Below are 144,179 nucleotides of genomic sequence, written 5' to 3' on the forward strand. Positions count from 1 at the left end.
TGGTTTGAATAGGTATGGCCCCAATAGACTCATATTTTTGAATGCTTGATCCATACATAGGAATTGTTTTAGCTAGGGTTTCTATTGCTGTGAAGAGACACCACGACCATGGAAATTCTTGTACAATAAAATATTTAATTGAGGCTGGCTCACAGTTTCAAAATTTTAGTCTTTATCGTCATGACGAAACATGGTGGCATGCAGGCAGACATGTGCTGGAGAAGAAGCTGAGGGTTCTACTTCTTGATCTGCAGGCAACAAGAAGCAATCTGCCTCCACAGTGACATAATTCCTTCAAGAATGCCACAACACACAAAAAAAAAATCCAACAAAGCAACACCTTCACATAGTGCCGCTCCCTATGGGTCAAGCATTCATACACATAAATCTATGGGTGCCAAACCAATTGAAACCGCCACAGAGGATGGCTATAATAGAAGATGTGACAAATAGGAAGTCATTACAATCCCCAGATTCTGTGGGAAAAGGAGCACTCAATTGAGGCGATATGCAGCAAAGTGAAAGAGACAAATAAATGACTAAGATAAATTTCTTGCTAATATTGAGTTCTCGGTAAATATTTTTATTGTGATAGTAGTATAATTATTTCAGGTATGTAATTTATATGTTGCATTCATTATTTTAACCATAAAATATTACATCAGGAAAAGGAATAGAATGATTGAAGTTTAGTTGTTAAAAAAAGAAAAAAGAAAAACCAGAAACAAGCACAGGACTTGAGTCATAGTAGAGCATGGTTTCTCTAACCTTATTAAATGCATCTTGGAAGCTCAGTGTTGAGTACTGCTTTTCTGAAACTTGTTAATCTATTTAAATTGTATTTATAATGTGTTATAAAGGATACATTGGTTTTACTAAATCTGTGAGCTTATCAGTGTCCTAATAGCTTCCACTATTCCTTAATTCGCTAGTAAGATTTATGATGCCTGTCCTACTTTGTTTTTCTATAGTGAGATAAAATAGACAAACACCAACTTGAAGAGGAAATGGTTGGTTTTATATTACAACTTCAGGGGTGCCTAATCCATCACTGAGAGATGTCAGGACAGGAACTCAAGCAGGAGCAGAAGCAGGAATCATAGAGAAATACTTTGTGCTCAGTTGATTCTCATGGCTTGCTCAGCCCGCTTTCTTATAAAACCCAAGACCAACTTCCTAAAATGACACCACCCACAGTGGTTTGGATCTTCTCACTGCAATCATAAATCAAGAGAATGACCTCACAGACTTGCTTGTAATCCACTCTGATGGAGATATTTTCTCAGTTGCGGTTCCCTCTTCCCAAATATCATAACTTGTGTCAATTTGACAAACTACCAACCAGGTAATGGCGCTGAATGCTACACAGAGTGTAAGATGAAGCTTACACTGCATCTGCATTTTAAAGTGGATGTAATTATTCATCTGTCTTTCAATAGTGACAGAATCAGTCTCAAGTACATTCCACCCAGAGAAATAAGGCAAAATGAATCAAAGTAAGGCAGGTGTCTTAGGCTTCTATTATCGTGAAGATACACCGTGACCACGGCAGCTTTTATAACTGAAAACATTTAATTGGGGATAGCTTACAGTTCAGAGGTTTAGTCCATTATTGTCATGGTGGGAAATGATGGCATGCAGGCCAACATGGTGCTGGAGAAGGAGCTAAGAGTGCTACATATTGATCTGCAGTCCTCAGAATTAACTATGTCACTGGGCATAATTTAAGCATGTATGAGACCTCAAAGCCCACCCCCACATTTCTTCCAACAGGCCATACTTCCTAATAGTGTCACTCCCTATAAGGGTCATTTTCTTACAAACCACCACAGGACAAAGAAAGCATGCTGAGTAAGAGTACACCTAAAGCTATTTATATCAGCACCCAAATCCTGACTCACCCCTCTTTGTTCTGGTGATATGCCCCACTGCTGTTCTCCTCCCTAACTTGATGTGCATCTATCTCCTTGACACCAGAGAGGTATTTACCCTGTAGTGGGTTTTCTGGCAACATGCCTCATTTAAGCTGCTTCAATTATCAGGATAAGATCCTCATCACTGCCTCTCAAATGGTTCCCCATTCTGAAGCACTTCTTTAATCTCTTTTCTTCAGTTCCTCCTTTGTGTAATTAAGTCTCTCTCTCCCTCTGCCTCACCAATCTCTCTCTGCCTTTCCAGTCTCTCTTTCTCTGTCTCTGTCTCTCTCCCCCTCTCTCATGCATACACACACACACACACACACACACACACACAAACACACACACACACACAGACCACCCCTCCTGAAAAGATCCATTTGTGGCAGACCTCTTCTGCTGCCTGCTGAAGTTAGCACCATTCAGTTATTTTTAGTGTTATCTCTTTCCTTTAATTAGCACAGCCCTAAATTGCATATTTTGTTCTTAAGTTTTACACAGATTAAGATCTCCCAGTTCCTTAGTCATTGATTTTGGATGTTGCCCCGAGTTTCCTGCAGTTCATTTAAATTCAGTTCACTACAATATGCCAAAAATAAATAAAGCACAGTTTTCTAACATCTAATCACCCAGCTCCACCTGTGAACCTTTTGAGGATTCTAAACCTCTGAGAAAAGGGGGTGGGAGGTAAAGGCAAAGTTAGCATACATTTTCTTGGTAACCCTATTCCATACTACTGCTTCCCTGTCATTATGATCCCCATAATTCTTTCAAGAGAATGTTTGCTATGCATCCATGAACCCCTTTATTTTTGCATCTATACATTTAAGTAAATATTTTTATAAGGATGTGGAAGTGTCTATAACCAGTCATTTTTTCTTTCTTTAAAACACATTTTCATTTCAACACAATTATCTCCAATTAAATGGAAGAGATGGGCATGTTGCCCTTCATGGAAACTTTACTCGTCTGTTTGGATAAAATTCATTTTTAAGTACTGGAAATGGGTTAGAGTGCTGAGAGGTTGCATCCGGAAGGATCACAGTTGCTTGTTCCACTCTCCCACTCTCTCTCCCTTCCTTTGATGTCAACTTGGTTCTCTTGATAAATTAAAGGGTTGGGAATCCCCTATTTCAACTGTCAGGAAATCACTTTGCTTGGCGTTTTGCATTTTAAAAGATACTTTCTTTCTCAGTTCACCAGTTGTTTTTCTCCTCAGTTCCAGAACTGGAAGATTCCAGCATCCAAATTCTACATAATGTAAAGTGGTTTTCAAAGTTTCTTTTCTTTAGATTCAACCATTTATTTTACTATTGCTCTCAATGTGTGCCCACAGCTCACTGTTTTGATTCCTGTAACATTATACAAATATTTTGTCTTTTCCTCCTTATTTCCTCCTGTAGTTAAAATACCTTGGGTTCCAATATAGAAACTAGTTGTATATCCCGTATTTTTTTAACCACACAGGATGGAAATGTTGATGAGTTAAGATTGGTTTCTGAAACTGGAATATTACGACCCTTTTAGCATCATTCCTTTTAAGAGATAAGTTCTCATTTTTTTTTCAAACACAAGCCTGTATATTTGTGTGTTTCAAATCAGTTGTCATCAGTAGTATCTGAGTATTAAATAGATCTAAATTGGAGATCATGCCTTAGAAAATATAATTCCTTATTCTAACTGAATTTCCTTTAAACATTCTGTTTGAGCTATCGCAATAAGATACTTGAAATATCAGATAAGCTAGAAAAAATAGGAAGTTCCTTTCTTTCTAAGAAACTGGGTGGTCTAGAAATTTGAAACCTTTTTTGTTTGTTTTGTTTTGTTTTGTTTGAGACAGGGTCCCAAAGTGTACCTCAAACCTGTCTGGCATGAAACTGTCTATGTAAACCAGAATTGCCTTCAACTCACAGAGATCTGGTTGCCTCTATCCACTGAGTGCAGGAATTAAAGCCATATACCACCAGACATTCATTTCTGCACTACTAATGACTGAGCCTAAATAGACTTTTGAATTGAACCCAATAGTTACAATCAAATTTGTAACAGCAACCACTGGAACCATTCACCTTATGAATTCTATTTGCATTGATATTGCAGGCATCTTAGTGTCAAATTTTAATATGAACCACATCTTTACGATGGAAGAGAAATTGATATGTGAGCAAATATATAACTTCTCAATTGGCCAATTGGTCCATATTATAGCAATTGGTTGCTACTTATTCACATTTGAGTACTTACACGTTTAATAATATGTAGTCTATTTTTCATTAAATTAGAGTGAAATATTTTAATATATTAGCATATAAGAATATGCCTATGTAAATATACAGACACATACATATATACTTAAATCACAGTTGTTTCAATCTATTGCTTGAGAAGTGAGAATATAATTATAATGATAATATTTTCCTACTCCTCTTGCTTGGGAATGGATTAAACATCTTAAAATAATACAATTTCTTTATCTATTTATACTAAATTTAAAGTATCTTTACAATATGCATATTGCAATGTGTGTATATGTTGCTTATATAATTTATAATGAGTATTATACAATAAATAATAAAAAACATGCATTATCCCCACAGCAAGTAGAAAACAGTTCATTTGACTACATGTCTGACTATAATAAATTTAGGATGATATCCTTGTTAGGATTCCATTAGCATTTTTAAAGAGAATTATTTGTATTTTATGTGTATGAGTATATGCTTGAATTTAATAAAGTGTGCTCTTCTCACGCCAATTGTCCAAGGAGACAAAAAGAGGATAAGCAGACACCTTGGAACTAGACTTACTGAGGGTTTGAACTGCTATGTGAGTGCAGGGAAGTAAACCTTGCTTCTCTGCAAGACCAATAATTGCCAATAACCTTTGAGCCATCTCTTCAGTCCCTCCATTTGCTTTCTTCACACATCATATTTATATCATCATAGATAATTATTAAAGTTTAGTATTACATTGTCCTCAAAACTGATGGTTTAACCATTCACTTAAGAAACTTCTATTAGTCACCTATTGTATGCCTGTGTTTGAATTAGGTGTGGAGATAGGAAAATGATAAAACAGATAAAACATTTCATGAGCTCATAATCTAGTATAGTATGCAGTATAAAACATTGAATATCCTACTTGCAGTAGTAAGTAACCTTTACAAATTGGATTGTGCTTACTGATCTAAACTGGAAAGTCTGTCATTTAAGGAAAGGAACAGCTTTCCGTATAGTAGGAAGTAAGTGGGTAATGTTTCAATGATTAACAATAGGGTTGATGGTAGTGAAGAGTAGGGTTTACATTGCAGTTGAAAGGGATTAGTATGTGCTAAAGTTTAAAGGGATGCAGCTGAAAGATGACTTGATAAATACTAGGGCAGTTTTATATTTCTGAAATGTTCAATGCTTAAGGGAAAATTCCAAAATTCGGGCCAGAAAAGTAGCTTATGATTGAATTATGTGAGTATTTAAAAAATCAATCCCCAGGAATCTAATTTTTCTATTATCTTAGCTACATATGTACTCAAGGCTCTTTTTTACTCAGGGATTTAGCAGAAGTTCATGTTTTTGAAAGTTGTAACATCACAGAATCATCCATTTTTTTCAACAATTTTCAATCTTCTATTAATCACAAAGTTGCAAAGAGAAAGACCACTGACCCAAATCATCATGACCAAATTAATTCAAGCAAGCAATTAATTAAAGCAAACATTTTTATTCGGGTACATGGACTGTCTTACACTAGAAGCAGTGTTCAATAGATCAACACTGGACAAAGAAGACAGGGATATTTTGGTTTGTTTTTGTTTTTTTTTTTTGTTGTTGTTGTTTAGGTGTAGGTAATTTCTAAATGAAGAATTTGGTGGTCAAAAAAATTGGTGTTACTGGAGGAAAAGAAGTTAGCCATAATGGCCTGCTGTAACAAAGACATGATTGTAAAGTGATCATAACAAGGTACACATAAAAAGAGAAAGAACAACCTTTTGAAACAAAGGTAGTGTTGTTATAATAACTTTTTGAAACCGAGAAATGGTCGCCATTTCCTGGAACAGGAGTACAGATCTATTTGTATTTAAGATTACAGGTGGGGCATAGTCTAATCCTTCAGAAACAGAGGTTTGATCATAAATGGGAATGACCATAGTTTGATCTTGATATAATACAGCTTTTAAATCTAAGATGGGGGCAGACTGGTTCATCACTTCCAACTGCTTTCATGTCTATGATGTATTTTAATATCTGTAGTTACCATAATAAATCACTTGCACATGAAACAGTCTCATCAATTTGTAGAATGAGAGCCACAAGAACAGTGAGACAAATATGAGCGAGAACTCATGTACAGCCTGATTCTGCTATGTCATCCTTCATATTTTTCACCAAAGCAAACAAATAAATTATAGTTGAAAGAGAGGTTAGGCACATGCTTGTCCATTACACTGCACATCAGCTATGCACCCAAGCAATCAATATGGTTTGGACACAGCTGATATAATTTGGCGGAGTTATAATTGAATTTTTCCCTCTTAATATCATTACACCTACAGAACATCTCCCATTATGTGTCCCTCCCCATCATTCTCCAAATTACATGTTCCAAATGGAACTAATTATCTACTCCCATATAAAGCATCTCCTCATGACTGCTATCCCTTCTCTATTATAGGCACCAGTGCTTTCATGCTCCTAAATTTGCTTTCGCTGCAGTATGTTTCTTTTATTCATTCTCTTATTCCTTCCTAAATATAATCACTGAATGTTTATTTTTTGAAATTACTTGTATGTATAAGTCCATTTATATTACAGATATACATTGTAGAGTTCATTTGAATATAATAAAGACTCAGTGAGCAAATGAATGAAATATGAATAAGTGTATGAATAGACAACTGTTCTACCTCAAGTAACTTAAAGCTATAGTAATGAAAGATATCTCTTCTTATATGAGAGAATGTCTTTAAAAAGTCTCTTTAATTATATTATAACATTTCTTAATTTAAAAAAATATTCTCAGCTGATTGCTTTGAATGATGTTTGGTGGAGATATACCTGGTAGTTGTAGATCTATGAGATCACCTAAAGATATTAATGGACAAATTGAAGGAACACGTTGACTAAGGTACTTCTTGAAACAGGATTTTGGATTTTTGATATTTGTTGGATGTTATTGTCAATGAGAGTTTTATAGTTCAGAGGTATACATATACATGCATAAAATATTACAGAGTCATGTTATTAAATTGACAAATCGCATATAAACAACAAGGGGGAAATAAAAACAGCAGTTTTCTTACTAGCAAGCAAATAAGTATAGCATAGGATAAAATTTTAATGAATAATATAAATAATCAAGGTCCTTTATCTCAAATCCTGTAAGTGGAAATAGAGATGGTGTGTTCTAAAGTAAGATATTAGATAATGTAAACATATTTTTTAAAACAAAGAAGAAAATGGCATCTCAACTATTTAAAAAAGAATGACTACAGTTATTTCATAAACAGAAAAACCCTCTTCATTTCTAATATTTTTAGCTACAATTTATCACATGTAAAAATAGCTTGAAATTTCTTATCATGTCATAAAAGCATTTTTGTTTTGTTGACATAAGGTCCGAAAGTTTTATGTATCCACATTTGTCCTTCAAACTTTCCTTGGCCGTGCAAGCAGTATATTTTCTCTTTGGGAAAATGGGGAATAACTGAATTCCTAGGTTAATTTTATAGGTCATAGTACTGTATTTTAACACCCATGATCCCTTTTATGAGGAATCAGGGAAATAAATATGTGTGTGTACATATATATGTATAAATCTGTGTATATATATTGTTTCTAAACCAAATAATATCATTTCTGCACCTTGCTGCTGTGAATATCAGATTTATTGTCCTAATTAGGGAGATAAAGGCTCTAGAAGGATATAAGAACAAATTTTCAGGAAGATTAATGTGGAAATTAAGGATTGATAGGATGTGTTGATTAGGTCCAAATTCAGCTTCTGGGGATTGGTAACCCAATTAAGAAATCAACATAATTACCTGAATACCCCAAATTATATTCATTTGACTGATAGTCATTTTTTTTCTACAATTTGTGTGTGGCAGGGTAAAGACTGAAGTTACCCTTCAGTTAACAAGGAATATTTTCGTCATTTCTTCCTAATGTAGTAAACAAATAATAATTAAACATCTATCATGTGCATAGTAAAAGAAACAAGTGTTCTTCTAAGCCAGAATACTTGTAGAGCAGACTAGAATGTTTACAGAGAAGGCATTTGACAAAGGATAAATGAGCTGAATATTTCTCTCACATAAGCAGATTGTCCAAATAGAAATAGAGACTCATGTAATTTCCTGATGGGTTCTGCAATATACATAACTTAATGATTTCATTTATAAATAATTAAAAATTAATCTTGTGGAAGTATTATGACATGGCAAACATTAAGCCAAGAATTTTCCATACGGTATCACATTTAGACTTTAGATGTGAATTTTGATGCACATTATTAAATAAAATAAGATAACAAAACATTCCTGCTAATAGGGGCACATCTTCTGATATAGTCATCCCATTTCCCCAAAATAAAATACTGAAAATGGTACAGACTATGTACCATATGCCACAATTAAGACACTAATTCATTTCATTAAAGGAGTAAGTAAAGAACTCAAAAGGCCTGCTACTGGGAAATGTTTAGACTATGAAACTACAATTTGTGCATCTGTAATGATGCAAATATCATCAAGCTGTTGACTTAGAGATACTTTTTATTTCAAATTCCCAAATTAATGTCATATTTGTCTGTTTTTAATATATGGGATAGATTTCTCCATCTCATCTTGATAAGCAAATTTTGCAAACATATTTTTGATGTTTAAAAATGATTGCACATATGATAATGAACTTTGGGGGGTTGGGTTTTGACTACTGATATGCTTTTTGCAGTATTTCATTTTGTGCAGTAATGTGTGTAGCCTATCACTTTCGTCACAGCCAATATACAGATTCCCCTGACAAATTATTCACATCCATTTCACAGGGTGTAGTATATATTTTGTATCACTGAAATTTTATTTTTTAGATTTTCATTGGCTGATGAAAAGTTTTAATAAAATAAAACTCCTCAGTCCAACCACTTTGGAGCTATCTATGCAAGCAGCTTGTAACAGGTTTTAATCCATTGGATGAACTCAGGAAAAACTAGCAAGCTGGCTAACATTGCATTATCCTAATTTTTATTTCATAAAGCAGAGATTTACTTTAAAATCAAAAATATATGAACAGATTGAGTCCAGATGTCTGAAGGGATTGCTTCTGTTTTCCAATGCCAAAAGAGTCTTCTGTAGGTCCTACTTTGATAATTTCCGTATTTCTCTTTTGACAGTTCTCCTAACCCTTCATGCCAGCAAACCGCAGTACTGATATATACATAAAAGTACTCTGGTATTTGGGTATTTAAATATGTCTATAGATAATTTTAAAAGCATCATTTTGTAAAACAAAAACTCACTTTTTAATCTAATGAACTTCTAATCTGAATGTATTTTCCAATCAAATTTTAAGTTTAGTGTTAATACGAGATTATATAACCTCATTATATTTTAATAAAACAAATAAATCCAAGAAATCCTTACAACTACTGTAAAAAATTATTTTAAAATACATAACAAATACACAGGAAGAACAACTATACTTTCCTTTAATCATATGGTAAATTTTCAGTTTTTCTTCTGTAAAAATTAATTTGAATGAATTTATTCATGCAGTACCAAAGACAATTATTGTTAACATCAGCAGAAAACAGTATTTTGCTTTATCTTTGTCTCATTCTTGTAATGAAATTTGACCTTTACATCTTATAGCATTAGTCAAGTGTTAGTGAACAAAATATATTTCCTAGCAATTATTGGAAATTACAACTTAAAATGGTGAAATTGGTTATGAAATAATAACAATTATTGTCTGGACAGAAGCAACATAGACATAGAACTATTTATCTACGTGAAATTTCATACAAAGCGTGTTGAAAATACTTTAAAATTTTATTTGGTTTTCATGCAAATTATATACTAGTATTTCTGATTTATTTTTGTAATTCAACTATGAGAAATTCCTTCATAAAATGCAAAATAGGTTAGTGTGTTGTATGTGTGTATTTGTGTGTGGTTGTTGTATGGAAGCAGAACTCAGTGCCTCAAGCATATTTGTCTGGTGATCTATCGCTGAGCAGCACCCACAGATCCAGTATTATCATTGAGACTACAATGTGATGTATAGTTTCCAAAACAGAAAAAATCAGGAGCAAGCTTAAAAATGTCTTTTTGTTTTCCTTCCTTCCTTCCTTCCTTCCTTCCTTCCTTTGTTTCTTCCTCCTCTCTCTCTCCATTCCTCTACACCCCCATTTGCCTCACTTTTCTTTCCTTGTGTGTGTCTGGCAGCTAAACCCAGGGCATCAATAATACTGTGAAAGTGCTATAACCTTGAGCTATATCAACAACCCTAGGAATGTTTATTTTAATGTTCTTTTTCTTCAAGCTCAGAGTTTGTCTAAATATTTTCTTTAGAATATTTTAAATGAATACATTAAAAGCAATTTTTATTTTTTTCCTTTTTTTAAAATTTATTTATTTATTAAAGATTTCTGCCTCCTCCCTGCTACCGCCTCCATTTCCCTCCCCCTCCCCTGATCAACCCCATTGAGGAGTCTTTTAATTGTCCCCATCCTCTTTATCTGCTTTCTCAATATGCTGTTTGTATTTACCACCATGGACTAGCTTTTCTCCCAAACTGTAAATTTAGTGATATAGAAAACTGTCTGATGTTGTACACTCTACAGGTCCTCTTTGGACCATGCATTGAGTCTAGCTGCTAAAGAAAGAAGACTAAATATGGAGGGTATGGATGGATAAATGGTTGGTGTGTGTATTTATAATCCTTTTGTATAAAGGATTTTTCAGGAATAAGAGACAAATGAAGTGCTCTTGAAATTCTAATTATCTAACTCATTTTAACTCATCGTTGATCACATACAAGTTAAATGGGCAAATGAAAGTTGACATGCAAGAAGTTTCTTTAGTATATTAATTTATACCATTTCAATTCATAGATGGAACTGATTTTACAATCTTTTTGCTAATATTTGATTTAGTTTAGTTTACCTTGTGTTCTGGTGTGGTTTGAGGCAGAGTCTAACTCAAACCCCAGTTTCCCTGATGTGCCACACCAGGCACTTGCTCTGTTTTGAGCTAAAAGCCCATGCAATGCAGGCTGGTACTGAACTCGCTCTATAGCTGAGGACACCATTGAACCTCCAAGGACTGAGATCACAAGTTTGTGTCCCCCTATTTTTTTTTTAATTTTAGCAGTTTTTTATGTGTACTTTAAAAAATATGCTATTCATGCCAGGCGGTGGTTGCGTATGAGTTTAATTCCAGTACTTGAGAGGCAGAGACAGGCAGATCTCTGTGAGTTCGAGGCCAACCTAGTCTTCAAAGTGAGTTCTACAAGTCTCCAAAGATATAGAAAAATCCTGTCTCTAAAAACAACAAAAATGCATTAAAATATGCTATATATGTACATAAGAATCCATAGGGACAAATATAAACATAGTAGCATATTGTCAAATCCCATATATCATGAAGCTATGAGCAAGTTTTCTCTTAACAGCACAGTCTATTATTAAGTTCCTTATCTTTGCACAGCATGTTGATAGGGAAAAACTGTGTCTTACAGTTTTCGTTACAGAACAGAAAGGGAGGTCAGATCTCATCTCAGGAGATCTCATTAGAAGCTTTTAGTTTTGGATAAACAATGCTCATTCTATTGTAGGGTTGAATACTTTTCCTCCTACAGTTCCCAGTTTTGTTGAACTTTCACACAGATTCTTACTTGAATTAGGAAATCCAAATATTTCTCTTTTATTTTCTGTGTATTCTGTGCTCTGTCTATATTAGTGTATTTTAAAATTCTTTCTATATCACATATATTGTGAGGTTGTTTTTTTTTTCCATTTCCTATACCCTGTAATAAACTGGAGGATCCAGGAGAGCATTTTCATGTTTTTCTTGTCTACTGTTTTGATTCTATTGTCTCGTTAACATCATTGCATAAATAAACATTTCACAAATATTTGTGGACGGAATATGGTTTCCTTCTCAAAATAGCAGTTGCTAACTTGAAACCACACCAAATATTATTTTCAGTACACCGAATTGAACTAAGTTGGATTCTGACCAAGTGTGAGAAAAGAGAAGAATAGGGAAGGGGAAATGAGAAAAGGAACAAAGGAGATAGGAAGGGGTAAAAAGGGAAGTAGAGAGAAAATCAGTCCCATACTGGGCCTAAGGACATTAATTCTGCACTTACTATTTATCATGAGTAGGTTTCATATATAAACTGCAAAGTTAGATACTGCATGGCTTTTAGGACAATGCAGTCAGATAGTGCTTATTATTCAGTATTAAAAAAAATAAAAGCAAATCTAAGGAAATTATTAAAAATTATTTTGAAAATGCTTTTTCTGAAAATAATTATAAAGAAAATCCATGTTCTCATTATATGTAATAGCTGACCATTACACCATATATGTTAATTAAAATCAACAGAATGTATTTCAAAAGATCACACATACCAAGCCCACATGTATGATTTTGCATTCTATTGACCACTGTGAAGAAACTTTTAAACACCTACTACTTGAGTATAGGAAAGTAATTGATATCTAAGGGTAAACTGAATAAACAAAATGCTGAATTTATCTCTTAAAAATATTTGAAATTATAATTACATCCTTCCCTCTTTTCTTTCCTTTCTCCCAGTCCTTTCATGCTTACCCCTTGCCCTCTCTCAGATTCATGGCCTCCTCTTCATTAATTGTTATTACATATGAATACACACACACACACACACACACACACACACACACATTCCAAAATATAACCTGCTTGATTCACATGATGTTCCTGTGTATATATACATGCTTTCAGAAATGATGGACTAGTCTTAGATAACTAATTTGGGCACTGTTCCCTAGTAAAGACCATTTTCTTTCTCTCGCATTCATCAGTTGCCTGTAGTGAATTCCCTACGGTTAAAGCCTCATGAGCTTTCTCCCTTCCATAATAACATCATCGTTGGTATCTTGCTTGTTCGGGTCTTGTCTAGGCAGCTCTGTTGATGAGACGTAATGGGTGTCGTTTGTTTGACATTTCCAGGAGACACAATATCACAGGAAACTTCCTGTTCCTCTGGTTCTTAACACTTGTCCCACCTTCTCTTCTTCTATTTTTTTTAAGGCTTGTTTTATTTTAATGACTGATCCACCTGAGACCACAGGCAGCCCACTCTGTACAGACTCGAGGGAAGCTCTATTTCTTGGTCTCTTCCTCCTTGGACAGAGTCTTGATGATCTCCTCCTTCCTGGCATGGGGGCGCTCCTCCTGGCGCTTTCTTGCTTCCTTGGTCTTAGACCTGCGAGACTCAGCCTGGTCAGCCAGGAGCTTCTTGCAGGCCTTGTCTGCCTTCAGCTTGTGGATGTGCTCCATGAGAATCCGCTTGTTTTTGAAGACATTCCCTTTGACCTCCAGGTAAAGGTTGTGATACATATGGCGATCAATCTTCTTGGATTCACGCTATCTCCTGAGGAAGCGGCGCAGGATCCGCATTCTTCTCATCCAGGTCACCTTCTCGGGCATTCTGGCATTGGCAGACCCTTCCGCTTTCCTATGCCCATATGCCTGCCCTTCCATCAAGCCAAAGTGCTTTTCCGGCATCGAGTCTGGGAATGGACAGTCACAGGCTTCCGGATGATCAGCCTATCTTTAATCAGCTTCCATATCTGCTGACCCACCTCTTCTGCAATGATCCCTGATCCTCAGGTGCAGGAAGCATGTTGTAAATTTATCAGTTCGGTTAGATACCACATGATCTCTTGTTCTCTGCATCCTAATGGGTTTAGAATGTTTGGTTCATTCCTCTATTTCATTTTATTTTAGTTGGTTACCAGTCCTGTTTGGAAGTTAACGATTCTGGCCTTTCCTTTATACAGACACTTTAATTCTCTTTTGAACCATGAAATGAGACATTCAGTTTTTAAGGTTTTTTTCTTTAAAGCCCTCCGAGAAACAGGAGTATTTAATAAGATTAGATAATTCCAAATAAATGGGACAATGAAAAACTATATAAAATATAGTTGATTAATGATTTGAAACTTGTGAATACTTTGGTTACCTGTTTCATGGTGATAAAACATATTAATATAGAGGGTTAGAACAGAAAACTTGTACAATGGTGATTGTAAATTAGGTAGTCTCCAAAGTAAAAGTGAAATAGCAGTAGTCAGCAGATATAATGTCATTGAATGAACTGACAATAGAAAGTAGAAGTAAAAATTTAACTTAGCACATGTGTAGGTTTGTATTCCTGTATGTGTGACAGGAGTGCAAAGAAAGTATCAACATATAAGTAATTATTTATTTTATATTTAAATGGTGAAAACATTTTCTCAGGTGTGTCCTATAATGGGTAACCTGATTTTTTTTATAGTGTCACGTGTAATATAGTCCTTCTCATATACAATCCTTTTGTTCAAACAATGCTATATGTCATTGACTTCTTTTTTAAAAACAAGCTATTATTTTATGTGTATGAGTGTTTTGCCTGCTGCATGTGTGCATATGGACGACATGAGTATTTATTTTCTATGGATGCCAGAAGAGAGCATCAGATCCCCCTAGGACTTGATAAATGAATGATTATGAGCCACTACATTGGTTCTGGGAATTGAATCCGGGTCCTCCACAAGAACTGTAAATGTTCTAAATCATGGAACAATCTCTCTTGCCCTGTGATAAACTTTATAATTCTGTATTGAACCCTGCATGCTTAAAACTCATTCTGTTATCCCTTTGTCTCAAGCTTAATTTCCTTAACTTGAACTACAAGGATGTCTGCTTTTAGTCGTTCTCTTTCTTCTACTGATTCATGTTCTCATCTCCTTCTTATACTTTTAGGTGTTCTTTGTAGACTTTGAATGTTCCTCCCCAGTGTTTCAATCTGCCAAACTTTTGATCATCATTTGGAACCCATAGAAAATTTGATATCCTATGTGATACATTTCATAAAGTCTCTAAGGTAGAATTACTCCTTACTTTGATACTCTTACAACATTTTATACTAAACTATCCCATAGACTGTCAAATTACATAGTATTTTCAAATGTACTTCAACTATATCCAATTATGAACATGGTCTTGATTATTATATTGCATATATCCCATGGTGAAAATACATCCAACTTCGGTAAGAGTTTTCAAGAACACTAGTGTGGTATGTTCTTAAGGTTCTGATGGAAAAAAAATCCTTATTCTCTTTAAGTATATATTTAAAAATACTTGGAATACATGGGAAAATATTTGACACAATAAGAACTTGAATTACAAAAGTCAATTTATCATTTGTACATCCAATCACTCACTGTATATTCCCAAAAGCCACATAGACCCTTAGAATATAAATTATGGTATTTGTGGTGTGTGATCAACAGAAAAACTATACATTACTTCACTAGTATGTTATACTATAGCTTATTTTATTAACAAAGTTAAAAAAAACCCTAATCATTTTTAAGTGAAGTTGAACCATTATGTGAATGTGCTATGTGCTAATTTACAATCTTGTTCCCCATTACAGTGAGCCCTCCATTGTAAACCTTGTGCTTCTACTACAGAGTGGTATGGAAATGAATCCTGCATGCTTGAGAGAGTGGAAAGGGAAGAGGGTGAAAAAGAGGGAAAGAAAGAAAATAAGAAAGATCAAGAGAGAGACTTTATTGAGTCATTATATCATGTTCCATATGAAGCATCTGCTTTTGTGGAATCTGACAGATTCTAGGGGAGGCTTAGAGTGACATAAAGCCACAGGATGGAGTCTCCCAGAATCTAATAGGACAGAGGGAGATGCCTAGAGCACTCCCAAAAACCTGAATGCAGTTTTTTGAAATGTAAAGAATTTATTCAGCCCTTCTGAATGTAAACTTGAAAATTCAACAAGTAAACTCTAGTGAAGGATAAATCATGAAAATATGTTATAAAGGGTAGAATACAGCCAGAAGATACAGCTCCTTTTCATCTTCATCTTTTTCCTAGAGCTGACAACATAAGGCTAAAAGGAAGTTAGAATAAGGGAGAAGGAAAATTTGTAATTCAGAGTTTAACACTTACTATCAGTTGAAGAAGATCAAGTTCAGGACATGTTCTTACTCCTTTGATTTTTGAAATCAGAAAGCAGTTCCTTTTTGTGAATTTGCAGGAGTTATGCAATAAATGTTGTTGCAAAGTGTTTGAAAAGCATGTAACACACACAAAACAAATTTCTTCCAATTCTGGTCATAGGCCTTATGAAATTTACTTTTTATGCCTAAGACTTAAAGGGCAATACATAGATTAAAAACAAACATTAAAACAAAGCTTACATTGTACCAGCAGTCTTTGATTGAAAAGAAATAAAATATTTCTTTCATTGTAAATTTAGCCAATTGTTTGTTTAACATATCTTGACATGAATGTCATACCAGTGAAAGAATTTCATGGTCAGTGATAAAGATTATAAATGTAAAAATATAAAGGTGAACAGAACATCCAGTTTATATATAAATACTGAATGTACTCTTCCACTCAACAGTCACGTTCACTGACTGGCTCTGTCTTAATTAGTGCCCACCCAACATTTCTAATAATAGAACACTGGAGAATTATTTATATGGTCTATTATCCTTACTACTAATACTTTCTAGCACTGGGCAGCGTAAACCTGCCTACATTTGTCGTGATCTGGATTTTCCCAATGTTTTATCCATTATACATGTTTCAGTAAAGTTTGTTCAAGTTCAGCCTGGTAGTTAGAATTGTGTGTATTGGAATTCCACTCTCTAAATTTGTATATTTATGTAAAGGTTATGGGATATCTGACTTTAAGATTCATACTTAGATTTTTATGAGCCTTGGCTTTCATATAAAGTAGTCATAACTGTAATATGCCATAAGCCTATTGTAAACAAGAAAACCCTTCAGTGTGTTTACCAACACCTTCTAAGTTGTTTTTGCACATAAATGTCATTAGAAGGCTATTAGAAGTCAAATGTTTTCCTGTAGCTCCAATCTGAAAATTTATTCTGATTACTTGGTGTAGCATCCATTTGTTTTGAATGTGTCTTTTGTTTTTCCAGAAAGCATTTAGACTACTTAATTATTTGATGGTTTTATTCTTTGGAGCATCATTTCTTCATTTTCAATGGTTCTGCTTTAATCACTGAAGTCAAAGTCTATAGTCCTAGTCTGTTCTTAGTCTTCCCCAAATTACTAACAAAGTCAAGCTGAAAGAGATTTTCGTGGTTACTGAGTCACTAGGGTAGTCCCTCTTCAGTTGTTTTTCAGTGATAACATTTATTATTTCATATGAGACATGGTCTCATACTGTAGTTCAGGATGGTTTGAAACTCATTGTAGACCAATCTGGTATTGAATTCTGGGCAATCCTACTTTCTCAGCTTCCGATCTACAGGCATAATAGATAAAAATCTTCATTCCCAGAAGGTAATGATATTTGATGATAGGCTATGCACCTCTTTCAATAAAAAGACTCATTTTTGTTGTAATTTGTCATTATTTTATTACTTATGTATTTATTCATTTATTTAATTTAATTGTTCCTGAGGCAAGACTAGAGAGTGCCTAGCTCACTTGGTAGCTGATCACCAAAATCACTAGTAGGAAAAGAGACAAAGAAGAAGTGGGGGAAAGGAAATAATGAGTTTGTTACTAAGCTGGATATTGGCGTAGAAAGCTGAGCTCAAAGCTATGGACCTCCTTAGGGGAATATTATAAATAAACATAAATATACCTCTGAAGGACAGGACTATGGGGAAATCTGTCTTTGCTTCTTATGTTGCCAGGAACATAGAAACCTTACATAGGAACATAGGAGTGTTACCAATAACATCAGATTTTTGGCCATGTATAGGATGAGTAAGTTTCCATGAAATTGGAAAAAAAAAAAAAAAACAAACCCTTGAAGCAGAAACAGTAAGACATGCAGTGGCGCTTGACCTAACAGACCTTCAACATGCCCAGGGACTTTCCATCACAGAGATAATAAATTCAAAAGTGTGTCTGGTGGGATCAGACATGTCAGCTACAGAGCACAAATTGAATTTCCCAATTATCTGATGCCATGATCTTGTTTGACAAGGAGATGAAACGGGCTCTGTCTCATTGTTGAATTCTTCACATCTGATACATGTGGTTTAGCTTCATTTTGCTGTTTAGTATTTGAAAGCTCTATAGCCTATTTTCCATAATCTAAACTGTGATGAAATCAGATGCATTTATTCTAAATTCATACCTTGATGTTGTGTATGTAGCAAGTACTCAAAAATGACTTCTTAAAGGGATGATTTTCAAATGATTTTCTGATTTATGGAGAAGCATAGTGAGTGCAATAGAGCCCCCAGCAAAGAAAACGATTCCACAAAGTTTCACAGGGCCTGTCAATGATTTGTACAGTAGAAGTGCCATGGAAAATGTTAACAGAGGTCACTTTTAAACTATGTGAACAATTATTTTTTATAATAATAATTGTATTTCCTCCCTGGTGAAGCCTCTGTCTCCTATGATTATTAAATTTCAGGACAAAATAACCCTTAAATACTAAGAGAGCAAGGCTTTCTAGTGAAACAAATGTCCTGTTTCCTTTGAGTTGACTTGTCATTCATTTGAACACACACACACACACACACACACACACACACATATATATCACTCAGATAAAAATATTTTAATCTTTCTATTTTATATAATAAACAACTATGTTTACTAATTTCCATTGATTAGAACCCACTATACACCCTTCCATGATTTCATTATTTTCACAAGGGATAGCCACAAACCTTAATTTGCTTTTCCTGATCTTGGCACACATGAATGTATTACTAAATAACTTTTTTCACAATATTTTTCACTTCTTATAATTAGAATCACATTGTATCTATTCTTTTGTGACAGATTTTTTTCCACAGTCAGCATTAAAGTGCCAAGCTTCATCACTGTCATTGGCTAGGTACATTTTATTAATTTTTAGTGCTATTTTCTATTATAGGAATAAATCTACAATTTATACATTTTTGTTCTTTGTTTGCCTCGTACAGATACTACTTCTTGTAGAGGACTTTGGGGAATGAGATTGTTGAGTCAGTTGTTAAAATATGTGCCCTTGGTATCTCCTTTTTCTGTACTTTGGAAAGTTGACCATTGTGAGGTACATGTACCTGACTTTCACTACAGCCGATGTTATCTCTTGGACTAATACTGTACAACTGGAATGCATATTTAGTGGAAGAAGACAGGGCACATTTTTACTAGCCCTTTGTTCCCCAATCACTTCGATGGGCAGAAGCTGCCTCAATTTTTTTGTTTGTTTGTTTTGGTTCCATTCAGACATTTCTGGTTTTGAATGAATATCCCCAAATCCACATTTATAAAATGAAGTAAGGCTGTTTTTTGTTCCATTTTCTTCCTTCCTTTCTAACCTCTACTTGTTTTTTTTGTTTTTTGTTTTTGTTTTGTTTTTTTAACTGTTCTGCTTTTATTTGAAGATTTAACACATACAGATTCATGTAGCCTTTATGCTGATCAGGAGGCAGGAAAGTTCTGTCACCTCAAGGAACTCAATGCAAACCCACTGTTATCACATCCTGGGCTGTAATCTCTTTTTGAGAATGCCATTAATAAAATTGTCCACATATAACCTTTGCAGTTTGATTCCTTCACTCCTGAGTATCTGTGAGATGTGTCTATTGATTACATCAATACCCATCATCTAATAGAGAATTAAAAGAATTATTGGAGGTAATGAAGCAAATGGACTTAACAGACATCTATAGAACATTCTACCCAAATAGGAAAGAATATACCTTCTTCTCTGCAGCTCATGGAACCTTCTCAAAAATTGACCACATACTCGGAAGCAAAGGAAACCTCCACAGATACAAAAAAATATCAGTGTCCACCTGTGTCTTATCAAATCACCACGGATTAAAGTTAGAAGGCATCAACCACACTACCCCCAAAAAAACCGACAAACTCATGGAAACTGAACAGTCAACTACTGAATCACACCTGGGTCAAGGAAGAAATCAAGAAAGAAATTAAAGTCTTCCTCTACTTGTTTTAAAAAATAAAGTGACATTCAGTTTCTTCTTGGACAGTAACTGAGAGGAATATTCATATATTTAAAAAAGTGATTTCAAACGATCTCCAAATTGGTTATACCAACTTAAATTCTCACTAACTTCACAAAATTCAGTTTACCCAAATTCTCACCAGCACTTGATAATGACTCTTTCTGTTATTCTATTCATTATATGTCCAATTATGGTTTTAATTGGAATTTTAATCATTAAAAATAAATTTGAATGTTTTTTCATAGTTAATTTTTTAATTCAAATTTCAAATTCAAATAATTCATTATCCAATGGAAAATGATAACTTTCTTTTATATATAAAACTCAGATTTAAATTTCTAATTTTTACATTTATTTTTAAATAAGATGTGGATTTAACATATGCAAAATTTATTTTATGATATTTATTAATTTATTAATTTGACATATACAGATAAAATTTTACATGTTTAATCTTATTATATATGAAAATAAAGAATTGGAATGTTGTAGAACTAGAATAATTGAGGAATTTTACCCTTAGAAAATTAATTAGTCTTAGAAACTTTAAAATATTTTTCTCCTCACTTACCTTATTTCACTATTATCTATAGATCAATTACCAAGTTTCCATTAAAATACATAGTATGTCATTACTTAGAAACATTACTGGCATTCATTTCTTGTCACTACTATCAGGACTATTCATTGTCAATAAATGACTTTAATCATATCACACCTTTGAGAAAACCTACTTAATAAAAAAATTAGAAAACTTTTAGAACAAAATCTCTAAATTGATACTGGATAATATATAGGCATAATATGGAATTTTTCCCTTTATTCATTAAGTGTATGGGTGCAAATAAATGTTAGTCTCCTATACATATAACAATATATCTTTAAGTTAACCACTATGATGTTTAATGAGAACATTAAAAGTCCTTTGGTGAGCTCCCATTAGATCAGTCCCACCGTCTCCGTGGATGGATTTACCACTCGAGGTCCTGACTTCTTTCCTCATGTTCTCCCTTCTTCTGCTCTTCATCTGGGCTTTGGGAGCTCAGTCCAGTGCTCCAATGTGAGTCTCTGTCTCTATCTCCATCCCTCTCCAGATGAAGGATCTATGGTGATATTCAAGATATTCATCAGTGTGTCTATGGGAGAAGGCCAGTTCAGGCACCCTCTCCTCTGCTGCCCAGGGACCTAGTTGGGGAAATCCCCTTGGACACCTGGGAACCCCTCTAGAGCTAAGACTCTAGCCAACCCTAAAATGGCTCCCTTGGTTAGGATAACTTCTTCCCTGCTCCCAAATCCACCCTTCATCCATCTCAATTATCCCATTCCCCCAAGATCCCCCCAATCCTCCCCTTCTTCCTTCTCTTTCCCCATCTCCCCTACCTCCCAATCCACCCCAACCCCCCTGCTCCCAACTTTTGCCCAGTGATCTTGTCAACTTCCAGTATCCAGGAGGATAACTATATGTTTTTCTTTGGGTTCACCTTCTTATTTAGGATCACCAACTATAGGCTCAATGTCCTTTATTTATGGATAGAATCTGCTTATGAGTGAATACATACCACATTCCTCTTTTTTAGGTCTGGGTTAGCTCTCTCAGGATAGTGTTTTCAATTTCCATCCATTTGCATGCAAAATTCAAGATGTCATTTTTTTTTTACCGCTGAATAGAACTCTAAAGTATATATATATGCCACGCCTGCTGTATTCATTCATCTATTGAGAGGCACCTAGGTTGTTTCCAGGTTCTGCCTATTAGAAATAGTGCTGCTATGAACATAGTTGAACAAATGCTCTTGTGGAGTTGCTGGATCCTGAGGTAGGTTGAGTCGCAGTTTCCTGAGAAACTGCCACACTGATTCCCAAAGTGGTTGCACAAGTTTGCAGTCCCACCAAAAATGGAACTCACCAAGGCAAGCTGGACTGGGTCTGAACAAGCATATGATCAAACCGGACTCTCTGAATGGGGCTAACAGTGAGGGCGAACTGAGAAGCCGATGGTAATGACACTGAATTTTGATCCTACTGCATGTACTGGCTTTTTGGGAGCCTAGTCTGTTTGGATGCTCACCTTCCTAGACCTGGATAGAGGGGGGGGGGGGCTTGGACTTCCCACAAGGCAGGGCATCCTGACTTCTCTTAGGACTGGAGAGCAATGGGGGAGGGAAAGGGAGGATGGGAGGATGTGGAAATGTTAAATAAATAAATTAAAAAAAAAGGAAAAAAAAAGTCCTTTGGATAGGAAAAAATGTGAACATAACGACAATGATGGTAGGCAGAGGCTGCTTGCTTGTTTCCCGGCCGCTCAGACCCGAATAATCACACAATCACTATATTAATTATAACACTGTTCGTCCAATGACTCAGGAACATTTCTAGCTAGCTCTTACATCTTGAATTTACTCATGTCTACTAATCTATGTATCACACAAGGCTGTGGCTTAATGGTAAGAATCCAGCGTCTCTCTCCTTCAGCAGCTGCATGGTGTCTCTTTGACTCTGCTCACTCTCTTTCTACATCTCTGTTCAGATTTTCTGCTTGATTTTACTCTGCTAAAACATGCCCAAAATAGCTTCTTTATTAACCAGTGGTAATAAAACATAATCACAGCATACAGAGGGGAATCCCCCATCATCTCCCCTTTTCTGTTTAAATAAAAGGAAAGTTTTAACTTTAACATAGAAAAATCACATACACAAACAGTTATCAAGCAAGAATTATAGTTACAATATTTAGCCTGTTTACATATAACAAATTAAAAAAATACTCTATAATCTATCCTATCTTTGTGAGTCTAAAGTTTTATATTTAATTGTTCTTTTATCATTAACTATGGAAAACTATAACTATCTGTCTTCAATCCTCCAAAGACCCCACAAGGATATAATATTACCTAAGTAAACAAGAAGTGTATTGTAAGCAACTTCTAAAACTCTAGAATTGACAGAGACATCTTGTTGCTTGGACAGTCACCCAAAGTTCTTCTGTAATGTTAGGGCATCCATCTTCAACCTACAGGCCCATAGTATCCAGCATACTTTTCCATGAAGCAGGATACTTGAAGATGTGTTCTTTCTTGTAAGGACAAAGTTCATCAGTTGCTTTCTTCTGTGTCATTCAGAATGTCTAGCAGACACTTTCATTAAGTAGGAACCCTGAAAAACCATCCCATATTTTAGAAAATTTAGCAGTCACATTTATGTGGGTTCTGCATATCCAGTTCATACAGCATACCATCAAGCAATCCAGACAAGAGTAGGTTCTTGCCCAAATGGCTAGCCTTGTAACAATGAAGGCAAATTCCATAACAAGTTCCTTAAATACTCATCAACTTCTCTGAAGTAATTGATGCTGCCAGATGTAGAAATGACTCACTGTTGAGAAAAGTTTAAGTCCTTAAAATATTTTAAATGCCATATTCTGTGGTTCTTTGAAAGGGCTGAAGAATTCCTATCCACCTGAAATATATCTCTGTACATCTAGAAAACCTAACTAACATGACTACAGTTTGACTTTTATATATGATCATCTATTAATACACATAATACCTTAAACAAGAGTAGAAATACATATACACAGTATAACAAAATCTGCCTTAATTATGTATTAACAGACCAAGATCCATACCAATGCAAAGTATTCATCTTTATATCATATCCCCCTTATTGTATATTTTATATATTTACTATGATCATAAATCACTTATAATCAAGCCCCTTTAAATGAAAAAATAATATATTTTTTCATAAATAATTTGGGAACATGGGCAAAGTTTTTTCCAAACTGTTTCTGCTTGTGGGCAAAGTATTTTATGGTTCATGGAGACCCTTTGTGGGATCTTGTTCCATCAAACCACATTAGCCAGGAAGCAATCCACAGGTTCTCATCCTCTGTGGGAACAAAAGCAAAATCTCTTTCCTATGCAACATTTACTTAGAACCAAATTGTAAAGTCAAGATACCTTTATGTTGGTTTAACATAGCAGTCCCGAGAATCAAATGTCTCTTTGCAGTCAAAAAATTCAAACGAAACACAATAATATACATAATCTAGACTTTTCTGTATATCATCCATCTTTGAATGACTAATTTTTCTTTACACCTTTAATCTATGACTGTCTGTACTCTTTTATATAACTTTTACTATTTCTTTAAAGACTTTTATTTTTTAAACTATTTCTTTTTATAACTATCTATACACTTTTTCTCCTCTCTCCCAAGCCATGATACTTTTTTTTTAAACACACTGTGTCTCATTTAGATGTCTTTTATATCTGAATTTGTCCTATTGTATATCTGAAATCCTTTCTGACAAGGAACATTTTAAAATGGTAAGCAGCATGGTTGAAGCAGCCCTGAATGTTGACTCCACCTCTCTTGGCCTTTCAATATGACAGAGGTAAGTTTACCCCCAGCTCTGGGACTGCTGGGTGGAAACTGTGCTCATCACCTCAATTCTGGGAAGCACAGCATAAACCCTTTTTGTCTGAAGAAAAGGTAAATCTGCCATGCAGCATGCTGCAAGGCATGAAAATATCTCTGTGTATGGTGGCAGGAATCCTCCATGCTCTCCTGCTTGTACATGCCTAGCAGACCTGATCCGGCAAGTTGCTTAAGCAGAGAGTGCTGAGGGTGGTGGGCTCTCAGCTATTTTCCTCCTAATCCTGAGCAGATGGACAAGAACCCGGACCCGAAGTGGGTGACGGGCCATGCTATCTAGTTAGCCCAAGTTGATAGGGCAACATTTGTAAGTGGAAACTGCTCTTTCTTTCCTGGCTGTCCAGACCCGAATAATCACACAGAAACTATATGAATTATAACACAACTTGGCCAATAGCTTAGGCATATATCTGGCTAACTCTTATATCTTTAAATAAACCATTTCTATTATTCTGTGTATCACCACCAGGCTGTGACTTACTGGTAAAGATTGGGCATTTGTTTGACTCTGCCTCCTCTCTTTCTATATCTTTGTCTGGATTTTCTGCCTGGTTTTACTCTGCTAAGCCATCTCTTATGCCTGGCTATATGCTGCCTTACTATAAACTGAAACAACGTCTTTAATAACCAATGGTAATCAAACATATTCTTAGCATACAGAGGGGAATCAAGCATCAAATGACCTCAATATTTAATTCTACGAATCATTATTCAGGGTTTTTATAACATGAACAAGGTATGGTAGTTGACACCTGTAATCTCAGCAATCACAGGACTGAAACTGGTGAAGCCAAAATTTGATAGCCATCTAGATTACATGGTGAGCTCAAGGCCTGCCTGAGTTTTGTAAGAGACACTATCAGACAAAGAAACAAACTCTACCAAAGGTAGTTTTATCTGTATCCCAAACTAGTATATCTATAGACTGATTTTCATGTTATAATCATAATAGTAAATCATCAAGATTAAGATATGCTAAATATGTTGTTCTAGTCCTACATGAACATTTTCATTTAAGCAACCATTGAGGAGGTGAAGTATATTTTTGAGTTAGTCTAGAGACTAACTCACAGCTGTCTGATAAAGCTCCCTTAAACAGAATGACACTTGCCTTGATATTGTTTAACTTTGGTTTTATCTTGGCTAAATGAGTGTATAATTTGAGCACTTATATCTATGTATTTTTGTGTCTGTAAAATTAACAGTCCCAAAATACAGGTTACACAAAATTCAAAGAGGAAGAAATGAGGTGGTGGTAGGGCTTACAGTAGTGAAGAAGAAAGGTTTGCAAAAGAATTGCAGAAGGCCAACAAAATGTTATGCACTGCTTGGTAAACAACACAAAAGGCAGAGAAAATTTTGCATAAATTTCCAATTCAACATTTTTCTTTACTTTTTGTGGTGGTTTTTATTATGTATGGCCCACAAAGTCTCATTTGTTTGAAAGCTTTTTCACCAGGGAATTCGGCTATTTTTAATTGATTTTATTGAGCTATCCATTTTTCTCTCTGTTCCCTTCCCTTCATCTCCCCTCCCCTTCAACCCTCTGCTACTATTAGGAGGTGTGGCCGTGTTCAAAAAGGTGTGGCCTGTTGGAGGAAGTATGTAACTGGGAGTGGGCATTAACGTTTCAAATGCTCAAGTTAAGCCCAATGTCTCTCTTTTCCTGATCCCTGCTGATAGAGATGTAAAACTTAGCTATTCTCCAGCACCATGCTTGAGTGAGTGATACCATGCTTCCCATAATGATGATAATGGAATAATTCACTGAGTCTATAAGCCTTTTAAAGTGTTGCCATGGTCATGGTGTCTTCTCTTTGTAACAACAGAACACTGACTAAGAAATTGTCTATTTTCAATTTTTTATTTGAAATTTATATATTTAACCAAGATTCTCTATAGAGGACTGAATAAGCATGGGATAAAACCGGACTCTCTGAACATGGTGGACAATTAGGGCTAATGAGAAGCCAAGGACAATGGCACTGGGTTTCGATCCTGCTGCATGAACTGGCTTTGTGGGAGCCTAACCTGTTTGGATGCTCATCTTTCTGGACCTGGATTGAGGGGGGAGGACGTTGGACTTCCCACAGGGCAGGGAATCCGGACTGCCCTTCAGATTCAAGAGGGAGGGGTAATGGAGTGGGGGGAGGGGGAGAGGACTGAGGGGAAGGGGAGAAGAGTGGGAGGAGGGGGAGGGAAATGGGAGGTGGGGAGGAGGCAGAAATTTTTTCAACAAAAAATAAAGAAAGAAAGAATAAATTTAATTGCTTAGAGGTGTTTATTGCCTTTGCATTACATACTTAGAATATATTTTGTTGTCGTATTTCTACAGAACTTTTGTCAGTTAGATATGTTTCACAGTGACCGTGTAGCAAATGAGTAAGATAATAAATCCATGTTTACACTTTGGACAAACTATCTTTTGTCCTACAAAAGTCTGACTTTCTATTACTACATCAAGAAAGTAATGTGCTGCCAGGTATGGTGGAACAAATTTGCAATACGGAATCAGCAAAATTAGTTGTTGAAGATCAGCCTTGACAACATGAGGCCATGTCTCATAAATAAATAAGCAAAGAGATAAATGGTATGAAAGACACAGGAAGAATGTAACTGTGTTTTCCTTAAGAAACTAGGCAGATCCAGTATTTATCTAGTGAGATCTTTGCATTATTCCCACCGAAATAATAACTAGATTATAAATTCCCTCATGGAATGACTATGACATTGTAACTTGCCTAATATATATTTCATTCAAAGTACATTGAGTTACTTGTATTCGTTGAATATGGTGTAGCTTTTCTTGCTAGAAATTCTTATGGTACCAAGCTAGTCTTTGTGGCAGATAAATTATATGTAGATACATTGAAGTAAATTTTAGCATCAGAGTTATATTCAGGCTACTCCTTAAGCAATATTACACGGTTCTGCTTGAAAAGGTCACGATACTGTTTAGAAAAGAACAAGTAGTTCAGTGAGTCTATAAGCCTTTTAAAGTTTAGGGGACCATAGCTCCCCTAAATTAACTAATAGATTCCGGAAATAGGAATGTTAGCTGTGAGTGGGCTGTGGTGGTACCCGTATTTATTCTCAGCACTAGGGAGACAGAGGAAGGCAGATCTCTGGGACCTTGAGAGGTCAGTCTGGTCTTTATAAGAGTTCCAGGACAGCAAGATCTACACAGAGAAATGCTGTTTCAAGAATAAATAAATAAATTAGAATGTCAGTTGCAATTAATCCTTTAAGCCAATGAGTTGTTATGTCTATAGCCCAAAAATGTTTCAACTGCTTATGTAACAAATAGCAACAATTTGAAAGCAATTCACAGACGATGACAATACATGTTACATATTCAGACTGAATCTAACGAGCTACCATAGATACACAGAATTGATATGACTTGTAATTTTTCAAATATCAACTATCATTGGAACTCTTGTGGTATTTAAGATCTTATTGTTATCATTTATTTAAAAACGGCAGGAAGGAGTCACACCATACAACAAGGTACTCATGAGAATTTTATATGAAAAAGAGAGAGAAGAGGGCAGAGAGGGGGTTCAGAAACCAATCTCCGGAGATAAGAACAGCAGAGGAGAAAAAGAAAGAGAGAAAGAGGGGGGAGAAAGAAAAAATTCGATGGGAGGTGGGCAAGGCCCACCTTTTAAAAGGGAACGTAGTGTATGTGTAAAATAGGTACTCTTAGTGGCTGCAGCTGGGACATATTCTGTCAGGACCCCAAGGGCAGGCCAGCACAGATGCCTGAATTCTAACATTCCTCCCTTTTGTTTATCATAAAAGACAAGGAATTAGAAAGGAGTAGCACATGAGGCAAGGATGAGGAAGCCGTGATCTCAAGACTGTTTCTGGCTGACTTGGGAAATGTCTATCATCTTTTGGGAACCTGAGAAAGCTGGGGTACTGTCCACATCCTTGGGTAGCTGGCTGCTGCACTTCACTGTCCATGCTTTAAGGGACCGTTCGGTGCCTCTTGGAACTGGAAGGATGCTATTGGAGGTGAACTCAAATCAATTACCTGGAACACACTAGAACTGACAGTACCTGTTCCTTTTTCATCCCCATTGCATCACGTTAACGCCCTCTTTCTAGTCGACATACCAGGAGACACAGGTGGTTAATTTCTGATGGCAGTCAATAGTAAAAAGTGAAACAGAAAAAAAAAATGCACTAAACTAGTATGACTGTCTCCTGAGGAAGGCAAGGAAATGTGATGGGAAAGATCACCAGGTCGAAATGGAAACAGAAATTGAGTAAAAGAAAGTGAGAACCAGTGTGTGCCGAGCAAGAGGAAGTTGACTTCCTCAGTCTCGCATATTGCAGCAAACAAACAGGACAATTATAAAGGGAGAACAGATAGAAGAAAAAAGAAAGTGGAGAACTCTTTCTCAGTTTCCCGATTGCCTGATCCAGGGAATACTGAAGCCAAATTTGATTTGAAAGGAGTGGTCAGTTGGTCTCTAAAAGGCATTCCAAAAGGGAGTAAAGTGCTACAGACACTAACAAAGTTCCCATGAGTGTCATAGAGAAGACCCAGGGGCTGTAATTCATCGGGTCCCCGGAATTCAGAGAGGATCACACTAAGTAGGCACAGTCTGTCCCATGCATTATCACACAGGAATAGGGGCCAATGGCTCTGAGTCAGACAGAGACATAGTTGCCTGGAGCCGGGACTTTGAGAAAAGCCAGAAGGCAAAGAGAAGACTGTCTTCAAGAAATGAAACCTCACATCCAGGGGAATGGTCAGATGCATGTAACCCTACCAGAGACCCAATTGCCAGTATTGAATGGAAGACAAAGCTGGCAGTAAATGAGAAAGCAGAATTGTTGCAGGTGGAAGAGAGCAGTTCTGTTGGGTAGAGCAGGTGATTAGGGTCCCAGCATAAAATGTTTGGTGGACCCTGCCACTGAGCAAACATGCTGCATGCATCAGGTCTACTGAGGGAGAGGGAATGCAGAAGAATGAAAGGGTGATACCTCTTTCCATTTATCAGATCTCTGGCAGAATGTTGCAAAGATTCCATAAAATATTGGGTTATAGAGTGCAGGAAAGCAGCCATTTGGATTGGTCTGACTGAAAAAGTAGATGCACTTCCCATGAGTGAGGTAGAGAAATAAGATCCAAACGTCTGCAATTCTTAGCATCCCAAGAATTCAGAGTATCAGAATAAGTAGTCACAGGTTGTCCCATGCATCATCACGCAAAGAGAGCTCTGAGCCTGAGAGAGCCATGTTTGCCTGGTACCAGGAAATGACAAGGCCAAAAGGTAGGAAACCATGCCTGAGAGAAGAGAAATGGATCACTCATGGGAAATAGTCAGAGGTGAAGAAGAAGGGGGCTCACCAATCATGTTGATGTTGGATGGAGGGTCCCAGTGCTCTGTTAATTGGAGCAGTGAGGCTGTCGTATGTGGACCAGGTTCTAGGGTCCCGGTGTACCTCAGGACTCCAGGAGAGCCTACCCAGTCCCAAAGCACCAATGGTGTGTATATAAAAATGACTGGAAGAACTCACACCATATAATAGAGCTCACATGGAAGGTTTATTGGAAAAGAGAAAAAAGGCAGAAAAGGTGACAGAGAGAGTGCAGAGAGGGGCACAGAGACGGATCCCTGGGCACAAGAGTGACAGAAGAGAAAGGGGGGGTAGGCAAGGCGCACCTTTTAAAAGAGAACATAGCAAAAGTGCACAAGAAGTGCTCTTGTAGCTGCAGCTGAGGACATGCATAGCCTGTCAGGCCCCCAAGGGCAGTCTAGTCCAGATGCCTGAATACCAATCCTTGCTCTTTCAGACAGTCAGATGTCCAAGTAAATTTAGAATGGATTCCTGGGGCATCATTAATTGATAAGTATAATCTTGCTGATTGACAACAAACGTTGGTCTCATTGGAACTGTTGCTCCATTGATGTGATGTTGGTTATAGCTGGAGACTGACTGCTTAGATCTAGCAACTCACGTAGTAGAGAGAATAACTTTAGGTAGTTTTAAATCTAACAACATAAAGATAGAGGATCTTATATTAAAGGCTAGAAGATGGTTTTTGCTCAGATAGTTATTTTTGCCTAAGATGTTTAATATTTCTATCTATATATTCATGTTTCCAGTGTGAAATTTTATTACCGTCAAGCTAAAGTATTTTGTACAAAAAATTAGTTTAAAAGGTTTGTTTCAGTTATTTATTAAAATTACAAATATTTTATTTTTTAAAGAAGGAGTGAATTAAAGAGTCTTCATAAGCTCTATGATGATTCATATTTCTCATGGGAATGAAAATGTACAGCTCTTAGTGCTTGATGATAAAATTAATGCCACTTAGTAGAACCAAGTGTTTAAATATTATAACTTCACATAAAGCTTTATTATTGTTTCAAATATACTTTTAAAATCATTGGCATGGTTGGGCTTTTGAAAGGTCATGGATAGTTTGTACCTATAGGACTATTTTCTTCCATTCTGATAGCTAATAGCAGGTAGAAGTGAAATTCTATAGAAGAGTCAAGCATTGTGGTGACATGCCTGTAATTAGAGCATTTGGGAAACTGATGCAGGGGGATCAAAAATTCAAAGAAAGCCTGGGTTATGTAGCATTACCCTTTCTCAAAATAAAGACAGCAAAAGAAAAAAAAAACACTCTATTAAATAGGGTACTGTGGAGTAAGGCAAGCCATGAAGGTTTCGGAGTAGACTATTATATAACATTACTAATAGATGAGCTATAAATTTCTCAGAGAATGTGTCTCTGAGTTCATGACTAATGGTATTTACAATCGAAAGGAAAAAATAAAGAGTTGGTTATTTCTTTTGTTTGGCTGTTTTATGAAATAGGCTTATTTAGCTAAATTCAATAAGCACATTCAAATGAATGTGCATGCAATTGAAAATTTCACATCTCTGAAGGTTCCACATTAATAAGCATTCATTCACAAGTGTTTTGTCATTTAAATATTATGTTAATTTTTTGTAATTGGATTCTTCTTCAATGTTGGAAAACTTTCTTAACTATACTAAACATTTCCTTAGAGGTATTGTTACACATTCTAAAATTCCTTTGTGCTCAGGTATTAGTGTTTGAATTGTCAACACTGAGCGTAGTTAAAATTAAAAGCCTTCTGTCAGAAAAATGGTTTTGAAGGAAGAAGGAACTTAAAACACTCTTTCTCCCCCACTAGAAATTCATACAGATAAATACCTTTATTTTTCTCCTAGAACTGAACGTACATGACAAATTGGCACAACTTAAAATGAGAATTGAAGGGGATGAGACTGATTGAGAAAACTTGATATTGAAAGGCTTATTAGCCCATACAGGGTTTGAGTCTGTCTCTTCAGTCTCTGTGAGCCCCTATGAGCCCTGCTTAGTTGATTCTGTGTCCTGTGTTCTCCTGGTAGTATCCTCCAGCCTTTGACTCCTACAATCCCTTCTCCACTTCAAGTCCTCTGCATATAACTTATGGTTGTATAGCTTGCTATTCTTGTGAACTCCCAACAATGCGAGTGTGTGTGTGTGTGTGTGTGTGTGGGTGTGTGTGTGGGGGTGTGTGGGTGTGTGTGTGTGAGAGAAGGGGCGGGGTATTTTCTGACTCTTTTGCTTGCCACTTGGGACACTTTTCCTCCTCCTACTGGGATGGCATGTCTAACCTTAAGATGTATGTTTGTGCCCACTCTTATTATATCTTGTTAGGGCATATTCAGTGAAAATCCCTGAGATGCTGGTTTTTTTTTTTCTTTAAAGAAAGACGTAGAAGGAGGTGATCTGGGAGAGAAGGGGAAATGGGGAAGGCACTCAGATAACTGGAGGGAGAGGAAAGTGCGGTCAGCAGGTAATGAATGAGAGAAGAATAAAAGTTAAAAAGGAAAGAAAAAAAGAAAAGAAAGGCTTATTATCAATGTGGCATTGGTGCATGCCATTAATCCCAGCACTGGTGAGGAAACTGCATTTCTAAGTCAGCCTGGTCTAGAGAGCGAGTTCCAGGACAACTAGGAGCTTTATATGGAGAAGCCCAGTTTGAGAAACAAAAAACTAAAAAAAAAAATATTAATCAAGATCTGACATAAAAACGTAAGCTGAAAATAATTCATATAATCAAACAACAAATTTCATATGCAGCCTTGCACTGACAAATCAGTCATGTGAATACCAACATGTTTTTGAAGTTAAAGACTCAAAATATTGTCAAGTGGCTTCGCAAATAAGCATTGGCTTAAGATGTTTCACAACAATGAAATGGATATCATAGTAATTAATCTCCTTATGGTAAAGCTAGGTCAAATTTCGTCAAAAGGTCAACTAATATTGAACAGGACGTTTGCTCATGAATTTGCTGCATTAGAATTTTGCTATTCTGAAGGTCAAAGGACATAATCATTTTCAAAAAATGAACGGAGCAAGACATTTTTACATTTTTCTAGAAAACTTGGGCCTTAGTTCTATTTAAATGTATACAATAAAACCATACCTCTGTCCTATATTTATTAGCATTCTAATAAATTATTCATGATTGTAATATTTATGTAGACTCCATTTTGCTTGTATGATTGATTTGGCTTAACCTACAAATTAATGTGTTCCCATTCAACCTTTGCAATTCTATATGCCACTACTCTTTCCTTCAAAGTGTCCTGAAATAGCATCCTAGCTGATCTCCCTCTTATGTTCTTGTCCTCTTCTATCTGCTCTATTAACAGCATTTGAAACAACCTTTCAGAAAGGTCAATTAAATCATCTCACCTCTTCATTAAAACTATTCTGATTCTACTAAGAGTCAATTCTGATCCTTTTATCTTGATATATATATATATTGATTAAAAATATTAATCAAGATCTGACATAAAATATATATATTTTCCATATATATATATATATGGAACATGCCTTTCTTTCTAATTTCAACTCTATTTTGATTTAGTTTCAGACAAGCTATCTCTGTCTTAGCCTTGTATATAATCTAAGCTGTCAACCAAACTGCCTATTTATTTAAGGCTCTGTCTGCCTCTTATCTTACTTTCTTTTGCTTCTGCCTCCATTTTATGAACAGTTAGATATTTGTTACTTACTCACTACATCATTCAAGTGGTTTTTCATTCGTTTATTCAGAAGTCAATGACTTTTAACTGAGAGAAAATATGTCCTTCTGCTTTATTCTGTTTAAAACACGCTGCAGATTCCATTTGACTATCCCAAAGATTCCTGGTCCTATTCAAACAATAATAATTTATAACCATCTCCATCATAAGACTTCTAATAATCTTTCTCTGGATAAAAAGTATTTCTAAACATACAGTGGTTCAAGGAAAACACCTAAGAGGTATAACTTGAAGATAAATTTACAATAATAACTCATTGCCTCATATGATGTTATTTATGAGGTTGATAACATTTGTTACTCCTGTTGAGCTGCACACTCAGAACTTAACCAATTTTCTCTAGATGTCTCATATTTTTATAAATATATCACATAGAAATTCTGAAAGGCAAGTCTTATCTTTGTCTCTTATTCATCTAGCACCTTTAAAGATATGGCTAGAATTCCATACTATCTTCCAGTTGCTGAGTGCTTGATGGATCTTAGGTATTGTGACCAGTTAGTTACTTTCTTACCTTGCTTTAACACTCACTATTTCTATGATGTAAGTATTTTATCTTCAATTTTACATATGAAGAAGTTAAAACCAAGGCAATATAACTTGTCTATGGCCATATAGGTAGAAGGTAGAATTTGAATTGCAGCCAAAACTTGCAATGCTCAGGGTAGCATGCCATTCATATGTTCTCTTAGAAATAATTTGGACAGCAAAGGAAAAGATCACCACTCCAATTATAGTGTCCCAACAAGGCAAAGTTTTTGATTGAGAGGGCATACTAGTCACAAAATTAGAAGAAACACACCATGGCAGGAAATACACTTGGTTTTTATTCCAGTGCAGGTAGTAACTGTGTCTTTCAAGATTTGTTAGTCACCCCCCACAAAAGGAAAGGTTTAGACAGAAAGCAGTAGATGAAAACTCTTAAAGATTGTTATGAGATGCTCAAGTCTAATTCTTCACAGTTTATGGCTTCTGGTGGGGCAGAGAGTAAGGAAAGACTTGGTTTTCTTTAAGGGCTTAGCCACTGTGTGTTTGACCATACTCCAGTGAGTATACGGGCAACACAAAATGGACTTGGTATATATTTCTTTTCTTCCTCTTTTTATTGTTGTGGGAGAGGTCACCAGGACAGGTGTGGACCAGGTTTGGGAAATGAGTATGATAAGGATGCATTATGTCAAATTTCCATATAATCAAAAAGAAATATTATATTGGGGAAAAAACAAAATGAAAACCAACAAAGCAAACAAAAAATCTGAACAAAAGAAATGAAGGAAACCAAGAAATTGTTGGTCACTTAAGTCATTTAAGTTCTAAGACTCGAGCAGAACCTTTGTATGAATACAATACTTACCAGGTTAGGGACAGTTTAAAACATTTTAATAAAGATTTTACAATGTGAAAGAGATAAAAATATTTGCACAGAAGTTTCATAAAGTGGGGAGAGAGAAAAAGATTTGAATTCATTGTCATAAAAGAAAGTTTTATGGACTTATCAAAAAGACTAATATTTAATGTTTCTTACATGTTCCATGTCTAAAATCCCTGGGAATACATTCCTCCATCCTTGGTGTTACTAGAATTGTGGGGCCCTTTGTGGTCTGCAAATGATGCAGGGGAAATCAAGGTCCCCTATTGGGGTTCTTCGTCTCTTTAGTAAAAGCTTTTATAAATGGACTCAAACACAAGCCCAGAAACTACTTTATTAGTGTTTAAAAAAGGAAAAAAAAAACCCTAGGGCAGAAAAACTGAAATTTTCAGCAGCTACCCAGAGGAAGAGAATGGAAGGGAGAAGAAAAGGCATGCAATTTAAGGTGTCACAGAGGTCAGACACAGTGGAAAGGCAGTCACGTGGTGGGAAAGGAGGCTTTAGAAAAAGCATAAGGAAGCCCAAAGTGTATAAGGAAAGCATAGTTTGAAAAGAGATAAAACGATAAAAAAGATTATACTGTTTTCAAAGCAGGCCAATTTACAAGCTACAAGATTTTGGTGCAGTAGCAATCCTTTGGCACAGTAAGCTAGTCAACCAAGTGTTGCAATTCTGGCAAGGAAATGTGTGGTGTCTCATTAAAGAAGTGGTTATTCTGTGTATCTTTGTAGCACGGCTTAAGCTGTGGCCACCTTTCCTGGGGTGGTCTCTGGGCCAGATGATTGAACCCACCACCCTACTAGAATATTAGGTCTCTTCCTAAGCCTGAGATTTCATTTTCTTGACCAGAGGTAATTTTTGCTCTAACATTGGCTTCAGTTTAGAACTTTTTATCTTTTCAATATGACAGTGAAAATACACAAGGAAATCTGTGACCTTTAGTCTACAGTCAAGTCAGCCTAAACAATGCCAGGGATAGTCACTGTTGTGTACTGTAAATGTGATACTGTTCTTGAGTTAAATTCTGCTAAGATGGTAATTAGTGATCTTGGTTACATAGGAAAATCCCCAGGCACCACTCAAATCAATTAAAGCAGGATCCTTGCAGGTAGAGACCTAAGACTGCGCATTTTATAAGTGTCGCTTTAGAGACTGTACTATGTGATCAGGCTTGGGAAAAATTCCTGAAGTCTAAATGTTTACATGTTAGATTCCATTTCTAGTTCAGTTTCGAGAAATAATAATGTATAACTCAAGGTGTATGTTATACATATATATCTTTCACACATACCATTATGTCATACTCAGTAATCGCCTCTGTGGTTTTCCAACTTAAAATGTAGTTTGTAATTTCTAATGTCAACATACAGAACATTATTATTTTGTTGAATGTCAGTATTAAGCTATAATATAAGAACACTGTAATTTATCTAAATACACTATAGCACATAAGATTTAATTCATTCCCTATTTGTTTTTACAAACATATTTTAGTGTATATAATATTACAGTACAAAGAATATATAAATCTTAGTAATAACTTCAGTATAGAAGTGGAAAAGGTCCTTATGTACTTAGAATATAAATGATAGAATGAGTCACATAGCTCTCAAAGGCATTATTCCCTTTTATTTGTTTGAGTAACCTTAGGGTTATTCACATGTCTCTTTTGTATATAGTGTCATTGCAGAAATTGCCATTTTAAACTCTAAGCATTTTAGGCAATTTAAAAACAATCATTTTAGAATTTAATGTGATATGCAATGCACTTTAAGTCTTAAAATATACATACTGAAATCTGTATCTATAATGTCCTTAATTTTCAAAGAACATATCAAGTATAAAGTAAATGGAGCAGCCTCTAGAAGGGTCCATATTAAGGAGAGAAATTTAATATTGCCATTCATTATTGGAATGGTACATATAAGTGGGATTCCCCCCCCCAAAAAAAAATTATTGGAGTTTTTAAGGAACTAACTGCAAAGCTAAGTGATAAGAGCAGACTTTATTCAATTTGAATACTGAGTGTACCCAATTTGAAAACAAATACATGATTTAATATGGTTTTGGATGACAAAAGCATATGAAGAAATATAATAAATAGACAAGCAATAATATTATAGTGCTGAGTCCCATGTTGTGGTTGCAATCAATGTTTTGATAAAATAAGAAAGATATTTTAAAAGGTAAATCTAGGAGGGAAGGAATACATTTTTAAAATCTACATTGAGCATTCAGCTCTAATACATAATAAAGGACATGACAGAGCTAGTTAGAGGTGGAGAGAGCAGAACCAAATGAGTGATATTAAGTGCAGAAATAACAGAGAGAAAAGAAAATAGATGAAACCCCAATTTATGGTCTATCTAACTTCAGAGATATTAGTATTTTGCCGACTTATTTCTCATTGGATTGTATGTGCCCCAAGATGAAAAAAGATCTTTCATTTTTACCTTATTCATAAGTATGTAACTATCAGACATAATTTATATGATAAATAATTTAGATGATATTTAAGGCAGGCAGTTGAGTCATATTTTAAAAATTCTTTCTCATTTAAAAACATTCTTCAACATACTTATGTTTTGAATTGAAAATAGTTTTTTTTTTCAGGTAGTATATTCTGATTAAGGTTTTCCCTCACCTAACTCTTCCAGACCCTCTCACTTCCACACACAAATCCGTACCCTTTCTTTCTCTCTTTCCTTAGAATACAACAAACATCTAAGAAATGATAATAATAATGAAAATAAGATAAAATAAAAATAAACCAGGATATGACATATCAAATAGAAAAAAGGAACCAAAGAAAAAGAACACCACATTCACAAATGCTGAGACACACATTCCCCCATGCAGAAAGCCCTAAAACAATATTGAAAATGACAATATATAATAAGTCAAGTATTCATGAAGTAAAAAAATAATGCCCAGGCAAAGTATTGTGAGACACAGAACCTCTAAAAATACCATTGAATTCATTTTCTTTTTTGGCTATCTACTCCTGGGCGTAGGGACCTAGGCAGGTCCCATTGGAGAATCCTGGTCAAGATGTGGTCCTCGCCACCACTGCCCCTTTACTATCTGGCTTCAGTCTTAGGTCCTCCTTTTGGCTGGCACCTTTTCTTTCTCTTAGCATAAGATTTCGGGTGAAATTACCAGTTTTTAAGAGTCCATCATGTCAATAGTCAGATTGTGAGATACAAGTGTCTCTTTAGTGTATCTTCACTTCTGCCAAGCTCATTATGGTAGAAATTTTATTTTAGTAGTTGTGTATTAAGTTCTCTGTGTAATGTGTAGAGTCTCACAGCAACAATTTCCTCTGAATCCAGGAATACCTATCATCTAATTCCATGGTGTTGAATCCCTTTCATGAGACTCTAGCACAAAAATTCTGATTTGTTTGAAGCAAGGCTAGTGATGTTATTTATCTAACAGGTTTATCTGCTTTCTGTTACATTGGTCTAGCCTAATCTTTTCAATTATTTCTAGATAGTGGAACTGTAGCTGTTGGTTTAAAATTATGTTCATAATATGTGTATCTATGTCTGTATGTAAAGGAAATTAGTAGTTTTGATAATCTGGAAATATGTAAATTATAGTATTATCTTACAAAGATTTATGATGAGTTTACTGCAAAAATTAATACAAAGATTGGTCAAAATACAAAATTACATATTAAAAAATACAAAATATCAATATAACTCTACATTGTCATATAACTATGTAAGGCCTATTTTATGAATTTTTATAAATCTGAAACTTAACCACTTACACTTTCTTGGGAAGATATAATGTAGAAAACAAATAAACTGATGTGACAAATCCTAAATAATTATCTTTCACACCAGTCCAATTTACTGTACACATTTTTTCTGCACTATGCATATGTATCTGAGCATTATTAGAGCATTTTCCTGTAATACCTTCCGAGGATCTATGGACAGATAGAAAAGATCTATGGAATTCTATCGAAATAGTTGTTCCTTATGTTAATATTTTGCACATTATTATATGGAATTCTGTTTTATGATGGATATTATTTCAGAGTATTATTTCTCATTAGGCAATTTCAAAAGCACTTAAAATTTTTATTTCTAAATTGTGGCCACAGTTAGAAATTGTATTTAATTATGTATGTTGAGCGTTATAAATTCTAAATTGCCTTTCAGACCCTGTAGTTTAACAAGTTACAATTTTGAAAGTTTTTTTTTTTACAATTTAAAACAAGTACTTTCAAAGTGTCAAACTTTTTAAGAAAGGAAATTATCGTTAAAATGTACACTAGTTCATTTATCTTCTATAGTCTTTGACCTTAAACAGAACTGTGTTAAGAAAAAAGGTCATCTTCTACAGTGGATACAAATATTTAGGAGTATAAATTTATATCACTTTTTGTAATATGCATTTTTCTGATTTTAAAGTTTAAATGTTAACATTAGTTATGACATAATTATACAATGATATAGAATAATCCATTCAGAGTTGAATCAGAGCTTTGATTAGGAGCCTAGGGATGTAGCTCAGTAAGGGATGTAGCAAGTAAGAAGAGTTGCTGTGCAAGCATGAGGATCTGGGTTGAAATACCAAGCACTGATATAAAATCAGTTGGTAACTGCACTTATCTATAACCCCAGCATTAAGGGTCAGAGAGAGAAGGATCCAAGGAGCTTGCTGGTCTACCAACTTAGCAGAACTATTAAAGCTTCTGCTTACTGAGACACCTAGCCTCAGGGAGTAAGGATAAATGTGAGAGAGGAAATCGTGAAAGTTATACTTCTCTGGCCTTCACATACACACGTATGGGTGAAAACACCTATGTCCTCATGTGTATGTATCACACACACAGGCGTGCACGCACACAAACACACACAAATGTGTAAGAACACAGTTATTACTATTTAATTGTTTTCCCAAAAATATAATTTGAATATGTTAATTTTTGTAACAAACATGTTTTCTTTGAAATAGGAAGGGTATACTAACTCCCATACACTTCAGACATACTTACAGCAAATAATTTCATCTTTTGGGTATAACTGAAGATTATTGAATAAAATGTTTAATTCTTGATAGTTTTAATAAAAAACCTTATTTTCCATTTCTTTGCTTTTTCTTCCTTATGTGATACTTTGGCCAAGCACTCAAAGAAAATTTATGTGGAAACTTCCTTTGTTTCATTTTTTATATATAAGATTGGATTTATTTAGATAAGAAATATGATATTGAAGTATTCCTTATGAATAATTTTAAAAAGGAATATAGGATCACAGAGACTGTGGACTGGAAGTTTCCTTTCTCTACTTGCAACTTCTTCTCCTCTTCCTCATCCTCTCTTCCACCTTGAGACAGGATTTACTGCACAGGCCAGGCTATATTCTAACTTGAAACCTCCTCTTTAGATGCTCAGTCCTGGGACTGCATGTCCATGTCAGCATGCCTGCATTGCATGCGCTGTTTGCAAATCCACAACCATTCCAACCTCCCAATTTTCATTATTATGTTTATGATTACTGTTTGTATCTGTATATTTTTGCTGCATCTGCATATTTGCAGTAAACACTTTTAGATTATAAAATGAACCTTGAGAAAAAATACCATGTAAGACATATTTCAACTTAAGGCACAACCACGCATGTACACATACACATGCACACACACACACACACACACACACGCATACATGTAAGAACACTGAGCATCTCTGAATTAAAGTAAAGATTATATGGTATCATGATGATCACAGTGCCCAGAGATTCCGTTTTTTTTTTTTTATTCTTTAGCAATGAAAGTCTTTCCAACAAAGTTTAATACAAGGAAGACTCTGCCATAAAAAGTAAACTAAAATTAGAACCTCTAGATTAAAACAAGGATTTTAGTCCAGTTTCAGGTCCACTGATACACCTCAACCCTTTCGCTTTTTATGATGTAATTGGGCAACATAGAATTGAAGGGGCCTCTTCAAATTTACTTGACTTAATTATGTTAGACTCAGTATGCTAATTGAGAAAATTCGGCTTTAGCATTATTCTTAAACAGTTTCTTTGATGCAACACTGCATAAAGATAGGACCCTAGAATAAAAAATACGTTTAATAGTGCAACCAATAAGTTCAAACTAGAAAGCCAATGATGATTGGACAAATATTAAAATGAAGAAATTGCTCTCAATACATATTAGAAGAATTCAGATTTTTTTTTTCATTTTTATCAGATAGTATACTTTTCATGTTGCTCTAAAAATCTAGAGTTTTTGAAATGCCCTGTAATTCCACTATTTAAGTACCTCATCATTTGGATATTTTAAAGCATTTCATCTATTGATTAAACTCAACCTCTGAGAATAGTGACATATATATATATATATATATATATATATATATATATAGTGATCAATGTGTATTTGGCAACTAATTTATAAAGGGGGTTGTGTTCCAGTTCAGAACTATGTACAAATGTGACAAAGATATATTTTGAGTTTGAATAAGTTCAGTGGCTTCCAGAGCAAATATTTTGTTTTATCTATTAGAGAAGCAGAAAGCTAGTTTAACCTGTTTGACTAGATGCTCAGGGCCCAATAATCTCAAATAAGCCAGGATCCTAATTTTATGTTTCAATCTATAGTGCCTTCTTTGCATCTCTATTTTTCTAAGCCGAAATGCATGAAGAATGGATATATCTTTAAAAAAGTAAACATTTGCTCAAAGCATGTTCCTTCATATAAATTATTTTTACTAAGGTCTAAATGTAGGCTGAAATAGAGTAAAAACATGACTGTAAGAATGGTGATTCAAAGAAATTTCACTCTTGAATTATGAACAGAAATCCTTAGCATAATTCTCCAGTGGACTATGTGATGATATTTAACATGAATATGCTTCATTTCCTTGACAGCCTTTTTATACTGGCAGAAGAATATAGTGAGAATCTCTTTACATTATCATTTACTGCTAAAAGTACAGGAAGGTTCAGACTAATTAGAAATCTGGTTGCTACTAAGCCATTGCACTAAGCATACTAAACCAAGCTGTTGCTCTCTTAATATTTATTAACACATTTTTACTGATTGCAGAGAGTAAAGAAATGGAAATCACTTGTTTTGAAATTTAAAATGGAAAATTTTTATAAGACCCCCCCCCAAAAAAAAAAACCCTTTGGCTGTATCAAGTTCTACAACTTGAGTTGTAATACTAGATTACAAAGATTCAATGTTGTTAAAGAACACAAGGACTGCACAGTATTAGATAAAAGCTGGTTAGTTAGATGGAACAGAGAATAGATGGGTTCCAATGGTAATATAGTTCATAGATTGCAACTCTCAAACCAACTATGTCATTTACTTTTTATAAAATCTGCTTGTGGTTCAGTGTGGTAAGGCCCTCAATTATGATCTCAAGTATAACAGAAAGAAGGAAGGAAGAAAAAATTCTCTCATTTTTTTAAAATTTTACAACATTTTAACTGATAGATATTGACCTTAGCTGTCTTAATTATTGGAAATAATGCTGCAAAATGTGGGAGTAAGAGTATATCCTAAACATTTAAAATATTGTTCCTTTCTATTAATAAAACAGGCAAAGACAAACAAATAATAAATGAACTCACTTCAATGTTGTATTAGTTGCTTTTTATCTATGTGATAAAATGCTGTAAATAAAGAGTTTATTTTGTTTTATAATTCCAGAAGGGGCATCTATAATGGTGGAGGAAGCATGAGCAGGCAGCCAAAGCACGACATTAAACAATCACATCTTCGACCTCACAGACAACTATTAACAAGGATTAGGAGGGGCTTTAAACCCTCAAAGCCTGATTTAAGTGATAGACTTCCTGCAACAAGACTGTACCTCCTAAAAGTTTCATTACCTCCCCCAAACTGTGCCACCAACTAGAGACTAAATGTTCTTTGAGGGCATTGCTCATTGTTCACTGTCCAAACCACTAAAGATGTATAACATAAAAATGTCAGTATTACTTACACAGTCTAGAAGGATAGTTATTATAAGCCCATGTACCCTGGTATATTGCATGGTGACATCAGATATAATACTACATATTTTAGACTTGCTAAAATGCATTTTAATATTCTCATCACAAAAATGATAACTTGATCAAATGATCGGTATGTTAATAAGTATGAATAAGGTTTTGTGATGCTTACAAAAATGAAGGCACCATATTATATTCAACAAATATGCACAACTGTTACTCATCAGTTCAACATTAAAACATATATTCCAAACCTGGTGGTGGTGCCTCAGTACTAGGGAGGCACAGCCTTCCTGATCTCTGTGAGGTAGAGGATAGCCTCGTCTACAGAATGAGTTCCAGGTCAGACAGAACTGTTATACAGAGAAAACTTGTCTCAAAAAACAAATGTCTATATATCTTTTTATGTTGACATATATAGACATGTGAGTATATATATATTCAAAACATTTATCAATGTAAAATCACTGCAAAATATTATAAATACTTTATCTTGAACACTTGATGGCTCATTTTTTTGACTTTCTATTCAACAACAACTCAATTTATGTTTAAACAGACTTCTTGTTTCTGAAAATATTTCCATTGCACATGTGGTACAATTCATCTCTGACCATGCACTGAAGATGGTACAGGCCCTTTTCTTGAACAGAGTCAAATCAAACTGCCGTTTCATTTTAGGAAAAATGGGACATATTCAGTTGTTTCAAATATTTAACTTTAACTAGGATACCATGAAAACCAGCTGTCACTTGGAGAACGTTGTTGTGCTTTTCTTGTACTGAAGTTAATTATCTTGGATACTGAAGTGTATGTGAGACCACGTCTTCTGTTACAGATCTTTAGATCATTATTTTTTTTTCAAAAAAGGGTTTCTTTTAGAACCCTGATATTTTTCTAATTTATAGTTCAGCTCTGAGGAAGTGTGGACTCTTCCTTTTTGATTCTCATTATCAAATAATTTTTTATTTAAATAGCTGTGCATTCCCGACTAGCCCTGAGATTACCAGAGGTGGCTGGTGTCAATAGTGAGTCTGTGTATGCCTTTTTTTTTTCTCCATAGAGAAGTTTTACCTATTGTATGATGAACAACATTAAAGGGAAACTTGAATCCTATTATGCCCTAAAGGTATAATCAAGAGGTGTTTGATTCTAGCATGCAAATTGGGGCAGCTAGAGCACACTGCTCCTCTGGGTATTGGTGAGAAGTATGGTGTTCACATATTTTTGAACTTTTTCTTGCAAAAACATTATGGGAAAGCACACCTGATTCTTGTGTTAGCATGTCTATGTACATAACTCTTTGTATCATAGCTTCTGTCATAGGCTATGCTCTTTAATTTTCTCATAAGTCTTACAAGCCATTACCATTCTTTTAAAACTTGGCAATAAAGCATTTCTAGTTTCCAGTGAACTAGACTTCTGTCTCTCAACTTTATCTCTTAACTGATTATAAGCATTATAAGAAAAGAAGGCTAGCAATATTGCTTATTTACAATGTGCACACATACATGTATACACAAATACATAACTGCATGCATACATACATACATGCTTGCATGCATGCATACACACAATATGTACTAAAGAAGTATATTCAAATATATTCACATTTATCAGAATATTCTTTATCACTCTCAGGAATCTTTTTCAGTTGTATTTAATTGGGTTTTCCTTCTTAAGCCTGGGAAGTTTCTTTTATTGCTTTGTATTTAGTAGGATTTTTCTTTCTTTGAATGTTGATGACTATGTTTCATTAGAATCTGAATATGTGAGCTTTAAGAACACCATAAAATTATCCATAAATCAGAGACACACATCAGATTCATCTACAGATCTTGAAGCCCCAAACTCCAAAAACCTATTATGGTTCTTTCATATTTATGAAAAAATTAAATCATCAATTGAGTAGGGCTACAAAATATTTGATTTGTTACAGTCTTTAATCTTTGCCAGTGTGATACATAATTAAATCACATGCTTAGTCATTTTCAAAAAGTACTATCAGATGGATTTAATTTGGTAGTTTTTTATTTTCTCTGTACTGTTATTATATCCACTCAAAATTCATGTTGAATTCACAAACGCCCATGTGACATTTGAAATTACAGAATTGTAAGGAGGGTTGTTCTATGTATCTGTCATTCTTTCTTTCCTCCCATCTCTTGATCCTTCTCACTCTCTCTTGTTTTGTGTGAACAAAGGAAAAGGTGGCGGGCCAGGAAGACAGCCGTCCATAAAACCTGATCATTGTGACATCCCAATCTATGTGTCACAGCCTTAAAAATTGTGAACATAATTTTCTTTTTAAAGCTACATTGTCTATGATATTTGCCATAGAAATATGAAATATGTAAGACACTTTTATTATTTATGTACTTGATTAAGTACACACACATACTCCACACACATACACACACACGTGAAACTAACCAACCTGGTGATGCACATAATCATCAACAGGCTTATCTAGGTGTTTGTATTAGTCAGCTTTTACCAAGATAATGCTGTGTAATACTATTTTTCCCTAAACTTGACTTATTTCAACTAACATGAATTTCATCATCAGATAAATCTGAATGATTTGTCCTTGGAAGTTCTGCATCAAGTCATGGGTCTAGTAGCCTTGGTGTCTAGACAGGCAGATGGTAACTTCATATTCAGAGGCCCACATTGATGTGGCTGTGGCTATCCAATGCTTGTTGATTTCCTGAAGGAAAGAAGCTTTATCACAACTTAATAATTCCAAACATGCCAGTCCATCTGGTTGGTTAACATCTCATTGATCAAAGCAAATTATCTCTTCCAATGAAAGCTAAATATATGAGGCTTATATAGAACAATAAAAAATGGGCAATTAGTAAATCTTTTATAAATAAGAAAATTATTACTCTTATTTTTTTACATACAGAGTAAGTTTTGGCATACTTTCTCATTTTCCTTGTGGATATGGAGAATTGCTTTTAAATTTTCAACCTAATTACAATAAGGGCTAAGGAAAGAATGTTTTATGTTAAACAGTTAGCTTTATAATTCAAATTTTCTAGAACAAATTTAATAATGTTTTAATACCTGGACTCATTCCTCAGAGCAACAGGCAAAAATGGCAGGGTAGGTATTTCTGTAAGAGAAAACTTGCCTAGGATATATGAGGCTCTGATATTAATCCCCAGAAGCATAAATCTCTCTCTCTCTCTCTCTCTCTCTCTCTCTCTCTCTCTCTCTCACACACACACACACACACACACACACATGGGGGGAAGAAGGGAGAAGAGATAGAGGGAGAAGAAGAGGAGATAACTGAAGAGAAATATCAAAATTCCATTCCAAAATGTATATTTCACACAGAAGGCATACTTCCCCAGTCAGAAACATAGCAGGAAAAACATATCATTCCCTTCTTACTTTGGAGAAAGAAAGAAAGAAAGAAAGAAAGAAAGAAAGAGAAAAATTAGGAAATGTTCAAGAAAAAACTGTTTGGAGCTATGAGGCAATCTGGATCTTAATAACTAGAAACAGATGAATTCCGCTTATTAAGGCTGCATGGGGACATAAGGAAGGTCACACAATTGTCTAACATTCTGAATAAGCAATGAAGGAGACTGTGATGCTGTGCTGGGAAACTGTAATCACTGAGTATAATTCCCTCATAATTGGATCACTGAAGAGAATAAAATCCAGTAGTTCTTTTATTATTTCAGGTGTTACTCCATCATTCTTATGAATTAATTACTTTCATTCGCTGATTCTCGTATAACTTCTACTCCCTTATGATATAAAACTTTTATTCCACCTTCCCAAGAAAAGCTGTCTGCAAGGTTTGGTACTTAGTTCAATAGTACATAACTTGCCTAGCAAGAACACGGCTTTAGGTTTGGTTCTTAGCTCTAACAAATAAATAAATAAAATAAAAACAAATAAGAAACAAACAAACAAAACCAAGAATTATCATTATGAATCATATGTTGGTCCCCTGAGTTACTGACTCCTTGTTACTGTAAATACTATAAATTGCTTTTCAGAATTTGTTGGTTCATGCTTATGAAATATTCATTAAGGACAGGAATACAGATTGTGCTGCCTGCTTAGACCTGAGCGATGAAATAATCGCTTTAAATACACTGTCAAGAAGAATGAGACTTCACAAATACTATTTGGTATAAGGCTATCAAAGGAAATAAAAATGTCTGCTAACATTCAATACATACATACTGTCTGACATGATCTGACTATATCAACTTTTAACCTTAGTTGTCCATTCCCATATAAATAGATACCTTATACCAAACTATAGCACACGCCAATTAAACTAGAACCTGTAGTATGGAAATAATACTAATACATATGTGTGTATAGCTTTTACATTTTCTAAATTGAATTTTATTATTTTAATTATATGTTTCTGTCTGTGAATATGTGCACATGAGTACAGGTATACACAGAAACCAGGGTTGTCAGATTCACTGGGAACTGAAGTTACATGAAGTTGTGAACCACCTGATGATGTGCTGGGAATTGCACTTTGGTCCTCTGGAAGAGCCGTACATGCACTTAACTGCTGAGCCATCTCGCCAACAATATATTCTGTTTTGAGACATAATTTCTTGAAGCCTAGGCATGTTCTCAAACTTGTTTTTTTTTAAATAATGATGACCTTGAACTCTTGACTTTTCTCCCTCTACTTCCCTAGTGTAATTACAGGGTATACATCATACCAAACTTATGAAATACCAGCTGTAGAACCCAGAGCATCCTTCACGCCAGGCAACACTCACCCAACTGATCTCTATCCCCAGGCGCTTATATATAACTAAAATCTTTTCAAAGCTGTCCCTGGTAGCTCATGAATGTAATCTTAGTTCTCAGGGAGCTAATGCTAGGGTATCACGTCTTTGAGGGCAGCTTGAGCTGCATAGGAAGACCTTGTTTCAGTGAAGCATAACTTTAATAAATACGCAAATACAATTATAAAACCGATTAAGTTGGTGTTAAGATGAAGCCAAGTGTGAAAACTGACCCTACAAATAAATATAAAATAATATTGATGGTCCCAAGGGAAGGGTCTGAGGGTTATAAGAGTTTGACAAGTTCTCTAGAGGGACAGAAAACTATGAAACAATATGAGAACTGTTGGCATGTGATGATAGCCAGAGACACCATCGCATACACATTTTAAATACAATTTACACGTGGCTCTGTGTTCTCTAGTCCATGGCCCAAGCATCTCTCTCTGTTGTTGAGAAAACCATTTAAACTTTCCTGCTTAACCTCTCCATTCAATCATTGATAAATCAGGTTCAGTGACCTTTAAATTCTAGGCCACCTGTCTACACTGAATGTTGTACAGACATTCCCAAAACTATTAGCCATTTCCAGGAAGACAGAATTCCTGACTAGAGAAGGGGTAAAGGGATGTAAAAAGCCTCAGATTGAATGTCAGTTGATCAGCTCTGAACAGTCATTGGTTTTCATTCTGCACAACCCTTTTTAATGTGAAAATTCTGGCAGCTGCATCACATAGTGATATACAGGATACACACTCCCTGGACATTTCCTTAGCACATCTTTCTGGTTAGTTCTTTAGTTTGTGAACCTTTTTTTTGAGACATATTTCATGTGTCCCAGACTAGCTTTCAAAATTATAGTATGGCTGAGGATTATCTTGAAGCTTTGATCCTCTTTCCAATGTGGTAGGATTATAAGCATGAATTATCATACCCATTTTTATTCCCTGCTTGGAATTGAACGCAGGGTTTTATAAATGTCATATTTTCATGTGTTAAAATGAACTGCTCTCCCACCAAAATAATGAATTTTGATGCAGGGGGTGCTTGTCTTTTATTAAACAAAATTTTAAGAATTAAACAAATATTTAATAATAGTTTAGAAAATGTCTAAATTAAACAAAATTAAGAGTTAGCTCCAAGGTAGAAAACTTGCCTAGCACGTACAAGGCCCTGAGTCTGAAACTGAAAGGAAAGATGAGGTTCTTAGTCCTGCCAGTCATATGTGACCAGTGCCTTTCTTATTGACTATAGATACATAATTTATGAAAAATGTCTCTGTTTCCTGAATTCTGCAGTGGTATCGAGGATGCTTTGCCTTTTTATCAAAGCATAAGAAAGGCACTTTTTCCTTTTTTGTATTTTCATTCATTGTTGCAATGCACTTCCCTTCGGATGAATCGAGGACACCTGGAATCAGCTATGTTAGTTGTGAAAGGCTAAGCGGGTGGCTTTTTTATTTTCGGAAAATGGCCTCTCTGGATACATAGCTGTCACTGGTGCTGACAGACTTGTGCTTCCTGTTCTAGGAAAAGTTTCATTCCTTTCAGAAACCCCTACCTTAAGAATAAGTCAGGAAAATAATGAGTTCACTAGTTTCTGTTCCTGTCAGTACCTATGGAACTTTCGAGGATCTTGAAAGCTGTCCACAGGACGTTTTGCAACTAGCACCAACTACTGCTTCAGAAACCCATTTTGACTTCTAAGTGTCTGCTTCATATATGCTTGTTCCTTCCCTTTGGATCACAGTCTTTTGGCCCAAGATGTCTTAGCTCCAATTCTTGTCTGTGATTTGTTGCTGGTTTGCACTGCATTTTACTGCACAGGGATTCTTAGAAATCCCCAGATAAGCCCCTGCATGCAGTGGCAATGAATCTCAGCAATTGCATTTTCCTGTATCTGAACTTAATTTATATATTAATCCTCCTTTCTCTAGATCCCACACAATTCATCTCATCTAACTTAGGAATAATATGCCCCACTTTTCCCTAGGGTTTTGTCATCAATTCTTTGAAAGGGTTGACATAAAGCCAATACTGGAAGATGGGTGTGGGTTACCTGATCTTATGCATAATTCATCCCAATAGCACTTTGTGTTTGTGTTTCTAAGGGATAAATATTTGTTTAGACCAAAATATATGGATATCATTAACATCTTTAGTTATTTAGGATTCTCTGAAAACCAACTGAGTAATTTTCACTATAAGCATGTGGAGTGTTTTGTTACTATACCAATGCATTATACCCTGGTGCTGGATGGCCAGTTTATATCTGTCTGCTTAGGTACACAATGCATATGCCTACCCTGGGCCCATTCTCATATGCATCATTCACTGTTGAAGTCTTGATACATTCCCCTGTTCACCAGGAAAGGGCGTCTAATTGCCTCTGCAATGGCATTTCCCAAACCTATCTGTTCTTGTAGTCGATGGTGCTGTGGCATTATTGGAGGCCATGCTGCTTCTTTCACTGTTTCCTTCTCTCAGAAACACACGTTTGTCTGGCATTCTTGTTTATTGACTGGACCTTCTTCCCTGATCCTTGAAGATTGTCTGTAGACTCAGATCTGGCTCAGTGCCTCACTCTGTAATATAAATAAAGTGAAGATATCAGACTTTGAAATAATCTGTGATTAAGATTTTTTTTATTTTCAGTATTCAATTTTGATTTAATTTTTCAAAAACCAATCTAGTTCCACAAAGTAAATGCTCTAAATTATATATGGACAAAGGATGCACAAAAACTTACTATAAAATAATTGAAATATCAGTAATCTAACATGTAAAATTTTTATGATATCTGTATTCTTGAAATTTAATAATGGTTCCTAGTCTAATTGTGTTGCATGTACATTAAATATACTGAATAATAAAATGCAATTAGAAGAATTAAATATCATAAAATTGGTTAAAGTGCTTTTGAGAATATGATAATTAAAGAGATGTTTTCCTTCTCTGTTCTTATTTATTAATTTTATTATTAATAAATATAAATTTGTTAATTTGTATTTATTAAATAAGAAAAAAGAAGAAAATAAGAACAGTGATTAAGATTCTTGTTATTCCTGTCTGACTAGGAACATGGAACACCTAACTGGCCCTCTTATTCTAGCAAGTGGGATATAACTTAAGCACAGAAAAATGTAGTTTGGGAGAAAATGGTGCTCGACATTTTAAAACAAATATCTAGTATACAGAAACTGAGGGCTAGTTTGGTCTCAAGAGTAAATCGGTTTCAATCCAAAGCAAAGTGAGTACACAGTTTACAGTCAAAAGCGTGACTGGACCTTGGCTTAGCAGTGTGTTCATTCACTTGTTCAGATGAAGTGGGAAGATCACTTACGCCCATGGAATCAACAAGAGTAGATAATGTGCAGAGACCACTGCACGTATCAAAAACATCAAAGACTTGGGGAGATGACCCAGTTATCAATGTGCTTCCTTGGCACACAAGCATTAGCACCTCAGTAATTTCTTCCCACCCTTGTTAGAAAAAGAAGTAGGCAGATGTAATAGGGCACACACCTGCCCTAGCAATTCTTTTGGGAGGCTCAGACAGTAGGATCCCTCGGGTTTGCTAAGTAACCAGAGCAGCCAAATCAGTAAATTTCAGGTTCAATAACGCATTCAAAACTTAAAGTAGAGATGGAGGGAGCATAAAGAAGATGACAGACATTGACCTCTAGCTGCCACACCCATGTACACATTCAGCATCATCCACTCCCCTGGACAATGACACACAGAACCTAGTGTAGAAGCATGTAGAGACACAGAGACACAGAACCTAGCGTAGAAGCACGTAGAGACACAGAGACACAGAACCTAGCATAGAAGCACGTAGAGACACAGAGACACAGAACCTAGTGTAGAAGCACATAGAGACACAGAGACACAGAACCTAGTGTAGAAGCACATAGAGACACACAGACACAGAACCTAGTGTAGAAGCATATAGAGACACAGAACCTAGTGTAGAAGCATATAGAGACACAGAGACACAGAACCTAGTGTAGAAGCACATGTAGACACAGAGACACAGAACATAGTGTAGAAGCATATAGAGAAACACAGACACAGAACATAGTGTAGAAGTATCACATAGAGACACAGAGACACAGAACCTAGTGTAGAAGCACATAGAGACACAGAGACACAGAACCTAGTGTAGAAGCACATAGAGACACAGAGACACAGAACATAGTGTAGAAGCACGTAGACACACATAGACACAGAACCTTGTGTAGAAGCACGTAGAGACACACAGACACAGAACCTAGTGTGGAAGCACATAGAGACACATAGACACAGAACCTAGTGTAGAAGCATATAGAGACACACAGACAAACCACACTCACTTGTGAATTTCATATGTATAGCTAGAATACATTGATAAGCTTTATTTCTTGTGAAAATGGTATTAAATACAGGGAGACTAATTCTTGCAATGGCTCAAATTGTCAGCAGCAGTGCAATAGTAGGCACAGCTTAGAACTGCTACCAGAAGTCCAAGGAGTAAAGCCAGAATTCTTGACTTTGCTAGAAAAGGTAATTTCAGGACATATCCTGTGAAGTAGGTCCACACGCAGTTTATTAGAAATAGGCATTCAGAGGAAGAATAAGATCCGTACAAGTTCATGGGTGTGCCTTCTCAATCAAGAACCTAATTTAAGTGGCTTAACTGTAGCCATACATATCAATTCATCTCTGAAGTTGTATCTCAAAGGATTACTGATAGTTGATCTTTCTCGATGTCTGTTTGTTTGCCTCTATCTCCCTTTTCAATGGATGGCCTTCTAAGGTGGCTTTGGGATGTCATCCAAGGGATTATAATTTGATAAACTTAAACCATAGCTTCAAGGAGTTTAAAATATGTCTTTTTCTATAGATAGGATTCTGAGAAAATTGCAAGTTTACAGCTGTGAAGAAAAAGAAAGCCATATATGCTTAGGCTAGAAGTGGAATTTATTGACATTGTGGCTTTCTCTCTCTAAAAAATAATATGTTTGTGTTGCCAACCTTGACAGAAATGATTAGTTGGTTAGAATACATCTCAGGTGGTCATTAACAAGTTGGCATATTTCACTAAGTCACCTTCTCTGAAATTTAAATCTCTCTTTGTTACCTTATGATTTGTTTATTTATAAGATTATAATAGCAGTGTTTTGCCCTTTATTCATCATGTAAATGCCTTGAGGAGATTATTGCCTCGCTCTTCATGGTTACATAACATCTTATCAGAACTCTGTACTAGGATTCATTTAAGTATCCTAAGGTTAGACTATTTTTATTTCTTTTTTACACTAAATAACCCAACTGAAAACTATTTTGTTCGCATTGCATCTGGCACTGTCCACAGATTCACTTTATTATGTCAAAGGATATTAACACTTTTGGGATGTGCATAGATGTGCAAATATTTCATGATACATGTGTCACAAAAACATTTTCTCCCATTTACTTTGCCTTATCAAAAATGAGAACATTCAGTTTGGTAAATAAAACTGTATGTGGATGAATATCCTTGCTTTATGATTCATTCTGTGAAATGAAATTTTTCATTGGAGGTATTAAAAATTGAAAATTATTTTAGGATGTTTTAAAAGTAATACTAACTTAATGAACTAGAACTACTAAACTACATAAACTACATATTTTTAAACTAGTAAACTGTTATTTGGGATTGAAGATGCATTTTATATATGTTATGTATAAAAGTTCATATATATATGTGTGTGTGTGTGTATATATTATATAGAGTAGATAGCTGTGTGTTGATAGCCTATTTTGTGTGATTGTTAAATTTGTTTTCATTGCATATTTATTCTGTTGTGAATTTCATTATTTGTTTACAAACCAAATTACACGTAAAAATAATGTGAGTTTTACTGTGAGACATATATTTCTGAAGTCTATATTTTGTATGTGTGTGTGAGAGAGTCTATTTCTTTTGGGGAGTTTTGTTGTTTGTTAGTTAGTTTGTTTGTTTGAAGCACAGATTCCCTGTGTAGCTTTGGGACCTGTCCTGAAACACGCTCTTGGTAGTCCAGGCTGGCCTTGAACTCACAGAGATCCACCTGCCTCTGCCTCCTGAGTGCTGAGATTAAAGGCATGTGTTATGCCTGATTATGAATCTTTATTTCTATGTGTGCATATACTATTATAAGTAAAATTAATTACCTAAGAGAAACAAATATGATTACTAGGTAGGCATTAATATTTTTAAGAAATATTAGAATATTTTATTCTAGGCCTTTAACTTTTATTTTCTCATTTTATGTGATGTATTGGAAAAAGTGTTTCAGTGACAGATTTTTCTTTTATTCCCTAACAAAGACATTTCAACACATTGCAGGGTTTTTTTTTTTATTTAACAAAGCTTTTTCATTTTAATTAATAACTTTTGACTTTTACATAAATTGGAAAAATTATCTGGTTGATTTATTTAATATAATTTCAATGAGTTTTAGTAAAATCATGATTAATTTATCTCCTGAATCATCCCAAAATTCATTTATTTATTTTCTTCATAGTCATTGTCAATCGGGAGGCATAATATTGAAATAATAATAATGATTGCTGTTTTTTCTAGTTCATTTTGAAAGTCTTAGGTTCTGCAATTACTAGTACTGACATGCAGTATCATAAATGTACTTATATCCTCTTTAGTAGTTTTATATTTTGCATTTAGTCATAGGAAGCAGCCTGAAACCTCTAATCAACATCAAAGGTTACACCACAGGGATCCAATATTTTTCATTTATATTGCAATGATGCAAAATACCTTTCCCTGATCACTGTTCTTAAATTCATTCTAGTTTGTTCAGTTAATGAGAATATCACATCTTAAGCTGTAGAAGGTATTCTCTCTTTATGACTGCATGACTCTCAGCAGATTATCATTATTATCAAGAAGTAATATTTAGTAAATGAAGGTGTGAGTGGCACTAGCTTAGTACCCTCACTAGTCAAGTAACGGGGTGGGGGTAGATGACTGCCTTTCCCTTCAGCATACAGCTCTCTAGCACTTCATAGATATTCATGTATGAATACAGACACACTTAATAAGTGTGCACTGAAATACTAAAGGAAAACTGAAGTTTAGGGGCAGTTAATAGAATTTGTCCTTGCCAAAGAGGAAACTGTCGCTATCTCAAAAGCAATAGAAATAAGTATCTGCTCTCCTTTTTGAGGTATTCACTGAACATTTCACAGTTCTTGTATTTCTGAACTTGGAGTAATAAATCAATGAAAAAAAAGGATATTATTTTTTATAACTTGCTTTATTTAAGGGTGGGAGGAGGGGGAGGGAAATGGGAAACTGGGAGGAGGCAGAAACTTTTTTTTTCTTTTTCTCAATAAAAAATTAAAAAAAGAATCTATTTGCGTTTTTTTCCATTCCTCCTCTTCTCCCTCTAAGTTCTCCAATGGCACATCCTACCCCCAGGCCAAGAAAAATTTTGTAATAATAGTTGATAGCTAGCATGTTTAATGGCAATAGTCTAAAGATAACAAATGTCTGAAATGTGGTTTTCAAGGTGCATTGAATAAGTTTATAGCTGTGTAGAATGAAGATAACTGAGAAAAGTGAAATATCAAATAGTTCTGTTTCAAATTCTGGCTATATTTTGGGGGTTTTCAAACTTTGTGAAGGTAATTCAATTTTCTGTCACATTCCATAACTATCAAGGGAATATCATTCCATTTCTCAATCATTTCGATGGACTGTTAAATGGCATGCAATATTAATTATAGGAATGGTTCAATAAAAGATAGGTGTTGAGATTCATATTTATTTAATTCATGTGTTTAACTAATTGGTAAATTATCTATTTTTCTGACACTTAACCGTCACTAGATGAATCCCCTTGGTTTTATGTCTACCTAATTACCAATTGGTACCCTGAAATTGTCTAGAATTACCACTGGACTTGTGCTCCATTAATATGCTTTTGTAATGTTGAACCCTCAAAGAGAGTCTTTTCAGCTTCATCATTTTACTGTACCCCTTGCTGACTTCTGTAATGAAGAATCTTCTATCACATTTCAGCCATGTTTCTCTCCCCATACGTGCAGTACATAGAATAAAGGTTTTTTTTTTTATTAACTCTTGTTACTACATACAAGGACTAGTGCAGTCTATGTTCAAATAGTAAATTAATGGTAAGGAAACAGAAGGTACAAGTATTGGTTGTAAGAGCTTTCAAGATCACTAGGAAATCAGGCTAGTCTGCAACTACTGAGATAGGATCTCAGGAGTTAAACACAAAGACTATGGATTAGGGAACACTGAATGAGGAATGAAAGCACTAAACAATTGTTTACCATTACATATCATCCTCCAGGTACTCAAAACAATAGACAGCCATAGGCCATGGGCGTTGAGTTCAAGATTTATATTAGATTTTGAACATCTTTGATAAGGCTGTACAACAGAAGCACAACTGTTACAATTAAGACATTACATTTGAATGGGTTAGTCTCTTTTCTTTTGCTATTACCACAGCAATGTAAAGGATGAAGAATTTATAATGCTTATAGTCTCAGAGGAGACACAGTCCATCACGGTAGGTAAGGCATGAGAACAGGCATATGAGGCTGGCTCACTGCCCTGCATTGATTGTCTGGAAGCAGAGAGAACATGGAAAGAGGCTAGCCTATAAAACCTCAAAACCTGTCCCCCTCTGATGTGCTTCTTCCAGCAAAGCTCCACCGCCAAGAGATTCTACAATCTTCCGAAACATCATTTCCAGCTGGGGAACACATACACATGAGTCTATGAGTAGCAGTTTGACCTTCTGCAGGTGGCTGAACAGAGAACCACTAAATGCTGTAAAGCCTTGAACAAGACAGACAAGGTCTCTGCCCTGTTTACATCAGTTCCTTCTACAGGCATCAACTAAGTTCTCTAGTCTTACAAGTATGAGTTTGTCAAGCATGAGGTGTAAAGTTACATGACTACATATGAGGGCAAAGATGAGAGCCAAGGTTTAGTTCAAGGGATGGGATGTGAGAAAAGGAGCAATTTTGTTCTAAGGTCTATTTATATATTTGTGGCTTCATAAAATTTTGCTTCCCTTGGTCTGTCTGGTGCCAAGGCTGGTCCAGGCATAGGAACAGCAGTGTAGCAAAAATGGCACTTTTAACTATCTTTCACATAGTTGTCAAAGAAAAGCAGTAGTTGTGTGTATAGGACATCCAAACTGCATATAAAATCAGTGTTCTCAAGACTGGTGGATCTCTAAAACCAAAGGGGTTAAGAAGTTGGTACAGATGTTTTCAGGGTAAGGACAAATTCCTGGGAAAATAACTACAGATACCACTAACAAGACTAGATAACAGTTAGGAAAATGTCCAGTAAACTTAGTGCTAGCAGAATTTTTATTACAGAAACCTGGGGAAAGCCCACTGAGTTATGGTTAGCGGTGTGGAACAATACTAAGCAGAGAAAGCTTTGTGTGATTCAGATGCAACTGACAAGGAGGAAAAAGGTTCCAGGACTCACAGTTGAGAGTCGTTTATTATAATCACCGTGCAATGGCTCTAGGAGTTTGTTTAGTGTTGATTAATTAAAATAACAATTGGACATATATTCAGAAATGTAAAAGCATGTTTTGTTGGCTTCAGCAGTAGATATTGGCTGATTTGACTTTCCTTGATCCTTTGTCCCTTCTACTGCCTTCTCTTTTTAGGCCCTATTATTTAAATTTAGGACAACTCCTAAGCTTGAAAATATATTTTCCCTAGCATAAGAATAGCCAATGTATTCTTCTTTTTTCCTTCTTCTTCGGATATGCTGAGTTCATTTGAAGTCCCTGAGTAGAGCAGCACCAACAGCTAAGTAGTGTTAGTGTTATAAATACTGTGAATATGGGGAAAATTTAAGAGCATCAATTTAAGATACAATGGAAGCTGTTTTCTAACATTTAGCTTGCAATAATCTGGTAGTAAATATTAAAATAGAATGTTGATTTTGAAAGGAACTTTCTGTTGCTAAAGAAAAGAACGGTATTAACATAGTTCAAGGCAGACTCGATAACTATGCTTAGAGAATGTACAAAGAAGAGGCAATTACTGTGTCCACACAAGAAATGACCATAACAGAAAATTTAGTTTGAAGTGTATTGTACATTTGATAAATAAGTTGTAGATATACCATTCACTGACTGAAATGGATTTTTGAGATCAAATTTCCAGCATGGTATGGGAAATATAAGAACAACTTTCTAAGAAGAATCACCCTGTCTGATAGTTTCATCTTTGTCTTGGTTCTTTAATTTGTGCGACTGTAAAAGGGAGAATAGGTTCACGTCAGAAAAGACTCAATTAATTTATGTGCTAGTGGTAGCAGTCAATCATCTTGTTCCAAAAGCAGGCTCACTAATGAATTTAAGCTGGAAACATATATGGTACATAATGCAGAAAACTCAACCAGTAAGAAAAAGCCTTCAGGGTACACCTTAGAAGCACAGATGTTTAAAAACTGCAAATATACTTTCTTTTTTTGTCTAGTTTAGGCTTCTGCTTCCTTTTTTGTTGTGTAGGAAACAATTGTGCAGGATTTTAAACGCACTGGCTATTTGATGTGCATAATGTATGTATTATGCCAATTGTTACTGATCTCATTTTATTTTTATTATCCATATTGCTTTTGAAAAATAACTATATCACAAGATTCCATTCAATTTTTATGGGTGGCACAAAAGTCTTTGTTTTCTTTAAAACATAGGGATAAGTCTAGAGATAGGATTTTTTTACAAGTAGATATGCAGATCCTTAAATATCTGTATGGTACTAATTAGAACCCCAGTATGTTTATATTAGGAAAATAGTATGAAATAATACTGTAATATATTAAGTAACATTTGAAAAAAATTGTAAACTTTTACTTATCCTCTTAAAGCAGACCCATAAATAAACATAATAAAACATATCTATTCTGTTTCCATTGTGCTACATAAAATTTTAGGGCTTTGGAAGAGTGTATGCTTAGAATCAAGTAAACAGGGAGAAACCACTTAAGCTATTTTGACTGACAATAATTTAAGACAAAGGATTGTTATGTAAGTAATGAAAACCGAGGGTTGCTGAGAAATAGTAACTGCACAAGTAAGCTACAGTGCCTTTGGCCCAGCCAAGAAAGGAAAACTACTAAAACTACCCAGACTAGAAAACTAAGAGGAAATGCTTTTTAGGATTGCAGCTCAAACTTATAGACATTGGGGTGCTCCCTGGCTAGTTAGCATAAGTCTCTGTAAGTAGGAAGGATCCCATATAATGGAGTCACAGTCTTCTGTCAGAGAGTGGGTACTAATATTTCAATGTCAGGGGCACAGTGAAGCTGATTCCGTAAATAATAAAAAATAAACTCAAGCTGGATCAACTACTTTTACTGAAAAGGAGAGTCCCTGTGGATAAGAACAAAACCTGAAGTTCTGTGAGCAGGCATGGTGATCTGCAGGAAGTAAGTGGGATAAGTGAGGCTTTTGAATCAAGTGGGAATAAGTTATTTTTCTTCCTCCAGTCTTTCTGGGTCACTATGCTCATCCCTCCATAAATACACAAGTTAAGAGGAAGTTAGTATGCACGTCGGACATATAGTTTGCAGTCCGAGACTCATAGCTGAGTACAGAAGTGTGGGTGGGGATGACTCTGAACAAAAAAATCTTTGAAAACCAGGACAAATGCCAATATTTCTCTGATGATGCATCTGGTAAAAAAAAAGCCATCATTAAATGATTGTACTTAAGTTGAAACAGTAAAAGTAAACAATGACACTAATAGCTTAGGCTGTATTAAAAGTAAACAATTACAATGTTTTAGGCAAATAAAAAGAAAATATTTAGCATCAAATGTTTTTATTGGATTTGAAAATAGATAGCAAATAATATTAAACTTTAATATATCCATAGTTACTTTTTTGCATAGGACTTACACATTTCAAAAATTGCAGCTATACCTTTTTTTTTTAATAATTTTTTTATTAAGAAAAGAAGAAAAAAAACATAAACAAAAAACAAGTTTCCACCTCCTCCCAGCCTCCCATTTCCCTCCCCCTCCTCCCACCCTTCTCCCCCTCCTCCCACCCTTCTACCCCTCCCCCCACTCCTCTCCCCCTCCCTCTCCAGTCCACAGAGCAGTCCAGGTTCCCTGCCCTGTGGTAAGTCCTAGGTCCTCCCCCCTCCGTCCATATCTAGGAAGGTGAACATCCAAACTGGCTAGGCTTCCACAAAGCCAGCACATTAAGTAGGATCAAAACCCCGTGCCATTGTCCTTGGCGTCTCATCAGCCCTCATTGTTCGCCATGTTCAGAGAGTCCGGTTTTATCCCATGCTTTTTCGGTCACAGTCCAGCTAGCCTTGGTGAGCTCCCAGTAGATCAGCTCCACTGTCTCAGTGGGTGGGTGCACGCCTCGTGGTCCCGACTTCTTTGCTCATGTTCTCCCTCCTTCTGCTCCTCATTGGGACCTTGGGAGCTCAGTCCAGTGCTCCAGTGTGGGTTTCTGTCTCTGTCTCCATCCATCACCAGATGAAGGTTCTATGATGATATGCAAGATATTCGTCAGTATTGCTCTCAGATAGGGTCATTTCAGGTTCCCAAACCTCAGCTACCCAAGGAACTAACTGGGAACCTCATGTTGGGCACTTGGGAGCCCCTCTAGGGTCAAATCTCTTGCTCACCCTAAAGTGGTTCCCTTAACTAAAAATTGTGGTTCCGTGCTCCCCTATCCACCTTTCCTTTATCCCAATTCTCCTGATTCCCCAAGTCCCCCCTCCTTCCCTTCTACCTTCTCTCTCCCCATCTCCCCTTACCCCCATCCCACCCCACCCCCAAGATCCTAATTTTCTCCCCAGCAATTGGGTCTACTTCCCTTAGCCAAGAGGATAACTATATGTTTTTCCTTGGGTTCACCTTCTTACTTAGCTTCTTTAGGTTCACCTATTGTAGACTCCGTGGCCCTAATTTATGGCTAGAAACCAATTATGAGCGAGTACATCCCATGTTCATCTTTTTGGGTCTGGGACACCTCACTCAGGATAGTGTTTTCTATTTCCATCCATTTGCCTGCAAAATTCGAGAAGTCATTGTTTTTTACCGCAGCGTAGTACTCTAGCGTGTATATATTCCATACTTTCTTCATCCATTCTTCCATTGAAGGGCATCTAGGTTGTTTCCAGGTTCTGGCTATTACAAATAATACTGCTATGAACATAGTTGAACAAATGCTTTTGTCATATGATAGAGCATCTCTTGGGTATATTCCCAAGAGTGGTATTGCTGGGTCCAGGGGTAAGTTGATCCCGAATTTCCTGAGAAACCGAAACACTGACTTCCACAGTGGTTGCACAAGATGGCATTCCCGCCAGCAATGGATGAGGGTACCCGTTCCTCCACAGCCTCTCCAGCAAAGGTTATCCTTGGTGTTTTTGACTTTAGCCATTCTGACAGGTGTAAGATGATATCTCAAAGTTGTTTTGATTTGCATTTCCTTGATTGCTAAGGAAGTTGAGCACGACTTTAAGTGTCTTTTGGCCATTTGAACTTCCTCTGCTGAGAATTCTCTGTTCAGTTCAGTGCCCCATTTTTTAATTGGGTTAATTAGCATTTTAAAGTCTAGTTTCTTGAGTTCTTTATATATTTTGGAGATCAGACCTTTGTCTGTTGTGGGGTTGGTGAAGATCTTCTCCCAATCAGTAGGTTGCCTTTGTGTCTTATTGACTATGTCCTTTGCTTTACAGAAGCTTCTCAGTTTAAGTAGGTCCCATTTATTCAATGTTGCCCTTAATGTCTGTGCTTCTGGGGTTATACATAGGAAGCGATCTCCTGTGCCCAGCTCCTGTAGGGTACTTCCCACTTTCTCTTCTATCAGGTTCAGTGTGTTCGGGCTGATATTGAGGTCTTTAATCCATTTGGACTTGAGTTTTGTGCACGGTGATAGATAAGGGTCTATTTTCATTCTTCTACAAGATGACATCCAGTTGTGCCAGCACCATTTGTTGAAGATGCTTTCTTTCTTCCATTTTATACTTTTAGCTCCTTTATCGAAAATCAGGTGTTCATAGGTTTGTGGGATAAAATCCGGGTCTTCTATATGATTCCATTGGTCGACTTCTCTGTTTTTATGCCAGTACCACACTGTTTTCATTACTGTAGCTCTGTAATAGAGTTTGAAGTCAGGGATGGTAATGCCTCCAGAAGATCCTTTATTGTATAGGATTGTTTTGGCTATCCTGGGTTTTTTGTTTTTCCATATAAAGTTGATTATTGTCCTCTCCAGATCTGTGAAGAATTTTGATGGGATCTTGATGGGGATTGCATTGAATCTATAAATAGCCTTTGGTAGAATTGCCATTTTTACTATGTTGATCCTCCCAATCCAAGAGCAAGGGAGGTCCATCCATTTTTTGGTATCCTCTTCAATTTCTTTCTTCAATGCCTTAAAGTTCTTGTCAAATAGATCTTTCACTTCCTTGGTTAGATTTACCCCAAGATATTTTATGCTGTTTTTGGCTATTGTGAATGGTGAAGCTTCTCTGATTTCCCTCTCTGCTTCCATATCCTTTGTGTATAAGAGGGCGACTGATTTTTTGGAGTTGATCTTGTATCCTGCCACATTACTAAAGCTGTTTATCAGCTGTAGGAGTTCTTTGGTGGAGTTTTTGGGGTCGCTTATGTACACTATCATATCATCTGCAAATAACGAAAGTTTAACTTCTTCCTTTCCAATTCGAATCCCCTTGATTCCATTATGTTGTCTTATTGCTATTGCTAGAACTTCAAGCACTATATTGAAGAGGTATGGGGAGAGTGGACAGCCTTGTCGTGTTCCTGAGTTAAGTGGGATGGCTTTGAGTTTCTCTCCGTTTAATTTGATGTTAGCTGTTGGCTTGCTGTATATAGCTTTTATTATATTTAGGTATGACCCTTGTATCCCTAATCTCTCCAAGACTTTTAACATAAATGGATGTTGAATTTTGTCAAATGCTTTTTCAGCATCTAATGAAATGATCATATGGTTTTTTTCTTTCAGTTTATTTATATGCTGGATTACATTGATAGATTTTCGTATGTTGAACCAGCCCTGCATCTCAGGAATGAAGCCTACTTGATCATAATGGATAATTTTTCGGATGTGTTCTTGGATTCGATTTGCCAGTATTTTGTTGAGGATTTTTGCGTCGATATTCATGAGTGAGATTGGCCTGTAGTTCTCTTTCCTGGTTGAGTCTTTGAGTGGTTTTGGTATCAGAGTAATTGTGGCTTCATAAAAGGAGTTTGGTAATGACCCTTCTGTTTCTATCTTGTGGAATACATTAAGGAGTATAGGTATTAGATCTTCTTGGAAGATCTGGTAGAATTCCGCATTGAAACCATCTGGTCCTGGGCTTTTTTTGGTAGGGAGGTTTTTGATAACCTCTTCTAATTCTTCGTGACTAACAGGTCTATTTAGATTGTTCACCAGGTCCTGATTTAACTTTGGTATATGATATTTATCTAAAAAAGTATCCATTTCCTTTACATTTTCCAATTTTGTGGCATATAGGCTTTTGTAGTAAGATCTAATGATTCTCTGAATTTCTTCTGTGTCTGTGGTTATGTCCCCCTTTTCATTTCTGATCTTATTAATTTGCAAATTCTCTCTCTGCCGTTTGATTAGCTTGGATAGTGGTTTGTCAATCTTGTTGATTTTCTCCAGGAACCAGCTTTTTGTTTCATTGATTTTTTGTATTGTTTTCTGTGTTTCTATTTTGTTGATTTCAGCCCTCATTTTGATTATTTCCAGTCTTCTACTCCTCCTAGGTGAGTCTGCTTCTTTTTTTTCTAGAGCTTTCAGGTGGGCTGTTAAGTCTCCAATGTGAGCTTTCTCTGTTTTCTTTAAGTGGGCACTTAGTGCTATGAACTTTCCTCTTAGGACTGCTTTCATAGTGTCCCATAAGTTTGAGTATGTTGTTTCTTTATTTTCATTGAATTCCAGGAAGACTTTAATTTCTTTCTTTATTTCTTCCTTAATCCAGCTATGGTTCAATAGTTGACTGTTCAGTTTCCATGACTTTGTATGCTTTCTGGGGGTAGCATTATTGTTGAATTCTAACTTTAATCCATGGTGATCTGATAAGACACAGGTGGTTACTAATATTTTTTTGTAACTGTGGATGTTTGCTTTGTTACCGACTATGTGGTCGATTTTCGAGAAGGTTCCATGAGCTGCAGAGAAGAAGGTATATTCTTTCCTATTTGGATGGAATGTTCTATAGATGTCTGTTAAGTCCATTTGATTCATTACCTCCACTAATTCTCTTATTTCTCTGTTAGGTTCCTGTCTGATTGACCTGTCCATTGGTGAGAGAGGAGTGTTGAAGTCTCCTACTATTAGTGTGTGCGGTTTGATGGCTGCCTTGAATTTTAGCAATGTTTCTTTTATGTACGTGGGTGCTTTTATATTAGGGGCATAGATGTTCAGGATTGAGACTTCATCCTGATGAACTGTTCCTGTTATGAGTATAAAATGCCCCTCTCCATCTCTTCTGATTGATTTAAGTTTAAAGTCAACTTTGTTAGAGATTAGTATGGCCACACCTGCCTGTTTCTTAGGTCCATTTGCTTGATAGGCCTTTTCCCAGCCCTTTACTCTGAGTAGGTGCCTGTCTTTGTGGTTGAGGTGTGTTTCTTGTAAACAGCAGAATGTTGGATCCTGTTTTCTTATCCAATCTCTTAGCCTGTGCCTTTTTATAGGTGAGTTGAGTCCATTGACATTAAGTGATATTAATGACCAGTGGTTGTTAACTCCGGTCATTTTTTTTTAGTCGTAGAGTTTGTGTGTTTCCCTTCTTTGTTTTGTGTTGGTGAAGGGTCTCTAGATGTCTGAGTTATTGTGGTCATTGTTGGACTCCTTGGTTAGTGATTTTCCTTCAATTACTTTCTGTAAGGCTGGATTTGTGGCTGCGTATTGTTTAAATTTGTTTTTATCCTGGAAAATTTTATTTTCTCCATTTATAGTGAATGAAAGCTTAGCTGGGTATAGTAATCTGGGCTTGCACCCATGGTCTCTCAGTTTCTGCAGTACATCTATCCAGGACCTTCTGGCTTTCATGGTTTCCATGGAGAAATCAGGTGTAAGTCTGATAGGTTTACCTTTATAAGTAATTTGTCCTTTTTCCTTTGCAGCTCTTAATATTCTTTCCTTATTCTGTATGCTGTGTGTTTTGATAATTATATGGCGAGGGGATGTTTTTTTTTTGATCCAGCCTATTCGGTGTTCTGTATGCTTCTTGCACCTTCATAGGAAAATCTTTCCTTAGGTTGGGAAAGTTTTCTTCTATAATTTTATTAAATAGATTTTCTGGACCATTGAGCTGCCCTTCTTCTCCTTCTTCTACTCCTATTATTCTTAGGTTTGGTCTTTTTATTGTGTCCCATATTTCCTGAATGTTTTGTGATGAGAGTTTGTTGGACTTGCTGTTTTCTTTGATCAGTGTGTTTATTTTCTCTATGGTATCTTCAGAATCCGAGAGTCTTTCTTCTATCTCTTGTATTCTGCTGGTTATGCTTGTTTCTGTAGTCTCTATTCGTTTACCTAGATTTTCCATGTCCAGACAGCCCTCTGTTTGTGTTTTCTTCTTTGCCTCCATTTCAGTTTTCAGGTCTTGAACTGTTTCCATTATCTGTTTGATTGTTTTTCCTTGGTTTTCTAGGGTATCATTCACTGATTTATTCAATTCTTCAAACTTTCTGTTATATTTCTCATCCATTTCTATAAGGGCGTTTTTTACATGCTGTTTAAGGGTGTCAATCACTTTCATGAAGTCAATCTTTTCTCCTTCCTCTTGATTAAGGGGTTCTTGTCCTCCCATTGTGAGGTCGCTTGTTTCTGGTAGCTTCATGTTGCTTTTCAGCTTGTTGGGCGAATTCTTGCCTTGACGTCGGCCCATCTCTTCTTCCAAATGCTCCCTATGGATCTTCTTTTACCGGATTAGGTCTCCTTGCCTAACAAACGCTGTCTCTCCCCAATGTTGGCTCTCCCAATGCTGGGTCTCTTCTCCAGTGATGTTCCTGGGGGGACTCTGCGTTCGTGTTTCTCCACTTGGCGTTCCCCTTGCAGCTGTACCTTAAAGGAGCATATTTAAAGATGCAGATAATAACAAAACACCTAGCCATTATTTCCCCTTATTGATTATTTATATTCCATAGAATCTACTTTGTGGTGTATTTAAGTTATTTATAAGTGTTAAAGATATTTTTCTGAAGATAAATGACATTTATTTGTAAATGATATTTGTTATTTTCCTAAGAGCAATAGAATGAATATGATACTTCAAATTCGAAGATGTCAAAGATGTACTAGATTTATTTAAATGTCTAATTTATTCATAAGTGGAATTTGAAAAAGTACTTCTGTTCTCTTCACAAAAACAGAACTGGTTAAGAACACTTGAAGAAGTATTTGGAATTGCTTTGCACATATATTCTAGGACCATAGGAAAGGAATTGAGCTAAAATTCCTTTAGTTGGATTACATTATTTAGAATTAGATTCAAAAAAGATTTTTTATTAAATGCACAGTATCTAATTGTCACCATTAGTCCATACAAATAAATTATGTCAGGTACAGACATCTCCATTATTTGGGGGGGGTGGGTATAGAGTTTATTTAGTGGCTTATGGAGGGGGAAGGAAAGAAGACAAGGAAGGAAGGGGTGGAGGAGTGGGGGAGAAGGGAGAGAGAGGCAGAAGCTGCCTCTCCAGAGGAAGGGCAGACAGAGAGACTGCATCTCCATTCTTAAAGATACTTATTCTAATATATTTTGCCAATTCCTTTTACACTTTCTTCTTTATTCCCATTCATATTCATAAGTAATTCACCCTCATGAGTGAATTGGGATTTTTATTATTTACTTTATTGTATTGGAATGTTGGATTTAAAGAATTCTTATTCTATTTAATTCAGCCATCTTTCACTCAGATCCTACTCTTGAAGAGCTAGTCTTTAGTTAGAAGATGACTTGAATGGGAAAAATTATATTGAGAAGCAGCTACAAGACTAGGTAATGGATCCTTCTTTACAGGAATAGGGAAGGGACAATCTTCACTTGGCTGGTGATAGATTGCAATTGATAATTATACTGAATATTGCCTTGAGAATGAAAAAAATGCATGTCATGATGGGTTCACCAAGTCATACATGTCTATCTCTTCTAAAAATGTGCATCTATACTTTCTGTATGCAGGCAGTCTGGTAAATTCTCAGTAGACTAGCTAAGCTGAAAAAAGACATATTTACCATCTAGAAGCTTTTAGTATCTTGGATAATAAAAAAGCATCATCTAGAATCAAGTCAACCAGTTGTGCACAGTAACACAGAAGTTTGGAGTGGCTGGAATGCAGATATTCAGAAACTTGTAATTAGTGATCATTTAGAGAAGAATCAAGAAAGTACTGGGGAATAGATGTATAGACAGATGATAGATACATGCATGCATACATAAATACATATATACATAGATGGTAGGTAAGTAGAGAGATAGGCATCACAGATATTTTATTTTAAAAATATGATTCATTGATAATTTGTGAGGTGGAATGTGCATGTTGGTAGGAATAGATATATATGTGATTCTATTATAAATCTAGGGTCTCTTCATTAAGAAAGCAAAGAATGCCTGAACAGCGAATATTGGAATATATGTAAGAATATTAAGGATTTGTTTTCTTCTTTCAGTAAACATTGAAATAAAACCCTTTCAGAATTAAGTGATGGGATAACATGATAACTTGAAAGAGGAGTTAGCATCTAAAAATCTTGTTTTCCTGGTAAACATTATTTTCATGGTGCCACAACCCTTGTCTGTCCTGTTGAGGCTGAAACAGACTCACATCAGAAATTTATCTGTCCAAAATGAAGTAAAATAAAAACATCAAATTTCTTAAAGTTCATTATTAATGTGGTGCACATAAATGTATAATAAATTAAAATGTACTAAAGGTGCTTTAGAGTATATGATTAATTCAATAATATTTATTGAATGAACCACTATCAGTGCTAGTACCTGATGTTAACAAAGGTAAATATTCAGTTACAAAGGTGGTTTGTAGGTTTGGAAGCTAAGAAAATAATAATTATTTGTTGGCAATAGGACGGAGACAGCAGGGTGCGAGGGTGCAGAAAACACAGTCAAACGGATAAGTGAAGATCATAAGCTACAATAAGGATCTGATAGTCCATATACAAATGCTTCTAATACTTACAGGACCAGAAACATCACTGTCCTCATGACTAATGTAAACCACTTCTACATGAATGCTTTTCTGATTATCCAGTATTTATCTGCTTATGAGAGATACAGAGAGAATAGATGTGAAGTATGCAAGAAGACAACGTGCTACACATGGTGAATATGACATGAAAGATTGACTCAGGCAATATTTATGTGCTTTTCCTTTTATTGAAAATATTTTTTCACATAATATGTCCAGATTACAATTTTCACTCTTAATTCTCCAAGTTTCTCCCCACCTCCCTTCCCATCTGTATCCACTCCTTTTCTGTCTCTAGTTAGAAAACAGATTTCTAAGGGATAAAAATGAAATAAGCTAAAACAAAAATGAAGACATAAGAATTGGAAAAAACAAAAAAAAAAAAGGAAAATGCCCAAGACAAGGCATAAGAAACAGAGACCTGCTGGATCGCACATCCAGGACTAAACTGGAAGTCATAACATATATCGAAGGACCTGGTACAGACCTGTGCATGCTACTCAGTCTCTGTGAGATCATGTATGCTTAGATCATGCTCATTTAAAGGGCCTTGTTCTCTTGGTATCCTCCATCCCATGTTTCTCTTCCACTCTTTCTGCCTCCTCTTCTGTAGAGTTCTCTGAACTTGAGGAGAGAGATTTGATGGAGCCATTAAGTTAATAGCTGTGTGTTTCAAGATCCCTCAATCTGTATAATATCTCACTGTGGGTCTCTATATTTTTTCCCATCTATGGAAGGAAAAGATTTCTCTCATGATGAAATAATAAGACATCGATCTATGAGTATAGCAGAATGTCATTAGAAGTCCTATTATTGTTTTTTTTTTTTAGAACAGTATCATTTGGTTTTACCATAGGTCCCTGGGCTATCTAGTCTCAGGTTTTTGATCACCCAAGCAGTGTCAAGACTGAAGTACATCTCATAGACCTTAAATCAAATCAGATATTAGTTGGTTACTCCCACTAGTGTTATGTACTAGCATATGTTGCAAGAATATCTACCATTGTAAATCAAAGGGATTGCATAGTTTGGTGTTTGCATTTCTCCTTCTGCAGAGTGCAGAGTTCATTTGTTCATTCCTGTACCTATGTTCTAAAACATAGGGTGAAGGCTTTCTACAGGCACCAACTCGACTTCTCATGTTCAATGCCTTGTATAGGTGTTGTCTTCAACAATGGGGTCTTCCTGTCAGTTTGTGGAGAACAACCCATAGTCTTTGAAACAGCCTGAGTTGTTTGTGGGTTTCCCAGGAACCAAATTAGCCAACAACTCAATTCGATGAAACCCAATTCTTGTGCTGAAAGCTTCATTTGGTGACAAGAGATAGCCAGTTGGTGGGCTCTTTCTCTTTCATTGTTTGGCAATTTCATTAGAGCACTCTCATATATGAATATATATTAGAAAGTTTCTACTCTCTTAAGTTTTCATACTATGTTTCAAACAGTTCTTAATTTTAGCTCTTTCCCTGTATTCCTTCCCTCACCTCACTCTTCCCTCCCACTCTCCATCTGATTCTCTCTTTCTAATTTCTTCTCTGAATCCATTGATAACTGCCGATTGTATTTCCCTTTCCTAGGAAAATCTAACTGACCTTCTCCATTCACTTTATCCCTGGGCTCTGCGGTTCTATAGACTGTTGGTTATCATTTACTCAACAGCTTTTATCTCCATGTAAGCAAATGAATATTGTATTTATCTTTCTGGATCTGAGTTACCTCATTCAGGTTTTTTTTTCTAGTTCCATCCATTTTCCTTGTAAATTCACTTTTTAAATATACCATATTTTATCTATTCATCTGTTTAGGGACATCTAGGTTGTTTCCAGTTTATGACTACAATGAATAGAACAACAATGAACCTGGTTGAACAAGTGTCTCTGTGGTTGGATGAAACATTGTTTGGGTAATGCTGAGTATACCTGAATCTTGAGAAAGATTCATGACAATCTTTCTGAGGAACTGCCAGACTGTTTTCCATAGTGACTGTGGAAGTTTTCACTCTCACCAGCAATGGATGAGAGTTCTCATTACTCCACATCTTAGCTAGCTTGGACTGTTATTTGATTGATCTTAGCCAGCCTGGTGAGTGTAAGATGAAATTTCAAAATACTTCTGACTTTCATTTCCCTAGTCACTAAAGATGTTAAACATTTCTTTAAGTACTATCTATTTGGGTTTTCTCTTTTGAGAATTCTCTGTTTAGATTTGTACCACATTTTAAATGGAGTGATTTGTTTTCATGATATCTAGTTTTTTGAGTTATTTATGTATTTTATATATTATCCTTATAGTGGATGTGGAGTTGATAGCAATTTCTCATTTTGTAGGCTGCCACTTTGTCTGAATTATGGCATCTTTATTCTATACTGAAGCTTTTGAGTTTCATGTGATCCCATTTATTAATTGTTGGTCTTAGTGGCTATGCTAATGGTGTTCTGTTTAGAAAGTCTTTTTATGTATCAGTGAGTTCAAGGCTATTTCCCCACTTTCTCTTCTGGCAGGTTTAGTGTATCTGGTTTTATGTTGAGGTCTTTGCAGCATTTGCAATTGAGTTTTGAGAAGGGCAGAAAGTATGAATCTATTTGGTTTCTTTTGCAAGTAGACATCCAGTTTGTCCAGCACCATTTGTTGAAAATGTTCTCTTTTCCAGTTTACTAGAATTTTTTTAAAGTAATGAATAGACAGATATCCCAAGCTTGTTTGGTTCTATAATAGTATGTTACTAATTTGTTAACTCAATAGTTTCTGATAGTAATCATACCTACACATTATAGCACTTGTGGGTTCTAATATTTTGTTGAAATTAAAAATTCATTTAATCAGTTTAATATTACACTATTACAAAACCTAACCTGACCAATATACCTATGTCCTATTATTCCAATAATTTATTCCTTGCTACTTATAGTGTATTGTTACTAAATGTGCTATAAAGTTTAAATGCCTAATTCAATCAAACCCAAATATATGCTAATCATGTCACATATTCATGATGTATTCTATTTAGCTGTATATAAGTAAAGTTAGCTTGTTTAACACCCAGTCAACTGAAGTACTATGAATTCACTCAGGAAAATACCATGTTTTGCTTTGGTCAAAAGTATTAAATTGCTGCTACTTCTGAGATTCTTGGTTGAAAATTAGGGTGAGGAATAAAACAAATGCCTTAAGAAATATTTAGAAGTCAGGACTGTTTATAGTAATAAAGTATGTTATTCCTTATTTATGGGGTCTCACAGATTATTTATTTATGCACCAGCATTTATAAATACAGGTAGAAATCTTATATTTAATGTTTGAATTTGTGCATAAAACCATAATCATTGAAATATCTATGGGGTGCCATATGAGATTTGAATAATTGTGTATAATGTATGATTTGTAAATTAGGGAAATACATAGCCCTTTAAACATATATCATTTGTTTATGTTAAAAGTTTTCAAAACTATTTCTTCTAACTTTTTAGGGAAAGTAACTGGGGAATTTCTATGTCTAGTACTATAATGAATAAGAAGTACTATAACAATCTTGCGATATAAAATACAGTTCTGCTGAAAAACGTTTACATTTAAAATTTGTAGAGAAAACCTGAGTCTATTTAGACAAGAAACAGGCAAGATGACATTTAGATTTCGGGTCATCTCTGTGCTTCATAGATATCTTACTGTACTCAGGAAATATACAAATGACACTAACCAAGGTAAAACTATAGACAATTTCTATGGAGAATCAGATTTTAAAAGTATCGAGGAGAAAGTAGTATGGTTGTTAAGTAAACAGTTTTAAATGGATGGCGTGTCCCAATACAGGAATGGGATTGCAGAAACAGGAAGAAGAACTTAGTTGCCTTAGTAAAAGTCCTGAAGCATGCATGGGAAATATTGTAACATATGTGCATGTGTGTATGCATTCATGTGTGGGAGTGTGGGAAACATTGTAGTGTGTGTGTGTGTGTGTGTGTGTGTGTGTGTGTGTGTGTGTGCCTGTTTGTGTTTAGGGTCATCCAAAAGAAGTATAATACCCTTACGATTAGCAGTAAGAGGGACCTTATTTTCTAGGTTGCATTCTTTTGCGGTTCATCTGAAGAGGAGAATTCACATATTCTATAAAATTGATTTAAAAGGGGCAGTCCCAGGAATGGCAGATGAAGTACAACAGGAATGGAGAAGATATGTAAGAGGCAGTTGTAGGCACATTCCTAGTCTGAGACCAGTTCCACAGTAATAGCCTAAAACATACTTCAGAATTTGTAACAGCCTAAAGTAGAAGGGCTGGGCTATCCTCTTCCCTCACAGAGTAGTCAATCATTAGTTTAAGACTACTCTAAGATGACATAAACTGCAACACATTTTCAGATTGCTGCTTCTGGGACACAAGCAGATTTAAAAGCCTGAACATAGGCATCCAAAATGGTGCAGGTGTAAACGATTAAAAGTACATCTCGCCAAAAGCTAGAAGGATGGGCAAACTGAATGACACTGGAATTTTAGGGGACTTACATGGAAGTCCTGTAGTTTTTTGTTGTTCTTTTTTCACTATAACCTCCAAATTACTATGCCACTAGTTACAAAATTATACTGACTCCAGGTTGAAGAGTTATCTGAAAAACCCACTATATTTTAAAGATTTATTTTTGCTTTGTGCATATGCATGTTTGCCATGTATATTCATGGGAGTGCATAGGCTAGAAGTGGGTGGTAGACACCCTGGAGCTGGAGGGAGAGTTACTGGTGGTTGTGAACCACCAGACATAGAGGCTGGGAACTGAACACGGGTACCCAGGAAGTACTGAACTCAGGTTCTCTGGAAGAGGAGTAAGTACATATTAAACATGGCATCATTTCTCTCTCCATGAAACAGCTAACTTTAAATTATCACTAAATATACTGTAACTAGAACTGTGGGAAAATAGTATAAATGCTACACATTCAAAAATACAGCTTTGTTAAAGATACTATTTGCTAATTTCTTAGTTTCCTTGTTTTTCCAAGTCTACATTTTTATGTGACCAAATACCTAACAACTAGTGGTTTTAACTACCTCTGGAGATGAGATTTAAATGGGAAGCACAGAGGTTTTAAATTTAGAATTTCTTCCAGTTTGAAATATTAATCCGTTTGACTTTTCACAACAAGAAATGTTTGAAATGCTTGCAGGGTGAGTTTTATAATGACATTTCTGTGCTTACATCTAGTTTTACCTCTTAATGCTGATTCTACAAGAACAATTGCTAGAGGGAAAAAGGAGGTTGTGTTTAGACAATATCATATCCGCTGGCCTCCCCTTGTATCTCTTAATTGTGGCTTTGTGACATTGTGCATATCTTATTATTTGGTTTGAATTGGCAATGCTATTGATTGTAGGTCATATTTCAGAAACTACCTTTTATCTTAAAACTTAAATGTATGTAGAGATGCCTGTGTGCTCTGAAGGATTGCTCTTACAAGACATAGATATTGATTTCTATTTGGGTAATTTCATATGCTTTATGTTGATAGGATGTACATAGGTCATTGGAATGTTCACAGTCTTTGGCAAATGTGTTTGTAGATATCTATAAGGAAGTCAATACATGTACTTGATGGTTGTGGCAATGACAGGGTTTATAATAGAAAACACCAGGTGTTTTAAGGTCTTGACAGAAAGCAGCTGACCTCAGTTGCTCATACGAAGAGCTCTATTGAAGAAGGACACTTAAAAGAAATCCCACACTGGCTCAGAATTGAGTATAATAGAGGGTTATTTATTTAGGAGTAGACTCACAGATCACAATCCTCTGCTGGAACGGGGAACAGCAACCAAATCTCGCAGCCAGAAAAGAGGCCAGACATGTGCTTTACATTGGCATAAATAGTATAAAATGCCATGCCCAAGTGGGCAGGTAACTTAAAGGCTACTGGTGGTAGGAATTCCTACAGCACTTTATTAGGTAGGTTATGATATTATGGTATCACCAGTACAATGGGGTCCCAAATGGGGTAGAAAGAATAAGTATTTCCATCCAGAGAAACCAAGAAAATCCCTTGCTTTTGTAGGTGGTGGGTGATCTAAATGTAATGTGTGGCTTTTTTGTACACTTATATGTGGCTAGGTTACCATATATTAACATTCAGTAGGGTGTTGATAAGAAGTAGGACCTGGGTATCAGAGAGGGGAGTGCAGTGATATTTCATTTGTATTTTAATAAATAAAAATTGCCTGAAGAACAGAATGCAAAACAGTCACAATAGTCAGTCATACAGGCCAGGCAGTGGTGGCACACACATTTATTTAATCCCAGCAGCCACGCTAGTTAGTCATAGAAGCTGGACGGTGGTGGTGAATGCCTTTAATCCCAGCACTAGCGAGAAACATAAGGCAGGATGAGAGAGGAACTCGCTCTCTTTCAGTCTGAAAATTTCATAGAAGCAAGAGCTCTCTGATGACTTAGCTGCTTTGCTTTTCTGACCTCCAAGTTTAACCCAAAATATCTGTCTCTGGATTGCTATTATTCATGCTACAGGGGAGGTTGAGGTTACATTTCCTGCCCTACTGGAGGCCTGTGTCCTCTAACAGGCACAATTGCTAGTGCCCTCAGTCATAAGGGAAGGCCTGCAAAGTGGCATAGCCTGATTTGTGAGGAAGCAGCTGTGACATTTACAGGGTAACACAGAAATGATGCTGAAATCAAAGGCGATGATTTTGGACTATCAATGTGGAGGCTAAGCCAAAGAGGCAAATGAACTAGAAAATGTATATTAAACATAATTAAAAGGAAATAATTGTGCTGGCAGTGGTGACACATTCCTGTAATCTCAGCACTAGGCAGATGCAGAAAGGAGAAACACAAGTGAGGCCAGCCTGGCCTACAAACTCAGTTCTAGGACAGCCTGAGGGAGAAAGAGAGGCCATGCCTTACACAACAACAAGCACACAACCAAAAAGAGTCCCAAGTTCAAATACTTAGAATAGTTCAGATGAAATCTATTTATAGTGTGCCAGAAAGACGGATTAGTGGGTAAAGAAGTTTCCTGTCAAGCTTGACAACTGGAATTTGATACCTGTAACACACCTGGTAGAAGGAGAAAACATAGGCCTAAAAATTGTCCTGTAATTGGCAAAGGTGGTCTTTGGCATGTGAGCATACATCATGAAACATACACACACATACACACACACGCACACACATACATACATACACAGAGAGACAGAGAGAGAGAACGAATATACCAACAGACACAAAATGAATGAGTGTAATAAGAATACAATATTTTTGAAAGGCATGTGCAAAAAAAAGACATTTAAAAAGTATACAAGAAAGAACATTGATTTACAAAATATATGCATTTCCTAAAGTATCAAGAAACCAATACTTTTCTAGGTTTTACGACTATATTAACCAAAGAAAATTATTAATGGGCTTTTAATTAGGGTTTGAAAAAGACCCATTCATTTTTCAGATTGCTTTGATTAGTTTTTTATTTAATTAATTTATTTATTTTACACCCCAACAGCAGTTTCCTGGCCCTCTTCTCCTATCATTCTTTCCCCCACATCAGGCCCTTCCCCCCATCCACTCCTCCTTTCTTTCTGTTCACAAAGGGGTAGACCTCCCATGGCTGTCAGCAAAGGATGGTATATCAAGTTGCACACTGCTTTGATTAGTCTTAAAGGAATTGTAGGCCATAACCTATACATGCATTCACTTGTTCATGTGTTCATTTGCCAACTTTTCTATCCCTGAGTTAACTCTTCATGTTCTATGTTCTTCCCTTGGTCTAGCCCCCAATCCAAGTGGTACAAGTAGTAGAAAAACTGTGAGAAAGAAGCACAAACATATCCCCCAAGACCTGAAGGTAGTGAAAAACTACTATGCAAGAACTTTCGTGGCAGCTTATTAAATTACAAACAGGACTATTTTTAAAAAATAATCAAGCCGGGCGATGGTGGCACACGCCTTTAATCCCAGCACTCGGGAGGCAGAGGCAGGCAGATCTCTGTGAGTTCGAGACCAGCCTAGTCTACAGAGCTAGTTCCAGGACAGGCTCCAAAACCACAGAGAAACGCTGTATCAAAAAAAAAATAAATAAAAACCATAAATAAATATATAAATAAAATAAAATAAATTATCAAATAGTCTAGATTGGTAACAGTATGTGACATAAAATTAGGATGTTCTAGTATATAATTCATAGTATCAATTATATTCATGAAAATTGCTAAAACACTCCCGTATTATTCCATTGTTTATCAAGTAAATGATAAACATTTTAGTAAAGGTTTCCTTTGTTTGTGTTCTTCTAATACTGCCAGTATTTTATATTTCATTTTGATTACTTTTGTTAAGACAGGCTCTAGTGGAGCCCAAACAGGCCTTGAATGTCTCATCTTTCTGTTTTTGTCTTCCATGGTCTGGGGTTACAAGTTTATGGCACAGACACCTGACTTTTCAAAATTTCTGAAATGGTTTTTCTACAATAGAAATAGAAATTTTGGTGTCTATCAAGAAGTAACCAACTATTAAGATAAATACTGATCATACTGCATATGAAAACTTTATCTTTCCAATTGAATATAAAAATTATTTTGAAATTTTTAATTTTATTTTGCATAATGTATTTAAGAAAACATTTTCTATAATTTCGTAAAAAATACTATATTTACATCATTTCTACCCTACCCACTCTGCACTGCAACTCCTACCATGTCACCCTAATTCCTCTCAAATTCATGAAGAGAGTTCATGTGTGTATGTGTGTATGAAAGATTTTTTAAACACATATATGAGAGTTGCAATCCAAGGTGGTCATCTATAAGTCTATAGGTTTATTTTAGCATATACTTAGAAAAGAAAGCAGAAACAAAGAGCCCAATAGGGCTACAGGAATTTCAAATGTTACTAAGTAGAGACTGAGTTCCTAAAGTAAGGGTAGTTTGTAAAATAGAAACATACATGGACCACAATAAGACAGGGAACCAGAAATAAGAAAGAAAAAAAAATATCAAGGTCTTAGTCAAGACAAATAGGATTTAGGCTGCATCTCTCTCTTTTAGAAAGATAAATGTGTACTTTTTTATATTTTTGAGATTTATTTATTTATTGTGTGCATTGATATTTTATTAGAATAGATGTATGAGCATCACATCTGTATCCACTGTTCTGGAGGAACTGGCCAGAACTGGGCATTGGATCCTCTGGTACTGAAGTTACAGAAAGCTGTAAGCCACATTGTGAATGCTGGGAATCAAATTTGCATCCTCTGGAAGATCAGCCTATAATTTTAATCACTGAACTATCTCTCCTGCCTATATAATTGTAAGTTTTGTGTTGTTACATGAAGAAAATGATGCTATGTTAAGTGGCTTAAGACAGCACTTTGTTTTAGGGTTCCCAAGATGCGTACTCGGAGAATCACACAGAGAAGGCACAGGCTATTCCTAGTGATCTAACCTTTGCTTACATCTACTTTCAAATGTTTTGATTTCTGCTAGTGCTGAGGACAGTCATCCAAATTATGCATTGCTCTTTTTGTTCCTTTTTTTTTTTAACATAGAATCTTACTATGTAGCTCAGGCTGTCCTCAAACTCACCATCCTCATGCTCACAGCCTCTGGAGTGCAAGAATTATAGGTGTGTAGCACCATGCGTCTATAGGTTTGACCTCTTGATGGAGGTGTTGTTAGTGCATTCTGTGGGTAACTCTTGCCCATGGTAGTTATTGCAAGTAATTTTCTCCTACTATCATTTTCTCCATGGGTATTAAACAATCCACATCTTTAAGGAAGGAAAAATGCCAGTGAGTTTAACTGTTAGGGCAGAATAAGGAAGGCCTTGGCTTAGGTAAGCTGAGAAGAGGAGCTTACAGTGTCAGAAAGGAAGACAGATATATATTGGAAGAATACAGCTGATGGGAGACAGAAATGAAAGCCCAGACTAATCATTTCTTTATATGCCTTTTGTAAGTATAAACTCCATATCAAGTAGGAATTCCAGAAAACAACTAAATAGAGCATCTTAAATTTGTTTCCTGTAAAAATTATCCCTATTATAATTGTGTACTCTCAACAATGACTAAACAATGTTTTAAGAAAAAGACATAATGATTTTTTTAAATGTGTTTTTAAAAGATTTTTTTTGTGTGAAAATTAACTATGACTGCCCTTAGAAATGATGAGAGGACTAAGAGAGTTCAGCTTAACTTGTGGTGGTCTGTTGTTCAGCAAGGGCAGCAGCAACTGAAATTTTGTGATTAACAAAATTATCAAATTCCACTGCAGTTCCAACATTGATCAAAGTCTACAATTTAGCTACATTCTCAAATACATCCTGTGCAAATGAAGTGGAAGAAATTCTGACTGAAGAAATGTTTTTGCATTCATTATAAAACTATCACGGGTCATATAATGTTCTTGTTACTTAATTTTACGTTGGAAAAAAATCTCCATGATACATTGATTTCATATGTAAGAATAAGTAAAGTATTTGATATTTTGTCTTGCTGATAGACAATTTTGCTTTCTTTTAATATGTACTGTTCAAAAGAATAGATATCTGGGGTATTGATAGGTATTATCTCAAAGTTAGATGGTCACATATTTTCCCTTTTTATATTCTCATTTTTCCAGTCAAAAATTTCCACTTTCTCCCATTCTTCCATTCCCCTACTGCTCCTCCCCTCAACCTCCTCCCTCCCCATCCAGTCTTAAGAGAGGGCAGGGTACCCTGCCCTATGGGAAGTCCAAGGCCCTTCCCCCTCCATCAAGGCTTAGGGAGGTGTGCATCCAAAGAGAATAGGGTCCCAAAAAGCTAGTACCTGCAGTAGAAATATGTCCCAGTGCCATTATTAATGCTTCTCTGTCAGCCCCCATTGTCAGCCACATTCAGAGAGTTCGATTTGATCATATGCTTGTTTATTCCCAGTCCAGCTGGATTTGGTGAACTCCCATTAGTTCAGGCACACCATCTCAGTGGGTGGACCAACCCCTCGCTGTCCTGACTTCCTTGCTCATCTTCTCCCTCCTTCTGTTCTTTAACTGGACCTTGGGAGCTCAGTCTGTTGCTCTGATGTGAGTCTCTATCTCTGTCTCCATCCATTGCCGGACAAAGGTTCTATGGTGATATTCGAAATATTCATCAGTGTGACTGGGAGACAAGGCCAGTTCAGGCACCCTCTCCTCTGCTGTCCAACGACCTAGCAGGGGACATCCCCATGGACACCTGGTATCCCCTCTAGAGTAAAGTCTCTTGCCAACCCTAAAATGGTTTCCTTAATGAAGATATCTTTTTCCCTGCTCCCATATCTGCCCTTCCTCCATCTCAACCCTCCCATTCCTCCAAGCTCTCCCCAATCCTTCCCTTCTCCCCTCTCTCCCCCATTTTCCCCTTTCCCCACCCCATCCCAACCCCTATGCTCCCAACTATTACCCAGCGATCTTGTACTGAACTGAACAGAGAATTCTCAACAGAAGAAGTTCAAATGGCCAAAAGATACTTAAGGTCATGCTCAACCTCCTTAGCAATCAGGGAAATGCAAATCAAGACAACTTTGAGATACCATCTTATACCTGTTAGAATGGCTAAAATCAAAAACACCAATGATCACCTATGCTGGAGAGGATGTGGAGTAAGGGGGACACTCATCCATTGCTGGTGGGAATGCAAACTTGTGCAAACACTTTGGAAATCAGTGTGGCTGTCTCTTTGAAAATTGAGAGTAAACCTACCTCAGGATCCAGCAATGCCACTCTTGGGAATATACCCAAAAGATGCCCAATCATACTACAAAAGCATTTGTTCAACTATGTTCATAGCAGCATTATTTGAAATAGCCAGAACCTTGGAAACAACCTAGATGCCCCTCAATGGAAGAATGGATAAAGTTTGGAACATATACACATTAGAGTACTACTCAGCAGTAAAAAAGAATGATGTCTTAAATTTTGCATGCAAATGGATGGAAATAGAAAACACTATCCTGAGTGAGATAACCCAGACCCAAAAAGATGAATATCATATGTACTCACTCATTAGTGGACTCTAGCCATAAACAAAGGACATTGAGCCTATAGTTCACAAGCCAAGAGAAACCAAATAATAAGGTGAACTCAAAGAAAAACATATATAGATTTTCCTGGAAATTGGAAGCAGACATGGTCACACCTTTTCAAAAGAGTGGTTACTGTTTTTCTCTATTAGTAAAATGATAGACTTTACTAAATTTTATCAAAAAATCCTTAAATAGTAGAATATTTAGTATTTTTCTGTGAATATTGAAAATGCTTATAAGCAAAAATTTATATTTTTATATAATATTTTCCTTTTGTAATACATACTTGGGACCTTAAAAGCAATGATAGTTGCTGAGGGAAAGGCATCCCCAGTCCTTCATACTCCCTGAGGGTTGCTAGGCAATTAGAAGCTACCGAGGTTGGGGAGACATTTTCTTCTTTTGTGTAGCCACTGGTTAGTTGCTGATGCTCTCTAAAGAATCATTCTCTCATGCTCATATAAGAAACCCTACTTAAACTCTTTAGGTGACCTAAAACAAAACAGATATGAATATAGAAGGGAAGCTATTTGAGAAGAGGAAGGGGGTAATTAGGAGTGAGGGTGACAAAGAAGGTTAAAAAGAAGGTGAATCTGATGAAATATGTGTGTAAAGATATCAAAATGAAGACCATTAAGTAAAATTAGCATATGTTAATAGAAATCTAGGAAAAGAAAAGAATGATGTTTCCCTAGCCCATGAAAATGGTGCAAGTCATCGTATCTTAGGGAAGGCAGATCTGTATCCAGAGGTTTTTTCAGTTGGCAATTTGCCTTATCCTCATATTTCTTGTTTCTGTTGTGGCATGGTGTGATGTGGATGTGAATGTGGTGTGTGTGTGTGTGTGTGTGTGTGTGTGTGTGTGTGTGTGCGTGTGTGCGCGTGTGCATACAGCTACATGGGTCCATGCATACAGAGGTCAACGTTGAGATTTTCTTCCTCTATTACTTTCCATCTTGAGTTTTGAGACAGGGTCTCTTGCTGAACAAAGAGCTCTAGTTTTAGCTAGGTTTAATGGTCAATTAGCCCGAGGGGTCATCCTGTATGTAGTACCTCATCCCAGTAACTCACACACCACACACCCTGTTGACATACTTGAACAACTTCCAGCTTTTTATGTGGCTGCCTGGACCTCAAATCTTCCTCCTTGTCATCATGTGTTACCTTAAACATTTGTGTACTTATTTTTCAATTTTAGGTTTCAAATCTGTTGTGGAGTTTGAGAATTAAGATTATAACTGCATCAAGCACCACAATAATATTAACTTTCTCTGTATCTGCACTTTATGTAGGGTACTTAAATTCCACAAATTTGTGAAATTATATATGTGATCCAATTATTAGGATGCTAAAATGAGAGTTTGTTAAGTTATAAGACTTTTCCAAGATAAGGGAAGACTCAAACATCAAACTTACAGAATGGCTTCATTCCATAAATTTAAAATATGATTGGGATGCAAATCAGCAGGATTATTCTTGCATCTTACACCCTACAGAGGCTCAGCTAAAAGTCAGGGCTCCCACAGCTGATATATTACCTCACTAAAGCTCTTCTTGCATTTTCAAGTTTGCATTACAACTCTTTTCCAACCTACATACCTAAAAATTTTTAAAGCAATCACTTTTAAAAGTGTAGAATCAAACTTGTTTTCCACTTATAAACTACCATATATCTAACTCTAAGTATTTCACATAGCATCCATAAATTCAATAAATGACTCTATTATTTTGAAGTACTAAATTTCAATTGTCTGTCAAAATCTCTAAAGCAATACCAAGAAAAATCACATGAAATGCTGTTATTTTATAAAATATATATAAGTATCCTTAATACAAAAGTCCATTAGTTTTCTATAACTGAAAACTGGAAAATCCACAAAGACAAAATCAACTAAGGCAATTTCTAAACCATTGTTTGTGCGGAGTATCACAGAATCAGTCTGGAGTTCCCTGTGGACTGCTTTGTATAATATTGTTTTAAACACAGAATATATAATACACATGGTTAGCAAAAAAAAACAACCAGAAAAAATACAATCACTAAAACACATGATAATTTTCAATATGCTATGTGACTTTTGATATATTAATAAACAATACACAGAAGACAACCTAATGACCATAGTTACTTCCAAAAGATGAGTGTAATGAGTACATTGGGACATTTGAAAATGTCATGTGATATATAATATCCATGGGTATTCTTTGTGTGAAGATTTCAGATTTTACGAATAATTTCTAAATGCAAAGTGTAATTAAAAAAGAAGGGGGGAATTTGTCAGTGATTAAAAAGAATACAGATGTGCTTCGTTTCTTATCTGAGTTCAGGAGTTCTCTACTTTCAGTTCTTCATTCCTTGACCACCAGGACTCTTAGACTGACAATCTTCTTACAAACCTTTAGATTAAATTCCTTCTTTTAATTTGATAACAGCTGAAGAACCTACCATAATTTCTTTTCTATCTCTGCCTCAGGAAAGTGTAAGGTAAATGTTCGCTAATTTTTTGGTAGTGTTTTCTTAAGTTCTCCAGTTTTATTATTGTTGCATTTTTCATAGTTATATGTATATCCTAGATGAAGAGTTTGAGAGGATGAGTGTAGACAGTACCTTTAGGAATAGACTAGTATTATTAACTTTATTTTATATGAAGAATTAATACTTATGCATATTTCTTTATCTACTAGTATATGCCATACAGTCAGTGACAGACCTGAGCCTAGAATTGAGTTTCTCAAAACAAAGTTCATTGTATACCAGTATAATCATATAGAGAAACTATCAATTTGTTTTAATAGATTCATGCATGTTACTCTAATATACACTAAAATCTGAGGAGAGGAAGAACTGCATTGAGAATGCCTAGTTTTCAGGTTGATACTTCAACATGATGTGTTGCCTACCACTCATGTGCATGCATATACACATGAAGAAATTCATATCTGTCTATCTATCTCCATCTATCTATCTGTGTATCTATCTATCCGAATCTGTAAATGATCATTTATCTAGCAGATACATATCAATTAGGAGGAACAGGCTTGACAAAAAATCCCAATAATATTTTATATCAAGAAATGCATGCACGTGCACATGCACATATACACACAAAATCAACACACATGTAGAGGTCAGACTTTATAGAATGCAGGATAGTGAATAGAATAGAATACATGTCATGGGTCTTCTGGATCTAGATAAGTAGCTTCTACCTGCAACAATTATGCAGGACATACAAAACAACATAATGAACAGTTGGAAACCTCTGCGGTGAGAATGGACATTTAATGAACAATTGAGTGAAGGGGGAGAATATTCCTTAAGAAACATTATAATATATATTTTTACAGTTTCATACATGTGTGTAGTGTATTTTGACCATTTATCTCCCCATTCCTCTGTTTTATCCCCTTCTCACTACTTCAGAAATCCCTTTACTTCCCAACAAGTTGTCCCGCTACTCATGGCTCTTCTGTATTATTTCGAAATAACTCAGTTTTATTTGGGTTGCTTGTAAAACATAGATTTGGGATCATTACCGGAATATGTACAACTTATCAGTGGCTACTGCGCTAAAGAAAGTATCTACCCTTTCCTGTGTAGTCACTAGTTGCCAATAGCTTTTCAGCTATGCATGGTACCTCATGAACTGTTCTTCTGTCCAGACTGGAATGTAGGTAGGGTTAACCCTGGTCCTCCACAGGTAACCATGACTGCTATGATATTGTGAGTTCAACAGTTAAAGCAAGTTCATAAGAAAGCTCTCCAAAAATCTCTCCAGATCCTCTGGCTCTTGCATTCTTTTGCCTCCTCTTTCATGATAATCCTTTAACCTTAGAGCCAGAGAAGGATATAAATGTCCCATTTAGGAATAACCACTCAACAGAAACATTTTCTGAGCATCTTGATGAGTTGTGATTTTCTGCACTAACTGAAGCACACTACAAACCAAAGCTTCTTTAACCAATGTTAGAAGTCACACTAATCTATTGGTCTAAATGCACGTAGTAGGGAATTGGACAAGAGAACCACTTTACAAAATAGTAAGAGTAGCCACCTGGCTCACCAGTCAGAGCCTATGGCATCTTCAGTCATGAGTTTTTGACCAGGTTTACAATACCAGGCATCAATTTCCTCCTGTTGAGCTTGCAGTCTAAGAAAAAAGTGGTTGATTGCCCCCTCCCTCCTAATAATCATGCTGCTATTTCCCCAATAGGCACACCTTGCCTTAGAGAGTTGGTGTTGTAGCATAAAATTCTAGCACTGGGTTAGTGCACTGATGACTTTTCAACACCAGCATTCTGCATTACACTTTTCAATGATATTAAAGCTACCTAGCAGGAAGAAAGGTTCTAGTACAGTGTCCACTTGATTTCTCTATGTTCTACAATCAAAATGTCTTCAGCAACAGCGGCTCACTAAGTTGTGTTAGGCAACTGAGAGATGTTCTGTGCATGAAACTGACTACAGCTTCTGTGAGCAGCATAATTCCCCAATACAGGGTAGAGAGAGCCAAATGAAACTGACTGTGAAATCATAGCTACAGTTAAAGTATGTTAAAGCTTAAGATTAATGAAAAACATCACTCCATTGGAATCCTCAGTTACTTCTTTCACCCTACCTCCTTTCTTGAGGCAATGACAAGAGCTCTATATGAATTCTAAGTCTGATCCTATTCCTCTTCTACTGAATATTCACCAAAGTCACTTATTGCTTTCATCACAGCATCTCTCGCGGTTTCTTCTTGTTTCTTTTTGCTTAATAACTTCATTAGCAATACTGTCCTTAATCTCCTTTAGAATGAAACAAACTAGTAAAATTGAGTAGACACAATGTCATGCCCTTAACCAAGAAATTATTTGCATTTGATACCTGCTGGGAAAGGTAAACCAATTTATTTCAGTGTGTCATTGGGTATATTAACCATACTGCAGGGCACGCCTCATGCCTAGGAGTAGTTGGTAAACGTAAAACATATTTTTTGTGTATGCTTTTTGTTTTGTTTGGGTATTGCTTGTCACGTTGATTTTCTTTCATCTTTTGGTTTGTCTGTTTTGATTTTTTTTGTTGTTTTTATTGTTTTGGGAAAGGCAGAGAGAAAAAAAAAACATGACGCTATGTGGGTAGGGAGATCTAGAACTCCTGGAAAGTGTTGGGGTAAGAGAAAGAACAGGATAAAAATATATTCTATGAAAAAAATAATACAACATAATAAAGAATTAGTCATACTATGACTGTATCATTTGTGGTCTTTTCAACTCTTCAAATTATGAGATAGTTAATATGTTATTATACTCAATATACTATTGATCCAGTAATATAGAGCTCTGATATTTCATGTAGATTCCAAATTCTTAGAAACATGATACATGAGTCTTTTTTCTTTCTATTTTTATGGAAAAAACCTTGGCAGGCAGGGGTGCTGCATGCCTTTAATCCCAGCACTTGGGAGGCAGAGGCAGGTGGATCTCTCTGAGTTTGAGACCAGCGTGGTCTACAAGAGCTAGTTCCAGGATAGCCTCCAAAGCTACAGAGAAATCCTGTCTTGAAAAACCAAAAAAAAAAAACTTATATTTGAATAATAAGTACATGTACAGCTTTCAAGAATGGGGAGAAAGTATTAATTAGCACATCAAAATCATAATCAAGTTCACAATTGTGTAAGAGAGCTCCATGAAACCACTGAACTTGACCACTCTATGGGTATAAAAAGTTTTTTCGAGGTTGTTGAAACAAATTGCCAGGAAGTCTGACAAGAGTGGGTAGCAATAGGCCAATTAGAAGAGGAAATAGGCTTTATGGGGTTTTTGAAGGCTTTAGGAAAGATTCTTTCCTCTTGGAAGGTTTTTCTATATCTTGGGTAAAACAGGGTCATTGGGCTTTGCCCTCTGGAAAGGAGTCTGTACTTGTTATGGTCAGGCACCTGTGGCAGTTGGCCATTTAGGGAGAAAAACGAAACTAAAATTATCTGATAAGAAGGTTTATGCGGACTGCTCCGGGTTAATTTTTTGTTTCCTCATCTCAGGCTAACCATTGTCATCTGCACAGCATTCTAGAGGCCTGCTTGTGACCTCACATTCCAGCCTATTGTTGACAAAAGGGCCAAGAACTATCTTCCCATCACTACTTCTGGCTGAGCAGGATTGGTGTCGGAGGGGTAGTGGGAAATATAGGAAATGAGTCAAAGGTGGGGAGTCAGGCAGTGAGTAGACAGTAGGAAGCCTGAAGAAACTCTTTAAGAATCACCGACCCTTGGGTCATTTCAGTAATTGTTCCCTGAAACAAATTCTAAAGGGTCAGGAAACAGTTATTGTTATGACACAGGGTTAGGGTTAAGGTGGGCCTAGGTGGGGTAAGAGTCATCAGTGCCCAAAAGAGGATCATAGCAAGAATCTTACATTGGAGTCAGCCTTTGAAGACGATAGTTTACAAGCCAATTCATGTAAGATGTTTTAATCTTCTTTTCCATTTGACCAACTAACAATGTAATACCAATTCTGTTCACTGAGGGCAAGACAGGAGCCTTCCTTTTCAGTGATCAGAAAGTTGAGAGTTTTATAAGGCCACTGAGGCTAGGAAGGTGAACTGACTTTGTAGGTCTGAGGTTGGCTTCTAGATGGAGTGGATTATCTGTTAGGATAGATGGAGACTATAGCCCAGGATCCTGGACACAGGACTCTAGTCAATACTGAAGCTTTTGAACTTATTCCAGTTGTGACTGGGAGGGTAATGGCTCATTTCTCTTTCAATGTTGAGGATGAGTTGAACACGTAATGAAGTGGGGATGCATGAGTCATAGATTAAGGTGTCTGCATATTGAGACTAGACCAATACCAGAAGAAGATTCCTTATGGAGCTAGTTAGGATTTGGAGATTAAGGTGTTAACATACTGCCAAGACTAGAAGGAGAGTGGGGTGGATGATGGTTATTGAAAAGGCAATCAGCTGGTGTTTCTGGAGGATAGGAAGGTACCAGCAGAGAGGAGAGGAGGAAATGGTCTCAGGGCTATGGAATGTGAAGTTTAGAGTTACTTTTGTGAAAGGGATGGCCACCAGGAGATGCATGGGGTTGCATTGAGGGACTCATCAGTATCTCTGTAAGCACAGTACATTCTCAGGAAGTCATTTCGAATGGCCATCCATGAGGTGGCAGCAGAAGATAGGTCCTGATGTTGGAGATTTCAAAGCTTCAGCTGGATGATGGTTGTTGTATGGTCTCTGCTATGGCATCAGCAGGAGTGGGCAGATCCCCTTTGAGAGATTTAAAATTTTTAACTTTTTGTCTGGTGAAAGGCCCAAATCTTTCTAAATCAATATAGGTAAACCCTTCAACCCCTAGGCCTATTTGTCATCCTAGGGTTCTTGGATAGTGAAGATCACTGTGCCCCTTTCAGGGTCAAGTTTGAGTGAGAGTTATTGGGGTTTCTAACCCACAGCTTGAAGAGAAAAAAACCATATCTACAGCCCCAGAATGAGTAATTTTCCCATGAGGTCTCAGCCTTATGGTTTGGTTGTTTGGTTCCGAGGAAATCAAATACATTTAGAGCCAGCAAGGAGGGAAGAGGACAGAGTGAAACCACTATTGACTGAACAAGCTGCATAGAGGTCAAAAGAAATGTGAATGTCTGAAGCATATCCTGCTTCAGGACAGAAGGTAAACTAAAGGAGCTTTGGGAGGGGAGGGCTATGCAGCAAACATTTGAAAATTCCAAGCATGTTGTGCAGTCCTCTTGGTTGGGAGTGTGGAAAGAAGACTAAGCCCCTTAGAAGGAAAGATTCCAAATGCTGAGATGGGTGTTATATGGGAGACCCTAGGCTTCAGCTTTCCTGTCAAGTGGCAAAGAGTACTTATGAGGTCATGTGTTCAGACACCACTTAAGCTACAGAAGATGCATCCTGGCCATCAATCCCTGAAATCCGGCTACAGCAGGTATGGTGAGGAGGACCATATCCAAGTACGGGCCGACAGCCAGCAGGTGAGAAGCCTTCAGAAAAACTCAGGCACTGGGTAAAATGATTTTCTTGCTAGGATCAGTGGAGGATTGAGGCAGGGCATGTTCAGTATGGTCCTGGAGAAGTTTTCTGTGCTTTGTGGGAGCCTAGCCTGTTTGGATGCTCACCTTCCTGGACCTGGATGGAGTGGGGGAGGACCTGGACTTCCCACAGGGCAGGGAATTTGGACTGCTCTGGACTGCTCTTCAGACTCCAGAGGGAGGGGGAGGGGCAGAGGAGTGGGAGAGGAGTGAGGGGACAAGGGAGGAGTGAGGAGTGGGGGGAGGGGGGAGGAGTGGGGGAGGGGGAGAGGAGTGAGGGGGGAAATGGGAGGCGGGGAGGAGGCAGGAATTTTTTCAATAAAAAAATAAATTAAAAAAAAGAGTGAAAGAAGGTAATTAGTTACGAAGTGGAGCTCAATGCAGAGGTAAATTTTTCAAGAGCAAAATGACAGTTTTATATTAGCTCAAATGGGTCGAGGAAGGGAGGAACTCAGAGCATGCCTCAAATATGAGTTGGGGCTAGAGTTAGGAGTTGAGTTCAAGAAAGGTGAAGTTGAGAAGGTCACTTTGAAAAGTGAGTCTTAATGAGTCTATTAGCCATTTATACATTTCCTGAGAACTGGGGTAGGTGGGAATGTAGAAAGGCCACTGTAATGCTAAGGCCCTTTGAACAAACTGGGTGATTTTAGCGATTAATACCAGGCTAGTTTCTGGTTGTATGGATCTAGAAAGTTCAATTCTGAGCAAAGCATTATTCATGAGGTGGGAACAGACCATTTCTGCTGTTTCCGCCATAGCAGGGAAATTTTCTCCATATCCTGAGAAGGTGTCTGTTATAGTAAGAAGAGATTTATGTGTTTTGTTAAGTGGCATATGTGTGAAATCTATCTGCCAGTCCTGTGCTGGAAGATTACCCTGAAATTAGTGTGGGGTAAAGAAAGAAGGGTTGGGGCAGTCGTTGCAGATAGTCTAAAGAAGGGGGAAAAGGCTGGGTTAGAGGAAAAGAGACTGTAGAAACCAGTAGAAAAGTGGAGACCCACATGAAAGGCCTGGTGAAAAGCCACTAGGAAGGGGTTTCCCTTAAGCATCAGAGAGACAATAACTGTCCTGTAGAATTTTGAACCATTTGCTCATACGGTGGAAAAATTTGTCAAGATCAATGAGAGTTTGGAAGTCCAGTGTGCCATTTTCAGGCAATCAAGACTGATTGCCAAGTTTGTATTGATGTCAAGTTGTATTATTAGCAAAGAATATGACAGCAAAGTATAAATGGTATCTCTGGGCCTGAGAGAGGAAAAAGACAAACTTAACCTAGTAGACTGAGAGGAGTGAGTGAAGCAAGTGGGGACTTGATCGGGGGAGGGGGAGGGAAATGGGAAGCGGTTGTGGGGACGAGGCAGAAATCCTTAATAAATAAATAAATTAAAAAAAAAAAGAAAGTGGCTGAAGGTATAGACTCAAAATCTGAACTCAAATATGGTGGATTCCAGAAGCCTGAAGACACAAATAATCCAATCCTAGGAGGGCCAAGTAAGCAACTTGGTTCTGTTAGGAGAAATTATAACTGTAATATGAGTAGGGAGACCATCCTTTACCTTTTATGATTGCAGATAAATTTAATGAAGCTTAGTTTTTAAGGAAAGAAAGCTCGAAATAGCACAGCTAAGATAGGGAACATCAAGATTTATTTTCAATACTTAAGAGTTTCAAAACATAATGAAAAAAGAGTGTCGAAGTATTTGTAAAGCAGAAGAAAAATTAGAACAATATACTAAGAGTAAAATTATGAGAAAATATGAGAGAATTGAGGATGGTTATTCAATCTAGGAATGGAATCCCCACTTGTAAGGGATCAAGGGTGTTGAAAGCCTATAAAACTGTATACTAAGAACACAAACATAGTCAGCGACAGTTGAAATTCACTACTGGTTAGGCCCAACTACATTTTTCCTTTTGTATTCCTTCATGTTTACTTGCTTCTTGTTCAACACTTTCATGCTAAAGATGAATCTCAGGATACCATGAATGCCCTGTGTTATATCACAGTGTCCCAACAGACAGTGTTTTACATGTGGTTTTGTATATGATCATGAAAATCTTATTTCAGAGATTCCTGGTGACATTGACAAACTTTGATTATTATTGCAATTCATGCTTGTAAAATTATAATTATGTTTTTACATCACATTGTGGTGGTTTTCGTTTTGATTATTTTTGTTATGTGCTACCTATTATATGTCAATTGAATAATAGCCATTTTCAACTTTTGAACTATTATAGATATTCAATCAATCAGCACCTGATAGTGGATAAACATGCAAGAGGGTTGCAATATTATTGCATTATGTCCTTTTCTCACTTACTATGCCCAGGTGGTTTAATTAAAAAAAAAATAAGATCAATGTTTGTTCAAATTGTTTTTACTCACTAAAGAACACATTAAGAAAGACAAAGAGCTTTTTAATGATCATTTCTAAGTGCCTCTAAAGAGCTGTTAAATTGGATTATGAGGAGTGTTTTGGTAGTGACTGAAGTGTTATAAGAAGACAATACCTGCTTTGTGAAGTAAGGTAGATAAAAAATATTCAATGTTCCATGTTACTTTTCCTACACATGCTTTAATGAACCAGTGTGTATTTCTCTATTTCTTCATGAGATTGCCCACATAGTGGGCTCTTTGTCTTTCTTAAGGTGAATAATCTTGGCTTGTCTTCAGTTTGTGGAATGTGTTCACCTTGGCAAAACTGATTTGAGAAGAAAGACAATTCATAAAAAGCTTTTCATACTAAGGTTTAAAAACATTGATATTTATAACTTTTCTCGTTTCATATTAAGTCATAAATACCAAGATTATTCACTGTTTCACTGTTGTGAAACTTGAAGCTTTCCATTGAATTGTGCTCTCTCTCTCTCTCTCCCCCCCCTTCTCTCTGCAGTTTCAAAGGGTTTCTTTTTTTCTATTAGTTACCTGATGCTGGTTTTGACAGAAGTGATGAGCAAGGGATAGCTATTCATGAAGCTACAGCCAGTATAGATTAGTAGTTGACTGTATGCTTTGAAGGTAAAAAGCCCTGAGTTCAATTTTCAGCACCCTAATTCCACCAAAGGCACTGCCATAAAGTAAAATAATGGGAATTAAAGATAAATATAAGTAAAACTAGAGAAGAGAAGCAAAGAAAGAACAAATACACAGGGATTTCAATTTGATGATTATGAAGCTAGAGATGTGGCTCTGTAAATATACTAGCTGCTTTTTCCTAGAATCCAGGTTTGGTTCACAGCATCCACATGGTGTCTCACAGCCATCTACAGCTCTAGTTTTAGGGGAGCTAACACCTTCTGGTCTCCACAGGTATCAGGCAGAAATGTGGCATACAAACATACATGCAGGTAAAACAGTCACACACATAAATGCTAAAATAATACAATTTAAAAGGAATATAGGTATCTTCAATTAAAACTTATGCTTATGTACAAGTAGAGAATTCATTCAAATATATTTCCTGTATTGACACTAGTTCAACAGAGAGATTAAGTTGCTTATTTTCATATAATTTTTCATTTACATTATTAGTTATAAAATCAGAATAAATCAATTATAAAATGAAGCAAAATTAATGGTTTTCATTTTTGTTTTTAAATCTCCATCTCTAATTCACAAACTCTAATAAAAGATTGCTAATATAGTTCAAGAAACATTGAATATAAGGGTAGAATTGAACATCATTTAGCAAGAAGAATGAGCAGCAACTTTAAAAATATTGCTATTTAATAGAATCTCTACCTTTCAACCAAGTTATCATTCATTCATTATTATAAGTGATCTACCATTGAACTATCTAACCAGACATTTTCCTTTTTAATTACTTTTGTTCATACAATACTTTGATCGTATTCTTTCTCCTGTCCCACTCCAATATTCTTCCCACTAACTTTAAGCTCTCCCTGTCTCTCCCTCTTCCGCCCCCCCTGGAAGAAACACCAATCCAAAGGAGGGGTGGGTAAACCCAAATAAAAACAAACAGGCAGACACAAACAAAAGAAGGAAGGAAACTAATAAGAGCAAAAGTCTTACCAAAACAGAACAAAACAAAACAAAGGTGCTTACAAAAAAACACCAACAACAAAAACACGGAACATTTTGTGTTGGTCCACTACCACTAGGCATGGGGCCAGCCGTTGACTGTGGTTGACAGACAGTGATATTCTATTGAAGGAAGTTGATTTTTCCTTTGCCAGCAGATATCGGATCATGATAGCTTCTTGGTTAGGAGCTGGACTATATGATTTTTCTATTTTTGAAATGAAAATTACCAATTACATTTTAATAATCAACTTGCAGAAAAGTTCATGTTATTCTCTTAGTATTATTATGCTTCCCTTAAACATGTTAGCTACAACCGAGCAGTGGTGGTGCACACCTTTAATCCCAGACCTTGAGAAGCAGAGGCAGGCAGATCTTCATGAGTTCAAGGCCAGCCTGGTTTACAAAGTGAATTCCAGGACAGAGAAGCCATATTTTGAGAAACAAACAAACAAACAAAAGTTAAATCCATCCTTTGGGGTGCCATTCAGAAAAGCATTTGTTTTTGTTTTGTTTTTAGAAAAACTAAGTGAAGGTGACAGTTTTAGCTCACTGAGAATTATTTTGACTCACTATTTTTAAATAACAAGCCACTGGAAGAATGAAGCATAGGAGATAAGCTAGATTTCAAGCTGACAATGCAATGAAACTTTACCACATAGGAACAAAATGAGAGAGGTCCATTGAATATTTTTATTTCCTCAACTGGACTTTCAATGAACATATTGGGTCAGAACTAAAACATTTGTGTTGCCATACGTATACAGCTACACATTAATGTATACATATAGTATATAATGACTACAGAAAGTTTAAAAGAACACATTTACTAAACATTTTTCTAGACTTTTTTTTTGAAAACTCAACACTGCTCAATTTATTTTTCTATGAAGCCAAAAACTAATAGTGAGTAATTAGGTTATCATCATAATCATTATTGAAGCAGGATGCTAGCTAGCTATAGGAGCTGTGTAAAATATATTGACTGCCTTCCTCCAGAGTAATTGCTGGACCAAGCCTCTTTGTGCCCATAATCAATTTTAGCAATAAATGTTCTCTAGCTTGAAGCACTTTGTCCCACAAAAACTCAAGAGCTCTTTGAAAAAAATGATATTTCATAAAGATTTTAATCATTGATGTCTTTGTCTTGTATATGGACAAGTATTGATTCATTGTCAGTTTTTAATCACCTCAAATCTCAGCTAACACAAACACTATTATTTCAAGTATACAGGTATGACACAGCAATTTTCTTTTCTTTGATAAAATTCCTCATGTGTTCCTAGGTTGCTCTGGGTCGACAAAGTAGATTTGCTGGTTGTAACTATGCTTTTTTTCTGGATGCCTAGTTGCCTCCTAGTGTGTAACACTCTCCTATGAGATAGCTAGGGCAACTTGTCTCTCTTTCACACCTCTCATCTTCTCCAAACCTGGCTCAGGTGTGTTTCGACAGAAAAAAAAATTCACACAGAGTACAGAAAAACTGGTCTAACCCTTTTGAGGCCAACATTTGGAAGTAGGATGCAAACCTCTCTGATGCATTTTACTTGTCAAAGCAAGTCAGGGGCTGACACAGATTCAAGAGGCAGGAAATGAGGAAGAGAAGAGCAGCGAGACCACATTGAAAAGGGCATGGGCTCATTAAAGGATGAAATATTTGGACCAATTTTGTTGTTAATAAACCATTTAGAGCAGATGTTCTTGCACAATGTAGTTCCCTTGCCAAGTAATATTTTCATATAAGAATAGCCTCTAAACAATGCCAATATCAGTCTTTCTGAAATAGTATAGTTAGTTAAAACATAATTAGTTAAAACATGTCTAATTTTATTAAAATTAAAATATGGCTTAAGTGTATCAAAATTAGAAGCCATCTTTAAAAGTCTAAAGACAATAGATGTGTGTCCATATTTCTTTGAGTGCCATAACAAATATTCTCTGATGTAGTCTCTTATACATCTGTAATGTGATCATTTTCTGCCCCTCAATAGAACCTATGCTTAAAGAACTGGCTTACTGCGATTAGGGTAATCATAAAATGAAATTTGATCCTAGCATCTGAAGGTCATTGTGCTTGTACTCTCTTCCACCTTCCACATTTTCCTGTTAATAATTTATTCAACTTTTAAGAATCAGTAGAGAAACTCCTACTTTCTGTTATTCTCCCAGAATGGAAAAAAAATCTCTCTTATTTGTACCAGCAGCACATTTATGACACCAGTCTCAAGAGGATTATAATTATAATTGCTTTAAAGTACACCTCTTTCCGAGAAGGTGACAAAATCTGTGAAAACAATAGCAATAGGTAAAGGGGAAAAAACACCTTTCATCTCTCTATTCTTCCTGATGTGTGGGACAGAATGAAGCATGTGACTCATGCTGATTAAATGTTGTGTAACTTAAATACTTCTCTCCTTTGACATGTGATGAAAACAAGTGAAGTGTTATATAATTTAACAACATTTTCTGCACAATTGAGAAAAACCAGAAGAGCAGTTTAAATAAGTGCTATTTACTTTCAAGTACCATTTTCTTCAAAATAAATCCAATAAATGGAGGATTTTTAAAATGCAACTGGCATGTTTATATGTTTATGAAATGCCTAAAGTAAATGCACAAACCCAAAACTTATTATTTTATTTGCTGCTAATTTAATCCTCATCACCTTTTAGGACTTTAATTTTATTTTTCACTTTAGTTGATGATAACAAGAGAATAGTTCTCCAAACCTTTAGACAATATTGCCTTAGTTGAGTTACTGCTCAGGAGCAGTCTTCGCCATATTTGTTAAGAATGCCAGTCATATGGATATCCCAAGGAGTTAACAGAATCTCTGATGTTAATCAATATAACAATTTACAGGTTTCGTTCTTTTTTCAAATGTTTAGTCTTTGTGAGGATGTATTTATGGGTGTCTGCTTGGAAAGTGACTAGATGAGCACGTGTGGTCGTGTATATGTGGAGGTCAGAGAACAACTTTGGGTGCCAGTCTATATCATTACTTGACACAGGGTACTTACTGTGCTCAACACTGTGAATATCAGCCTAGGTTGAACCATCTTCACAGCCCTAAACCTGAGAAAAAGATCATAATGTATATGAAAGAAGTACCACTTTGCCCACTAGCTTGCCACAGATTCAGCCCAGCATAAAGAATAACTACTTTTGTCAAATAGCATGTGACATTAAGTAACTAAAGGGAAAGAACAGAAAGAACTGATTACATGAAAACGTTGCTATCTTGAGAGAGTGGGGAGATGACTATGTGGTTAAGAGCACCTCTTGCTCTTGCGGAGGACCTGGTCTAGGTTTGGTTCTCAGGGTCTCTTCGCACTGCTCCGGCTTCTGCAGGCATGTGACATGTGCATAGAAGAAGAAGAACACTCATACCCTATGAACAAAATAGCAAAGTGAACAACAAAAACAAGTTTTAAAACTCGCATTTTGGAGATTATGTAGGTGCCCAAATTATAATTACCTATCAGTAATTCTGAATGATATTATAAACAAATCACCATAACTTAAACAACATTTAGATAGCAAGAATGGTTAAGAGATTGGTAGGTAAAGTGTCTACATTTAGAGTTTATGTAATGCTTAATTGTGGTGACTTTAGAAAAATTATTTGTATTCTCTATGCCACAAATTTATTATGTGTAAATTATAGGTGGGTTTCCTTGGTTATTGTAGAACTTAATTAAAGCAAAATATGTAAGGTACACTGATGTTTGGCTCAAAAATTAATGAATAAATCTATGTGAAAATGATTCATATGGAAAAAGCCAGTCTTCAACCATGTACTACTACTACAATATTGGAAACATCTTCTGGTTCAACTTGTTAGAAGGAAATAGAAATACAAGAGGCATAGAAGCGTTTACTTACATATTCTATACTTTGTAACCTTATGAATCACTTCCTTGATTTAGTGTCTACAAAGTGGCCTTCAGTATAGTCTAATAAAATATTATGAATTGACCAAGGTTCACTTCCTCAGTTAGCAGCAGAATAGCATGATTAGGGGAAAAACAATGTTTTGTCACACACGTTGAACACATACAATTGCCCAGGACTGTAACTAGGAAAATATATATAAATTAAAGATTAAATATAAATTTATTATTTATTGAATACATGAATGTTAAGTCATTGCTTTTACATGTGTGAATAAAGTTATACCACCGTAGATTTTATTTCATTCTAAGTACTGATAGATAATATTTCCTCAGTAATCTTATTTATTATGTCATATTTGTATATGACATGTATATATGTATATGTGTTTACATACTTCAAAACAAAATGCTTCATTTTGACAACTTCATGCTATATTTTTATGTAAAACGCTTGTTGGAATAGATCATAACTCATTTATTTGCCTATCACTATGTGTCCAAATATAAATAATTTACTATGTGATTTAGTATAAAAATTAAAGGTATCTTTCAGTATTTCAATGTATATGGAACATATAATTCTTATAAAAAAGAGTTATTAAATTCAAATATTGTAAGTCTTCTATGTTACATTTTTTAATTTCATTATGGCTATATAAAATAATATATAATACAAAATTACCAAAGTTTTGCAAATTTTAGTTTTTGAAAACATGGAGAAATGAACTAGGATTATCCATGGTAATTTACAAATGGTAAATCAGAAGTCTAAGTAAAAAATTCATTTTTTTAAACAAAGTTTGTAAGACATAGACTTTATCAGACAATGAAATATGCTGACTTTGTTAATCATGTTTTTCCTTTATTGTTTGAAACAAACCATTTATAGACAATGACTGGATTGCCTTTGATTGTTGTGTTGCTACTGCTCAAGGTTGTAATGTGAAATCTGCCTGAGTCATTTTTTATGAACTTAATACTATAGCATACACATTGGTTGCTAGTGATTATGTTTTATAAAGATACACTGCTGAATAGAATGACATTTTGCAACTGGGGTGAATGTGAAAGTATTATATTATATAACTTAGCTGTTGAGTACTTCTTAGCTCCAAGGAATAACTTGGCTTTTTCTTCATTATCTTTGCAGCCAGATTTCAGTGCTATTTCTGGTACATAAGAGTCTCTAAAAGTATTTGATGCTAAGTGATAATGAATAAATACATGTTAATTTTCATCTGTTAAATCCTAAGAACATTCCAGAACTTCGATACTCCTGTTAAAGAAGAAAATGTATTCCAGTGATACATTTTGGTTTTTGCGATGACATTCCTAGAGATATAATTGGTAAATTAAGCCTAAATAAGAACATTTGGGCTTTCAATTCCTGCCTGACATGGATGTCTGCGACAATTTTTTTGCAATGTGTGAAGTGTCAAAATAGTGATGGTTCATCCACTTTCTCATTTTTCTCTCCCGAGTAACTAGCTTGACTATACAGGCAGATTCCCTAGCCCAAGAATTTCCAGGTGCATTTATTTGGCTAATGGCAGCTCTTAAAAGAAACATGAAAGAAAGCATCTAGAATGATAAGGACACTTGAGTGATGGGAGATCCTCTCAGGCAGCCTTCTTACTTGTTTAATTGTCTACAGGCCAAAAATTGCTCTCTTCTCTGAGTCTAGGAGTAAACATAGTTCTCTATTCTAGTGGTTTCATAAGACTCTATCTTCATCTTTGCAAACATTCTTTTGATAAGCTTTTACAATATTACTCATTCTTGCAATGGCTGATTGATCCTCAAAACAAAGTTGGAACCTTACTGCCTGGTAAGAACATTTAACATGAAGGATGACACAAGAAATATAATTTGAGTTTATCAAACACTTTCTCAATCTGGGACTATATTAAACACATTACATTTATTAGTTATTTAATCTTTATGATATCAAGCTAGATAGTGCTATTGATCACTCTGAATCTAAGCTCACAAGAGGGAATTGTCAAGAAGTATGAGCATTATCATTCAAAATACAGAATAAATTCATGATAGTTAGCATCTTTTAAGCATATCTTATTTTTTTAAAATTCCATTCTACATAAAATTTTCACATCATTACCACACAATCTGGGTAATACAATATTTTGTTTTTAAAAACTGAAATAATTAGGCATGGATTAGAAGGGACACTTGCCCACATTTCATAAGAATATAGAAGATTTGGATTTCAATAAAAGCATTGTGAATGTAGAGTAAATTTTATTCATAAAATTACAACTTTTGTGCTTTGTAAAACACATTTTATCAGAGTGAAATTTTCTTTCCAAATACTCTCTCTATAATCCATAACCCTTTCAATCATTACATTCCTAAAATTAAAGCTGAAGCATGTTTAATTTGTCTTTATTGAGAGGCTTGTAAAGCATTATTAACATGTATTGTTCACAATTTGTACAGTGCTCATTCTTAAACACGCTAGTCCACAGAAGTATCATGAGGTTGTTACTGTTTCCAAGTATGATTGCTGTTCATTGAGCTATATAGCTTAAGATATATATATATATATATATATATATATATATATATATATATATTCCTGTATGTATATTATGCTGCAATACAATTGTTGTTAAATTTTTTAAAACCATACTTAAGGAATTATATCACCTATGAAGAGTTCCTCTTTAAACTATAGTGGGCTGTTTCATTTTGTGCTGAGCAGTCAGTCCAGCAGCATTGCCTCCCCGGAGATCTTGAATCCTCACTTTTGCAGTCCTTTTGCTGTTTCCAGTGTCCAGACATTTGTAATCACTGAGCAGTCTCTTGACTTTTTGAGCAACAGATATATCCAAGGCTTGACCTTTTTGTAACCAGAAGGTCATGCTAAATTATCCGTGTGCTCTTTACCTCTTACTGGAACACTATATTGATCCTTCTGTATTTTCAGGTTAAAAGACTAATGTAACTCCGAATAGTTAGAGGCCCCTTAAACAGCTTCACAAATGCATTTCTGAGCTTTTCACAGTTGGGTTTTTTTTTTATTTTAATTGTTCTCCTCTTTGTTTATACCACCTATTAATATTTTTAACATTGTAGGGGCTCCCATGTTTCTTAGTTCTTTACTTACAGTACTATAGAAGGGTTGCTATTTTATGATCACTTCATCTTGCTACTTGGGTTAGCAAAGAAGTCAATAACCTCATGGGTGAATCTGCTGAGTAATGTCAAAAGTTCACTGAGTTCATTTAATAAAGGAAGCATTAGTCATGAAAGGAACTGAAGACAGAGAGCCACAGAGTCATGTGGAACAAAAAGGATGTGATACTTTCTTTTACAAAATCATTTTCTGCACTTGAAAGGAAAGCCATTAACGATGGGATTTTAGGAAAATAGGATGCTTTTCATTACCCTAAATGTCACCTGTGAACAAAAAAAAAAGATGTTACAGATATCAAAGAAGAAATGGGACAGAAACAAACTGAGATTTAATTAAAATAGCCAAAGAAGCAACAGAGTAAGGGCGTGAATCTTCTATGAGCTTTCCAATCCACCATTTATTTCCTCATTCTCAGTGATTTATGTGCACAATTACAGTTCTCCTTCCTTACTATTCTTCTAGGGGCTACACTTATACTCTTATACTATTAACCTACTATTATAGGGGTTGTACTCATATACACTGCAAATGAGCTCAACATTTTCTATGTGATTCAATAGCATGCTAAAATTTCACATGTACCTAGTACTTAGCGCTAGATAAATACAGAAGCGCTAATAAAATAAAGGTTAAAATCAACCCATATTTATTAAATAAGAATGAGTTGCCCATCAAAATGCAATACCTACAGAATACAACATTTTTTCATTTAAACTTCACAAGTGTGCTCTGAGCTGTTATTATATCAATTTCCATTTTACAAATAAGTTCAAAGGTTTACTTGCTTTACTAGGATACCATAGCTAGTGAACAGGGCACCTGAGTACCAAAGTTAGCTTCTGCTGCCTTTGTAACCTGTGATCCTTTGCAGTATATTATCTATAATTCTGTCTAACAAGAAGTTGAGAGTAGTTAAAACCAAGTGCAGGATGCAGGAGTAATGAGATTTTTTTTTCTCTCTGTGGGGTAGTCATATTACATGTAGACTAAGCATCTGAAGCTCCGTGACATTTCGTTGAGAACTGCTTTCGTAGATGGGAATTTTACTCAAAAGTGCTTTGATATTTGCTTTTACATTAAAGCAAACATACATTAAAGGAAGCAGGGCAAACCCTGCTTCAGCATGTGCTCTTAAAGAACTGTTAAACCTTAAGATATTGAATTGATACTGCCATATCCAGGATGAATTCATTCAATCTCATTTGCTGGAATCATGTTTCTTCTGGATGAAAATATGGCCAGTGGAACAAATAAGACTTGGATTTCTGTTATGAGACTTCAGTGAATCATTGGTTATATATGTGCTTTGAAAACTGATAAAATAATAGTATCAGTCTCTTTTCTACTAACATGCTGATTCCTTGCACTAAGATCATCAACTAGTTATACTTGGGAACCTTTGAAGAGAGTAGTATCATCATTACTCCTCTTCCATTTTGGTCAAATTTGCCATTAAAGGGAAAATTACCGAGTCTGCGTCACATTTAGACTGTAGGTAAGATTCTCTAAGCTTGTTGGTCTTTACTTCTTTTCCCTAATCAAAGCATATGTTTGGTGCTATATGATATTTATATTAGGTGCTCTGAGACACATTTCATATTTCCCACCTTCTATTCTTTATGAATAAATGTCAGTTTCTCATCATTGTTCTTCTTGGTTTGTCAGAGTTTGTCTGGCAACCAATATAGACGCCTGGTATGGCCTAAGAACAACAATCTTTGCCAGAAAAAAAATACATGTGCTTATATTAAAAACTGCTATATCCGGAAGATGCTTCTTTTCACAATTTTAGAAGACACTCTTTTCTCAGTTGCTTTGATAAAACTTGCTGCTGAAATAAACAGCATTTCAAGTTGTACTTTAATTTACTTGGAAAACAAAATCTCAGTATTATGTTTACATTCTTGATATTTATGGTATTATTAGGAAATATACAGTCATCTGCTTAAAGAGTCATAAAATATCACAGTTTTAAGATTTGCTTATACATAATAGTATACATAATAATCATTTTAAAAATCTTTCAGCATGTTAATGTTTTGTACTCTTTTCATTCTTACACTGTAGTTTCAAAAAGAACTACTGGGGCATAATTTCAAAAAAATAGTTTGTAAAAAATTGTCCTTAGTTGATATGATATCACAAAACCTGAGCATACAAGAATGAGTAACTTGCCTGCAGAAGCCAGGATTTTCTTCATAGAACGCACCTATCTAGGCAGCTACAGGGCCAATCATTGACATTGCTATCTGATTGTGGGACAATCCAACTTTTATGTCTTTAATCATAGATAAATCAATATTTTTTCTTGAATACAGGGATTTTCTTGATAAGTAAGTTACAAAGTTTATTTGCAATCTAAGTGGCTTGTGAGTAGTGGCAAATCACTAATGTTAGGCCTGTTATTTGACACGCAGGAGAAAACAATTCATGATTCGAGTCCACAGACTGGTATTTCCACAGTTATGTTTTCCTGGATCCACTTATTTAATATTTGTGGTATTATCATTCTTGAATATGTTTTCCCAGTTGGAAGGAACTACTGTCATCTGAGCATTATGTGTCTGATTTACCAATATAAGCTCCATGCAGCATCTTGCATAGGTTTGTTGATGTTCCATTAATTTCAGTGCTAGATAAGCTAAGTCTTTGTTGATAATCTGGGTGATAAGAGAGCTGGAAATAATCTCACCAAGAGGAATTGTGGATATTTTTAAATGAAAACTAGAAAATATTTGGAGTGTCTGTCAGAAGAAACAGTATCTGTACAAGATAACAGAGTAGAAAGATGAGGTTGAAAGAATAGCATGGTAAGATGGAAGGAACAGAGAGAGGCTTCAAAAGTTACCTAGAACCAATGCAAAACATTGGATTTATGATTTCTAGTTTTGTAACAAAGGGCTGCACAGCCAAGTTCTTTGTCTCAACTGCTCCCATAAGATGAGTGCATTACTGTTAAGATGACGGAAACGATGCAACAGTGATAAGATCCATTTGCACAATTCAGTGTCTCCCATCCCTAGTTTCTCTAAGAATTTTAGGACTTCTTAGTGATTATAGTAATTTTTATGTTCTTTAATGGAATTTCTAAGTAGATATCCTAGAAAAATAAGTGGAAAACCTTATTAGAGTTATTTTCACCCTGTTTAATTCAATTTTTCTACCTACAGCCTCACCACACTGAACACCATGGATCTTATCTGATCCCAGAAGTTAAGCATGGTTAGGCCTGGATAGTACATGGATGGGAGACCAACTAGGATTACTAGGTATTTGGGTGTAAGACCACCTAAAATTACCAGGTCTGATAGGCTTCAAACTAACTACTGGCTAACTAACTAAAATAAATCAGATATTCTCAAAACTTGATTTGTTTTAAGATGAGAACAAGACTTTCTGAATTATTGTATGTAAGGTGTGACAAAAGGATGTTGAATAATATGACACGATAATTAAATTAATTACGCTCTAAATTTCAACTTGCTGTCATTAAGAGTTTACGTACATTTGTCCTAATGTTATAATTTCTTTGATCCTCATGATCAGCTTGAACTTTCTTTTTCATCCATTACTCCTGGCCACTTATTAATTTGATACATCAAATGCCCTTAAATATAGTTTTAAATTTCCAAAGCCTTTGTCATAGATATGAATCATAAAAAAATTGTAATTTCTTCAAGTGGGTGTGTTTTTTTTTTTTATTTCAGTTTGGAAAGCAGCGCATAGACAACCTCTTCAGTGACCTGCAGGATGGGAAATGCCTCCTAGACCTCCTGGAAGGCCTGACAGGACAAAAACTGGTAGGAACCTTCTTTCCTTCTTTCTTTCTTTCCTTCTTTCCTTCTTTCTTTCCTTCCTTCCTTCCTTCCTTCCTTCCTCCCTCCCTCCCTCTCTCCCTTCATTCTCTTTCTCCCTCACTCTCTTCCCTCGCTCCTTCTTGCTCTCTCTTTTCTTTCTCATGTGTATGTATGTGGGAGTGGATGCATGTTTTCATGTGGACATACAGACATGTGTGTGCATGTGTGTGTGTGAAGGCGAAAGGTTGACTTAAAATATCTGGCTCAGTCTCTCTCTGAGGCAAAGTCTCTCCCTTGAACCTAGACTTCATCAGTTCAGCTGGTCTATTTAGTCAGCTTTCTTCTGTGGTCCCTGTCTCTGTCTCCTGAGCCCTCGGATCACAGACAGGTTACCATACCTATTTGGCAACTATGTGTGTGCTAAGGATCCATACTCTGGCCCTCAAACTTGTACACTGAAAAATTTCCCCAGTCCAGGAAATTTATTGTGAAATTTACAGTAACCTCAATGAAGTGTCAGACCTCAAAGAATTAGTTTTATTTCAGTTATCTAATAAAATTCACCAATGTATTAGATAAACAAGACAGTCTTATTACTGAACTAAATCATATTATAAATTTCTTTTTTGGCATTGTCTATCTTATACAGAATAATATAGTAAAAAATTCAGCAATACATTCTGTTAATAAGCAATATTTGCCTTTACTTTTTAAAAATGCTTCTTAAGGACTAATTGTATAAAATTTTATGCATAATGACTTTAAACTTATCTTTGTGCTGTTTTATATTTTGCACATATTTTAAATGTACCTGTATTTATAAATAAAATTATTTTTAGTACAGCATAATAAAATGTTAGTATTTAGTCTGATATCCAAAAGCAAATGAGATGAAAATGTAATTTCCTTTTGAGAAATTTAACTTGTATAACTTTAGAACATCCCTATGAAGGACATAACATGGTAATACAATGTTATAGGTCACTAAAGTCATGGAAGAGTCTGAGTTCAGTTGATGAAAGTCTCATAATGGAGAAAATCTCTTAAATCATAATCTCTTGACTTAGAAATCTTTTTAGATGTCTATTATTCTTGTAAGCAGGGCTTAGGACGCCATTCTACCTACAGTCATCCACTCTGCGTGTCTAATGAGCCCTATTCAGTTACTGCTTTAATCTTATCTCTTTTCCCTTTACTATAGCTCTCCAGCATGCGCATTTAAGCATGTGCCTGCACATGAGCACGACCCCACACACAAGCCAAGGCTTTGTATGTACTATAGAAACTCTAGCTGTCTATCAAAGTTAGATCTGGCCAAAATCCTATCTCTGAGTTGCCTCCTGCAATTTTCCCACACCAAGCCAAGTTGGTCCCTGTTCGCTCAGTCATTGCCCAGAATTTTGCTTTGTTGTCTTGTTTACCTATTTTGCTTTGTGTGCGTCTTTGTGTTCTGACAGTCCTTGAAAAACATTGGCTTCTGCTTGCTATTGAAGGCTTTTTAGAACAAACTTCTAAAATTAATTTCTCCCTCTTAAATTCCATAGAATTCATTTTTTTTCTTTTAATTACTTAAAATAATATTTTGGTACGTATATGGAAGCATGGCTATGAAAATGATTTTCAAATATTGTAGCTATGCTGAAAAGCCATACTTTGTGCATTCATTTTTAATTAACTTCAATAATTATATAGGATTATAATGTTACTCTATTAACTCAAAGTGATACATTTTTCTGGTTTACTAACCCATTTGTCTTATTTTTGAGATTATAGTATAATTACATTTCACCCTTTTCTCCTTCTGATTCACTCATATACTCCTCTCTACTCTCTTTCAAGTGCATCACCTCCTATTTTCATTAGTTGTTTTTGCATGTATATACATAAATACATGTATGTTCCTTAAAATAATCTGGTCTGTATAATATTATTTATATGCATGTTATTTATATGCATATTTGATATATTTTTATGAAATTTAACTTGGGTTGATGACTTCCTAAAATAAAATATTCAAATTCTTTACATTTAAACTTTTGTCAAATAGCCAGTTGGAAGGGGCAGTGTAGGCTTAGTCTTAATTTCACTTTATGCATATATGATGTTTAAATGTATATGCAGAACATGTGCATTTTTATAATGGTGATAAAGAAATTAGTGCCTGTGAGCATCCAGCTACTCTTGGTAATTATGTGTCAGTTCTGTTCATAAATAAAAAAATAAATAAATCTCACTGTCTTTCATAAACTGTTCTCATTCTCTGCACACTAATGATGACATTTTGCTGCTTTTCTGTAGAAAACATGTTTCTGTACCTTTGTTTTCTTGATGTTTGTGGTGGTAAATAGAAAAATACTAAAATGTAGGCTGTTATCACTTGGACATTCATGGGGTAAAATTTTCTAAGATATGAAAAGTGGAGATTTCTGTTAATGAGGCTATGCTTGGAGATGGAGGAAGTGAGGGAACAAGACATTTATGTCTTTTACAAAGGATACTAGTCAAGTCATCTTGACGAATAGAAGACTTAGGATAAATGTTGGAAGCTTATCCAGCCAGTTTAAAGAATAAGGTTCTCTAGGGTATGGAAGTCTTAAGAAGGTTGGGAAGACTCTTGGAAAGTACACGGTAAAATTAAAAGTACAAAAGTACATTATTTATTCTATACATACACAAAGTAAAGAAAAGGTAAGAAAAGAAATAAGAAAATTCTGACTGCATAGTCCCAGCCCAAATGTTAAAGCCTTGCTCCACTGATAATTTCTGTAAATACATATTAATTCTTTTAAGATTAGAATAATTACATATACAAGTTGTATGGAACCATTGGCATTGCAAGTTGCTTAATAATAATGTGAAGTACCTTGCATGTACTACCAACTCCATACAGCAAAAATCTGAAAATACTATATCAAAACTCCCCATCTAACGTCTTTACACACATTCCTATTTAAAGTTGTAGAACAGCTATTTTTATTAGCTCTGTTTTAACAGGTGAGACAACCGGAGAATGGGAAGAAGTTTCTCATGCTCACATAGTCCAAAAGTGCAAGAGCAAAACGTTGAAACCAGGTTTTGGAGGTCATGACTTTTACTAAACAATAGCCTCCCTAAACTTAAAATGAGAGCTATATAAATCACTGGTTTCAGCAGCTGATTTGTTCTGACATTGTTTTTGAAGATATCAAGGAAAAGTTGTTAGTAGGAAATGACTTTCTGATATATTCCTGGAGATAGCTAATGAAAACTTGCTTTAAGGGAAATCCATCAAAAATAATAATTGTTATTAAATACAAGTATCATAACAATCGAATTTCTAAAACTTATCAGTTAGAAAAAATAAGGTGTTGTGTATTTTCATTAATTATGCAGATGCTATTATAAAATTAACAGATGGGATATAACTTTTGGGATAAACTAATTATAAACTAAGAAGCCTGGTTATTGAAATTTTGAATTCTAGTGACTAGGACAACTAGGTAGTAGTCAAAGAAATACTGTTCTTATTTAACATTACATATTTTGGTGATAATTTATTATTTGTGAATTTTATGCATTGTATTTTGAAAATATGCACCCTCTCCTTCCAACTCTGGCCATTAGCACCCTATCCATCCTCCTACACATTCCCAACTGACATTGAAAATCATTCTTTTTTTACATTTTTTTGGAGGGATGGGGTTTGAGACAGGATTTCTCTGTAGTCTTGAAGCCTGTCCTGGAACTAGCCCTTGTAGACTAGGCTGGCCTCGAACTCACAGGAATCCACCTGTCTCTGTCTCCCAAGTGCTGGGATTAAAGGCGTGCCCCACCTCTTCCTGTTTTGTTTTTGTTTCTTTTAAAACATTTCTTATTTTGCCATTGAGCCCAATTTCTGTTGCCAAGCTCGTATTGGTAGTGGGATCTGCCCTAGTGTGCAGCTAGTCTACCAAGAATCACATCATTAATGGAAACTGACTTTTCTTCTCCCTGTTTTTATCAGATAGCAATAACTCTGCAGATGGTTTTGGGATTTTATACCCACCAACTTCCTACTCTATATTGAGATCTTGTCTTGAACAGATCTTCTTGTCCCAATCACACATGTTTGTTTCAATGTGCATCCAACATGCTATGTAGGGAAAACATTTTTTTTTGTCATCAAAAACCTCTGGCTCTTATGACTAAGAATATCCCTAGGACTTGGAGTAAGGGATATAATAAGTATGTCCCATTCAGTGCTAAACATTTCAGAGACTCTCGTTTTCTGAATGCTCACTGAACATTTTGTGTGGAATAATTTGTATTTGACAATTCTGTACCTTATTATGATTTATCTGACAATGTATTTTTGATCAGACTCACCTCCATTTTCATCTCCTATGTCCCTCCCTCTATTATTCAACCTGTTATTCTTTTCTATTACCCCCCTTTCTTTTATGACTGAGTTAAATAAGGGTCGCTTGTTTGAGCTTGTATAAGTGGGCTAGTTAGTGAGTAGAGTGTGGGCAGTCCAAGAAACTCACATCTCCTTCAAACTTTTCTAAAACTTACTTTTCTATCTCACTGCTTACTTTCCTTATAGATTTTGTTAATGTTTTCCATCCTTGATGCTATTATAACAATATACACTGAGCTAAAAAAAAGTGAAGGCACAATCATTCCAAATTGTACTGTGTAAAGGGAAAATATGTGCTTTCTTTCCCAGGAGGTGGATTCTTTATGCTAAAGATGTGCTATGCCAAGGACAAATCCCAAAGCCTGAAGACTATATATATATATATATATATATATATATATATATATATATATATATATTTCACAGTATGTGTTCATTTAAATGTAAAATATTCAAGCTTAAAAGTGAAATTTATATTGGTCTTTTCAGGTAGATTTTTTTTTCTCTCTTTGTTCTCTAGTAAACACCATTTCTCTCTCTCTCTTTTTTTTTAGCCAAAAGAAAAAGGATCTACAAGAGTTCATGCTCTGAACAATGTCAACAAGGCACTGCAGGTCTTACAGAAAAATAATGTAAGTGGTGACCTGAACAGGGTCTGAACACCAGGAAACAGCATGTTTAATGTTTGAGAAAGGGCTTTGGCCCAAATGTAGATAAGGCTTCTTAAGCTCTCTTGTAAATCGCAGAGGCTCTTATTCAGAGCCCCTGTGCTAGTTCCTTTGTATGTGCTTGCAGCTAATGTAATTCTGGAAGCCAATGAACACAATCATAGAGGACAGAGAAAGGTGAAACCTGTGCCTGCTATGACTTTCATGTTGTTTCTATATGTTACTTGATGTAGCTGTTTTAATAGACTGACTGAATCCTTCATGTAGCAGTATTCTGTAAAACAAAGAGACATGGATTCCTGAATGGTATGCCATGTTTTCAGTTCTACTGCTAACATACTTAGTGCGATTCAAGCTAATATTTGTGACACTAAACACACATTGAAAATAAAAGTTTAACAAAGAAACAACTACTGTGAAGGGGAAGAATTGTTTGGTTTAGTATACTTGGATGAAAATATATATGATGTACTAGAAAAAAATAAACAATCATAACTAAATGAGTGATCAGGAGAGAGGAGATCTAGTCTCCTCTGAGAAAGACTGAACTAAAGTTTACATCATGACCTTGCAGGGAGATAGTTTTCCTTTCATATTAACTTCTACAAACTTTCTTATAGACCAATAGGTCTATAAGGCACTTTTGGTATATTTCTGACTATATCCAACACTCTTTAAAGTGTAATTTCAAAAATATTTACCATATATTCTTAAAATAACTGCAATACATAATAGATTTTTAATATTGTACATTCTTGCATGTATTTCTCAACTCGTCTAGTCATAGTAGGCTAACATAAAGGATATAAAATTGGAAACTGTAAAGTAACAGGTTGAATTTATGAATGTACGGTCATTGTCACGTTTAACATATGAAAGTTATCTTATTGAAACTTTACAAACATGATTGCTTTCCAGCTTCAAATTTTCGGTTTTTCTGATATTAGACTAAAATGACCTAATGGAAATAACAATTTTTCTAGCATATTAGGTAAAAAGAGAAGTTCTTTCAAAAGTAAATACTGGAATGAATATAGATAAAATCTATTGAAAGAGTATCTAAAAAAACTGCTGTTTTGCTGAAGAGAATTCAAACAAATAACAAAAACACAGTATTATAGAAATCTTCTAAGTCTATAAATAAATCTTAATCATAATAGATTTTATTTAAAGTAATAGAATAATCATTTTAATAGTAACATATTTAATGTTAAACGAAGTATAAGAATAATATAAATACTTTGAATATTTAGAATAGTTATTTCATTTCTCCTCATGCTCCAAAGCATAGTAGACAGATATACAAAATAGCATTCACTTTCTATAAATTCTCCTTATAAAGTTGAGTATAAAAACACAACAGTTTAATAATTTTGTTTAATTATTCCGAGCTCAAATCTGTGCTGTCCTCCAGGCATTAAGAAAGTTCTATCTTTGCCATTATCAGTAATGTTATTCTTTAATGCTCTAGAATGTCCAGAGACCAATAGATATATCTGGTGCTATTTATAGTTAGAAAAACAATTAAGAAAACCTTTAATCTATAGTCTGTTGTGAGAACCACTAGCATAATGATCATAAAAGTCTAAGTTATCTTGTGAAGCCAAATGCAGTAATTACTGTCCTGAAACAGAAGACACATTCTGTACTGACTGGATATTTTTGTGTGTGTCAACTTGAAAAAAGCTAGAATCACAGAGAGGAAGGAGTCTCAGCTGAGGAAATGCCTCCTTCTGTAAAATCCAGCTGTAAGGCATTTTCTCATTTAATGATCAATGAATGGGGGAGCACCCAGCATACTGTGGGTGGGGCTATTTCTGAGCTGGTGATTCTGGGTCATATAAGAAGGCAGGCTGAACAAGCCATGGGAAGCAAGCCAGTAAGCAGCTTCCCATGATGTCCTCTGCATTAGCTCATGCCTACCAGGATCCTGCTCTGTTTGAGTTCCTGTCCTGACTTCTTTCATTGATGAACAGCAATGCTGAAGTGTAAGCCTAGTAAACTCTTTCCTCCCCAACTTGTTTTTGGTTATGGTGTTTCATTACAGCAATAGAAACTCAAAGTAGAACACATCCAAACCCAAAGTTCAAAAGACTATAACTGAGGATTAGTTCCATAAACGGGCACCATTGAAGGACTTAACCATGGATAGTGATGCATTAAGTGGCTAGTTGAATAAAAACACTTACTTTCTCTGAACTATAAAAGAAAATTGCTAACTTGATGAAAGGTGTAGCTTTAGTAGAGTACCATGAGATAGATGTGCAACACAATATGAATATATATATATATATATATATATATATATATATATATATATTCTCAAACAATGACCTGGTGACTTGAATCTTCTCTAACCACCTCATTAATATCCTTCCAGTGTTGTTGATTGGATAATTGCCAACATGAATATGTGTTGTGTTTGTGGGGAGGAGGCTATATAAAATCACAGGCAGTGGACTTATCTCATAGAAAGAAAATAACAGGTTAGGTGGGTTTGGGTGTAAACAGGGCAGCATACAGTGTATGAAACATCCTAGTTGTTCTTACTCTGTTGTTCTGGGTGAGTCTTGAAACCGATACTAAAAATCCTTATGTTGTCCATTGTCTCGCATTGCTGAGCAAATAAGGAAGTCATTCTCTTTTGAGACCATGCTACTTCCATGTGCTGACAGGAAGCAGAGATGGTTTATCTTTACAATATCAACCAGGTAACAACATACACATCCCCCTGGGGCAGAAAAAGGTTAGAGAGTCATGGTCATTTCTAATGCTTCAAGCTAAACCAGTTCTTGTTTCCTCTTTTTCTATAACTTCGTTTAAAAAAAATTATTTACTGACCATTTCATAGGTGAATAATATATTTACATCATTCCTCCCTTTTTTTCCATCCTTCAATTCCTTCTGCGTCCCCCACTTCCTCTCAAATCCACGTCCTTCTATTTTTTTAAAATATTATTATTACAAATGCACAGATACACACACAAATACACACACACACACACACACACAGAGAGAGAGAGAGAGAGAGAGAGAGAGAGAGAGAGAGAGAGAGAGAGAGAGGATGTGGGGGGATTGGATAACTTACCAGGTAGTTTGTCCCCGAAGAAGACTAATTTTTCCTCTCTCAGTAGCTGTATTAGTTAAAGTTTCTATTGTTGTGAAGAGACATCATGACCATGACAACTCTTATAAAGGAAAACATTTATTTGAGATGCACGTTACAGTTTCAGAGGTTTAGTCCATTACCATCATAGAAGGGAGCATCATGTCTGGGAGTATGGTGGAATGCAGGCAGACCAGATGTGGTGCTGGGGATTTCTACATCATGATCTAAAAGGCAACAGGATGTGAACTGTCTCCTTGGGTGTGGCTTGACCATGTATGAGACCCCAAAGCCTGCGTTCTGAATGACACACTTCCCCCACCAAGGCTACATCCTCTCTACAAAAGCACACCTTTTAATAGTGCCCCTCTCTATGGGAGACATTTTCTTTCAAAACAACACTGCAGCCAGTATATTGCCTGTAGCTTTTGATCCTGCATTGACATTGGCATGTCAACTGATGGCGTCATTTTCAGGTCTTATTTACAAAGCATAACCTGGCCTTACCACAGATACTAGTACTGAAGGAGGTGTGGCCAGAGTGAAAGAGATCTGAAGATGAGAATAGAGACACAGGTGTTCTGAAGGAAGAAACGGGAAGAAAGGGAAAACTTTAAGTGGTATTGAGGAGGGGCAGCAGCTCATTCCTGTTCTTTTATCCCCACTTGAATTCTGCTCATATCTTGTCTTCATAGAACATGCACACCACTTTATGGTCTGATTTTATTTTTATGTGGCAGTGGTTTTATCATGACATTATCTCTGCTATCACTGGTTTAGTTTAGAAAAACCATGTATTGGGAAGAAATCACTTCTAAGTCCAGTGATACCATCATTACAATATTTGCTGAGAGCAAAGCTAATTTGTTTTTCTTTCTTTCTTTTTTTATTGATTTTTATTGAGCTTTACATTTTTCTCTGCTCCCATGCCTGCCTATTTTTTTGTAATAAAGTTGGGCTGGCTATGGTACTGAGAAACAAAGAAAGGATAGTACAAATTCCAAATTCCCGCGGAATAGGGTGACACTATGAAATCACTTTGTTATCTCACCAGGTCTAGATTTTACAAAATTATCTAGAGCCTCTATTTGTTTGTGGCTTTTTTAAGGGGTAGAGAACAAATTTCCAATGAGAGGGAACATTTTTCTCGTATCAATTCTATCACTTCAAAACTATTTTTTTTGTGTGTGAGCACTGTTTTAGGAGAACTTAGAAGGCAGTTCTATGGTATTTTCGGCCTTTTTTCTCTCAGATAAGATTATTTAATGTGTAGTTTAAATTTTCTGTGGTTGGAAGACTCCTAAATGTGTAAAAGGCTTGTGGCACATAAATGAGCACCTGAGTTTGGATTGCCAATGTGCACATAAACGCCAGCCATGTAGGTAGAAGCCTCTAATGCTGGCACTGTGAAGAAAACCACAAGTGTTGTGCTATAGCTATGCCATGTCCGGAAGACTGTGCTCCTCCCTAACATTTAAATCTTACACTCCTTCAATATCTTGTTCAATATATTCCATGATGCTTGGACAGGTTGATATTTAGGGCTAAAATCAAAATCAATTATTCTTAGCACTTTGTCAGTTGTGAATCTCTTGCATTAACTGCTACAAACTGCAAACAAGACAAGCTTCTCTGAGAAATGCTGAGAGGAGAACCGGTCTTTCAGCACAAACTTAAATATTTACAAGGCAGTTTGATAACATGACCATTTGGCAAAACAAAGTTGGTTATATGGCCTTGCTGGCCAGGGCATGTGACCAGGTCCAATAATACCAAGGGTGACTTCCCTTCTTCAAAGTGGGTGTCTGATAAATAACACTCCTGCCACCTTTCAACAAGTGGCTACAGCTAGTCTGGGAACTGGATTTATAGCATGGAGAGAACACAGCTGCAAGGATCATTGGTCGCTTTTCTCCCGCAGCTGCCTGCATAGCATCTTTGGGCACTGTGGAAATGAGCCAGCAGGGAGGAAGTTTCCATCTCAGCTCCAGCATGATATCTGTATGTTCAACGATAAAAGTGTGTTGTGTCTTTAGAAACAGGCTCTTACCATAAAACTCTGCTGGGTATCCAATGTAACTAGCTATATCTTGTAGTTTGTGGGGGCCTAATGGGAATTGCTTCACAAACAGCACACAGAGAAATAGCCTACACCTGACACTGACGTTTTAACTTAATAATCCTTAGCTTCTGGAATCTGCATTTTTCCATCCATACAAAATCCCCCCTTTCATACTTCTTAAAATTAATTTTAGTCATGTTATAAAGTAATATGTTTTGATGTGACTTCTTTATAAACCATAATTTGAACATTTTCTTCAGGCCACCAACCAACTGTGCTCTGTCATCTCCCTGGCATTTCCAAATTTTATAGTTAAGATTTTTTTTAGAAAGGTATTATTTCTATGACTACATTTTCTTTTTTTTTCTATGCACACTGAGGGTTTTGTTCAGCTATTCAGAGGAATGAATATATATCATATTCATGGAAATGAGTGGAATTGGAAATTATTATACTAAGCAAATAAGTGAAAAACAAACATTACAAGTTTTCTGTCATACACACAATGCCTCTATCTATCTATCTATCTATCTATCTATCTATCTATCTATCCATCTACCTACCTACCTACCTGTTGATCTCTCTGTGTATACAATCATCAGTCTTTATATTATCTGTACATATGAAAATATAAGTGATATTATTAGGGGAAATTATATATAAAATGGAGGAAGGGAGCCAGGAGGTGGTGGCACATGCCTACTATTCCAGCATTCAGGACAGAGGCAGTTGTATCTCTGAGTTCCAATCTCATCTACAGAGCAAGTTCCAGGATAGTCCGGGACACACAGAGAAATCCTAGAGGAAGGGGGTGACAAGAAAGGATGATAGGAACAGCAGCAGCAACAGTAACAACAACAACAACAACAAAATTCAAGAAAGGAAACTATCACAATACATTCTTCTACTTGGAATACATACAAGAATATAACATAAGACAGAAATGAAGCTATTGTGGGGGGTGTACATTCTGAAACATGTAGGGAAACAGAGAGACAAGAGGTTATATATTAGAAAATCCAACATTTAACTTGTAGACAATGTTACAAAGAGGCTCACACTGAATTGTACATTTTCTTTTTTTAATTGAATTTATTGAGCAATACATTTTTCTCCCCTCCCCTCCCTTCTTCTCTCCTCCCCTTCAACCCTCTCCCAGGGTCTTTCAGGGTCCCTGTACTCCCAGTTTACTCAGGAAATCTTGTCTTTTTCTACTTCCCATGTAGATTATATCCATGTACATCTCTCTTAGAGTCCCCATTGTTGTCTAGGTTCACTGGAATTGTGAAATGTAGGTTAATTTTCTTTGTTTTCTGTCTAAAGGACTTTTGAGTGAGTATATATGATATTTGTCTTTCTGGATCTGGGTTACCTCACTCAATATGATGTTCTCTAGATCTGTCTATTTACCTCCAAATTTCAAGATGTCATTATTTTCAAACCTCATAATAGGTCTTCAAAAGACTTGCTCATTAGAAATGCTGATTTCCCATATTCCGGAAGAAACCAGTACTGTTAGCTCTGTGAAAATACTAACTGTTGTCTATTTGTCAAATGCTTCAATGATTTGTATCCACATCATCATCATCATCTGTGAAATATTCCAAAATATTCTTTTGTAAAACAGAACAATGCACAACAAATACATATCTCAATTTTAAATTCATAGTCCAATGCATTGTAATATTGTTACTCTTAAGCTGAAGAATGCTTTAATTTAAAAGAATTTGAAGAATTAGATAATATGAGTTTGCTAGTCTTACTAAATAACTTAGACTTTAACTTTTGCAGTGAGAGGAAGACAACTTTTTCAAGTATATTTATACCTAACCTGAGGTACTTGTTTATCAGTGATACTTTCATATGAAGGTTTTGTGTAATAATACTTATACACTTACAAATAGCATTACAAATTTTAGATTTTATTAAACTTAATGTTAATAATGCTTTTTAAAATTGTATGGCCAAAATTGCAAGGCTTGGAAAGGAAAGGTTATATATGCTTGCTTTTAGAAAAGTAACATAATATATTAACACATATGAAATGTATATTGCATAAAAGAATTCAATTTAAGTAATACTGCATGGAAAATTATATACATTTTACTTTATTCTGTAATGTAAAATCATTAATGAGGAAAATATGTGCTTTCTCAAGTGTTACTCTCTAGTGTCAAACTATAAAATAAACTTAATTATGTTTAGTTATAATACCTACTTTGCCAAAAAGTGTAGATTACATTTTGTAGTCTCCTAGGCTTCCTGAATTGATACTTTCATCTTGATTTGTTTCTTTTAAATTGCTGGTTTGTTTTGTTGAGACAATGTTGCTCTGTGTAGCAGTCCAGGCAGTCTTAGAACTCCCTCTGTAGACCAGGCTGGCCTCAATCTCAGAGATCTGCCTGCCTCTGCCCCTTTAGTACTGGGTTTAAAGGCATACACCACAATTGACTGAATGTTTGTTTTAACATATATCATCCTTTCAGGTGTTTATGTTTGCTCAAGGTTATAGGACTTAAAACAAACAGACAAAAAATCCTATTCATTGTTAAATATGATGTAAGCAATATATGAAAATATAGCTTCATTAAAGTATTGTCCTATGTTACAACACTGAGATCAAAATGTTTAAATTATAGAAAGTCATTTCATTTGTTTGAAGCCACTATTATTTTAACATATCTTAGTCCATATATGTGGTATATAATAGCTGGTAAAAGTTATAGAATGAATGACTTCATAAAATTTAAACCATTGGAAATAGGGAAAGAGAACAGTAAAATGGCTCACGGGGTAAAGGTTGTTTGTTGCCAAGATCAGTGACCTAAATTTGATCCACAGGATCCACATGGTTGAAGGAGAAGACAATCTGTTAAAACTTGTCTTCTACACATACATTGTACATGCATACAAAATAAATTAACAAAAATTGTCATAAGTCAATATTAAAATGATACAAACAAAGCAGGGATTGAGGAAAACTTGGTTTCATGGACAGGTATACAATCACAGTATTTTTCCCTTTTATTTTATATATATATATATATATATATATATATATATATTAGACTATTCATCATTCAATTATAAAATATACATTACATGCATGTCTCAGTGGAAGAAGAGAGCAGTGATTTATGTCATAGTTCTTGAAATTTTAAATAGTTTAAATCTTAATTTTTTTTAGAAAAGCACAATACTGCAAGGCAGTGAAGCCATATTGAATTTTCTCTAGTTTCAGATTTAAATGCATTGTATTTAGAAGGATTATGTAAATCCTTGAGACAAATTCACTTAACTATAGATAAGTATGTTTAACTACATGTTAATAATTTATAAAACTCTTAGGATGTTTATAAAGGAAACCTGGATCATTAGTATGGTGGAAGAAACTTAGTAGGTTATTTACTATTCGTGATAAATAAATATATGGATGTGAAATACAAATAAATGATGAAAGTATACTCATAAAAGGTAGCTACTAGAATAGTCATTTATCTAATAAAATCCAATCCATGGTAGGTTGTAAGCCATTAGTCACTGTTTAAGAGTGTCAAGATTCTGAATGTATACTCAAACTTTTAAAATGACATTAAATATTCTCTTTTAAAATGTGTTCATTTTTGGGTGCAATTATTTTATAAAATTTACTTTGTAGTAATTTTGGAATAGCCCCATTCAAATAGCAAGACTGAAGAGCGACAAAATAGTTTGTGTTTATTTCTTTTCCCTTCATAATTTGTATCTTTTATTCGGGTATTATACAGAAAAACTAAGGAATACAAGTATCTACACCTGCAAATAAATGTGAATTGCAGAAAAGATCTGAGAAAGCCACATATCTTGAAAACATACTCTGAGAATTTTTTTTTATTTTCTGTTGGCTAAGTGGTATGGATTAGTTGTCATTAGGGTTTGCAGCTATGAAACATCCATGTCATTGCTGGCCCAAAATGCATAAACATTTTATTTGTAAACTGTCACTTTCCTTACTGAATGAACTGTAACTTTAACTTCCAAGTTAAAACTGTAAAAGAGTTAAAAACATAAATAATGGAAAGTTTCACCATCTCTCCTCCATTGCCTAGAATAAAAATGCATGACAAAATGAATTAGTGTATTCAGTCATAGAATTATTCTCATCGATCATACTCACATATACACACACACACATACATCCTAGTATTTATTATAAGAATATCACTCACTTTTACCCATTCCTCCTCTCTTTTTGATGATTTGCTCTAATTTTTATTCCTCAACTTGATTTTTTAAAACTAGTTTCTTCTTTCGTACAATATATCCCAACCACAGTTTCCCCTCCCTCCACTTCTAGCTCCACCTCCAGCACCTTCCCATTCACCCAGATCCACTCCCTCTCTGCTTCCTCTGCAGAAAGGAGGGGATCTCCAAGAGATGACTTCCAGACAGGACAACAGAAGATACAATAAGACAAGGCAAAACTCCTCATTTTGAGACTGGAAAGTCAACTCGCTATGAAGAAAAGTGTCCCAAGCACAGGATAAAGAGTCAGAGATCTGCCCATATCCACTTTTAGGATTCTCACAAGGGTAGCAAACAAAGAGCCACAACATACACAAAGGACCTAGTGCAGATCCATGCAGGCCCCATGCGTGCCCCTTCAGTCTCTGTGAGCCCATGTGACTCCTGCTTAGCTGATTTGGTGGGACATGTTCTCCTGGTGTCTTACATTTCCTATCACTCCTACACAGTATTTCCTGCTCCTATTTTCACTCATCCATTATCCAATTGAGATTTCCAATTTAGACGCTCTATCCACATATCTGGCTGTGAGGCTCTGTTGCCATGAGTTGCTGGAGGAAGCCTCTTTGATAACTATAAGAAGAGGCACAAATCTATTACTATAGAAGAACGTCATTAGGAATCATTTCATGACTTTTTTTTGCCACTTGCGTTTGGTTCTACCATAAGTCTCTGGGCAATTCAGTCTCTGGTTCCTGGTCATACAGGTAGTGTAGGACATGGCCTTCTTCTCTTATTGTGGACAAGTTAAAGCAAAAGTTGATTGGCCACTTGCCCTTGTTCTGTGCCACCATATCTTTCAGGCAGAGCAGATTGTAGGTGGAGAATTGTGTGCCGGGGTTGGTGTCGAGGTATGTAGTTCCATAGCCTGCAGAGTACCTTCTTGCGATGAGACTAGAATGTAGAGGTGAATGTTACAAGCTTGCCCTGCTTGATTTCTCTATGGTCAGTGAGCTCAGTGGAAGTTGTCCTCAGCAACTGCTGTCAGTTTTCAGAAGATAACTTTTTTCCTAGCATCAGACTGGGTTGTTTACACATCTCCATAGGACCTCTTTGGCCAACAAGAAAAGACAGTCCCACCACTAGTTGCCTTTTCTGACTACAAACGATGACCAGTTCAGACTCCCTACCCTCTATTGTGCGGAGTCCTCACTAGAGTCACCCTCATAGATTGCAGGAGTTTCTGCTGCACTAGGTTTCCATACCACCCCCTCAACTGCTCCTAATTCCAACAGTCCTAGTGACTTCTCATCACACCTATAGATCAATGAATCTCTTAACGCTTAGGAAAGAAACTTTTGTTTGCAGTCCATTTCAGTTAATATAGAGATCCACAACCGGTCAAGGTGCAGAGAACAAAGAGATTGGAAAGTACTCAGCCTTAAAGCAGTCATCTGGATCATGCCCCCTCTTCCTGATGCTCGGGGATCTTTGTTAAAGAGGAGGAGGAATGATTTTAAGAGCCATAAAGAATAAATGACTCCAAGGAAACAATATTTTCTTGCATTGTTTACTGCAGTGCTACATTGCAATGCCAAAGCAGTTGCAAATATGAATTCTCAGCCATACAGAGAGTTAAGCTTAAGCCAGACAAAATTCCAACATGGAGGGGGGAGTTGAGCAAGAAGTCCCACCCATATCTGAGTTCCACCCATACTGATAGTGCTTGGAGAGGCAAAATCAGTTTTCTTTAAATCGTAGCCTCTGGCATGTTTATCATACTCCAGTGAAGGCCACATACCCAAGAGTATATGGAAGCAGAAGTTGGACATAATGGCCTTTATTTTAAAATAGAAAAGGACACAAATGGGTAGGGTTTGAAGAATGTGATGGATCTGAAAGAATTATGGGAAGACGCTGACTATTATTAAATATATTATTAAATATTTATTATTAATAATATTAAATACATTTAAATAATATTAAACACTAAATAATTATTAAATATTAAATGTATCTATAGTATATATAGTAAACATATTTTATAAATGCATGTGAAAATGCACACAAAAATCTACACACAGAAAAATATATATACACGTACTTTAATATAATGAAAACTATCATTATACTTGGTATTGAAGTGATATAGGCCACAATATTTATCCATGCAGAGTTTAAACTAACACAAAAGAAAACCTGCTAAGATCATAGCAGCATGCAAATATCTAACAACGAGGGTTGGATAGCTGTTTTATAAAATATCTAAAATATTAAATGCAGTGTAATTATTAAAATGAATAAATAATGGGGATTACTGTTTACAAAAATCATTTTATCTACATATGATCTCTTATTTGTTTAAGCCTTGTGGATTTTTGTCTATGAAAATTGCTTATATCATATAAAAGGATGTTCGTCTTACTTTCTTTTCTATTACTGTGAGGAGACATCATAACAAAGGCATTGTTTTTTTTTTTTTTTTTTTGGTTTTTCGAGACAGGGTTTCTCTGTGGTTTTGGAGCCTGTCCTGGAACTAGCTCTTGTAGACCAGGCTGGTCTCGAACTCACAAAGAACCGCCTGCCTCTGCCTCCCAAGTGCTGGGATTAAAGGCATGCGCCACCACAGCCCGGCAAAGGCATTGTTTTTAAATAATAAGTTAGAGCCTTGCTTCTATTTTCCAGAGGGTGAGTCTAGGACCATCATGATGGGAAGCATGGCAGCAGGTTCACAGCAGGCAGACAGGCATCAGGCAGGCACAGAAATAGAGCAGCTGCAGAAAGCTTACATATTATTGATAAGAGAGTGGCAGAGAGAATGAGACTGGGCCTTGTGTATGCTTTTGAAACCTCAAAAGCAACTCCCAGTGACAAGCCTCCTCCTGCAAGGCCATACTTCCTAATCTTTCCCCAAACAGTTTCCACACACTAAGGACCAAGCATTCACATGTATGAGCCTATGGGGTTAATAATGCATGCGCCTATGGAGTTAATTCTCATGCAAACTATCACAATGATCATAGATGTCAAGAAAAAGCACAAGTTTGTTGATCATATTAGGATAAAGTGAGAAGAAAGAGGGATAAGCAAAAATAGAACCATTAACTCACGATAATTAGGAAAGAAACTTAATATGTCATTCAGGCACTTGTGCAAATAAAATGTTTGAATGTATAAATAAATAATAGCTTAAAATTTAAAATATTCAATTTTATTTGATATTAGGAACAAAAATATAAAAATATGCTTATCAATAGAATCTTATATAAAGTTGCAATGTATATATATATATATATATATATATATCATGTGATGTTCAAATCAAATTAAATACAACTCTTCAAATACCACATATTTCTGGTGAAAAATTCCAAAATCTTTTGTTCTACCATTTTGAAATGTTCACAACATTATTGTTGCCTATAGTCACCCTATCATGCAAATTGTATGACAGAAATTTTTGCTTCTATTATACTGTAACTTACTGACCCTTAATTAGCCTTTTCCCAGCACAACCTTTCTAATTCCTGTGCTCCGACTATACTGTGACCCACATTCTAGTCTCAACATCAATATAAATCAACTTTTGGAGATTTTGCAAAGGAGCTCTACCAAACAGTGCTTGACATTCTGTGCTTGCTTTATTTGAGATTACATAGCTAAATGCAGTTCCAACCATTTTATTAGAAATGAAAGAATTTAAACTTTTCAATGACTGAATAAAAATGCATTGGGTATATGTACCACATTTTTCCTTGGTATATTAGGTTTTAGACACAAAGGCTGATTTCATTGGAACAATCCTGTCTCTCTGTCTCCCAAGAATATGAGATTATATACATATACCACAAGGCCCAAATTTATGTGCTTAATTTTCTTTAGCTCATGTTTTGCTTAATTTTAATTAATAAGCTTGGAACATAAAAGATAAGTGACATAGTATGTCTTGATGGTGTGTTTTGTGTTGTTATAAGAAATTTCGCATAACTGGTCACTTACCAAAATGTTTATTAACAACTATTACTACTACAGGTCAAAAGGCATGATGTTAGCATGGAAGATAGAATCACATGTTAGAAATCTGTGTGTGTGTGTGTGTGTGTGTGTGCATGCGTGTGTGTGTGAGTGTGTGTGTGAGTGTGTGTGTGTATTTTTGTGTATTTGTGTGTGAGGGAGAGAGAGAGAGGAGAGAGAGAGAGAGAGAGAGAGAGAGAGAGAGAGAGAGGAGAGAGCTTGGTTATATACCAAGGAATGAAAACAAAAATACAAACTGAGAAAACCAAAATTATATTATAGTAACTTTTATGGAAACTAATCTAGGTCCTTGCTATACATGTCTTTATACATGAAAACCTATTTCTTCTAAAGTTGATTCCCTCAACAACTTGAAATTCTTTCACCAAGTCCCACTTTTATGTTTCTCCATCTCTCAGTTCTTTACAAAGGGATCTAAGCTGTCACCATATGCAACCCTTGAGGACAAACAAAATTTACTATGAAAAGTAAAACACATATTTTGTTTCCCAAATCAGTCCTCTGAAGAGACAAGATAGTCACCTATTAGCTACAATTGCTTTTATAAGAGTTGTAATATTTTTCTAAAGCAAGAGATTTCAGACAAATATTTTCATCCAAAATCGTCATATCAGAATTTCTTTCTTTCTTTCTTTCTTCCTTCCTTCCTTCCTTCCTTCCTTCCTTCTTTCCTTTCCTTCTTTTTTTTTAAAGACAGAGTTTCTCTTTGTAGCCTCCACTATCCTGAGACTTGTTCTGTAAACCAGGTTGGCATCGATCTAATAGATATTTTCCTGCCTCTGCTTCTGAGTGCTAGGATTAAAGTAGTGCACCATGACTTCCAGGCCAGATTTTCTTTTATACTAAATAGAAATACTGCTGATTCTTCTTATTTTATTTTTATGTGTTTTGTTTCTAAGTTTCAACTTGATTTGATACTAGTCAGCATGTCATAATTTCATGCATCCTTTTGTGAATTATTACTATTATCCATTTTATTTGGAGAACTCTGATTGGTCTCTTTAATGTGCAGTGGTACATTCATATGTTAATGCTTTCATTATCCAGTTCCTAGGTACTTATTTAATATGGAAAATGAACTTAAAAATGCATTTCATTTCATTTTTGCATTACATTTTTTAATCTGTACTGTTGCTTAGGCTCTAAGAATAGCTAAATGCAATACTTTCACATTTTGTTTTATTTATAATTAATCATTTGCTATCCATTCAAATAGTTTCTTTTTTTTATCAGGTTGATTTGGTGAATATAGGAAGCAGTGACATAGTGGATGGAAATCATAAGCTGACTCTTGGTTTGATTTGGAATATCATCCTCCACTGGCAGGTAAATATACTACCAGACATTGCCTTTTTATAAAAGAGGTTGCTAACCCCTTTCATTTAATTGACCTACAAAATAAACACATATCACTGACATTACCTAGCCATCTTCCCAGGACTGCCTTTTAAATTTACACATGTATGTCATTTTGGATAGGATAATCACAAAATATGTTCTGGAATAGTTGTAGGGATATTGTTGAAATTTTGTCATGGGGTAAGGTTGGCAAAATAAGACAAAATCCCAACCATATCTAAAAATTTTTAACAAATATGTGCACTTAACAAACTATAGAATTTTATAAAGGAAAAATTATCTGTTCCTTAAATGACCATTGTAAAAAAAATAAACTTATCAATCTTGTATTTTCAAAATATATATCTATAATGATGAAAGATTAATAGAATAGGAATATTTTTAGGAGTATGCCTGTTATACAGTCAGCTTTTGGAATCGCATTTTTCTCAATAACTTGAGGATAGGGCTTTTTGTGCTTGTCTAATTTATTCTAACTCATAGGTCATTTGGTTAAGTGAAAATCATATGAACATTTAAAGTCATTACAACATGAGCTTAAATTTAAACGTACCTATTTACTAACTTAACACTATTGGATATAATGTCATAATAATTCCTTTTCTCTCAAAAGGGAAATGCATGAACATGTTTTCATTTCCTATCAGGATTAGATGAGAAAATAGCTGCTGTTAAAATAGTGGTGTATACTTATTTTCAACTGTAAGTAAAAATGACAAGGATTGCTTAGCATCTTTAAAGAGTTTACATATTTGGAGATAGTTGAGATATGCCTGCCTTTTCTTTTTTCTAAGATATATTTTTAACCATAAATTACTAATTCTTTGTGTAAAATTCGGTGTTCTTCAATCAGGCTTAATTCATCTGTTCAGTAGCTTCTCAAAGTATCTGTAGGAACGAATGTTTTTCTCTAGTCAAACGAAAATTTTAGGTTATTTACAGAGATGTGTAACCATCACAACAGACCAATTTTAGCACTTTTATACTACCTCCAGGGGAAATTTCTGTGCATTTAAAATCTGTCAGAGCTACTACTCTAGTCTTGGAAAATGACTAAAGCATTTCTTTGTATATATTTTTGGTTTGGGGATATACTGCTCCAATGGGATCTTCTATTTTTATTAGAAATTTTTTAATACAATCTTTTCTCATTTTGCATAGCTATCCCCATTCCCTCTGCCTCCCCTGCTCCTGCCTCCTCCACCTTCCCTCTACACCATTTCCCCCATCCACTCCTCAGAATGGTTAAGGTTTCCCATGGGGAGTCGACAAAGTCTGACATTTCACTTCCAGGCAAACCCAAGGTCCTCCCCACTACATCTAGGTTGAGCAAGATATCACTCCAAAAAGAATGGGCTCCGAGATATCAGTTTAAGCACTAGAGATACATCCTGGTCCCACTGCTATTGGCCTCACACACTGTCCAAGCCTCATAAATGCCCCCCACATTCAGCAGGTCTAAATTTTATTTATATACAGATGTGCCCACTATCAGTCCAGAGTCAGTGAGTTCTCACTAGCTCAGGTCAGCAGTGTCTGTGGGTATCAGCATCATGGTCTTAACTCCTTTTCTCATATTATCACTCCTCCCTCTCTTGGACTGGTCTCAGGTATCTCGGTCCAGTACTTCCCTGTAGATCTCTGTATCTGCTTCCATCAGTTGATCATTGAAATTCTATGATGACAATTAAGGTAGTCATCAGTCTGATTACAGGGGAAGGCCAATTTAGGTATCTTCTCCACTGTTGCTTAGAGTCTTAATTGGAGTCATCCTTGAGAATTCCTGGGATTTTCCTTAGTGCTGTTTCTTAATAGCTCTTTAATGGCTCCCTCAATCAGGATATCACTTTCCTTTATCTGCTTCTCTGTTCTTCCCTTCTCTTGAACATCCCATTCCCTCATGTTTGCCTCCTCCCTCCCCTCCATGTCCCCCACCCTCCCTTCTCTCCCCCCTCATAATTTTCTCAGGAGGTCTTGTCTGATATGTGTTCTTTTCTGTGAAGATTCTTTCATTGGGTATAATATTTGGCCATGATTATTCCATTTACTTGAGTTGAATTTTATTTAGAATTGTAAATATTACTTAGTCTGATGTAAAGTGGAGGGACCAGCCATGTACTTCCTCAGTTGAACAGCCATACTGATAATTCCATTGTCCTGATATATTTTTATTTTGGCTGGGCTCAACTACATTTTACAGCAGTATTAAAAGAACAGAAAACAAATATAACTTTTAACATGATACAAAGCTGGCTAGTTTCTAGCCATTTTCATATAGAAATGGTTTCAATAAAATCAGCTATGTGTCAACATACCCTGCCTGCCACCAATGATTTCATTATGCTGCTCAGTATCTTTCAAAATATCTTCAAGGAGGAAACATTTCCATGCAATCAATTGTTTGTAGAATTAAGCTGAAACATTTAAAAAATGAAATAAGGCACACAGGACCACAAAAGACACCAGAAGTGCCAGTAGAATGACTGTAATAGTTTTGAACACATTTCTCTGATGACCCTAGTAAGAGCTTCTGAGGGCACCCAGTCTGTAGATGATGCTGGGCATTATGGCCACCAGCTGTGACAAAGCAAGGAGGACAACACAGGGATTCAGAGATCTCCAAAAGGCTTGTGAACTTGTGTTCATCATTGAGTTGGTTTTCCACAGGATTCCATCAAATCTCGTCTCCTCTAGTGCCCTTGCAACTCCTTTTCCACTCACTCCAAGATAGAATGTCAACATTGTGCTTTCTGATGTTTATTCTTTGGGAGGCATAACATGAGGGACTGCTTGTGGGGGTTTCTGTCCTGCCCAGTTCCCACAGTTGGTTAGCCCCAAAGAAATTCACACAGAGAGTCTACATTAGATATAAACTTATTGGCCCACTAGCTCAGGCCTCAGAGTAGCTCTTATAACTTATATTAACCCATTATTCTTATCTATGATAGCCACATGGCTCAGTACCTTTTTCGGTGGGATAGGTCACATCTTGCTTCTTCTGTGGTCTGGGCAGGACTGTGGAGGAATGGGCTTCCTCCTTCCCAGCATTCTCCCGTTCTCATTGTTCCACCTTTACTTCCTGTCTGGTTGTCCCACCTATACTTCCTACCTGGCCAATCAGCATTTATTTAAAACATGATTGACAGGATACAGACAATTCCCCTGCACCATGGAGGGGAGGTGTTGTTATGGGGAGAAGGATTTTTACACCCAGAAATACTAAAAGAAATTCCCTTATTTACTGTTTTCCTTATTTAAGACATAATTATACAGTGCATCTACTTTCCAATTGTGTACTTAAAGTACCTTAGCTTTGTGAATGCAAGTATACAGACTCTTGCATTCTCTTCCTACTTACATCACCTCTCCTAGCATGCTGACACATTTTCTTAAAACCACTTAACAATCCTTAAAAATTCCCTTGCTCAATACTCTTCATTCATCCTTGAATCCCAAAAGATTCTCTCACCAAGATCATATATGTGTTTTTATACTAAATAGTGAAGTTTCAATATCTCAGAAAAAATAAAAGCAGACTCTGGTCAATATAATATATTTTATAGATTTATTCAATTGTGAATAGCATTAAAGCAAATGCATATATGTAAATATTTTCTTCCAACGCCATGTATTATGTTTTTAATACTGCTATAAATAATGTTGGACTTGTGAAACTTGTGAATGTCAAACTTACTTCTCCATCATCACCTTTCTAGTCTCCACTTCATATACAACTCTTATCCTGAAAAGAAACTGAATATATACATTCTGAAATAAGTGGCTTTGAAAAAAATTCTGATGTCATCTGACCATGGTGGTGCTCTCCTATAATCCCTGTTGTCAGAAGGCTGACAATGGAGAGTTATGAGATCAAGGCCAGGTAGTGTTACATAATAAGAACTTGACTTTATAATAAATTAAAGGATATATAATATGTGCTCATGTGATATTAAATCAGGTACCTACCTCTGATGGCTAAGCTAAGGATAATTCTTAATTCTAAGTGTTATTCACATTGGTATATTTATTTTTAATATTACTTCAACATCCAATTACCAGAGAGTGCCATGTTTTCTGCTGCTGAAAGTCCTTTCTGCAAAGTCCTGCCAAACTGTGCAAATTAGTTCTTGCCCTGTTCCTCATCAGGATGACACATCTCTTCATTGCCTGATTCTCAAGAGGGATACATTTAGGGAAGTAGTTTAAGTGGGCAAACCTGTGCTGGACACATGTTTATTAATTCATGCTCTGGAGACTGAGAACAGTGGTGGCAGGAGTTGAAAGAAAAGGAGCTATAGCCTCATGGTGACAGAGAATCTAAGTGGCTTTATTTAACACCATGGTGAATCTGGCCAACAGTGACCTAACTGAAGTTCAGATGGCTGATAGTTTATTCTGTTCCATTTTATCAGCAATGGAGATGTGTGACAGCAGAAAAGCTGTGACCGTTGGTGACAGGGCTCTGAAATTCAGGTAGCTGCCCAGGAGACTAACAGCAGGAGTCTGTGTGATAACAGCTGAGTAACAAACTGTTCCTCGAAGGGGAATCTTTGCTGGTACAGCTTTCTGTACATTATACGTTGTTTACCTAGCTAGGTAACACTGTCACTTTTGCCATTGCCTTTTTTCACTGTTAAAGATGGAATTCAGAATCTTTCACAGGCTAAAATTGTGCCCAAGCCATCATCTACGCATCTACCCTTCCTTTCTTAGTCATGATTGCATTCCAATTAACAAATATTTACATATTTGTTTCAGTTGATACTTTCATAAGCACTGTGAGTCTTGAAGAAAAGATTATTTTCTGATTCCCAGTTCATCTTTCTAGCCATCTTAATGATTTCCTGGCAACAATTTTTATGTAGGAAAGGGAGAAACAATAATTATACATACATATTACTCTTTCTTTTTCTCTCAGTAATATTTTGCTCTAGTAGAAGCGATGCCAATGAGGCTGAGCCTGATAAGCTGAATTAGACACACAATGATGCTAAAAGCATTTTGGATTGAATATTGTTTTGTCCTTAAACATTATACACATAGAGGACAGTCTGGTCAAGCATTTTGCAAATGAATTCCATTCATCATTGGAGGCTTGCCTGATCAGAGAAAATCCATCATCACCAATATGCCATTAATGACTTATTTCAACTCTGCTTCAACAAAGTACACAAAGCATACATCTACAAATGGTTGTACCTGGGGGTCATGAATGTCATAATATTAGAATATGCTGTGAAAGATTATATATTGTATATGATTATTTGACCTACTTATCTATAGAGTAACTAGGTAAATAGGTAGTAGGTCAGAGATGAGTGACAAAATTGTGGAGAATCCAGCTCTAAGAGATAGAGAGAGTTATCAGCAGATTGTGCCACACATCTACACAGATTTCATACATTCAAACTATCACCATGTTTCAAATATCATCTCTAACTTTATAAGTGTTTTAAAATCAGATTTTATATTATACCCCATAATTTACATTCAACAGTTCATAAAAAGACAACTAATATGAGTTGTTAAAATATGTATTTACTGCAAAGGCAAATATATGTTAATCTCTTCATAGATAAAAAATCCAACCCAAAATATATTTATATTTCACATTGATGCATAATGATTGCATATATATTGTCACATCACATTTTTGTGCACACATACCTTAGGTTTACACAAAGGAAAACTATGTAGGTAAGCATTAATCATATTTACTTACCTACTCTTGCAAGTATCTAATAATGGATCCATTTTTAGCTTTTAAAAGAAAAAGAATAGTCACTTAAATGATTCTGTAGATTAAAAAACCTGAAATGAAGTATCACTTCATTCTTAAAATTTATAAAAATGTTTAGAATGTGCATTTTTATCAGACTACTTAGGGGAATGAAAGTTTGAAATTCAATAAATTTCTAAATAATATTTGTAACTATTCAAGACTAGGAAACAATTGTGCTGAAAGCAATTGATAAAAGGAAAATAAAGCATGCATCTATAGCTGTTAGGCACGCATATTCCTCTTTTACATATTGTTAACTTGTCGATTTTTAAAAATTTCAACAGGTAAACATTTTCAGTCCAGTCAGTGTCTGTGAGTTATTATTGCTGTTGTGAAACACCATGGCTAAAGCTTTATGGGGCAGAAACAGTTTATTTGGCTTACACTTTCACATCACTGTTTATTATTGGAGGAAGTCAGGACAGAAACTCAAACATGGAAAGGAACTAGAGGCAGGAGCTGATGACAGGGGCATAGAAGCATGCAACTCAGTGGCTTGTACTATTTGAACAGTCTGCTTTCTTACAGAACCCAGGACCACAAGACCAGGGATAGTCCCACCTACAACAGCATGAGCCCACCCAAATAAATCACTATTTTTTTTAAAAGAAAAATGTCTTAAGGGCTTGCCAGTAACCTGATCGTAGGAAGGCAATTTCTGAATTGAGGTTCTCTCTTCCCAGATATAAAGCTAGTTGGTGCAGTTAGTTAGTATAATAGGCATTATCTTTTAAGTTACAAAATGGATCTAGGGTATTTTTAGTTCACTGTATTTTGGAATGTTGTGAAAACAATCTTCTTTCTGGAGATAAATAATCTGGTGATTAAATGGATAGGTAACTTGCTGAATTTCATATAGTAATCTAATAGAAAGGAAAAAATAATATGCATTATAAAGAAAAATATTGTCCTTAAATTATAGAATGACTTAACTTTTAGTTTCATTTTGCTCCATCCAGCCCCTACTGTGTTTCCTCAACTCCAAAATTGTTACCCTCTTTTTATTCAATTATTGCATATGTGTGTGTAAAACATATGCAATATATATAATTACATCATTCTGAAGGGATTTTTGTTATTATAAGCAAACATTTTCTTACTAAAACTGCTTTTCTATTTGTAAACACTAGTGATTTATCTTACTATTGACTAAAAATAAGTCTAATATTTTATACCCTGTCTTTTTAAGTCTATTGAAAGTTATAAAAAGAGCAAGTCTCATAACAGTATTTTAGTATGCTAGACTCTAAAGATGATATTGAACATATTTCTCAGACAACAATCACACCGAATTGATTCCTAACCAATTTCAATTAGAGTTAATGCTGATTCAATGAAGTGTATTGCTTATAATCTCTCTCTCTCTCTCTCTCTCTCTCTCTCTCTCTCTCTCTCACACACACACACACACACACAAACAGACATACACACATATGTTTGTGTTTCAATTTAATAGTACTGTCAATTGGAGAATAAGTATAATAAGCATACAGATTTCCATATTTGTCCAGTAAAACAGGCCATCAACAGGTAAGACTCACCTTGACAAACATGCCTTTCATTTCCCTGGTATAGTCCTTTTCTGTTATGAAAACAAAACACCTGAGTCTGGGTACTTATTGAGAGAGCGAGAGAGAGAGAGAGAGAGAGAGAGAGAGAGGTTTATTTAGCTTGTAGTTTTGGAAGGTGAGAGTACAAAATTACTTTTTCTTTTTTTTTCTTGACATCTCTATTTATTTATTTTTTTATTATTTAATTTATTTATTTATTAAAGATTTCTGCCTCCTCCCCACCACCGCCTTCCATTTCCCTCCCCCTCCCATGATCAAGTTTCCCTCCCTCATCAGCTCGAAGAGCAATCATGGTTCCCTGACCTGTGGGAAGTTCAAGGACCACCCACCTCTATCCAGGTCTAGTAAGGTGAGCATCCAAACTGTGTAGGCTCCCCCAAAGCCAGTACATGCAGTAGGATCAAAATCCCATTGCCATTGTTCTTGAGTTCTCAGTAGTCCTCATTGTCCGCTATGTTCAGCAAGTCCAGTTTTATCCCATGCTTTTTCAGACCCAGGCCAGCTGGCCTTAGTGGTTCCCAATAGAACATCCCCATGGTCTCACTGTGTGGGTGCACCCCTCGCGGTCCTGAGTTCCTTGCTCCCTCTCCCATAGTCCCCATCCTCCAAATTTACTCAGGTGGTCTTGTTTGTTTCTATTTCCCATGTATATTAGATCCATGTACATCTCTCTTAGGGTTCTCATTGTTGTCTAGGTTCTCTGGAACTGTGATTTGTAGGCTGGTTTTCTTTGCTTTATGTTTAAAAACCACTTATGAGTGAGTACATATGATAATTGTCTTTCTGGGTCTGGGTTACCTCACTCAATATGATGTTTCCTAGATCCATCCATTTGTCTGCAAATTTCAAGATGCCATTATTTTTTTCTCCTGTGTAGTACTCCATTGTATAAATGTACCACATTTCCTTATCCATTCTTCAGTTGAGGGGTATTTAGGTTGTTGCTAGATTATAGCTAAGACAAACAAACAATTCTGCTATTAACGTAGTTGAGCACATGTCCTTGTAGTATAGTTGAGCATCCTTTGGGTAATTATTATTATCAAAAGTGGTAATAATCCAATAAAAAATGGAGTACAGACCTCAACAGAGAACTCTCAACAGAGGAATCTAAAGTGGCTAAAAGACACTTATGGAAATGATCAACATCCTTAGTCATCAGCAAAATTTGAATCAAAACAACTCTGAAATTCCATATTAGACCTGTTAGAATGGGCCAATATCACAAACACTCACGACAACTTATGCTGGAGAGGTTTGGGGTAAAGGGAAAAGTCCTGCATTGCTGGTGGGAGTGCAAACTGGTACAGCCCCTTTGGATGTCAGTGTGGCGATGTCTCAAAAAATTAGGAAACAACCTTCCTCAAGAACCAGAGTCAAAACCCGGTCTCGAAAAACCAAAAAAAAAAAAAAAAAAAAAAAGAACCAGAGGCATTACTATTTTAAAAATGTGAGGAGTACTTGTTTGGGGGTATGTGCTTTTTATTGAAAATTTCTTTAACAAACAGGTCAAAAATGTGATGAAAACTATCATGGCTGGATTGCAGCAAACCAACACTGAAAAGATTCTTCTGAGCTGGGTCCGACAGTCAACGCACAATTATCCACAGCTTAACGTCATCAACTTCACCACCAGCTGGTCTGATGGCCTAGCTTTGAATGCTCTCATCCACAGTCACAGGTAAATTTGAAATTTAAATTGTTTTTTTAAGTATTGATTTAGACACTAATGATGTATTTTATTGCAATATGACCTGTCTACTAGGAAAAATGGTGTTCACAATATCGATCTAAGTATTTAATGAAACAGACTAAGCATATCATCATATATTTACCTGCTTATGTGAGATAGGGCATCTCTAGGTAGGTATTCCTGTCTCAGTTCTCAGAATAATGGGATTACATGCTTTAAACACCATGGCTAGGAGTTTTCTAATTTTTTAGTTACATATGGCTGTGGTTGAAGGAGGAACAAAAATGAACACATTTTATACTTAGACTCCAAAACAACCAGATTATTTCATGACTTTGCTAATAAGGGGGCTGATAGATTTCAATAGAAGCAGAAATAAGTTTGAGCCTAGACTACAGAACTCAAAGTGGTTTCAAATTTTATGCAAGTGGTTTTAGTGAGATCACCATTCTCAGATAAATAATGTACAGGTAAACATTTGTCATATGAAACATAAGCTTCCATAGCAAACATCATGATATCATGGACGTTTTCTTTCTGATGAGGATTAAAAGAAACATTAAGCATTTTAGTAACCATAGCAAAAAAGGGGGTGGGCATCTAGTGAGTTCAATAACTCAGTGTTCAGAACATCAAAAGAGAGTTTTTTTTTTCTATATAGAGCAGCAAAGCAATTTCTTTGAATTATGGAACAATTCTGTGGGCATTCATATAAATAACAGTATAACATAGTAAACTAAGCAGCTTTACTATAGTCCAGACAGTGTTCTAGTTTTCACAATGACAAAACAATTGTTTTATTTTCTTAGATAATAAAGTTTAATAAATTAATTTATAATTTTTCAAATAAAGTTATAATCATGTGGGAAAGGTGCATATATACATACATAATTATATATAAAATATATTATTTTAAAATACAATACTTTCATATGTACAAGTTATACAGCATCATTCTACATATGATTATATCATGTAATATTTCCTCCAAGAAATATCTACCTTGGTCTTGTCATTAACTGTTCTTTTAAATGACTCCCAAATTAATTGTTTATTTTTTTTAATGAATTCCACTGGACTTCAGCTTCCCAGAATACCCACACAGGTTATCTTTTGTCACGTGTATTTATCTATTTTTGTTCCCTTTTCTTTTTCACCAAGTCTCCCATTTTTCTATACCACTCTTGTTTCCAAAGAAGGCCAGAATATAAATTTTCCTTGTGGTAAGGCTCAACTCAAGGGCAAACTCAAAGTAAGCATCTTTGTCAGGTGTCATGCTGCAGCTGGGCTTAATTAGTCCCATCCAGACCAGGTTTCCAGGTGAGAGATTCAGCAAAACTGACTGTAAAAAGTAGTCTGATTGGTTCTGATCCACACATTTAACAAGGTATACAGGCTGATTTTCATAGGTACAACAAAAGAAAGCTTTCCACAGCTTCAGTACAGTCAGTTAAGGATAGATTGAGCTATTGATTTTGCATCATCAGTTCATGCTCATTAATGCAGCCACATGCTTCACATTAAGGGCCTGAAGAAATATTGATCTTGCTCTTCATGTACATATTAGCAGATAAACAAAAATATTGAGGATTGGCTTATGTGCTCCTTGGTGGCTCTTTCCTATTTTCATTTCAAGTGGGAGACTTCACGCCTGGAAGCATGTTCACACACCATATTTGTTCATTTTCTTTCTATAATTTTTGAACATGTTTCTAAGTAATACAGGAAACATCCAGCTTGTCCTATCCCTGACCTACTTGTTCTCTGCCACAGTGTATCTGCATTTATGTATTTTGAATGAGCCATCAATAACTATCTTTTTATACATTGCATGTTTAGTTCTCAAGAGGTTCCTTACAGTTGCTTGATGCTTTTTCATGAATCACCTGCCTCTTTGTCTTTGACAGATGTTAATATTGTTTATCTAGAGAAAAAAAAAACATGGTTGGACTTTCTGTTCCAAGGTGATTGTCATTGGCACTCTTAGGAATGTCATTCAGTGCCCTGATTTCAATAATTGAGTGAGTAAGCTATATAGAACAGAGACAGCAAAGCACAGAGACCTTGGGAATGAAAAGGTTTATGTTCAAACACAATGTCCACTACAGTGAACTTGAAAGGAAGTCAGGTTATACTTTTACACAAAAATGATAATTGATAAGAAATATATACAAAATATAAACATTAAATTATAATAACCTTAAAAATGAATTTAAATTTCCATGCTAACTCCTTTTTCCTATCCCAGGATGTGGTTTAAGAAAAAGTTATCCATTATGTTACTGAGATCTCCCTTTGGTCTAGTTCTGCTCCTTGTTACATGTGATCTTTGTTGAAAGGATCCAGGTGAGAAGAGAGTCAGAATTTATTATGAAATAAAATAAGATACACCTGATGATAAAAATGGGTAGTTCTCAAAGAGGAAAAAACTATCATGGGATGAGAGTCAACGGTAGTCAGAGAGGCAATTTTATAGTGCAAGCATTGGAGGGGTGAGAATTGACATTGGACAAAAGGACAATTGTACCAACCTATATTTTTTAAGTAAGTGTTATACTATTTCTCAAAGTTACTCAAACAAACAGCTTTCCTGATGTACATTTTCCTGCCAAAGTGATTGAGAAACTGATTTGAATTGATGGTTCCTAAAGAAGAAAGTGATTTATCTTTATTGTATACCAGAAAGTCAAAACAAGATAGTGTGATTTTAATTTTCTCAATGGTATAGAAAAATCATGTCTCCACCAAGGGTAAAAGAGAGATTCAGATTCAGATCCAATTCATTTACCAAAGACCTGAAATTGAGGTTTCTTATTTCATAAGCTGCTGATTATAAGGAAGAGTTCCATCCTCAATATCTTTTAACCCTATTAATATTTGTCTAGCTACCTAAGAGTCATCCCCAGAATTGAAATCCTCAAAACATTTAGAAGGTAACTATTTAAAGACTTATATGTCAACTTTCCTAAGGGGCTTTGGGAGGATTTCCTAAGAAGAATTTCCTTTGTATGGTTTACTTAGGAGTAATGAATCTAGCCAGGTGGTAATGGTGCACACCTTTAATCCCAACACTTGGAGGCAGAGACAAGCACAGCTCTGTGAATTCAAGGCCAGCCTGATGGCCAGCCTAAGAGCTAGTTTCAGGACAGGCTCCAAAGCTACAGAAAAACATTGTCATGAAACAAACAAACGAACATTATGAGTCCAGTTGGAAATTTTTAAAAGTTTGGTGGCTGGAGGAGAAGCTAAAAGTATAGGGAAAAAATCTTTCTAACTCCTTTCTAGGAGTTAATAATTGTTAACCCTAAGGACCCTCTCTATAAGTTCTGATCAGAACCTGTTAATATCCTGGTGAAGGCATTTTTATCATATTTCTGAATGGATTTGAAATTTCTATAATGCACATTGTTTGTAGATCATTGGAATTGATTGAATCTGCAGTCAGATTAGAGATTATATGCGATAATATACAAAAAGATCTGAATATACAAAAGGTTACCAATAATGTACTTCAGAAAGGCTTAGGCTTATGGTTAAATAAGGACCTAAGTACACTTCAGGGAATTCTTCATAGCATTTCCCTGTAGGGTAAGATGGTTCTTCTGTCAATATATTTTTTAAAGATTATTTTCTTGTTCATTTTACTTATTTATATAAGTATGTATCTGCTTGAGTGTATTTCATGTATGTGTAGGCACCTTCAGAGGCCAGACGAGGGCACTAGTTCACTGAAAGATGCAGTTTCAAGCAGCTGTGAGTCATGCAACATGGGTGCTGGGAATGACTTCATGTCCTCTGGGAAAGAAGCAAGCACTCTTATTGAGCAATCTATTCAGTCTGATCCTGTTAATGTTATTTAGTGGATAAGTTGGGGGATCTCATTGGTAAATTCTGCTTTTCCAAAGGACTAAACTCTCCAAAAAGAATATTTAATATTTAATACTGAGAGATATATTTTTAGGCTGAATGATAATGAAGATAAGAAAATGTCACTGTGTCCTTAAAGAGATCTCATGTTTGAAGAAAAAATTTAGTTTCAAGCATATTAAAAAAACCTGAATAGCAAATTTTTAAAGGTACATAATGTAAGGCATTCCATGCTAGGAAAGATATTTTTAATGGTAACAGCATAAACTATTTTCTTAAAAATAAATTTTAATTGTTTGAGATGAATAGGACTATGTCAGTTCCACTTTCCATTTCCTAACCTAAACCCTCCCCCTTCTCTTTCAAATTCATGACCTAAACATGACCTGGACAAGGAGAATACCAGTAGAAATGCTAACTTGAAGGGGGAGAAACTCTTTGAGGTTTCAACCATAAACAAAGAACTATATGCAAGTAAGGTGTGCTAAGAGTAGGAATAGCAATGTTCCCTAGGGAAGGGCACAACAATTGATTATCTGATACCAAATGGTCAGCCCTGAAAACATATACATGCAACTAACATGATAAGGACTAATAGCATTGTGTTTTTGTATTTAGAAGTGTATGTGCTTCATTGTTCTTGGGTGTGTATGTTTACGCTCATATACATATATATGTAAGAACAACTGAAGAAACGGGTTTAAAAAATAATTTATTTATCTATTCCTTATAATTTCTTATATGTTTACATAGTAGTTTGATATAGAAAATGATAAAGTCTATAGGTCTTGATCAGGCTTGTTCTGTTTGCTAGATAAAGAAATAAAAGGCAAAAAATTTTTCAATGCAGCAGGTAGCAGTAAAATATTATAACACAGCAAAAAGAATCAGCATCTTACATGCTTCCTCTGTATGGTAAAGTGAGGTGGGGAACACACTAGCTCATTCTGTCCTCCTTTAAAGATGAAGGATAGGATGACATGGGTTCTGATACACAGACATGAGCTACCTAAACCTTCCTATACAGGACAGACTGAGGTGCAGGAACACATGTTTTTTCTTGACCTTAAACATAGGACAGATTAAGGTTAGCACAACAAGGGTTCTATGAGACAGATGCTATCTTTTCCCAAGTCTCCTTCATAGGACACATCCAACCTCCTCTATTGGACAGATTAAGGTTGGAAAGATGTGGATTCTGAGAGTCAGACTGTACCTCCTTCCAAACCACCTACATAGGACAAAATGAACTAGAGAGACCAATAATTCATTTCTAACCTTCTTTTTAGCACAGGCAAAGGCTTGGGCAACATAAATAGTGAGAAAAATCTACCTTCGTAGCATACTTTGTAGGGCTTACTGGGGTGGAGCACACAGTAGTTCAGTTGTAACTACTTCCGTATACCCAATTACATTAGAATAACATCAATTTCAAAAGACAAAAGCAAACCCCCTGCAATTCTCCTTTGAAGGACAGTCTGAGATTGAGAGTTCATGAGGTAACTCCTATCCACCTAGAACACTTTGAAACTACACTGTAGAGTAGATCATGGTTATAAGAGCTTGGAATCAGAAACAGAAGCTAGTGCCTTCTAGTATAGTGGTTCTCTGTATGTGGGTTTCCACCCCTTTTGAGGGTCAAGTGACCCTTTCACAAGGGTCAATTAAGACAATTGGAAACTAAGATATTTATATTATAATTCATAACCATAGCAAAAAAATACAATTAATAAGTAACAATGAAAGAAATTCTATGTTTGAGGATCATGACTATATATATATATATATATATATATATATATATATATATATATATATATATATATATAGTTGCAGGATGAGAAAGGTTGAAAACTACTGTTCTAGCTCTTTTTCATAGGATAAAGTGGAGGTGTAGAACATGCTAGGATGCTCTTGTAGTTATCTGCAGTACAGATGAAGGTGGATTTTGAGAAACAAACACGGGGTTCCTTCAAGACTTTTTGGGAGGGAGGACTGAAGTAGGCTTCTCACTCCACTCCTAGTTATACTATGTGTAATTATGCATACATAGGACAAATAAAGGTTAGCGTGATGTCGATTTTAGAAGACAGAGACCAGCTCCCTCCAAGCCTCACCTGTAGTCTGGGCAGGTGGAGATCATTCTAGTTAATTACCAACTTCCCTCAGAGGACAGTTTAAGATTAGAACTATATGGATACTGAGATAAACTCAATAGCTCCCTCTAATCATGCTCTATAGGAATACTGTGGTGGAGAACACGCAAGTTCACTCTAATCCCACTCCGTAAGACATAAAACATAAGATGAAATGGATTCTGAGTAACAGACAGGAACTCCCCCCCAAGCCTTCTTCTTGGGACATATTGAGTTATAGAACACAGTAGTTCACTCATAACCTGTTTAATAGGAAAGGCTAAGAACATGCATTCTGGGAGATAGATGCAAGTTCCTTAAAGCCTCTTTGGTAGGACAGAAGAAGTTGGAGTGCACATTAGTTCATTCCTTTCCTTATCTGTAGGGTATATCAAGCTCTGGAAAACCTGGACTTTGAAGGGAGAGAAACTCTCTCCCTCCAAAATTCTTCAGAAAGACAGACTGAAGTGGAAAGCATACTAGTTAACTCCTATTAAAACTCCACAGGACTGATAAAGTTTAAGGTGTCCTGGACACAGTGTTTTACAGGAGAGATCAATTGTGATTCTGAGAGAAAAACACCAGCTCCCATCAAACCTCTTCTAGGAAGACTGAAGTTGAAAGCACACTAGGTCACCCCCTATCCTCCTACTTTGGATAGAGAAAGGGGCTGAAAACAGGTATTCTGAGAGACAGAAACAAGCTTCCTCTAAGTCTTCTTTGTAAGATACATTAAGATGGAGAGCACATTGGAATATAACTTGTACTTATGACAGATCAAGGTTAGAAATCAATGCATTCTGAGACAGAAAGTAGCTCTCTCCAGGCACTCTTTATAGAACAGACTGAGATGAATAACACACTAGTTCACTCCTACCATATTCTTATTACAGAACAAGGACCAGGCAAAGTGGACACTGAGAGAAAAACAATAGCTACCTCCAAGCTTCCTCCACATGACATGATGAGGTGGAGAGAACAGTAATTCATTACTTACATCTTCCATGGAGCATATCAAGTTAGGAAAACACAGATTCTGACAAACGCACACTAGATTCATATAAACTTCCTTGTAGGGCAGATTGAACTGAAGATCACACTAGTTCATTCTTAAACTCCTCAATAGGACAGGTGAAGGTTAGAATGATATGGATCCAGAAAGACACTAATTTTACTTAGACTCCTCTGTTAGATGCTGAGATGGGAATTACAAAATAACATTGCTAACATACTCCATTGGGATAAACAATTTAGGACAAAAAAACATAAACTTGCTCCCTCCAATCCTCTTTTGTGGGATACAATGAGTTTAAATGCACACTATTTGTGCTTTTTAGTATAGATCAAGTTAGGATTGTGAGAGACAGACACTAGCTTTTTCTCTGAGACCCCTGGTAGGATATATTGAGAAGGAGAGCACAATGGTTCTCTTCTAATGTTATTTAGGGGAAATATCAAGGAGGTTTGGACAACATGAATTCTGAGAAATAGACACTAGCTTCCTCCAAACTTTATCCTTAGAGCATACTGAGGTAGAGAACCTACTAGTTCTTTCATAACTCACTCTTCAGAACATATCAAGTTAAGGACTAAATGAATATAGAGCAACAACTACTAACTCCATCCAAGATTCACACAATGAGGTCGAATGCATGGTAGTCTAGTCCTAACCTCATCAGTATAACAAATCAAGCTTAGGAAACTCTGGATGCTGATAAAGAGAAATGTTCTCCAAGAAAGAATTAGTACAAATTGAAGTAGACTACCTTATTTGTTTTTTTTTTTACCTCTTACATAGGACAGATTAAGGTTAGGATGACATGGAGTCTGAGTGACAGATACTAGTTTCCTCCAATCCCCATTCCATGGGACAGACTGTTGTGGAGATTATGCTAGTTCACTCCTAATCTTCCTACTCTCCTCTGTAGAACAGATGGAGGTTAGGACAGCAAATATTTTGTTAGAGAGACACTAGCTCTATTCAAGCATCCTTAGTAGGGCAGACTGAGTTGGAGTGTAAACTAGTTCATGTCTGTCCTCCTCAATAGGAAAGAGTAATTTAGGACAATATGAATACTGAAAGACAGACTCTAGCCCCTCCTAGCATCCTCTCTTGGAAAGACTGATGTGGATATTACAATAGTTCATTCCTAACTTACTGTGAGTCAGGATTAAAGTTAGGACTACATGGCTTATGAGAGGAAAGCACTAATTCTAAGAGTATCCATAGGACAATCTAAATTGAAAAGCATATTACTTCACTTCTTTCCTACTCTGTTAAACAGAATGAGTTAGAATAAAATTTATTCTGAAGGACAGACTAGCTCTGCCAAAGCCTCTTCTATAAGATAAGCTAAGGTTTACAAGAAGCTAGTATATTTTTAAACTCATCAGTAGGACATACCAAATTAGGAAGATTTGGAGAGCGATGGACACCAGCTCTGTAAAAGCCTCTTCTGTAGGAAAAACTGAGATGGAGAGCAGACTAGTTCACTTCTAACTGCTTCTGTAGGGCAGATCAAGATCACTACAATTGAAATCCGATAGATAGACACTATTTCCCTCTAGCTTTTTGCATCGTGATAGAGAGAAGTCTTGATCAGTCCTATCCTTCCTTACCTGTAACACAGATCAAATTTAAGAAAAGAGATTCTGAAAGACAGGCACTAGCTCCCACCAAGCCTTCTTTTGTTATGAAAGACTGGCAGAGAGCACACCTGCTCCCTCATAACTTTCCCCATCAAACTCCTCACACCACTGATTCTTTTTTATTGTTTTCACAGTGCTATACATTTCTCCCTGTCCCTCTTCCTCCCCTCTCTTCTTCTACCGTCTCCTGTGACACCCACACCCCCAATTTACTCAGGAGATCTTGTATTTTTCTCCTTCATATGCAGATGTAAATATGTCTCCCTTAGGGTCTTCTTGTCTAGCTTCTTTGGGGTTGAGGACTGTAGGCTGTTATTTCTTTGCTTTATATCTAAAAGATACCTATGAGTGAGTACATGCTATATTTGTGTTTTTGGGTCTGGGTTATCTTACTCAATATGTTTGTTAAAGACTTATTCATTTATTTATGTATTATGTATACAGTGTTCTGTCTGCATGTGTGCCTACAGACCTGAAGAGGGCACCAGGTCTCATTATAGATGGTTGTGAGCCACCATGTGGTTGCTGGGTATTGAACTCAGGACCTCTGGAAGAATAGTCAGTGTTCTTAACCTCTGAGCCATCATTTTAGCCCTCAATATGTTTTTTTAGATCCATCCATTTGCCTGCAAACATCAAGATGTCATTTTTTTCTACTCTGTAGTACTGCAATATGTTAATGTACACATTATCCATTCTTATTTTGAGGGTCATCTAGGTTTTTTCCAGGTTTTGGGTATTATGAATAATGCTGCTATGAACAAAGTTGAGCACATGTCCTTGTGGTATGGTTGAGCAACTGCTGCAGCCAGCGCAGCCTGGATAGCCAAGACTGGTGGGGGGTGCCGGGATAGAGAAACAGAGGCTTCTTTTCAGGTGGAAGAACAGCAACCTTTATTTTGCCCGGCGACCTTTTATACCTCTACTCCTGTGGAGACCCACTGGCCAGAAAGAACACAATCATCCTTGTCAATTACAGACCACAAGGAAGTTCTGCTTTCAGTCAGGGGGAGTGAGGACAGCTGGATCACAACAACTAGCAACCTTTTGGTATATACCCAAAAATGGTATTGCTGGATCTTGAGGTAGATTTTTCATAATTTTCTGAGAAATCAACATACTGATTTCCAACACAGTTGTACGAGTTATCACTTCCACCAGCAATGGAGGAGTGTTCCCCTTACCTGACTCCTCTGCAGCATAAGAAGTCATCAATGTTTTTGATCTTAGCCATTCTGACAGGTGTAAGTTGGAATCTCAGAGTTGTTTGTGATTTGTATTTTTCTGATGGCTAAGGATGGTGAGCATTTCCTTAAGTGTCTTTCGGTCTTTTGAAATTCATCTGTTAAGAGTTCTCTGTTTAGGTCTCTACTATGTTTTTGTATTGAATTATTTCTTCTTTTGATGTCAAGTTTCTTGAGTTCTTTGTATATTTTGGAGATCAGTTCTCTGTCTGATGTGGGGTGTGTGAAGATCCTTTTCCATGCTGTAATCTGCAATTTTATCTTGTTAACTGTGCCCTTTATTTACAGAGGCTTCTCGGTTTGAAGAGATCCCATTTATTAATTGTTGTTCTTAGTATCTGTACTACTGGGGTTATATTTAGGAAGTGGTCTCCTGTGCCAATGTGTTTGTGTATTTCCCACTTTCTCTTCTATGAGGTTCAGTGTGGTTAGTTTTATGTTGAGGTCTTTGATCCATACACTTGAGGTTTGTGCATGGGGATAGATATGGATCTATTTTCATTCTTCAATATGTTGGCATTTGATTATGTCAGCACCATTTGTTGAATATGCTTTCTTTTTACCATTCAATTCCCACACCTATAAATACCTGTTTTTTGACAAAGAAGCTAAAAATACCACTCATTCTTAAAGACAGACATTAGCTCCCTTCAAGTTTCCTCTGTAGGACAAAATAATATGGACAGCACCTTACTTCACTCCATTTTTTTTTAGTTGGACAGATAAATATTAGGAAAACACAGCTTCTGAGGGACAGGCACTTGATTCATTGAGACTCTTTCACGGACAGCCGGAGGTGGCATGTCAACTAATTAGTAATTAGTTTAATTACTTAAATTAGTTTAAGTAATAATAAGTACTTAATTTATCCATAAAACAGATCAAGTTGAGGACAACTTTGATTCTATGAGAGAGAAACCAGCTCTCTCCAAATTCTTTGCAGTAGGACAAACTGAAATAGAGAGTACATTAGTTCATCCCTAATCTTCCCCATAAAACAGATGATAAATTTCATGAGATACATTATGAGAGACCAACACACTGCTTCAATCCATTCCCTCTAAGCAAGACAGACTATGGTGGAAAGCATACTAATTCAATTGTAACCATATCTAGAGAATGGAGCAAGATTAAGAGGACATAGATTCTAATAGATGAATAGTTAATCACTCCATTCCCCTCTGTAGGACAGGGTGAGGTAGAGCACACTAGTTTATTTTTAACCTTCTCTGTAGAACAGATCAAGGTTACTAGCACTTAGTATCTGAGAGATAGATGCGACATAGTCTCTAGCCCTCTCAATAGAACCAACTGATATAGGGAGTACACTACTTTATTAATAACATCCTCAGTAAGGACAAATCATCTCAAAGCATCATAGATTCTGAGAGACAGCCACTACTTCCCTACCAACATCCTCTGTAGAACAGACTGAGATGGAGAGCTCTCCAGTTTACTCCTATCCTGCTCTGTTGAACATAATGTGTCTGAATGGCTTGGATTGTAAGAGACAAACACTAACTCCCTTCAGTTATTTTCCAAAGAAGAGACTGAGGTGCAGGGCAACCTCGGCCAATGCTATCCTTATTTGTAGGATACATCAAAGTTAAGAAAACACAAATTTGAAATATACCCACTAACTCTGACCAAGCCATCTCCACAGGCCAGAGTGATGTGGAGAGCATTCTAGTTACCAATCATCCTGCATTACAGATCAAGGTTAATACAGAATGGATTTTTAGACATAGCCTCTAGAATTCAGGTTTTCAGTGGGCAACTGCTTGAAGCTCAGAAAAGGTCAATTCAGTAATTACACATGATGGACATAATTTCTAATAAATGTGTAATTACTGAATCAGCCTTTTCATTTCTCTGTGAGTTCTGCATGTTCAGTTTTTGCAGCACACCATAAAGCAGTCCAGGTAAGAGCAGTTTCTTGCCCAAATGGCTAACCAACTCCATAAGGAGTCTCTTCAGTGCCCATCATCCTCTTGAAGTAGTTTGGTGCTGCAAGAAAAGTCCTAAGTTCTTAAAATAATTTAAATGCCACATTCTGAAGGTCTCTGAAAGATTTGAAGAATACCTATCCATCTGAACTACATTTCTGTATATTTAGAAAATCTAATTAGCATTACTTTGAGTTTGACTATTATAGATGATTATCTATTAACCTATATTTCTTAATTATACATTATATTTTTAAATGAACTACACAAAACCATACCTTAATCAAGATCAGAAATACATATACATATAACAAAATTGACTTTAAATCTTTATAAATAAAACAAGATCCATACCAATGTAAAGTATCCATCTCAATAGCATATCCCCCTTTAAATGTAAAGAAACATTTACAAGCTGTATTT

The sequence above is a fragment of the Microtus oregoni genome, unplaced genomic scaffold (genome assembly GCF_018167655.1).
Source record: "Microtus oregoni isolate MIOR12 unplaced genomic scaffold, Mior012 000059F_ref0000304, whole genome shotgun sequence".
Taxonomy (NCBI): Eukaryota; Metazoa; Chordata; class Mammalia; order Rodentia; family Cricetidae; genus Microtus; species Microtus oregoni.